Here is a 144,179-nt window from a genome sequence, read left to right as displayed (position 1 = left end):
GTGCTTAAAAGAATAGAGGAGACTTATCAGGTTGTGGGGAGAGAGTGATAGGCTGAGCTTGACTACATTCGAGTGAAGGAGTTGAGTGTACAAAGGAGGAGAAAACAGGATGCCTGATGTGGTGGAAGAAAAGTGTGAGTGTAGTGGTGATAGAGGTGCTGTTATTTGAAATACAGTGGCTTGCAAATGTATTCATACCACTTGAACTTTTCCACAGTTTGTCACGTTACAACCACAAACGTAAATGTATTTTATTGGGATTTTATGTGATAGACCAACACAAAGTGACGCATAATTGTGAAGTGGAAGGAAAATGATACATGGTTTCCAAATTTTTTTACAAATAAAAAACTGAAAAGTGTGGCGTGCAAAAGTATTCAGCCCCCTTTACTCTGATACCCCTAAATAAAATCCAGTGCAACCAATTGCCTTCAGAAGTCACCTAATTAGTAAATAGAGTCCACTTGTGTGTAATCTAATCTCAGTATAAATACAGCTGTTCTGTGAAGGCCTCAGAGGTTTGTTAGAGAACATGAGTGAACAAACAGCATCATGAAGCCCAAGGAACACACCAGACAGGTCAGGGATAAAGTTGTGGAGAAGTTTAAAGCAGGCTAAGGTTATAAAAAAAAAATCCCAAGCTTTGTACATCTCACGGAGCACTGTTCAACCCATCATCCGAAAATGGAAAAAGTATGCAACAAGTGCAAACCTACCAAGACATGGCCGTCCACCTAAACTGACAGGCCGGGCAAGGAGAGCATTGATCAGAGAAGCAGCCAAGAGGCCCATGGTAACACTGGAGGAGCTGCAGAGATCCACAGCTCAGGTGGGAGAATCTGTCCACAGGACAACTATTAGTCGTGGACACCACAAATCGGGCCTTTATGGAAGAGTGGCAAGAAGAAAGCCATTGTTGAAAAAAAAGCCATAAGAAGTCCCGTTTGCAGTTTGCCACAAGTCATGTGGGGGACACAGCAAACTTGTGGAGGAAGGTGCTCTGGTCAAATGAGACCAAAATTGAAGTTTTTGGCCTAAATGCAAAACGCTATGTGTGGCGGAAAACTAACACTACACATCATCCTGAACACACCATCCCCACTGTGAAACATGGTGGTGGCAGCATCATGCTGTGGGGATGCTTTTCTTCAGCAGGGACAGGGATGCTGGTCAGAGTTGATGGGAAGATGGATGGAGCCAAATACAGGGCAATCTTGGAAGAAAACCTGTTAGAGTCTGCAAAAGACTTGAGACTGGGGCGGAGGTTCACCTTCCAGCAGGACAACGACCCTAAACATACACCCAGAGCTACAATGGAATGGTTTAGAACAAAACATATTCATGTGTTAGAATGGCCCAGTCAAAGTCCAGACCTAAATCCAATTGAGAATCTCTGGCAAGACTTGAAAATTGCTGTTCACAGACGCTCTCCATCCAATCTGACTGAGCTTGAGCTATTTTGCAAAGAAGAATGGGCAAACATTTCAGTCTCTAGATGTGCAAATCTGGTAGAGACGTTCTAAACGGGGGGGGGGGGGGGCTGAATACTTTTGCATGCCACACTTTTCAGTTTTTTATTTGTAAAAAAATCTGAAAACCATGTATCATTTTCCTTCCACTTCACAATTATGCGCCACTTTGTGTTGGTCTATCACATAAAATCCCAATAAAATACATTTACGTTTGTGGTTGTAACGTGACAAAATGTGGAAAATTTACAGGGGTATGAAAACTTTTGCAAGCCACTGTAGGTGAATTCAATGTTCATACCATTGGATTGTAAGGTACCCAAGTAAAATGAGGTATCGTTTTTCCAGTTTGCGTTTGAGCACACTGGCAAATGAAGCCAAGGTCAGAAAGGTTAGTATGGGAAAATAAATGAAAATAGTTAGTAGTTGGGCAATCCAGCAGTTGGCAGACAGAATGGGAGCCTCTGTCTCGCCTGGAAAGACTGCTTGGGTCCCTGGATGGAAGTGAAAGAGGATGTGTAACTGCAGGTGTTACATCTCCTGTGGTTGGAAGGGAAAATGCCATGTGCAGGGGTTGGATGGAAAGGAATGAATGAGGCAAGGAGCTGTGGAGGGCGTGGTCTCTATGGAAAGGAGATAGGGACAGGATGATGTTATAAGTGGCGGGCTTTTAACATGATCCCAAACCCACCTCTTTCCAGCTTTCTTTCTCCCTACTTCAATCAGATTGAAGAAGGGTCCGGATCCAAACGACCTCCGTTCCTATTCCTCCACAGATGCTGCCTGGCCCGCTGAGTTCCTCCAGCACTTTAATTTTTGCTGAAGTCCAAGATCTGCTGTTCTTTGTCTCCACTAATTCTGATAGGATTGCGTATCAGAATTGACTTAATGCAAACAAATAGTATTAATATAAATGGACAAGAAGGTAGGCCAAAGAGGCTGGTTCTATGCTGTACAAGTCTATACCACTCGGAACTCAATACAATTCGGCAGGCAGGGGTACAAAGCCCCTTTTTCAATAAAGCAACAGCCCTGCAGAAATGATACTAACAGAACAGCCACGATTATGCTATCAATTTCTAGGGTGTTGTTTTATCCCATGATCTCTGGGGGAAGCATGCTTGAACAGAGAAACGCCACATGATTTCTATTGCATTATATTCAATAAAGGAACATCAAGCATTATGTCATGCTTGTTCTGTGTTTTTTAAATGAAAGGATATATTCGCATATGAAATTAAAAAATATATATTGATGAGCAGTTGGGCTTTGAACTCATTGGTAAAATAGTGGAAAAGATTTAAGAGATGCCGGTCATCTGTCCTTGATCTTCACGACATTCTCTATCAGTCCTGATAGAGGGCCTGGTTACAGGGGAACAGGTTCAAGGACCTGACTAATAGAACAGAAAAAAGACACACGTCCATTAAGTTACAAATCAGTTTTATTGGCACGAGAAATGCGCGAGGGCTCGTCTTACAGCAGCACACCTCCTTCTCGGTCTCCGTCTGCAGCGCTAATTGCAACTTAGCCCGTCGGTGAACCCCTCATCAAGAATTACCTTATGGCTTTATACAGGCAGAAATCAGTTATTGAAATGACTGCCTGTAAGTCCTGGCCAATAGCACTGCTGCCAAATTCAAACTACAACCAATGGCAGGGGACTGCATCCGCACAAGGCCCCCCGCCCTTTGGGAACAAAGTGCTATCAGCTGCAAACGGGTGTGTAAAGTAATACACAGAGCTACAGACTTGGCGCATAAAGGTAATACGGCGCTGCCGGTTTGGGGCTCCAACGCTACAGGCAGCAACGCTATGGGCTTTAAACCTAGCGCTATGTGTCACAGACTGTTCGGGCAAAATTCTCGCATAACATTCCACCCCTCGAACAGTCTAGTTACCGTCACATGTGGCCCGCAGGCGTTACCTCGTTACATCCGGCCCGCAAGTGTTACCTCGTTACATCTGGCCCACAGGCTTTAGTAAAGTCCACGCGGTCGTGATGCCAAACCCGCACATACAACGCACTTATATAAAATTGCCAACAAGATTGTCCCGATGGTCAGTCCCCAGTGCACCACTGTTGTCCACCAGCCTCCAAACATCCCAAAAGGCCACCATCCTCCCGGGGGGGTTGTAATCGTGGTACTGTTCTCAGACCCTTCAAATCTTCTCCACAGTTTCCTGGATGTGGTCAACGAGATTGGTGATATTCTCCGAATCATCTGGAATCCAAGTACAGCACTCCTGCCCGATCAAAGCACATGTGCCCCGACTTCCGGTGGCGTTATGGTGGAGTAGAGGCACACGCCAGCTAGCTCCATGCTAAAACCCGACTAAAAACGGGACTGACCTGCAGAGAACGCACCGGCAGCCTGTATTGAGGGTGAGTGACGTCATCAGACCGCGACTCCGGTGGTTCAATGTCGGTGCAACATACTCCCCCAAAAGGACAGCCAAAGAAACCCGGTGCAACGCCTCGGGCTCAAGTTTAAAGTCGTCTCAGGAAGAAGTTTCAAAGGTCCAGAAGACAAAGTCTAAAAAAACTGAAATGGAGGAACTTTGTATTTTTATCTCAAAAGAAACTGCAAGTATAAGAGAAGAACTGAAAAACTTTAAAGAATGAACTTTAAAGAAGAACTGAAAAATTTTGAAGAAGAAATTTTAAGTTTAAAGAAGAAATCACTGCTTCTGTTTGTGAAGAATTGTCTATCTGGAAAGAAGAAATGTCTGAAAATCTTAATCAACAAATCGAAGAGGTAAATGATAAAATTAATACGATGGAATACTACTTTAACTCTAGGTTGGATCCCATCATCGATACAGTAATTCAACATACTGCAGCCATAACTGAATTAGAGTCAATTGCCGAAACAAATGCTGAAACTACAAAAAGACTTCTCTCCGAGAATAAGTGTTTAGCAGATTTATTTGAATGAAATAATTGAAAAATGTATTGACTTGGAGGGACATCAGAGACGCCAGAATTTAAGAATTGTTGGTGTTCAAGAAGGCAAAGAGGGAAATAAAGACCTCTGTGATTTTGCTGCAGACTTATTAAAAAAAGTTTTAAATTTAGATCAAAAGCCTCTACCAGGTCGGGCACACAGAGCACTCAGACGTCGCCCGAGTGCGAGCGCCCCCCAAGACAACTGATAGTGAAGGTGCAATATGACCATGTTTTGGATGATATTATGAAAAAAATCGCTGGCAACAGAAATCTCCTATTTGAAGGAGACAAGATTAGTATATTTAGAGATTATCCTGTAGAGGTCGCCAGGAGGAGAGCGCTTTTCAGTAAGACAAGAGGAATCCTTAAGAAGATACGAAACCTGAGATATGGACTGATGTATCCTGCAATACTGAGAGTCACCTACAAGCAGAAGGAACATGTTTTCACCGATTACAAGGAAGCATGGAGTTCGCCCAGGACATTGAGAATTCGACTGATGACTGAGCAATATTCCCATGATGTCATCATCTTGCAGAGAAAACAATGGAACTTTAAATTGTTATACTTAAGGACTAATGATAGTTGATAATGATAGTCGAGCAAGTTTTCTTGCTATTGACTTGCAACCTTTATATTTTAGTACCTGTACTAATTACTACTAAATATTACTAAGTATTATTAACTAGATTTACCTAGAATTAGTTAAAAATATGAACTGTACATAAGGTTTGATGTAAGCACTTTATTAATTAAAAAATTAAAAAATATATATATTTGACTAATACTTGATTCATATTTTTTCAGGAGAATAATAATTTTTCATTACTGGATTAGAAATCCATCGGACCTAAAAATGTTTTTTCCCCTCCCCCTTTTATTAATTGTTTTTATTGACATTTTCTTTTTTACTAAAGCATGGAGCTAGTAATAAAAAAATTTAAGGCTATGGAAGTCTTTAGATGGTTAGCCACGCTAGTGTGGCTATCACTAACTACACTGATTGTAGATGTAGTTTTTTTCTTTTCTTTGCATTCTACTAATCATTTTTCTTTTCGCTTTCTTTATTCTTTACTTAATTATAACTTTAATATTGAATTTAATTATAAGTTTTATTTAAGGAGATATGTCCAGGAGGAAGACTTATTAGATCTAAAATTCATCTATCTTGTGTTCGGGTGGAATGTCGGGTTTAGTGTGTTGAACCATCTGCTCTTTTATAGACCACCCTACCCATAAGATGCAAGATGTTAATATGAAAATTGGGGGTGAAGGAATTACATTTTGTAGTTGGAACGTTAAGGGTATTAATGAACCAATAAAGGGAGGTAAAGTATTAGCACATTTAAAATCACTAAGCAGATATAATATTTCTTCAAGAAACTCACCTTAAAAATGAAGTGCAACATAGATTGAAAGCAAAATGGATTGCCAAAACGTATCACTCCTCATTCTCTCATAAGTCCAGAGGGGTTGCAATTCTAATCCGTAAAGGTATACCTTTTAAACATATATCAACTATTGTGGATATCGATGGTAGATATATTATATTAGTGGGTGAATTATATTTTTAAAAAGTGATTCTTCTTAACGTTTATGGACCAAATTTTGACAGCCCTCTGTTTTTCAAGAAAACAATTAATACTATCCCGGAACTTATACAACATAATTTAATAATTAGTGGAGATTTAAATTGTACATTAGATTCTTATCAAGATAGATCATCAAGACAAAGGAAAATAAAATCCAAGACGCATGAATTACTAAATTCATACATTAATACTACTAATATCAAGGATGTCTGGAGAATCGAAAACCCATCTGGACGAGAATATTAATTCTACTCACTGGTACATAAAACCTATTCAAGAATAGACTACTTTTTAGTAGACTCTAAACTTATCCCATTTGCTTATAATTCGAAATATCATAATATTATAATTTCGGATCATGCACCTTTAACTTTCATGATTAAACTAAATGGAATGACCGAGAAGCAGACACAATGGAGACTTAATCCCCAAATTTTAAATGATAAAGCATGTCACGAATATCTTATTACACAGATCAATATCCGCCCTGAAACATCTTATTACACAGTCCAATGACCGCCCAGAAACATCTGCCTCCCTTCTCTCGGAAACATTCAAAGCATTTGTACGAGGAGCGTTAATCTCCTCATAAGCCTTTCATAATAAAGGGAATCGTGCTAAGCAACAGGTATTGGAAATGGAAATAAGGCAATTAGATGTAGAGAATGCGGCCGCGCCCTCTATGATAAAACACAATAACATTGCTGCACTTAAATATAAGTTAAACCAAATATATTCAGATCAAATCATAAAACTTTATCAACATACTAAACAACTACACTTTGAATTTGGTGATAAACCACAAAAACTATTAGCTCGTCAACTCCGAAAACTGGAGGGGGAAAAAACAATTTAGAAAATTAGATCAGATATGGGAGAAATACTAACATTGCCCAAGGATATCAATGACAGATTTTTACTATATTATCAAACACTTTACTCAACAAAAACGACAGAGCGTTCTGCAAGAATGGAATCATTTTTACAGAAATGTAATCTTACAGGTTTAGCTCTGAAAGAAAGGGAATTATTAGGTGCTGAAATATCAGTAAAAGACATTGAAGAGTCCATTAGATCTTTAAAAAAACGGAAGGCCGCAGGCCCTGATGGCTTAAACACTGAATTTTATAACTAATTTTATGACCTGATTTCTCCACGCCTACAGACATTATATAATTACGCCTTTACTCAACAGAAAATGCCAGAAACTTTAAACGAATCAACAATAACACTTATACCAAAAACGGATAAGGACCTTGAGGACCCAGGTTCATATAGAGCAATTGTTCTCTTAAACACAGATCAGAAAATATGAACTAAAATTTTAGCCCATGGATTAAGTTTAGTGATTCATAAATTAATACACCCCGATCAAACAGGTTTTATTCCAAAACATTATCCATTTTATAATCTGAGATGATTATTTAACATTATATATTCAAATAGAATAGCTAATGTAGATTTAGCAGTCATCTCGTTAGATGCTGAAAAAGCATTTGATCAGGTGGAATGGCCCTATTTATTTTCGGTGATGGAAATTTTTCAACTGGGCGAGAAGTTCTGCACATGGGTTAAGCTTTTATATATTAACCCAACAGCTAGAATATTGACAAACCAAATGCTATCACCTAAATTTAATTTATCTAGAGCTTGTAGACAAGGAGGCCCTTTATCTCCATTATTATTCGCCCTTGCTATTGAACCACTGGCAGAAAGTCCACCCAGAAATATCTGGGTATAATACTAAAGATACAGTTAATAAAATTTATTTATATGCAATGATGTATTACTATACATTACAAATCCTGAAACCAGCATTCCAAACTTGTTAAATCTTATAACTCAATTTGGCTTATTTTCGGGATATATAATTAATTGGAACAAAAGTGAAATTATGCCAATAACGGAACTTAACTTACATACATTGCAACAATCTCCTTTTAAAATAGTCAACGAAAAATTTAACTATCTAGGAATTTATGTGACTAAGAAATATATTTCTTTATTTAAATTAAATTTTCCGCCTTTACTTAATAAACTGTATAAGAATATTCAGTATTGGAAAACACTTCCTATCTCAATGCTTGGTAGAATTAATGCCATAAAAATGATTTTTCTTCCGCAATTACTATACCTTTTTCAATCAATCCCGATATATTTCCTCCCCAAATTTTTTTTTTTAAGTTGATTCTATTGTCACAAGTTTTATTTGGGATTATGAGAACTACATAATAAGTAAAAAAACATTATATAAATCCAAGACGAATGGAGGATTAGTTTTACCAATTTTTTTATTTTACTTTTGTGCAGTTCATATTAAAAATATGAACTTCTGGTTGGAAGATATGGATCAGCAACCAGATGGAAAAGGACGATTGTTTGCCTTTTGAAATTGGCTCGATTCTGTTAGCTCCCACAAAACGGAATAAAAAAACCTTTAATGAAAATCCTATAATATATAGTGGTATATGAATTTGGAAACAATTAAAAAAGACTTTAAAATTGGATAATTTATCACACTTGCTCCCCATTGTAAATAATCCTTCATCTAAATCCTCTGTGTTGGATAAAGGTTTTGTACAATGGAAAAATTATGGAATTAAAAAGGTGGGGCATCTTTATAGAAAAGGTATTTTTCTTTCATTTCAAATGAATTAGCTCAACCTATAATGAAAGATATTTGGGACGAAAGTCTACAACATATACATCAATGCTCGTTAAATGCCAGACATTCTTTAATACAATTTAAGGTACTACATACACTGCATTACTCTAAAACAAAATTAAATAGAATTTTTCCAAATATCTCCCCTATCTGTGACAAATGTCAATATTCAGAAGCTAATTTAACTCATAATTTTGTAAATTGTAAAAAAATAAAAAAACGCTGTCAAAACATCTAGGGGACAGAATTTGACGCACACACACACACACACACACACACACACACACACACACACACACACACACACACACACACACACACACACACACACACACACACACACACACACACACACACACACACGGCATCGGAAGCTTCAGCCGTGCGCCCTGTGAACAGTAATTAGCTCGGGATTCTTCCAGTTTCCAGCCCCGTGACGTGGATGCTTCTACTACGGGGCCGTTACCATTAGAATGAGTCAATTACTGCAGATCTGTACCACAGATTTAAAAAACACTGGACATCATGCTGGACAACATAATATAGGACAGGACACTTTCAAGCAGCTTGTCCTGTCGTATATTATGTTGTCCACTGTCCAGCATGATGTCCAGTGTTTTGTAAATCAGTGGAACTCGTGGACGCAACTTAGCGACTCGTCGCGCTAACGGCAGGTATCCGGGAAACTTATTAACTCTTGAAAAATTTTAAACATGTTTAAAGATTTTCACGAGTCAAATTTACTCTTGAAGTTAAAATTTGAAACATTTAAACTCGTTGTAAGAATGTAGTGGCCCATGAGTTTACCATAGTGACTCCTGAGTCTATGATTTCATAATGGACTGATGTTGGGCTCGGCCCTCCTTAAGTGTGACATTCCCAGATTTAACCTGCTACATAACAGGCAGGTGTGGTCTCATCATTACAGTCGAGGAGGTGGTATGATGTACTATGGCCAGGAGGGCCCAATAGCAGACCAATAATTGTCGCTCAAAGAGTGTGTGAGGATAGCAAGTGTCTCAGGTGGGGTACCACTTAGGGGGGGAATGTACAGTGCTGGTTGGCCCTAGTGGACACTCTTTCCGGGTAATGTTGGTTCCTTTCTCCCCAGACTCGCTCATCCTCCCCTGACAGTGATGGTTCCACAAAGCATAGATGGCGGGTGTGGGTGTCCCATCCACCCTTTCCTTAGGGACCTCGGCCCTCAACAAAACCATAAACATGCCCTTATGGCTGAGACAGGGTGTGACAGTATATCCCCCGGTCCCCACTTTTATCATGTTCTATCTTATGCACCCGGCTACTGTAAGGACCCACCACATGTTCTAGCCCCTCCAGGAGAACTAGGGGCTTCCCCACAGATTTGCCTACAGACGATCCAAAAAGAGGCAGAAGTATACCCTTCAAGTGTGGAGCCGCCGTTTTAACCAGGAATCCTACCATGGTGGAGCATGCTAATGTGCTCGCTCCTCAGGGAATCCCAGCTGCCCATTATAAATGCCACTGATGAGGGCCCACTGTCTGAGAACACTGCTCCCCTCCTCCACCGTGGACCACTCCTCTCTAGGCTTTAGGTCCCAATCCAGCAAAGAGGGGAACTTTCTCGCGATCGCTGTGGTCGTGCGCTGCCATACATTACTCTCTGCTCCTCTATCCAACTGCGTCATATTATTTACCGCACAGTAGTTTGAGAGGCCCCCTAGTGCTGAAAGTTCCCCATCTGATAGCAGTATTCTTTCTCCCCCCGTATCCCACATCTTTAATAGCAACACCGCCACGGATTTGTCTCCATTTGTGTGGAACTGGTCCCCCAACTCCACTAGGGCTTTATGTGGGAATTCCCGGGTAGTGATGGTGGTTGCAGAATGACCCCCCTCTTCCTCCTTCGTGTTTTCGACCAGAGTCGTCATGCAGGCCGGCCGGGTCTGCTTCACTTCCCCTCCTTTATCTGAATAGGGGGCCAATGGGATGGGTGGTATATATGGGGGCAGGGGAATTACAGGACCTTTGACCAACAACTCCTGTTGGTCATCCTCGTCATACCATATGTCCCCCATCCCGCATGTCCGGGCCCTCTCCTGTCGGCCATGGTTAAGCAACGTTGATTCAATTGCTCTAAACTTTGCTCCAATTCAATTATTCTCTGCACTTTCTTCCCCATGACCTCATGTCGGTTCCTAATTATGATGGCTAGGAACCAGAAAGCCCCCGTTTACTCCCCCTTTTGGGGGCTGAAACCCACTATCCCACAGCACTGAAACAAGATGGTAACCCAATGTAACATGTTGGGGACCGGTGTTGTCTGACCAGTCGATCGGCGTCTCGTGAGCTGCCAGGAGCCAGAACCCCAAATCCCTGGGTATTGTTGGTCCACCCCGGAATGCGGGTACTCCTCTGGACCGTTTGATTTGTTTTTACGAAACAAAGTGCTATCAGCTGCAGACTGACGAGTAAAGCAATACACGCAGCACTACAGACTTGGCGTGTAAAGGTAATACACACGGCGCTGCCGGTTTGGCGTGCAAAGTTTTAACCAGAGCGCTGACAGCTTAGCCCATGGGAATTTAAACAAAGCCCTATCGGCTGCAGCACTATGGGTTCTAAATATAATGCTACCGGCAGCAGCGCTATGGGCTTTAAACATAGCGCTATGGGTTACAGACTGTTCGGGCAAAATTCTCGTATAACAGGCGAGGACTCAAAAAGGTTAATTCCCGGCATGACCGGACTGTCATATGATGCAAGACTGGGCTTGTATTCACTGGAATTTAGAAGGATGAGAGAGGATCTTATAGAAACATATAAAATTATTAAGGGATTGGACATACTAGATGCAGGAAACATGTTCCCGATGTTGGGGGAGTCGAGAACCAGGGGCCACAGTTTAAGAATAAGGGATAGGCCATTTAGAACTGAGACAAGGAAAACCTTTTTCACACAGGGAGTTGTGAATTTGTGGAATTCTCTGCCTCAGAAGGCAGTGGCGGCCAATTCATTGAATGCATTCAAAAGAGAATTAGATAGAGCTCCTAGGGCTAGCGGAATCAAGGGGTATGGGGAGAAGGCAGGAACGGGTTACGGATTGTGGATGATCAGCCATGATCACATTGAATTGCGGTTCTGGTTCGAAGGGCCGAATGGCCTACTCCTGCACCTATTGTTTATGTACCTACTGTATATATATATATATATATATATGTCACACATTCCAGTGGCTATTGAGGCCAATGTCACTCAGCTATAAGAGGACTGTAGGTTATTAATCTCGGGTAGGTGCATTGTTTGGGAGGCGGTGTGCACCATGCTGGGTTTAACTCAATATGCCATTTACGTTCTATATCATTTGCCTCAACTGCATGATTTTGTGCTTCATCCACAAGAACAAAAGACCCCTCTCTACTCCATCATTGAAGTCTCATTCCATTTCGGAAATTGTCTACATTTTGAACCTTCCAACCAAAGTACTGTACATAACCACACTTTCATACATGGATGGAATGGGGTCTGTGGTCTTCAAATAGATAGCATCTGTGATGTCGCTTCTGCATCAATGCAAGATAAGCTGCAAAATATTTAAAATAGTCCCAGCTCCAGCCTGGAAAGATCCAGATACATAAAATTTAATTGGCATGATGACCTCGACAACATTTTTGGGCCTGACTTGGAGTTGCAGTTTTGGCTTAAAAAGTGACAAGTTTCACGGAAGAACTTAGTAAAACACTAATGTCTCATAGATCCTCACTGAGATTCATGTCAGTAAATTGCTCCTGAACACCCTCTTAGATATAACCTCTTTCTACAAGTCCTATTTCTTTGTATTCCAGAATAGTGAAAGGCTTGGATAGAGTTGATGTGGAGATATGTTTCCACCAGTGGGAGAGTCTAGGACTAGAGGTCATAACCTCAGAATTAAAGGACGTTCTTTTAGGAAGGAGATGAGGAGAAAATTATTTAGTCAGAGGGTTGAGAATCTGTGGAATTCTTTGCCATAGAAGGCTGTGGTGGCCAAGTCAGTGGATATGTTTATGGCAGCATAGATAAATTCTTGATTAGTACACGTGTCAGAAGTTATGGGGAGAAGGCAGAATGGGGTTAGGAGGGAGAGATAGATCAGCCATGATTGAGTAGACATGATGGGTTGAACGGCCTGATTCTTTTCCTTATGACCTAAACCTATCCTGCTCTTTTTGTCCTCTATTTATATTCCCAGTTTTCTAAGAGTTTTGTGTACTAGTGTGAATTGTGCTAAAGCTTTAACTGAAGCAATATTTCAGTCCCATCGCCACATTTCCTGTGGACCTCTGCAATTAGAAATGACGACAGAGATTAACAAACTTGTGGGATCACAGCAACAGCCAAAATAAATCTAATACCAGCTGATCTGCACGTAGTAAATTATCCTTACAGTACAGCTGATGGGAACAACTGTCCTGCATGTTTAACAAAGAGCACTCATTTTAGGATTGAGACTTGGAAATCAGAATTCAGATTCTTGAAGATTTAAAGTGAAATTTGAATACAATCCCTTAACAACTACTTGTTACAATTTATGAGGAATAATGATTCATGTTGTCAGAACAGTATAATGTTAGATATTTTTGCTTCATTCACTCAGTGTACACTATCGCTGGTTGACTCGGTTTATGTTACAGACGGATTATGTTACATGTGAGTTAATATGAAAGAGGGCAGATCTGTATTCTCAACTTGCCATTGCACAGCCATAGGGGTGGGGCAGAGTTTTGCTATTCCAGGATGGCCAGAACATTCTGCATCTTATTTTAGAATGATCATGTTTCATACTATAAATATTATTTGTTCAGATAAAGGATATAAATATTTAATATTATTAAAACACATTTTCTTTGTCTATTTTGATAGGTTACTTTTATCTAGTAAAGATCAATATAAAAAGAGCTATTGCTATTTTGTCTTGAGCCTTATGAAATATTTCCATAATGGATTTGTGCGCTCTCATGTCACATTGAAAAGAGATTCAATGGCAAAAGGTCAGAGGCAGCGTGCGTATAACTCAGTACAGTACTGCAATTCAACAACATCAGTGAACCATCCCATCTTTCCTGACAAATCCAGAACATTGTTTACCTCAACAAAATATCCTGCTGTGGCTACATAATTGCCAAGTAGTTCACTGAAGCCATAATCTTTACCATAAATTAATGATAATGGAATAGAATTGTACAGTATATGTGCTATTACAGCATTACGGATTAACTCACAGAAATAACATATAAATATTATTGTTCGATACATTGGCTCCTAGCCTCCAAATAATAACATCAGTATTAATTCAGGTTGTTTGATATGTGACACCTTGAAAATTTACATTTTCTGTTACTATACCCTGGGAGCTGTGTTTACCTACACACCATGTTGTACAACAAAATGGACTAGGTCCTTCAACACTCAGGACTGCTGTAATAAAAATGTGGCCACATAAAACAATCAGTTCTGATGCAGTTTCACATATTGGGTTTTCTCTTGAATGGGAATTTGTTTCTGACATGTATTAAGCAACCACTTATCAATTAATTGATTTCATATTTTATTTCATATTGCTGGGATTCATCTTATTTTGTGAATTGCTTTTCAGTGCACCAGAAAAGAAGATGGAACACAGCAGTCTCAATCTAAAGTAAATGTAGCACATTATACAAGAATGAAATGAATTCTCCTCATTTCATTGGTAAATATGGGAAGTTTACTCTGGAGTTGCAAGCAGCTGACTAGGATCCAAATGTCCAAAGCCAGAAAGAACAGAATCTGCTCTGAGTAAAACAAGTTAGGTTTTACTATGGCAGGAATGTCTCGGCATAATCCGGAAGACGCACGATCATTTCATTCCAAAAAGGAAGAAAGATTCTAAGCGGAGTAGGAGGAAACCGTGGCTGACATGAGAAGTTAGGGATAGAATAAAACTAAAAGAAAAGATGTATAACACAGCAAAGAGTAGCCGTAAGCCAGAGGATTGGGAAACTTTCATAGGACAACAGAAGGAAACAAAATGGGCAATATGGGCTGAAAAGATGAAGCTGGCCAGGAATATAAAGGACAGTAAAAGCTTCTTTAGATATATCAAGGGAAAAAGAGTAGCAAAGTTAAATGTGGGTCCCTTGAAGGCAGACACGGGTGAAATTATTATGGGCAACAAGGAAATGGCAGAAGAGTTGAATAGGTACTTCGGATCTGTCTTCACTAAGGAAGACACAAACAATCTCCCAGATGTACTGGAGGACAGAGGATCTCGCAGCCTACCAGCAGGATCGGAGCGGCCTAACCTGCCGGGGACCGGGAACCGGACCGGGGCTGCTACAGCGGCGGCGCAGCGCTGGAGTCACCGCGGAGCGGGCGATACCTACCTGGTCGCCGTTTGGAGCTCCGGAGAGTGGGGCCGCTGCTCCAACATCGTGGAGCTCTGGTGCGGAGAGCTTCCAACGCGGGCGGCGCTGAACAACATCGTGCAGTCCTGGGGCGCCTTGCAGAGGGCCGCCAGCAGCAGTCTCCACCCGGCACGGCCTGTGGACTTTGGAAGCCGCCGACTCCGGTAGGAGGGGGACGACTCTGGTGTCCACGCCGCTGAGGGCGTCCCGCAGCCCCGATGTCGGACTTACAACACCCTGGCGAGCGGTCCTGGACATCGGGCCGCCCGTAGCTGCAACTGCGGAGGGCACGGGGAGGCCCTGACCACGGGGAACAATGGGGGAAGAGACTGACTTTGGTGCCTTCCCACACAGTGGGGAACTTTGATTCTGCTGTGTGGGGATGTTTTAATTAAATTCTATAGTGTGTTCTTTATACCATTTCTGGCTTAATCCCTTCACCATCTCCAGTTTAAATTCCAGTTGGAATATTTTGGAGGACCCAAGAACCAAGAACCAAGAATCTCAGGGGGTAGAGGAACTGAAAGAAATTTTCATTAGGCGAGAAATAGTATTGGGTAGGCTAATGGGACTGAAGGATGATAAATCCCCTGGGCCTGATGGTCTGCGTCCGAGGGTCCTCAGGGAGGTGGCTCTAGAAATAATGGACGCATTGGTGATTATTTTCCAATGTTTAATAGATTCAGGATCAGTTCCTATGGATTGGAGGATAGCTAATGTTATCCCACTTTTCAAGAAAGGAGCGAGAGAGAAAATGGGGAATTACAGACCAGTTAGCCTGACTTCGGTGGTGGGAAAGATGCTGGAGTCAATTATTAAATAGGTAATAATGGGGCATTTGGATAGCAGTAAAAGGATTAGTCCAAGTCAACATGGATTTATGAAAGGGAAATCATGCTTGACTAATCTTCTGGAATTTTTTGAGGCTGTGCCAATAAAATGAATGAAGGGGTGCCAGTGGATGTAGTGTATCTAGACTTTCAGAAATACTTTGATAAGGTCCCGCACGGGAGACTGGTGACTAAAATTAGAGCACATGGTATTGGGGGTAGGGTGTTGACATGGATAGAAAATTGGTTGGCAGACCGGAAGCAAAGAGTAGGAGTGAACGGGTCCTTTTCAGATTGGCAGGCAATGGTGAGTGGAGTGCCACAAGGCTCGGTGTTGGGGCCGCAACTGTTTACCATATATATTAATGATTTAGAAGAGGGAATTAGGAGCGACAATAGCAAGTTTGCGGATGACACAAAGCTGGGTGGCAGTGTGAACTGTGAAGAGGATGTTAGGAGGTTGCAGGGTGACCTGGACAGGTTGAGTGAGTGGGCAGATGCGTGGCAGATGCAGTATAATATAGATAAATGTGAGGTTATTCACTTTGGCGGCAAAAAGAAGGAGGCAGATTATTATCTCAATGGGGTTAGGGTGGGTAAGGGGGAGGTTCAGTGAGACCTGGGCGTCCTTGTACACCGGTACTGAAAGTTGGCTTACAGGTACAGCAGGCAGTGAAGAAAGCTAATGGAATGTTGGCCTTCATAAGAAGAGAATTTCAGTATTGGAGTAAAGAGGTTCTTCTGCAGTTGTATAGGGCTCTGGTGAGACCACATCTAGAGTATTGTGTACAGTTTTGGTCTACTAAGTTGAGGAAGGACATCCTTGTGATTGAGGCAGTGCAGCGTAGGTTCATGAGATTGATCCCTGGGATGGCGGGGCTGTCATATGAAGAAAGATTGAAAAGACTAGGCTTGTTTAGAAGGATGAGGGGAATCTTATAGAAACATATAAAATTATAAAAGGGCTGGACAAGCTAGATGCAGGAAAAATGTTCCCAATGTTGGGCGAGTCCAGAACCAGGGGCCACAGTCTTAGAATAAAAGGGAGGTAATTTAAGACTGAGGTGAGAAAAAACCTTTTCCACTCAGAGATGTGAATTTATTGAATTCCCTGCTACAGAGGGCAGTGGAGGCCAAGTCACTGCATGAATTTAAGAGATAGATAGAGCTCTAGGGGTTAGTGGAGTCAAGGGATATGGGGAGAAGGCAGGCACGGGTTATTGATAGGGGACGATCAGCCATGATCACAATGAATGGTGGTGCTGGCTCGAAGGGCCGAATGGCCTCCTCGTACACCTATTTTCTATGTTTCTATGTTTCTCTGTTTCTTACCCAAGTTTGAATGAGCAAGATTTCAACATTTGTCCATACGCTCCAGGTGTAGTCCCAGCTTGGCATTGAGGGTGATGGCCCAGTTGGGAAAGTGTGAGTGAGCGCATCAGCCAATCTGCCCCTCCTTACTTGGATCTATCTATCAATTGCCTGCATTTGCCCCACCCTTTCCTCTCACCTCTTTCTACCAATTAACTGCCCTCTATTTCAGTGTGAAGAAGGGTCTCAACTTGAAATGTCATTATTCTGAAGGGTCCATGCTCAAAATGTCATCAGTCCATTTCCCTCCACAGATCCTGCCTTATCCATCAAGTTCCTCCAGCCATTTGTTTTTTGGTCAATGGAAAGCAGAAAGTAATAAGATACAAATATTTTTTTATCTTTCCCATACAGTGTGTTCTACTTGAGGTATTGGGTTTCATTATTGAGGTGACAGGAGTAGACTGCATTAAAATAGGTTTATTAAGATCAAGTGAGTGAGAGAAGTACACAACTGCACAAGGAAACTGGAGAAAGGAAGTGGTTACAAAAGCGATCAGTCAATAGATATAGATAAAGCAAAATAGGCATGAACAAGAAGTAGAAATTGGTAATAACAAACGCACAAAGATAACACAAAACAGAAAGACAAACGCCAGCTAAGAGAAACACTACTAAATCTTCTGACTTGCCATATTCAAAAAGCAAATATTGCAGATGCTGGAAATATGAAATCATGAGGATATTTAGCAAGTTAGTCAACATCTGTAAGAGAAGAAAACAGCTAAAGTTTCAGGATGAAAATCTTTGATCAGAAGCAGTAACTTTCTCTCTCCACATATGTTGCCAGACCTGCTGTGTATCTCCAGCATTTCCATTCTTAATTCTGATTTATTGTGTTTTGATATACGAGGTCAACTAACAAAGATATATCTTAATGTTGGACTGTACTAGATAACCATCAGTTAGCCTGGTTTCAGGAAGGGAGAATTCTATCAAACCAGCCATCAAGTAAATGGCAGTCTGATTGGATTGTAGAAAACTCCATTAAGGCAGCTCAATTTACAAAAGGCATACGAGAAAAAGTTTCCATGATGCAAAATACCCATTGTGGCTGTTGACACAATACCTCTGTATTCACTGATCTGCAAATTAAGCAACAAATCTTAAGCAAACAAATTTAAAAATCTTTAAATAAAGCAAAGTGCTAAAAATAAGATTTGTGTCCTTTATTTTCATATCACTCTGGCCTTGCTTGTTTATTGATATAGGTACTGGTTTATTTTTATCACATGTGCCAAAGTATAGTGAAAAACAATGTTTGCATGATATCAAGTCAAATCACACCATGTATAAAGTTGTAAAATGGAGTGAGAGCGGAATTTGGCTACGCAGTCAGGAATTTATAGGCAGTGCAGTAAAGGGCCTGTCCCACGAGCAGGCGACTGCATGCGGCAAGCGCGACCTAACGTGGTTGTTTGAGCCGGACGGCCTCGCGGGGCCGGTCCCACTTCGATCGCCGGAGCCGTATGGAGTTGTGCAGAGCTGGTCCTGACATCGAGCGGGGCTCCGAAAAGCTGACACTGTTCAAAAATTCCGCGCGGCAACGGCCTGCCGGCCCGCAGCCATGTTGAGGCCGTACGCACCACCTCAACGGGCGTACGCACCGTCTCTATGCTTCCGATTTGGTCGCTTCCGGTTTGGTCGCACTTGCCGCATAAGGGCCTGTCCCACGAGCATACGGCAAGCGCGACCAAACTGGAAACGGGGGCCACGCGGAGGTTGAGTGATCCCCGTACAGGGCCTGTCCCACCATCGTTCGACCGCATGCGGCGAGCGCGACCAAACCGGAAGCGGGGGCCGCACGGAGGTCGAGTGATCCCGTACGAGTTGACGTGATGTTCGAGCGAAGATTTACCTGCAAATAGATGCCACAGCTCTAACTTGGCCAGGTGCCATTTTATATTAATATTGACCTTCCTCCAATCCTGGGTCTTAATTTCTAGGCCATTCACCTCTTTATAATAACTACATGGAAACTAGCACTGAGTTACATCTCATCATTACCCTGAAGCAAAGGTGGAAATCGCTTTCAAAACATGGGGGGGGGGAGACACAATTTCCTGGTGGCCCAATGGCAAGTGTGCATGACAACTAATATTTTTATCTCCTCCTACTCCCCTTGACAACAAGAAGCACATGTATTTATTGTTTAAACACAGTAATACCGTTTGGTTGCCTGCATAACGCACACCACAAGCTCTCACACACAAAAACGCCAGATAATCTGTATTTTTTCAGTGTATTTGCAGTTCATCTGGTTTTTTTTTAACTTTGTGCAGTTAAGTGCCATTTTAGCAGTGGTGTAGAGTAAGTCGTACTTTATTTTCCCCCCCGCAGACGATATATTACTCCCAAATCACATGCCTTACCTCTATTACCCCTCTACATAAAAACAAAGTGTCAATGCCTCTTCAAGGTCTACTAATCCGCCCATAGCTTTAGCTGCAGTTACAGCTGAAGGGATTTGGCGCTCGGAACAATGATCGCATTAGAAGATCATATAAGCATCTTGAAATCATTCTCATGAGCACAAGCATAAGTAGTGAAATATAGCCGGGCGACGCGATATCTATCAGCTCACGTTGTACAGAGTGGAAAAGTTAGCATATAACTTATATAATTATATTATATTATTGCTCCTGTTTTTAGTGCTTTTAATGTCTTTTAATTTTTACTTTTATAGTCCTTTGTTTTACGGTTTTTAATGGTTTGTAATAACTTTTTGTCCATGAGTTCTCATGTACAGCACTTTGTGGCAACTGCAGTTGTTTAAAGTGCTTTATAAATAAAGTTATTATTATTATTATTATAAACTAACAAAAATAAACATCTGGAAGTGGCGGCGCTGGGGACGGCTGCGGCTCGCCTGCAGTCCGTTTGTCTTTTACTTTTTTGTGTTGGTTTTTTTTCGTTTTGTCTAGTTATGTTTTTGGTTTTTAGGCTGTGTTTATGTGGGGAGGGTGGTGGGGGGTGAAACGGGGGCTGCTGTCACTCCCTTCGGGGGAATACGACCTTTTTGTCGTATCCCCCTTCTCTGCCTCCGTCTATGCTGAGGCCTAGCGGAGCCGGCGACTTCGGGACTCTGGAGGCAGCTGACAGGACTCGTCCTGGGCTCGCTCCCGGCCCAGCCCGGGATGGAACGGTGCTCCCGTGGGAGCGGCATGGTGAGGGGCTGGAGTGGCCCAGCCCGAGGGAGGAACGGCACTCCCGTCGGAGTGGCCCAGCCCGAGGGAGGAACGGCACTCCTGCTGGAGTGGCCCAGCCCGAGGGTGGAACGGTACTCACGTGAGGGCGATCCGGTCCGGGGGCTGGGACGGTGCTCCGGTGGCTGGGACGACGTTCTGGCGGCGGTGTCCAGAGTCCTGGGTTCAGCCGCGGGCCGGCGGCTGCGTGTGCTGGACTGGAGGTGCGGCGGCTTCGACCACCCCGGGCCGCAGTGTTTGAACCGGCCCGTTCGCGGGGTTCGTTGAGCTGCGGGACTGTTTGTACCATCGCCCGGTGGGGAATCGCCTCAGCGCAGAGGGAGAAGACGGAAGAGACTGCAGCCCTAAGATTTTTGCCTCCACCACAATGAGGAGGTGTTTGGAGGACTCACTGTGGTGGATGTTAATTTGTGTTTATTGTTGTTTATTATTGTATTATTGTATGTATGACTGCAGGCACGAATTTTTTTTTAGATCCATATAACATCCCTAAATGATGGGTAAACATTACAAAATAACATGGGTGAATGAGGGACTGTACCTGCACGCCTGGAAGCCTGTGCTTACTGTCCGAAGCCCTTAATGACAGTTTTAAGAAATTCTCCTGCAAATTTTATTCAAAGGAGCATGGCATCAGTAATACTTGAAGGTCAAAACACAATTACATTTGCCCCACCCTTTCCTCTCACCTCTTTCTACCAATAATCTGCCCCCTACTTCAGTGTGAAGAATAGTCTTGTAATGAGTCGAGTCGTACACTTGTCAAGATACAACACGTGTTTATTAAAGCACGTACAGTATTGGTCTGCAGGAGGTTACAGTAACTAGCAGCTACTTAGACTGATTTACGTAAGCAAGCTCTTGGTAATATAAATTGCATATTAGGGGGAGCTGCTACTAACAAGCACTACTATTGGGTAGTAGGAAATAACCAAACTACAGGTCTCAACTCAAAATATCATTTAGTCTGAAGGGCCCATGCTCAAAATGTCATCAATCCATTTCCCTCCACAGATCCTGCCTTATCCATCAAGGTCCTCCAGCCATTTGTTTTTTGGTCAATGGAAAGCGGAAAGCAGAAAGTAATAAGATGCAAATAATTTCAAATCTTTCCCATACAGTGTGTTCTACTTGAGGTATTGGGTTTCATTATTGAGGTGACAGGAGTAGACTGCATTAAAATAGGTTTATTAAGATCAAGTGAATGAGAGAAGTACACAACAGCACAAGGAAACTGGAGAAAGGAAGTGGTTACAAAAGCGATCAGTCAATAGATATAGATAAAGCAATATAGGCATGAACAAGAAGTAGAAATTGGTAATAACAAACACACAAAGGTAACACAAAACAGAAAGACAAACGCCAGCTAAGAGAAACACTACTAAATCTTCTGACTAGCCATATTCAAAAAGCAAATATTGCAGATGCTGGAAATATGAAATTATGAGGATATTTAGCAAGTTAGTCAACATCTGTAAGAGAAGAAAACAGCTAAGGTTTCAGGATGAAAATCTTTGATCCGAAGCAGTAACTGTTTCGCTCTCCACAGATGTTGCCAGACCTGCTGTGTATCTCCAGCATTTCTATTATTAATTTGGATTTATTGTGTTTTGATATACAAGGTCAACTAACAAAGATATATCTTAATTTTGAACTGTATTTGATAACCAGCAGTCAGCCTGGTTTCAGGGAGGGAGAATTCTATCAAACCAGCCATCAAGTGGAAGTCTGATTGGATTGTAGAAAATTCCATTAGGGCAGCTCAATTTACAAAAGGCATACGAGAAAAAGTTTCCAAGTCAAGTCAAGTCAAGTTTATTTGTCACATACACATACGAGATGTGCAGTGAAATGAAAGTGGCAATGCTCAAAGACTTTTGTGCAAAAAGACAAACAACCAAACAATCAAACAAACTATAAACACAATCATAAACACACATATTCTTTTTCATAATAAATAATGGAAGGAAAAACGTTCAGTAGATTTAGTCCCTGGTGAGATAGGCATTTACAGTCCGAATGGCCTCTGGGAAGAAACTCCTTCTCAACGTCTCTGTTCTCATCGCATGGCAACGGAGGCGTTTGCCTGACCGTAGCAGCTGGAACAGTCCGTTGCAGGGGTGGAAGGGGTCTCTCATGATATTGTTGGCTCTGGAGTTGCACCTCCTGATGTATAGTTCGTGCAGGGGGGCAAGTGAAGTTCCCATAGTGCGTTCGGCCGAACGCACTACTCTCTGCAGAGCCTTCTTGTCCTTGGCAGAGCAATTCCCAAACCAGATGGTAATATTCCCGGACAAGATGCTTTCTACCGCCGCTGCGTAGAAGCATTGGAGGATCCTCGGAGATACTCTGAATTTCCTCAATTGCTTGAGGTGGTAAAGGCGTTGCCTTGCCTTACTCACGAGTGCCGAGGCGTGTGATGCCCATGTCATATCCTCGGAGATGTGGACTCCCAGATATTTAAAACAGTTCACCCTATCCACAGGATCCCCATTTATCCTCAATGGAGTGTACGTCCTCGGATGATGTGCCCTCCTAAAGTCCATGATCACCACCTAATTTCCATGATGCAAAATACCCATTGTGACTGATGACACAATACCTCTGTATTCACTGATCTGCAAATTAAGCAACAAATCTTAAGCAAACAAATAAAAAAATCTTTAAATAAAGCAAAGTGCTAAAAATAAGATTTGTGTCCTTTATTTTCATATCACTCTGGCCTTGCTTGTTTATTGATATAGGTACTGGTTTATTTTTTATCACATGTACCAAGATACAGTGAAAAAATTGTTTGCATGATATCGTCAAATCACACTATACATGCGTGTACAATCCAGCCATACATAAGTACAGCCTGAGGAAGGGTCTTGACCCGAAACGTCACCCATTCCTTCTCTCCAGAGATGCTGCCTGTCCGGTTGAGTTGCTCCAGCAATTTGTGTCTACCTGCGATTGAAACCAGCATCTGCAGTTCTTTCCTACACGTAAGTACAACGACATGTGCAAAGAGAAAAATACTAGAAAACAGAATATAGTGTTATAGAGTTATGGGTATGTACACCACCTAATTTCTTTAAGTCAATATCTATTTTCTTCATCATGCTGATATTGAGCAATAGGTTGTTGTCCTGGCACAGTGTTACTAAGCTCTCTATCTTCTTCCTGTACTGCTGCTTGTCACTATTTGAGATCTGGCCCACTATGGTGGTGTCATCTGCAAAGTTGTATAATGGAGTGAGAGTGGAGTTTGGCTACGCAGTCATGAATTTATAGGCAGTGCAGCAAGGGGTTGAGAATCCTTGCAGGGCATGTTGAGAGCTATTGTGAAGGATGCGTTGTTGCCTATCCTCCCTGATTGTGGCCTATGGGTCAGAGATCAAGGATCCAATTGCAGGGGTTGCTAATAATTTATCAGATATAGATTTACCTGCAAATAGATGCCAAAGCTCGAACTTTGCCAGGTCCCATTTTATATTAATACTAGACCAAGTGCACACAAGATTCCACCACACACCCATTCCCCCAACTCAACCTGTTGCCGCAACACAATTTTGCGCTACTCATGCATAGCCCCCAACTGTGCAGGCGCGGCTCATTTCTCCTTATCCCCCAGCATTCCCTTGTCCTCCTCTTCACTCTCCCTCCTCAATTCCTAGAGAGGGAGGGGAGGGGGGGAAGGGTAGAAAGGGAGGCGTGGTAGAGAGGGGGGGAAGGGTAGAGAGGGAGGGAGAATGGGAGGGGGTAGAGAGGAAGGGGGAATGGGCGGGGGTAGAGGGAGGGGGTAGTAAGGGGGGAGAGAGGGGGAGGGAGGCGTGTAGAGAGGGAGGGTAGAGGGCAGGCACGTGAAGTCAGGATATGCCTACCCTGACTAAAATTATAAAATGGTAATTACTAAATATAAATAGTAAAGGCATGGGAGAATTATGCTTATCTAAGAGATCGATCTCTTAGGTAGGCATAATTTTCCATGCCTTTCATCCGCAGTACTTCTAAGACGGGAAGGTCTGTGCAGCCCACTTGCTGTCGGCGCTGCTTCAAGCCGTCAATTTCAAGCGGGGCTGAAGGCAGCTGAAATTCTGCCTTTGCAGCACTGCACATGCGCAGCAGCCTACTGTGCATGCGCAGCGCTAATTTCTGGCGGGGTTTTCAAATATGATTGTCATTATTTTAAGTGTATCTTAGGAAACAAAGAGAGACGAATGTAGTTTGTGTACTGATAATGTGGTAAGTACATTTCTTGGTGCTTTATGTTTTTAAATACCGTATTTCCGGGGTGTGGGGAGTGTTCCTTTCACAGTGTTTGGGGAATCTGACCTAGGGTAAAGTTGCGGGGAGGGCAGGAGCATTGTGAAGGAGGGGATCTGGATCATGCCAGTAACCCACTTGCGGCGTTCCTTGCATGGGGCCACCACATTGAGCGGGGGGGGGGGGGGGGGGGGGGGGGGAGGGGGGGGGGGGGGGGGGGGGGGTGGCCTGTGAGGGACAGCAGAAAGCTCGGGTGGCGGAGCGCCTTGGGCCGGACTGAACCAGCCGCCACCTCAGCGCTCTCTGCAGCCCCACTCACCTCTGACAGCTCTCCGTCTAAAAACCTCTCTCCTGCCGCTCGCCGGCCTCACTCATGTAAGCCACTTCCCGCAAATCCTTAAATTCCAACAGCGCGATTGAGGTTACTCGGCTGTGGGAATTTAAGGATTTGCGGGAAGCGGCTGACATAATTGAAGCCAGCGAGTGGCAGGTGAGAGGTGTTCAGACGGAGAGCACTGCCAGAGGTGAGCGGGCTGCGAGAAGGCGCTGAAGTTGCGGCCTGTTCTGCTGTCGGGTCCCGGCGGCCGCTCGCAGCCACCCGAGCTGCTTCCCTCCCCGGCCACAATGCGGTGGCGCCCGGAACGCCACGGCAGCGGTGAATGAGTGAGTTACTGGCATTATCCCTGATCCCCTCCTTCTCAACACTCCTGCCCGCCCCGCAACTTTACCTCTGACAAAGACTCTCCGCACGCTGTGAAAGGACCTCTCCCCCCAATTGGTCCCTTGAACAAGTGTTGTCATTCAATTAGATTACAACTGATTCAACTTTTCCCTGTACTCCCGTTTTTCCCACCATCCTTCCACCTGCCATCACCCTTTACTTAAAAAAAAAACCGTCTGACTGCCTACCTTGAGTAATTACTCACAGCACGTGCCTGGTAGAGGGAGGGGGAGGGGGGTATAGAGGGTGAGTGGTAGAGAGGGAGGGGGGTAGAGAGAGAGAGGGATGGGGTAGAGGGAGAGGGGTAGAGTGGTGGGGAGGGAGGGTAGAGAGGGTCGAAGTGAGGGTAGAAGATAGGGAGGGGGTAAGAGAGGGGGAGGAGGGTAGAGAGCGAGGGGGTGAGAGAGAGAGTGTAGACTACCCTCCCTACCCCTCCTCTCCCTCAAACCCCCCACCCTCCCTCCTCAACTCCCCAGGATCTTTCTCCTCTCCACCCCACCTCCCACCCCATCTCCCTCCTCCTCATTTTCCTCATCCTCATCCTCCTCTCCCATTCCCTGCCCCAGCACCTACCCGGCCTGGAACTCAGCCTGGTTCTCGTATTCGGCCGGGTCTTGGCTGTAGACTCCAGCCGTCAGTTCGGCCGCTGCCTGGGCTCCAGTCCAGGCCCCGACTTCATCTCCGTGCTCGTCCATGACTGAACCCAGGCTCATCCTTGGTTCCAGCGGCGGCTTTTTTCTCGACCCTATCCCAAGCCCCGGGCTTGGCCCTCACTCCAGCTCCTGCACCAGGCTCGGCTCCAGCCCGGGCCTAGTCCCCGGGCCTAGTCCGGCCCACACCACCACCCTCCCCACAAGGTACCGGGCGGCCGTTGAGCGTTGGGAACCAGCAGCCGCCGCCACCCCCCATTCACCGCGAGCACTGGAGTGCCCCTCCCTCCCGCAGTGTCCCGTCCTGCCTTGCGAGTGCATTGAGACACCATTCGGATTTTTTTTCTGAAATGGGCAAGTTTTTCGGGCTGTTTTTTAAATTTCAAGGATTAATAACTTAGGAAATATAGTTGGGAATGCGACGGGAAGACGTTTATCGGCACCATGGAAAAAGAGATGTGTGAAAGTGGGAAGGCTGTGGCCTAGCGTTTGGAAGAAGATAGGAAAGCCATATTGACACAGAGACACATTGTGGGCAGATCATGGGCACAAACGCAAACAATAGGAAGACATTTAGTATTATATAGATATAGATTGGCCTTCCTCCAATTCCGGGCCTTCATTTCTAGGCCACTCTTACCCCTTTACAATAACTGCATGGAAACTTGCATTGAGTTGCATCTCATCATTACCCTGGCCACCTTAAGATTATCATCACTGAAATGCGCACTCAGAAACATTTTTGGTTTATTTTCTAATTGTGTTTTGCCCAAATGTTTGGTATTTTCTTTTGACTAGTTTTCATTCTAAAGTAAATTTTGTGTAATTTATGTATAGTTCATGTCCAATTTGCTTTTGTGTGTTTGTCTGAGCTTGTGTAGCTTATGCTGTACAAGCAAAATTATTTTCATTGTAACTGCACCTCACCCTAGTTGTGCATATGACAATAAACTCAATTTAATGTTTCAGATCACCGCTCTCCCTTTTCTGAATCTCTTTGTCCCATCTCAAGAGAAAGACTATCTTCTGACATTTAGTATAAATCTACTGACAGGCGTAGTTGCCTTGACTACATCTCCTCTCACCCTGTCTCTTGTAAGGACATCATCCTTCACCATCACCATCCAGCACCTCATATTCCGCTTGGGCAGTCTGCACCCCAGCGGCTTGAACATTGCCTTCAATTTCCAGTAGCCCTTGCTGTCTCCTCCCCTTCCCAGCTCTCCCTCAGCCCTCTGGCTCCTCTGCTTCCTTTCTTCTTCCCACACCCCTCCCCCCCCCCCCCCCCCCCCCCCCCCCCCCCCCCCCCCCCCCCCCCCGCCCGCATCAGCCTAAAGAAGGGTTTTGGCCCGAAACGTGCCTATTTCTTTCGCTCCATAGATGCTGCCTCACCCGTTGAGTTTCTCCAGCACTTTTGTGTACCATCCTTTTCTCTCAGTTTCTCTGTCTCCTCCGCATTTATTCTCGAGATGAGGTTTTCTATTACAGATTCTGAAATGTCCTCCTTTTTCAGGAAGTGTGGCTTCCTCTGCTGTGCTTAGATGGATCACTCTCTTTCATTTCCTCCATCTCCTCGACTTCTGTCTTGTCCCTCCTCCTCCGCCCAGACAGAAGTGCAACGGTGGTCCATTGGTCCTTATCTCTCACCCCACCAGCCTTCGCATTTAGCATACCATTTTCAGCATTTCCACCAGCTGCAATAGGATCCCACCACCAGTCATATCTTTCCCTCGTCAACCCCTTCCATTTTGCGCAGGGACCACTCTCCCCATGACTTCCTGGTTTTCTCTCTGTCCCTTGGTACCTACTCCTGCATCTTTAAGAGGTGCAACATTTGTCCCTCAACTTCCTACAATCACCATCAAGGAATCTAAATAGATCAAGTGAAGATTCACAAGGATTTCCTCCAACCTTGTCTATTGCAATCAGTGTTTTTGATGTAACCTCCTTTACATCCACGATTGGTTATAAATTAGGCAACTTTTTGTTCATCTGTGCATTGTCCACAATTGCCATCCTGAGCTCATAGTTGCATGTTATTTCATCTCCACTTATTATTCGCACACTGATACCCTTGACATTCCCCACTCCCAGAGTGAGGCCCAACGTAAACTGGAAGAACAGCACCTCATGTTCTGCTTGTATAGTTTACATTGGTGGTGTAGAAAACAGTATAGAAAACAGTAGATGGTATGAACATTCAAACTTGCAGTTTCAGGTAATCTGCACTCACTTCTATTTACATCTTATCAACACAGTTTCTCCCCTCACCCTGCAGGTTCCATATGCCTTTCACCCATGCACATTTAGGTCTCCTATATTCCACTCCACCCCAACCCCCCAATGGGTTTAATGCATCCATCATCCTTTCCTTATCTGGATCCACATATCATTATCAGATTCCAGCATCTCTAGCCTTTTGTGTCTTCACTTACCACTTTCCAATGTCTGCCTCTATCTCCACCATCCTCTTCCTCCACCTGCTCCTTTTCCTACCTATCGAACAATTCTCACTGTGCCCCAGTACTACTCTTCTCCCTCCACCTCCTCCACCCAGCTATATTTGTCCCACATCTGTCTCATCACCCTGTTCCATCAATTGCCTGCCAGCCCCTGCCTCACCCCGCTATCTCACCTCTTTATTTGGCTGGACAAAAATGCTGGAGAAACTCAGCGGGTGAGGCAGCATCTATGGAGTCAAGAAATACGTGATGTTTCGGAGCAAGACCCTTCTTCAGACTGATGTGGGGGTGTGAGGGGCGGGAAGAAGAAAGGAAGAGACGGAGACAGTGGGCAATGGGAGAGATGGGTAGGGGAGGGGAAGGAGGGAGACAGCAAGGACTACCTGAAATTGGAGAAGCCAATGTTAATACTGCTGGGGTGTAAACTACCCAAGTGAAATATCAGGTGCTACTCCTCCAATTTGCAGTGGGGCTCACTCTGGCCATGGAGGAGGCCCAGGACTGAAAGGTTGGATACGGAATGGGAGGGGGAGTTGAAGTGCTGAGTCACTGAGAGGTCGGGTTTGTTAATGCGAACTGTGCGGAGGTGTTGGGCGAAGCAATCGCCAAGCCTGCACTTGGTCTCACCGATGTAGAGCAGTTGACACCTAGAGCAGCGGATGCAATAGATGAGGTTGAAGGAGGTGCAGGTGAACCTCTGCCTCACCTGGAAAGACTGCTTGGGCTCTTGAATATAGTCGAGGGGGGAGGTAAAACGACAAGTGTAGCATTACCTGCGGTTGCAAGGGAAAGTACCTGGGGAACAGAGGTTTGGGAGAGCAGGGACAAATTGACCAGGGCGTTGCGGAGGGAGTGGTCTCTGCAGAAAGCCGAAAGGGGAGGAGATGGGAAGATGTGGCCAGTGGTGGGATCCTGTTGGAGGTGGCGAAAATGTCAGAGGATTATCTGTTGTATGTGGCGGCTGGTAGGGTGGAAGGTGAGGACTAGGGGGACTCTGTCCTTGTTACGAGTGGGGGGGATGGGGAGTGAGAGCGGAGCTACGGGATATAGAAGAGACCCTGGTGGGAGCCTCATCTACAGTCGAAGAGGAGAACCCCGTTTCCTAAAGAATGAGGACATCTCCGATGTCCTGGTGTGGAACCCCTCATCCTGGGTGCAGATGCGGTGTAGACGGAGGAATTGGGAGTAGGGGATAGAGTCCCCACTCTCTCTCCCCATTCTCTCTCTCTCCCCATTCTCCCTCCCCATTCTCTCTCTCCTTTCTCTCTCTCTCCCCCTTCTCTCTCTCCCCCATTATCTCTCTCTTCCCACTCTCTCTCACTCTCTCTCCCTCCCTCCCTCCTCTCCTCTATCCCTCCCTCACAGCCTCTCTCTCCTCAGGGAGACGCGGTGATCAATACAGGGAGGGCTGGGCCACTGATACTAGCCAGTGCCTCCCCAGCTATTGATGTCACTGCACATCACTGATGTGCAAATAAGTTCTGACCTTCCTTCCATCCAGGGGATTTATCACAGTCGTTGCCTCAAAAAGGCTGGCAGTATCATCAAAGACCCACACCATCCTGGCCACACACTCATCTCCCTGCTACCTTCAGGTAGAAGGTACAGGAGCCTGAAGACTGCACCAACCAGGTTCATGAATAGCTACTTCCCCACAGCCATCAGGTTATTAAACTTGGCTCGGACAAAACTCTGATTATTAATAACCCATTATCTGTTATTTGCACTTTATCAGTTTATTAATTCATGTGTGTATATATTTATATTATGGTATACGGACACACTGATCTGTTTTGTAGTAAATGCCTACTATGTTCTGTGTGCTGAAGCAAAGCAAGAATTTCATTGTCCTATCAGGGACACATGACAATAAACTCACTTGAACTTGAACTTGAGTTCGGTGAGACAAGAACAAGCAGAAACAATGGGTCAGCCAGGACAGCCAGGTTTGTGGATTTTGCAGAGAAGGTAAAATCGGGCCATGCGGGCTGGGGAACGATGAGGTTGGAGGTTTGTGAGGGCAGGGAGCCAGAAGTGATGAAGCCAATGATGGTGTTTGAGATAATGGCCTGGTGCTCATCTGTGGGGTCATGGTCCAAGGATAAGTAGGAGGAGGTGCCTGAGAGTTGGCGCCTGACCTCAGACCGGTCGAGGTCAGAGCGCCAGACTACCACGGCACCTCCCTTGTCGGCAGGTTTGATCGCCCAGTCTGGGTTGTTGCAGAGTGAGTGGAGGGCTGTACGTTCAGGGGGAGAGGTTAGAGTGAGAAAGGGGAGTGGAAAAGTCTAAAATTAAACTGCCGCCGGAAATTTTAAAATAAAAAGGTCCAAAGCAGGTAGTTGGCCATGAGGGGGTCCAAGTGGAGGGGGTCCGTTGGAGACGGGAGAAGGATCCGCATTAGGGGGTGAGGAATCCTTCCCATGGAAAAACACTTGGATGTGGAGTCGACGGAAGAAGAGTTCCACGTCGTGGCGGACATGGAACTCATTGAGGTGGGAACAGAGGGGAACAAAGATGAGGCCTCTGCTGAGGTCAGACCATTCGGTATCAGAGAGGAAGAGGTCAGGGGGGATGGTGAACACACGGCAAGGATGGAGGTTGGGGCCGGAGGAAGGCAGGTGAGTGGACGGAGGCCCAGGCGATGTCTGGTAGGGGGTGGTGGGTGGTCAGGAAGGAGGGGGGTATGAGGACTATAGTGCGGGTGTGGAGTAGCTGGGGTCACATGGTAGGGGAAGGGGAAGACCCAGTGGAACAACCACCGAGTTTCCCTGTGTTGGGGGGGGGAGCACTAGGACCCAACACAGTCAGACCCCGTGGTGTGAGAGTCTGCAGCGTGGAGACTTCAAGCCCAGTGCTGAGCCTAGGACTCAGGTAACGTGACAGCTGTGGCCTGCTGGTGGGCGGTGGAGTGGCGAGGGTCGGTAGAGTCAATGGTGGAGGCCCACGGGGAGTGGAGTCCGGGTTAGCGGGCGAAGCGTCGGGAGTCCCGGTTATTTGGCTACGTCCTTTCTACTCGCTCAGTCTCTACATGAATCGTAGACAATGCTTCCACAAATATTGCTTGACCAGTGAATTCCACCAGCAATTTAAATTTTGCTCCAGATTTCAAAATCTGCAGTTATTATGTCTCCAACTAAAAGCAGTGTCTGATAGAACTAAGTATCAAACTCATACCACACAGAACACCCAGTTCTTTTAATACCACACTCTAAAACAATTGAAGACGTTGCATCCAATGGTGTAAAACTGTTCTGAACATAGCTGTCCAGGGCAACTCAGAACAGGTTTTTGAATAGCAGAGCTGAGGAATTTACAAGGAGCTTTCAAAGACAGGTTACAGCCTAGCACTGGGAAACTAACTCAGAAAGGTCCACTTGAATTATTACTTACCTGTTTTCCTTACAACCTCGACCCCCCCCCCCCCCCCCCCCCCCCCCCCCCCCCCCCCCCCCCCCCTCCTCCGGGCCCATTGACCTTCATTCCCCCTTCCAAGCTCTCGATCCTGGGTGACTCCCACAGGTGCCAAGTGTATCCGAGTGAGTTGAGTGGTGCTGCAACAACCTCTTGCACAGTGTAAACAACACCAGCAAACTAATCATTGGCTTCAAAAAGGGGAAGTCCAGAGACAACTTGCCAGTTTTCATTGATGGTTCCCGGTTGTCAACATCTTGGATGATTTACCCTGGGTCCAGCACATAGATGTCATCACAAAGAAGATGCATCAACAGCTCTTCTTTCTCAGAAGTTACAAGAGATTTGTCATGTCGCCAAATCTATCATCAAAGATAAACACCATCTGGGCCATGCCATTTTCTTGCTGCTACCCTCAGGCAAAGGTCCAGTAGCCTGAAGTCCCACACCACAAGGCTCAGGAACAATTACTTTCCTACAACCATAAGGTTCTTAGACTTAGACTAAGTTAAGTTTATGCGCTGTATACCCATTTGTCTTGGGTGACAGCACTTCATATATCCGCTTGGGTGCTTATAACCCAATGGCATGAATATTGAATTCTCCAATCTTAGGTAACTTCCAACAACCACCCGCTCCCTTCTTCTCCCTCCCAACTATTTCTCCCTTTCCACCTATATTTCTTCATGTCTTTTTTTTGCTGGTTGACAGGTTGCTCTGCAGCAACATCTACTGGCCAGAGATAGACCTCCATAAATGCTCATCGATGCTTTCAACCTTATGATCTCAGTCAGTACAGGAAGTCCCTGGGTTACAACTGGGTTCCGGTCCAGAGAACAACTCGTAACCTAAACTGTTTGTAGGTCAGAAATAAACAGAAATAGCTGTGAGCGAAGAACAAGTGTGAGACGAGCAGCAGTCAGCCGGCCATCCTCATTCAGTGAGTGGGCAAATGAGAACTACCTCTGCTTTGCTTAACCCAGTCCTGATTGTTGTGGCTCAAGGGATAGAAGGGGGAGTGAAAACATAAGTAACTGCCCAGTTCCCAACCAGCAGAAGATGCATGCAGCCATAGGCAAATACATTCACGTCCAGTCTCCCACAAGCTTGTTTATATAATAATAATAATAAATTTTATTTATGGGCGCCTTTCAAGAGTCTCAAGGACACCTTACAAACATTTCGCAATTAGAGGAAAAACATGTGAGCGGAATGAAATAAATAGTAGAGACATGGCTAGTACACAAATTAAAGACAGAATTCAATTCAAAACACAATATGAGGCAATTCAAGCACAGATGAAAAGGGAGGGGGACGTGGGGCTATGGATAGGCAGAGGTGAAGAGATGAGTCTTGAGGCGGGACTGGAAGATGTTGAGGGACACGGAATTCCGGATCCCCCTCCAATTGGAATTGTGCAATATGGTGCACATACTGCAGTGAGTCTTTTAACTTACACTTGAATACAATATATATGCTTTAAATTGGATTGGAGCGTTTTTGAAAGGGGGGAGGCTGTGCGATCACTGACCACTGGCCTTGGGGGTACCCGGTGAGAGAGTGGAGCAACCGAGTGGGGAGAGGGTGTGGAATAAGGCTGTCCCCCCTCTAAGGGTAGGAACTTTTTGAAATTTGATGTATTAAAATCATGTTTTAGTGCACTGTAGAAGTATGATTTCAATGTTTTTTGTATGAAGTATTTTTAAGAGGTAACTTTTTAAGGGGTAAATTTATCTACACAAAGGGTGATGAGTGTATGGAACAAGCTGTCAGAGGAGGTAGTTGAGGCAGGGACCATCCCAACATTTAAGAAAAAGTTAGACTGCTACATGGATAGGACAGGTTTGGAGGTATGGACCAAAAGCAGGTAGCATAGCTGGGACATGTTGGCGGGTGTGGGCAAGTTGCGCCGAAGGGCCTGTTTTCACACTGTATCACTCTATGACTACATTATACCTCCACCATGCAGTGATCGAGTTTTTATTGCCATATACGCAAGCATAGAAACATAGAAAATAGGTGCAGGAATAGGCCATCGGCCTTTCGAGCCAGCACTGCCATTCAATATGATCATGGCTATTCATCTAAAATGAACAAGAAAGAGGTACAAATGCAAGAGGATGAGCATACTATTCGCAATATTGTTGAAAATCCATGTTGAAGATCATGTTTTTGCAGCCTACCACTTGACAAACCACCAGAAGGAAACATATGTATCAGTCGTGGCTATACAAAATTTAAAAAAAAAAAAAAAAATGCAGATGATGATCTGAAGAATGTACCTCTTTCCTGTTTTTTCCCCATATCCCTTGATGTTGTTAGCCCCAAGAATTAAATGTAACTCTCTCTTGAAAACATCCAGTGAATTGGCCTGCACTACCTTCTATGGCAGAGAATTCCACAGATTCACAACTCTCTGCGTGAAGAAAGTTTGTTCTCATCTCAGTCCTAACTGGCCCCCCCTTTATTCTTAAACTGTGACCCATGGTTCTGAACGCCCCCAACATCGGGAACATTTTTCCTGCAGTTACAGTAAGTGAAAATCTAGGAGGCAAGCAGGATGCTTTCTCCAACCACCCCCATTTGAAGTCCACAATCTTCCACCGTTTCTACCCAGTGCTTGGTACTTACTTCCAGCAGCCACTGGTTGTCCTCCAGGATGCACTCTCTCTCCTCTCAACCCCCCTCTCTCTCCCCTCCATCTCTCTTTCCCCTCTCTCCCTCCCTGTTTCTCCTCTCACCCCCTCTCTCTCCCCTGTCTCCCCCCTCTCACTCTCTCCCCTTCCCTCTCGTCTCTCTCCCCTCTCTCTCTCTCTCTCCTCCTCTCTCTCTGTCTCTCTCTCTCACCTCACTCTCCCCGTCCCACCTCTCTCTCCCTCTCTCTCTCTCTTTCCCTCACTTTCTCTCTCCCCTCCCTTTCTCTCTCTCTCCCCCCCTTTCTTTCCCCTAACTCTCTCTCCCCTCTCTTTCCCCTCTCTCTCTCGCACCCCTCTTCTCTCCCTCCCCTCTCTCTCTCTCCCTTCGCGTCCCCCTCCCTTTCTCTCTCCCCCTCTCTCTCTCACTCACCCCTCTCTCCTCTCTCTCCTCTCTCTCTTCCCCCCCTTGCTCTCTCTCCCATCTCTCTTTCCCCCATATCTCCCTCCCACCGCACTCTCTCCCTGGCTCTCTCTCTCTCTTTCTCCTCTGTCTCTATCTCCTCTTTCTCTTTGCCCCCCCCATCTCTCTCCTTCCCCCACTTTTACCACCCCTCTCTCTTCCCCCTCTCTCCCATCCCTCTCCACCCCCTCGCTTCCCTCTTCCCTCTCACCCCTCTCTCTCTCCCCCCCTCTCTCCTCTCTCTCTCTCTCTCTCCCTCTCCCTCTCTCTCTCCCTCTATCTCTCTCTCTGCATCTCTGTCTATCTGTCTGTCTCTCTCTCTCTCTCCCCACTGTCTCCCTGTCTCCTTCCCCCCTCTCTCTCTCTCCACCTCCCTTTGAGAGTCTGTCCCTTCGGCACAGAGACTCTCGCGGCAGCGGCGCTTCCGACGCCTCCAACGGCCCGGGACACTCGCACTGTCCGAAGTGCTCCATAGCCAAAGCTGCAGCGAGAAACTCGCTAGCCGTGCAAATACTCGTCAGCCCCGCTGGGGGTCCTTGTACATCAGTCTATGAAAGTAAGCATGGAGGTACAGCAGGCAGTGAAGAATGCGAATGGCATGTTGGCCTTTATAACAAGAGGAATCGAATATAGGAGCAAAGAGGTCCTTCTGCAGTTGTACAGAGCCCTAGTGAGACCACACCTGGAGTATTGTGTGCAGTTTTGGTCCCCTATTTTGAGGAAGGACATTCTTGTTATTGAGGGAGTGCAGCGTAGGTTTACAAGGTTAATTCCCGGATGGTGGGACTATCGTATGCTGAGAGAATGGAGCAGCTGGGCTTGTACACTTTGGAGTTTAGAAGGATGAGAGGGTATCTCATTGAAACATATAAGATTATTAATGGCTTGGACACGCTAGAGGCAGGAAACATGATCCCGATGTTGGGGGAATCCAGAACCAGGGGCCACAGTTTAAGAATAAAGAGTAAGCCATTTAGAACGGAGATGAGGAAACACTTTTTCTCACAGAGAGTGGTGAGTCTGTGGAATTCTTTGCCTCAGAGGGCGGTGGAGGCAGGTTCTCTGGATGCTTTCAAGAGAGAGCTAGATAGGGCTCTTAAAAATAGCGGTCAGGGAATATGGGGAGAAGGCAGGAATGGGGTACTGATTGGGGATGATCAGCCATGATCACATTGAATGGCGGTGCTGGCTCGAAGGGCCGAATGGCCTACTCCTGCACCTATTGTCTATTGACTCTGCCCTCGGACGGGACACTCCGGAAGGGACTGCAACATAGCATGTTCCCCAAGTGAGATGCCAATGGTTTGCGGCCGAATTTGCATCGAGTCAACTTTCCAACCTCAGAAACCACGTCTCTGCCCAGCGAATCACACGCATGCGCACTCACGGCTCGCGTTCTCACCCGTCCCGCGCGTGCGCGCCTGGTTGTCCGTGCCGGTTGGGCCAGACCTGGTATTTGGAGGCCCCGGGAACTGTGGATCAAACTTTATTTTAGCAGCAACTGGCGGCCCCCAAATGAAGTTCCTCGAATTCAGTTGTTAAGGTTGAAAAGCAAAGACTTATTTGGAAGGACTCGAGGAGCGCGGGCGCTTTCGGGATGGCGATGCTGTCGGAGCGTGAGTACGGGGCGGCACGTGCGCGGAAGATTCCAGGCGGAGGGATCGCGGGGAGGGAGAGCCGGGGAGGGGGAGCAACGGCCGGGGAGGGGGAGCAACGGCCGGGGAGGGGGAGAGCAGCAACGGCCGGGGAGGGGGGGGCAACGGCCGGGGAGGGGGGGGGCAACGGCCCGGGAGAGGGGGAGCAACGGCCCGGGGAGGGGGAGCAACGGCCGGGGAGGGGGGGAGGGGGAGCAACGGCCGGGGGGGGGAGAGCAACGGCCGGGGGAGGGGGAGCAACGGCCGGGGAGGGGGAGCAACGGCCCGGGGAGGGGGGGCAACGGCCGGGAGGGGGGGCAACGGCCGGGGAGGGGGAGCAGCAACGGCCCGGGGAGGGGGAGCAACGGCCCGGGGAGGGGGAGCAACGGCCGGGGAGGGGGGGGGCACGGCCGGGGAGGGGGAGCAACGGCCGGGGAGGGGGGGCAACGGGCAACGGCCGGGGAGGGGGAGCAAACAGCAACGGCCGGGGAGGGGGAGCAACGGTCGGGGATGAGGGGGAGCAACGGCCGGGGATGAGGGGGAGCAACGGTCGGGGAGGGGGAGAGCAACGGCCGGGGAGGGGGGGCAACGGCCGGGGAGGGGGGGGCAACGGGGAGGGGGGGCGGGGAGGGGGAGCAACGGCGGGGAGGGGGAGCAACGGTCGGGAGGGGGGAGCAACGGCCCGGGGAGGGGGGGCAACGGCCGGGGAGGGGGGCAACGGTCGGGGAGGGGGAGGGCCGGGGAGGGGGAGCAACGGCCGGGGATGAGGGGGAGCAACGGCCCGGGGGAGCGGGAGCAACGGCCCGGGGAGGGGGGGGCAACGGCCGGGGAGGGGGAGCAACGGCCCGGGGAGGGGGAGCAACGGCCCGGGGAGGGGGAGCAACGGCCCGGGGAGGGGGAGCAACGGCCGGGGAGGGGGAGCAACGGCCCGGGGCGCGGGTGTCCGTCGGCTCTCTGTGCCTGTCGGCCGCATCGCGGTATTTCGGCTGCCGGTATCTGCAGTTGTATGTGTTTCCGTGTCAGTGTGTAGCCAAGGTGCCACTATGAATTGTTTAAGAAGGAACTGCAGATGCTGGAAAATCGAAGATACACAAAAATGCTGGGTAATCTCAGCGGGTGCAGCAGCATCTATGGAGCGAAGAAGATGGGGTCTCAAGAAGGGTTTCGGCCGGAAACGTTGCCTATCTCCTTCGCTCCATGGATGCTGCTGCACCCGCTGAGTTTCCCCAGCATGTGTGTGCCACTATGAATCACGGTCCAGTGAGTGGAGCAACCCTTTAATGAGTTCGACATCCTGGGATCCAAACAACGCCAAAGTCACCCCGCCATGTGTTACCGGTACAGTGTTGGCAGGACTTGAACTCGTGACACAACACAGACAGAGTTCTCCTTTGGTTACTGCTTTTGAGACCACATTTCAGTGAAGGGGAAGGTTTGCGATTGCAATTGATTCGTTCGCATTATTATTTCCATTTTATTCCTTTTCCTGTAAACAAAATAAACCATCCACTGTTTTAGACGAAAAATATCAAACACAGCTTGGCAAGGAGTTAAGTGGAGCAAATGGCCAAATATGAGTGATCATCTGCACCAGTTATCTCCCTTCAAAACTAGGAAAGGCAGGATTAAATGGATATAGTGAAAAGTATTCAGAGGCATTTAGAAACATGTACTTGGAGGATGTTGGAAGTGAGGGAGTTTTCCAGTGCCCCTGAGGATTACACCTGCAACAAGTGTTTTCAGGTGTAGCTCTTTATGGACTTTGTTATGGAACTGGATCTGCAGCTGGATGACCTCATAATGATGTAAACTATCAATGCGTTTTGAAATAAAGCATCTCAAGCATCTATAGCTGCGACCAAATCTGCTTTAATACTCTCTTCTTGTTGCACGTGCATGGCGTTCTTCTGCACATTGTCTATCCTGCTCACAGTGGGTGCCCAATCAAGATTGTTGACATAATTCCATGCTGCAGGCTTGTCTGTTATTAGATGATAAATAAATAAGTCGTTTGGGTGATTGTGCAGGCTTTAAACAAGAAACATTGAGAAATATATTTTGGCAAATAATAAAATGTCCTGATTTTGTCCAACTAACAGCTGACAATTATCCCATTCCTTAGCTTGCATCTGAGTAAAATGTATTTCAAAACGCATTGATAGTTTACGATTATTTAAATGGTAAATGTAGCTTCAGAAGCGTTTTCATTTTGCATGTTAAAACCCACCTGAGAACCATGGGGCGATTTTGCAATTTTACTGACGAATTTTTCACTTTTAAAACTTTTCATATAACAAATGAATAAAGATAAAAAAGTCAATAATGCCTTACTTTTGATGAAATGCAGCGAGCAAACGCAATAATTCCCGATATTTTGGATCTTTAAATCTCCACGGCAAATGTCCGCTAAGCACTCCCGCTGTTTTTGCACCTTCAGCTCCCTCTTGAATTTACCTTAGTTTCTATCTTTCTTTTGGACTGTAAATTTAGGTAGCTGTGCCTCACGGTCACCCCGACTGGCACAGTAAATTGCAGCTCAAAAACTGGCCGTTTTCAATGTTTTTAACGGGTGTGAAAGTGCGTGTTTTCCCATTCACTAACATGTACCGGAAGTGACGCATGTACCCCAGTTGAATTTTGCGGTCACGTGGGTGCAGATCTACGCTTCCAGTGACCTTTCGTGAAATCACCCTATACAAAACACTTTATGGGACCTAGGGAACAATTTTGAAGGCACTCTTGTAAATCACTGTGCCAGCATCTCTGATGGGGCTCCTCTGTTGGCATGACAGCATAGCCAGATATCTTGATGGCAGTCTGAATATTGGTGGAGAGCTTTGATGTTGTCACTGTTTTCCTTGATTGGCCTGTGGAACAGCTCTACTCTGGAAATAAGTGAGGACTGGAAATTATTCTGTTGGAAAGCTGTCTAAGAGTTGGTATGGGGGGGTTGCACGTAAGGTCACTGGGTCATAGGGCTTGACGCACGGAGCTGCTCAATCCATCTGGAGGACATCCGTAACTTCTGGTATATGTTATTAATGCTACAAACGCATACTTTCCTACCTGTTAAAAAATGCCAAAATGTTGAATTTTTGCGCTGAAAAAAAATGTGGAAGTTGGGGTAAGTGTGAGAGACATGTACCCAACTTTAGAATTCAAAAAGTAAAGCGAAATGAAGGTAAAGAGAAGCGAGAGCTGAAGGGTTCAACAGCAGCTAAAGTGCTTGGTAAACATTGGCTGTGCAGATATCGGAATTGAAAATATTGGGAATTATCGCGTTTGCCCACTGCATTTCATCAACAGTAAGGCATTATTTGTGTTTTTTTCTTGATTCCTTTGGTATCTAAAAAGTCTCAGAAGTGATAAATATGGCTGTAATTTTTTCTTCAGACGCGTTTTCATTTTGTATGTAAAAACCCACTTGAGAACCATGGGCGATTTAAAACATTTACTGCCAGATTTATCACTTCTGAAACTTTTTAAATTCCAAAGGAATCGAGAAAAAACACAAATAATGCCTTAGTTTATGAAATGCAGTGAGCAAACGGCCAATGTTCGCTAAGCACTCTGTTGTTGTCCCTTCTGCTCTCGCTTCTATCTACCGTCATTTCTCCTCACTTTTGGAAAGTAGGCTAAATGTCTCTCATGCTTATCCCGATTTCCATAATTATTTTTAGCACAAAAATTGACAATTTCAGCGGGTTTTAACGGACCCGCTACGCTGGAAACAATGGTAAGTGCTTACCTGCAGTACATCGCATGTACTCCATTTGGAGTAGTGTAGCAACAGTACGGGTCATGGGTCATGACCCGCCTGCCGTGAAACCTCCCTATGTACTCGTATGGTGGTATTGGCCCTGTTGAACAACATCTAACTGGCATGTGTTATACTTGCCCTTGCGCATTTAGCTTTTTAAATTTTTTTTCAGTGGGAATTTACTGCAAGAACTGCAGTAAGAAAAAGATGGCATCGCCTATGTAAACAGGGAAGTCATTGTAAAATTAGCCAAAAATGAGGAGAAAGTGCACTTTAGAGTGGGGCATTCGATTGTTACACAGATTATAGGAAATAAACTGCACCACTATATTTGATCGGCACAAATATGTTACATGTGCACAACCTTTTATCCGAAAGCCTTGGGACCAGACACTTTTCGTAATTCAGAATTTTTCGGCTTTCGGAATGGAAGATTTTTAGCGTAGATTTTAACGGCTGGCTCAGTGGTAGAGTGCTCGGCTCGTATCCGCAAGGTCGCGAGTTTGCACCTCGATCCCGGCAGTTACTCGATCGCGAGTTTGAGTCTTCAATGTAGTTTTTTCTTGCAGAATAGGAGAGAATAGGGAGGGTTAGGCTGGGATCATTCTCTGCGAGATGATCTTAGTGCGGGAGACAAGTGTAGGAGAGGTGTACTGACTGTGTGGGCAGAACTTTGGAAGTGATTGCCCACCATTCTCAAAAGCCGCTGTGTCTCCCTGTCCCTCCAACTCTAGAGGAATCCGCTCCCCGATGGGCCGCTACGGCGACAAGTGGCAGTTTGCCCACAGCCCGAGCTACGCCCCCTCATCCGCAACCCGGGTTACTCTGGAGTTGGAGCGGGGCTGGGCTAGAGTTGTTGCTGGCTGTGAGTCTCTGGGATCTCCGTGCTTGCAGTGGGCCTGGGGGTCGGTGTCCCGATGAGGGGGCGCAGCTCGGGCTGTGGGCGTACTGCCACTTGTCGCTGTAGTGGCGCATCGGGGAGCGGCTTCTGGTGGTCCTGACATCTCTCAGCTCCTGTCCACGGGGATGGCCGGAGACGTCAGGACCAACAGGAACCCGCTCCCCGATGCGCCGCTACAGCGACAAGTGGCAGTTCGCCCACAGCCCGAGCTGCACCCCCTCATCCGCAACCCGGGTTCCTCTGGAGTTGGAGCGGGGCTGGGCTAGAGTTGCTGCTGGCTGTGAGTCTATGGGATCTCCGTGCTTGCAGTCGGTGTCCCGTTGGTCCTGACGTCTCCGGTCACCCCCCCGGAATGGAGCTGAGACTGGGAACTGTACCGCCCTTGCCCCCTCCCTCTGCAACTGCAAACAACCCCACAGTTCCCAGTCTCAGCTCCTGTACAGGGGGGTGGCTGGAGACGTCACAGCCCGAGCCATCAGCTTCTGTCCCTACGGGGACAGCGGAGAGCGTGTTCCTCTGGAATTGGAACGGGGCTGGGCTGCTGCTGGCTGTGGGTCTCTGGGTTCTCCGTGCTTGCAGTGGGCCTGGGGGTCGGTGTACCGTTGGTCCTGACGTCTCCGGTGACTGGCACTGGCTCCAACGTGAAGACAGTGCAAAGCCCCCGCGCCGGTGCAATGCGCGGGGAGCTGGAGAGGGGAGGGAAGGGGTCACACACATGGCCGGGAAGCAGAGGGGTGTAGGTGGGGTGAAACTGAAGGGAGCGACAATTTGCTGCTGCCTGCCCGCTGAGTTAAAAAGTTCCCACGCAAGACTCACGATACACTGTGTATCGTGAGTCTACCGTGGGAACTTTTTAACTCAGCGGGCAGGCAGCAGCAGATTGTCAATTATTAACCCTCCCGCGCAATATACCCTCACCTTCTCTTTTATGAATGGGGATTTAGTTCCCCTTTCTTCGAGGACCGACCGGAGGTTCCGCTGTCACCTCTGCGGGCCGCCCTCGGTGAACGTTTTCAAGGACCTTTCTTCAAGGACTAAAAAAAAGTCCGCTATTCGGAGGTTTTCGTTATTTGGATCTTCGGAAAAAAGGTTGTGCACCTGTACTTGCAATCATTAACACAGACATCAATGCTGAAGCCACACCGATTAATAATATATACTGCTGATTGAATGTTCCAAATATGCTTTAGCCATATTTTCTCGTGATAAAAATATTAAGTAAGAGTAAGTAAGTTTATTGGCATACAAAGAATTTGCTTTGGTGCTCCGCCCACAAGTAACAACATGACATACAGTGACAGTTAGGAATGACTCAGAAAACACTAAACATTAATAATAATAAAACATTCATGATAGAACACCATTGATCAAGCATGTGAACCAACAAAATACCAGATCAAAGGGAGGCTACAGATTTTTGGCTGTTGAGTAGAGCAACTACTCGTAGATAAAAACTGTTTTTATGTCTGGCTGTGGCAGCTTTGACAGTCCGGAGTCGCCTTCCAGAGGGAAGTGATTCAAAGAGTTTGTGTCCAGGGTGAGAGGGGTCAGAGATGATCTTGCCCGCTCGCTTCCTGGCCCATGCAGTGTACAGTTCATCAATTGAGGGAAGTTTGCAGCCAATAACCTTCTCTGCTGATCGGAAGATTCGCTGCAGCCTCCAGGTGTCGTGCTTGGTGGCTAGCCAAACCAGACCATGATGGTGAAGGTGAGGGACAGACTCTACGATGGCCGTGTAGAATTGGACCATCATTGCCTGTGGCAGATTGTGCTTCCTCAGCTCTGGTAGGAAGTACATCCTCTGTAGTGCCTTTTTGACTCTGGAGTCGATGGTAGTCCCCCACTTAAGGTCCTTGAGATGATAGTTCCTAGGAACTTAAAAGATTCCGCAGATGTGACTGTGGTGTTGTTGATGGTGAGTGGGGTGAGGGGAGGGGGAGTTCTCCTAAAGTCTACATTGTATTGTAATTGATGAATGAAACTGTAAAGAGGAAACAAAGAGTCCACAAAGGGATATAGATAGGTGTAAAGACTGGGCAAGAAGTTGGTAGATGGTGTGAAATGTGCGGGAAAAGAGGTTACCTTGGATTGAAGAATGAAAAAATAAATTATTATTTAAAAGAAACTAGATTACAAAATATAGTTATACCGAGGGAAATAATGTCCTTGTGCATGAAACACAAAAGGTTAGCATGCAGTTAGAGCAAGCAGATGGATAATAGAATATTGGCCTTTAGTGCAGGGGTATGGAGAAAAAAAGTAGGGAAATGTTGATAAAACTAGATAACATTGCAGGTGAGACTACCAAAAATGCATACAGTTTTGGTCTCAGTATATATGGATGTGCTGGCATTGAAGGCACACAGAAATATTGATTCCTGGGACGAAGGGGTTGATGTGTGAAGAATGTTTTACAATTTGGGACAGTACTTGTTTGAGTTGAGAAGAAGGAAATGTATTAGTCAATCATATAATGCCGAGGGATGTTTCCCTTTTACTTCAGGGTATCTAGAATAGAAGGGGTTGTTTCAGAGTAGGCGGAAACTTGTTTAGGATAGAGATGAGGAATTTCTCCTTTCAGAAGATTGTGACTTGTTGGAATTCTCTATCAAGTCATTGAATATATTTGAGGCAGGGAACAATGGACATTTAAGTAATGAAATACAAGTACAGGGCTTTGCAGGTAACATATTAGTAAATAGGGTATCATTCTTTTCTGAAAATTGCTGTTTAAGTACCCATCTAGTGGGAATGGGCAATAAAGAGCCTGGTATTGCACATCCTGCAGTTGGATGGGAATGTGCCATGGGTAGAGCAGGTATTTGTGAAGATTCATTCCTTTCACCGCTATTGCACTGAGGCTGCAGTGTGCACTCACAAGTGACTTCCCTGTGAGCCCGTTTAAACTCGCAACCTCTGTTGCCTGGGACGACATTATCTCATTTCACACACCACCCTAACTTCGAAATGTGTAACTGTTATTTTATCATCATTGGTCAAAATCTTTGAACTCCATCCCCATCCGTCGGCTCACATTAACTCGGGTACACTTCAAGGGCGTTGCTTGTGACCGAATAAACAAATTTTCTTATTAATTTTGTTAATTGTTTTATTTTAGCTCGTAGAAAGCAGAAGTTGTCTTTGGATCCAAGGAACAACAACTGGAAGAATGATGAATCCAGATTTGGGTTGAAGCTGATGGAAAAAATGGGATGGTCTAAAGGAAAGGTGACTATCTTAGATGTGTATTTATTTGTGTGTAATCACATCTTCGCGAAAAAATGACGCGGTAACGGTAACATTTTTACATATTCCGTCTGGTGGAGATTTTTCCCTTGGTGTCCAAAATTGGCTTATCTGAAAATTTCATGCTTTATTTCTCAAGTTGTTACTGAAAATGTGCAAAAATCTGACAATACTTTGAATTTAAAAAAATGTCTTTCGCTGATGACGTCACAATGGGTCTGCGTGCCCTTCCTCGCGCTGCAAGTGACGTCACACCTTTCCCTCCTCTCCCGTTATTCAAAAAACGTTGCCGGAGATGAATTCGGGCCCTGAACTGAAGAAGCTGAACTCGCAGTCCTTTGGTCGCCGGCCGGCTGTCTGCTCGCCGCTCCCTCTCTGCCCTCCGTCTCCAAAAGACGCAGAAAGAACGAGCAAGTCGGGCCCTGTATAAAGCCGCCAAATTCTCGGGCCGCTTGGTCGGCTCCTCTCTCTCCGGCCACCTCCCCCTTTCCTTTATTCATCAGCACTCCCTGGGGCTCCTCCTTGTTTTCCCTGTTAAAATGCAACACATCACACTTATCAGGATTAAATCCAGGATAGATCTGGATTAAGGGGTGCATGGTGCTGCAGCTGGTAGAGCTGCTGTCTCACTGCGCCACAGACCGCATTTGCTGTCTGGAGTTGAGTGAGGGTTTGTAGGTTAATTGACCTCCTTAAATTGATGTGTACAGTATGGATAAGAAAGTGGAATACCATAGAACTAATGTGAATGGATGATCAATGGTCAGCGTGGACTTATTGGGCCCAAGGGCCTGTTTCTATACTGTATTTCTAAACAAAGAAACTAAATTCCAATTGCCATTGCTCTGCCCAAGTTTCCAGCTCATTTATATCATGATGTAGTCTTAGACAGGCCACCTTGCCAGGGCTCTCACTTAACTTTTTTTCCTCTGTTGCAGCCGGGCAACCTAGGCAGCTTTTTAGGTTGCCAAATGACAGTGGTCATTTAAGACGGCTTGCATGACACGTGCGATAATGTGCTCGGACGAAGTGCGTAGTTACCAGTCGGAATTATGGTCAATGAAGCATTCACATATTATTTCTGCTTCAAATAAAGTCACAAACTAACCATATTCACCATTCAAGACATATATACCACAATGACATGCAGCAAAATTACAATATAGTATCTCATCTCTTTATACACATTGCAATGAATGCAATTTCTATTATTTCTTTCCACTTCCGAACAAAAATATGGTTGGATTATTCAGCGTATGATCAACCTCGGTGAGACCAAGTGCAGGCTTGGCGATTGCTTTGCCCAACACCCCCACTCAGTTCGCAATAACCAACCTGATCTCCCGGTGGCTCAACACTTCAACTCCCCCCTCCCATTCCAAATCCGACCTTTCTGTCCTGGGCCTCCTCCATGGCCAGAGTGAGGCCCACCTCATATTTCGCTTGGGTAGTTTACACCCCAGCAATATGAACATTGGCTTCTCCAATTTCAGGTCGACCTTGCTTTCTCTCTCTTTCCCCTCCCATTCCCAGCTCACCCACAGCTGACTGTCTCCGCCTCTTCCTTTCTTTCTCCCGCCCCCTCCACCTCCCGACATCAGTCTGAAGACGGGTCTCGACCCGAAACGTCGCCTATTCCTTCGCTCCATGGATGCTGCCTCACCCGCTGATTTTCTCCAGCTTTGTCCATCAACAAAATCCCACCACTGGCCACATCCTCCCATCTCCTCTCCTGTCGGCTTTCCGCAGAGACCGCTCCCTCCGTAACTCCCTTGTTAATTTGTCCCTTCCCACCCAAACAACCCCCTCTCCTGGCACTTTCCCTTGCAACTACAGGAAATGCTACACTTATCGCTTTACCCTCCCCCCCCCCCCCCCCCCCCCTTGACTCCATTCAAGGACCCAAGCAGTCTTTCCAGGTGCGGCAGAGGTTCACCTGGAACTTCTCCAACCTCATCTCTTGCATCGTTGCTCTACATCGGTGAGACCAAGCATAAGCTTGGGGATTGCTTCAACCAACACCATCGCTCTGTTTGCAATAACCAACCTGATTTCCCAGTGGCTCAGCACTTCAACTCCCCCTCCCATTCCGAATCAGACCTTTCTGTCCTGGGCCTCCTCCATGGCGAGAGTGAGGCCCACCGTAAATTGGAGAAACAGCACCTCATATTTCGCTTGGGCAGTTTACACCCCAGCGGTATGAACGTTGACCTTCAATTTCAGGTTGTCCCTGCTTTCTCCACAGCTTCCCAGCTCTCCCTCAGCTTACAGTCTTCGCCTCTTCCTTTCTTCTTCCCGCCCCCACCCTCACATCAATCTGAAGAAGGGTCTCGACCCGAAACGTCACCTTTGTTCCATAGATGCTGCCTCACTCGCTGAGTTTCTCCGGCATTTTTGTCTACCCATTCACACAAGTTCTGTTATCCCACACCCACTCCCTACACATTTGGGGGCAATTTTACAGAGACAAGTTAGGCTACAAAGCCAATGTGTCTTTGGGATGTGGGAGGAAACCCACACATTTGCAGGGAGATTGTGCAAATTCAACACAAACAGTGTCCAAGGACAGGATCGAACACAGATCTCTGGCATGTGAGGCAGTAAGTCCACCAGCTGTGCCACTATATTTTATTTTCCAACGCACAAAAAGTTGTACGTTGATAACTTCTGGTTACTAAAAAAAAGAAACTCTCCATTTTCAGTCTTAAATCTCCAAGTCATGCTATGTTTCCCCGCCCCCTTACAGCTACTGTATGTTTTAATTCAGTTCAAGACACTATTGGGCAGTACATTGGCCATAAAGTTGCTGCCTAAAATTGCCAGAGCCGGAATTGATCCTGAATATGGTTGCTGTCTGTATGGAGTTTGCTCCTTTTCCCTTTGATCGCATGGGTTTTCTCCGGGTGCTCTTCTTTCCTTCCACAAAGGTGTGCAGGACCTTTTTTCAGACCTCTTTTCTAACTCTTTTATTTTTCATCGATGGGAAAAATCCTCGGCACCTGATGAGTGGAGGGGGACTCTGAGTAAGATGGCCAAAAATCACAGATTAGACTTTTAATTATATAGAAGGCAAGGCAACTTTAATTAGGCAAGGCAACTTTAAATTAGGCAACACAGCTTTAGCATTTCCAAACCAAAGGCAACACTGCTTTAGCATTTCCAAACCAAAGGCAACACTGCTTTAGCATTTCCAAACCAAAGGCAACACTGCTTTAGCATTTCCAAACCAAAGGTAACACAGCTTTAGCATTTCCAAACTATATTTTCAAACCACATTAAGGGCACTGACAGGTCAGTAAAACCACACAGTTGAGTAGACATGTGTTCAGTGTTATTCACAGCTCAGACTGAGAGATGTGACCCTCTCGCTCCCCCATCTTGCAGAGACTGACTGTGGCAATCAACACTTCCGGGTTTTATAGTCCCTCCGGAAGAGGCGTGCCTTCAGGAGAGATAATCTCAACATTTTTTAAACACTGATAACGCTTTTGTTTTTAATCGATGGGAAAAATCCTCTTGTCCTGCGCAGCGGAGGGGGACTCTGAGTAAGATGGCCAAAAAATCACAGTCGTAAGTGACAGCGTTTTTTCTAAAATCAATACACAGAACAACAGGAAGTGGTCAAGATCAGACTTTTAGTACTATATAAGATATATTTATATAGTTATATATTCATATATAAATATACACTGTTTTGTTTTCTCCATTATAACATTGTTTACAGAGTACTAGGTTTACATATTATGTTGTGCTGCTGCAAGTAAGGATTTCATTGTTCTAACTGGGACAAGAGAGAATAAAACACTCTTGACTTGCGTCGCTTATGTGTGGGATAGAACCTGTGTACGGGTGATCGGTGGTCGACCTGGACTCGCTGGGCCGAAGGGCCTGTTTCCACACCGTATCGTTAAATTAAACACCATGAAACCAGAGGAAATCTAAAGAAGGGTCTCTACCCGAAATGTCACCAAATTTCTTCAATCCTGAGATGCTGGCTGCTCCATGGAGTTCCCCTGCACAATTAAAGCATGGAATAGTCTTCACCCTACCATAGGCACCCAACCAGATGCCACTAAATTTAAGGTAGCTCTTATTTCCCAAAAACCCGTTTTTGCTTAAGTCCAAGTCAAGAGTCAAGAGAGTTTTATTGTCATGTGTGTCCCAGTGAGGACAATTAAATTCTTGCTTGCTGCAGCACTACAGAATATGTAAACATAATACAGAACAGGAGATACAAGTTCAGTGCATCTATATACCATAGACCATATATATACAAAATAAATAAACAGATAAAATGCTATAGTCTGTTATTTTTTTGGAACTTGGTGGTGGTGGGTCCACTCCTGTTTAAATTCCATTTGGAATATTTTTGGAGGACCAGGAAACTAAGAAGCGAGAGTTACTCCAGGGAGTTACTCCAGCTCCAAGGAGCGATTCTGCGTTGGTTTTAGCGGTAGCGGTGAGGCGGTGACTGGACAGCAATGGCGGCCAGATCTCCCAGAATGCAAAGGGAGGGAGACTGTGGCCGATGCCGACCAGTTGCCGTGGCAGTGCGCATGTGCACTAATTTCGAGCCCTGCAACACAATTGTTTTGAAAATGTAACACTCAAAATGGAAAGCAACAGTGTTTTTATGTCAGTATTTGGAGCATTTAACTTGCTGAATAATATAGAGAAAACACAACATTGTAAAGCTATCCAGAGTGACTGTTAAATTGAAGTATTATTCATACTTGTATAACAATTAACATCACAAATGTTGCTTGTGTTTCTAAGTTAACCATGTTAACCTAAGTTAAGACAATAAAAGTTAGATGTGGGCTGTTGATACATTTGTTTTGCAAAATTAGATTTTGATTTTCTTTTCTAGGGACTTGGAGCTAATGAACAGGGGGCAACTGAAAACATTAAAGTCAAACCCAAGAACAACACAGTGGGTCTAGGCGCAACCAAGAATCATGAAGTGAGCTTTGTGATATTACATGTATTGAGTCCAACCTTTGAATACGTAACATTCTAGTTGTCATTAATGTAGAATTGGTTCGTATTTAAGTGTATAAATATCATAAATACATTCATGGATTTAAGTTCATTTCTGTGCAATATTGCTTCTAAATTGAAATGTAATAGATAAATTACTACCCTTGTTTTATCAACTGATTCTGTTGACAGATACTGTAACATCACATTTCAGTTTTGATCACTAACCTAGAGTGCAACTAGTTTCAAGTGTTTCACTTAAGAACTTAGATTTTGATGTGATTGCTCTCACTTGTATCAATCTTGAAGTGAATGTTTATTTTTACTAGTGTCATATTAATGATAACAAGGTTTACACACAGCATTAAGAAAGCAAATTGAAACTTCATGGAATTTTGAATTGATATTAACATATAAATGTAACTAAAACATTGCCATCAAGAGGAGATGCATTTGATCAATGAGCGTTCGCTGTTGTTTTGCATCTAAATTTAGATCGTTGACACAATAATATTTTATTTGGCTATAATAACTTCCAGAGATAGAAAAACTAAAAGTGAATCTTAACATTATTTATCAATTTAGGTTTGTTATTGTCACATGTAGCCAGGTAAAGTGAAAAGCTTTGTTTTGCATGCTTCAGTTTCAGATTAGTTTATTGTCATGTGTACCGAGGTACAGTGGTAAGCTTTTGTTGTATGCTAACCTGTCAGCAGAAAGACAAAACATGATTACAATCGAGCCATTTACTGTGTATAGATAACTTATAAGGAAATAATGTTTAGTGCAAGGTAAAGCCAGCAAAGTCCGATCAAGGGTCACCAATGAGATAGATAGTAGGTCAGCACTGCTCTCTGGTTGTGGTAGGATGATTCCGTTGCCTGATAACAGCTGGGAAGAAATCCTGAATCTGGAAGTGTGCATTTGGGATGGGGGAGGAGGGGTGTGTGTGAGAGTGAATGGGCGGTGTGTGTGGGGGAAGGGGTGGGGGAGGGGGTGTGTGTGGGGGGGGGAGGGTGTGTGTGGGGCTGGGCGAGGGTGTGTGTGGGCTGGGCGGGGGGGGGTGTGTGTGGGCGGGTGGGTTGTGGGCTGGGGGTGTGTGTAGGGGAGGGGGTTGTGTGTTGGGGAGGGGGTTGTGTGTTGGGGAGGGGTGGTGTGTTGGGGGGGAGGGGTGCGTGTGTGTTGGGGAGGGGCTGCAAATTTGGCCGCTCCCAGTACAAGGCCTGACTTCATCTCCGGGCTTGTTCTATCTGCGTCTTTTGAATAACTGGGGGGGTGTGTGAGGGCGCCGAGCAGACCCATTGTGACATCATCAGCGAGAGCTGTTCGTTTAAATTCAGTCTTTCGATATTTTAAAACATTTTCAGTAATAAATCGAGAAATAAGGCATGAAATTTGCAGATAAGGTGATTTTGAACTTGACGAGCAAAATGTCAACCGTTATATGTAAATATGTTATCGATACCGTGTCGTTTTTTTTTGCGAAGATGTAAACACACACACATACAAGATCAGTGTTTTAATAGGTACTAGACCAAGGAATACACTGGGTCCCGTTCCCTCCATGTGCGGTTGTGGAGGGGGGGGGTAGAGAGATGAAGAGGGCGGTAGAGAGAGGGAGATGTAGGGGTGGAGGAGCGCTGCGTCACGGGAAGGCTGGATCCTGAACGCAATACTCCACCACTCACCCATAGGTCCTAATAGTCACCGCTCCCTAGAGAGGCAGGGGGTGGGGCATAGAGGGACGGGTGGGGCAGCAGAGAGGGAGGTGGGGGCAGAGAGGAAGGGGGGGGTAGAGTTAGAGGTGTAGAGTTTGAGGGGTGGGGGGTGCGCGACGTCACAAGGGAGGGCTGGTTCCCGAACGCAATACTTCGTCCAAGCGCTGACACGAGGACTAAGCGAGGCGGGCGGGCATCAACCAAAGGACTGCAAGTTTGGCTGCTTCAGTTCAGGGCCCGACTTCATCTCTCGCGGCGTCTTTTGTATAACGGGGGACGGAGGAGCCGGGGGTGGGGGGAGGGGGGATGTCACTTGCAGCGCGTGGAAGACGAGAAATAAAGCATGACATTTTCAGATAAGGTGATTTTGGACTCGACGGGAAACATGCCAACCGGAATATGTAAATATTTTATGGTTACCACGTAGTTTTTTTTGCGAAGATGTAACAACACATGTATATACACACATACAAGATCAAAGTTTTAGGATATTCTAGACCAAGTGGGACCCGTTGGGTCCACACCCCCTTGCGGGGGGTGAAAGAGGGAGGGGGGGGGGGGGGGAAGGGAGAGAGAGAGAGAGAGAGAGAGAAACGGGGGGGGGGGGGAAGACAGGGGAGATGTGCTGGTAATTTTACTGGTCACGGTAAAATTGTTTTTCACATGTGACAAAATAATCAAAGAGGAGTGGACGTGCGTGAAGAGGGGCGAAACCCTAGGCGCGAGCGAGTGTCGACCAAATGAGCGCCGGTTGGGCCGACGCAGTCTTCAGCTATGATCTTTGGTCTTCAGTCGACAGGGCGACTTTTGAACAACGGGGTGAGGTGGGACACACACACACACACACACACACACACACACACACACACACACACACACACACACACGTCATATGGATATGATATAAAAAGATAGATAGACAATATTTGCATAGGATAAATGGAAAGTAACTGGTCGCTTTGGTGTAGTTATCATGGGGCAGTAGATGTAGACTCGTATTAGCCTGGGTAAGCCTAAGGAGTTGGTGGAGGACTAGGAGGTGAGGAACACCCCTGTCTCCATCAATGGTGTGGATGTGCAGTTTACCAGTGAGTACAAATACTTGGGAGCGTACCTGGACAGTAAACTGGACTGGTCCAGGAACGCTGAGGCCCTGTACGAGAAGGGAAGGCTCTGCTCCTTCAACATCTGCAGTGAGATATATAATCATATAACAATTACAGCACATAAACAGGCCATCTCGCCCCTGCAGGGAATGACTGCAGGGAAACAAAATTTTGTTCAGACCGAAAGGTCTGAATGACAAATAAATTCAATTTAATTCAATAGGTCAAACAGGCTCACAATCTGGTAGTGGAACAAACAGTGGAGTAGCACTGATTACTTTGTTTTATAACAGGTCAGCACAGGTCCTGTAGACCAAATCATCTCTTTTTGTGCTGTAATGATTCTTTGATTTTGAATGGTGCAAATTTTGTTTTCAGGTTCAGGTATTGATAAAATTAATGAAATCGTATTATCATCTCTTCCCGTTTAGTATTTTGATTAAACTGCTTTTTATATTTCTGCTGTTGTCTATATGCATTTAATTTTTTTTAACTGGTGACCTTTTACATTTGGCTAGGACAACTGGATTGCACACCAAGATGAGTTTAATCAGCTCTTATCTAAACTGAATGACTGCCATGGACAGAATGGTAAGTACAGAATGATAGTGCAATGTTTACTTTTTGTTTAATCCCATCAAAATCATTGGGTAGTATCATTGGAACGGCATGGAATACCGTGACTAGGCACAGTGAAATTCTTTGCTTGTATACCCAATGTATACAAATAGTAGCCACCTACGGCACTGACAACGTTACAAAGCATGCCGGCTCCTCCTTTTGTTCTCTTCTCCCACGCCCCCCCCCCCCCCCCCCCCCCCCCCCCCCCTCCCACGCCGGGCCGGGTCCCCATTGGTATTGTTGTACCATCCTGCCCAATTGTCTATTGTTCTTCGGGAAGCCTTCGGGCCTTGCAGCCCGTCGGGAAGCCATCTGGCAGTGCAGTGCTGAAGTGAAGTACTATTCTTTATACATAACGAGTAATACAGGCTAATGTTTGCATGTTTGGTTATACTCAGAAACATTTGATTGGAACTATTGATGAAATTGCATAGGTTGTATTCTGCCCTTGTTACTGCTGAAAGTGAAAAGATTTTTGTATCCTACATTGGACTTTGAAAATCCAACATGTACTCAATAAATGTGTGCATATTCTCAAATTCTCTTCCATAGATAGACACAAAATGCTGGAGTAACTCAGCGGATTAGGCAGTATCTCTGGAGGAAAAGGATAGGATAAGGATACCTTTTTTTCCAGCGAGTCTACGCTGTGTTATCCCAGGACTTTGTGTCTATCTTTGGTATAAACCAGCATCTGCAGTTCTTTGTGTCTCCAATTCTCTCGCATATCTGTCTGTGACCCTTGCCAGTCCACACTGTCAGTGCTAATCCTAATTAGTCTGGCTCCTTTGATCTTCCGGCCCTATCCAAAGCTACGTCGTACACTCTTGTACTTCACTTTCTATCCGCCTGCAAAACTGAATACTTTCATTGACTTCCTACTCTATGGCTGTTTTGTTTGATGCTGAGTGAGATACTGATTTCACACCAAATGAACGTTATATTTTAAACAAAGTGGTTTGTCCAATTTAATTAATCTGCCATAAAGAGTAATTTATGATGGTTCATGATTAGGGACACCACAACCTTTGAGGTTCTGGATGCAAGAAATGGTTAGTTAATGCTGGTCCTGCCAATCAGGCCATATTCCTGTGAGTGAATAGAAAAAGAATTAACAACATAGTTGATCAATTAATAATAACAAAAGGTTCACAATTTCCCTGCAAGTGTGCAGTTGCAGGGTCGTATGAAGCTTTTCAAAAAGGGGGGTGGCATGAATCGCTCCTTTATTAAAAGGGGAGCAATCCTCTTTCTCCATTCTTATCCAATCTATTTGTTGGGCAGAGCAGTCCAACCAATAAATTATATTTTTGATATTCACTGCCCAATAGTAGTACAGAAAGCTGGGGAGTGTTAGTCCCCCAAATTCTTTGGGTTTACACAGGTGTTTTCTTTGGATTCTATGTGATCTATAGTCCCATATGAAATTTGTAATGTCAGAGTCTAGTTTTTTAAATAACTTTTTTGGTAAATATATTGGTATTGATTGAAATAAATATAGAATTTGTGGTAGAAAGATCATTTTTATGGCGTAAATTCTGCCGATTTCAAATTCGAGACTATTTGAAAAAATACATACAAGGATATCAAACTCTAACCTTAGATTTATTAGATGAATGGATAGAAAGGCAGACTCAAGCAATATAATATCATATTTATATAATATTTTAAATATAGAAATACCTTCGACAGAGGCAATTAGAATGCATTGGGAACGAGAATTACTGATAAAAATTCCGAAAGACAGATGGGAAAAACACTTGCTATATGTACACAAATGTTAGATTAATGTAAGACATAATTTAATTCAATTTAAGATTTTACATAGATTATATTACTCGCAAACTATACTGAATAAAATTTTTCCAAATGTCTCCCCCATCTGACAAATGTGCATCTCAAAACGCCACTATAACACACTCTTTTGTCTCCTGTACAAAACTTCATAAATTCTGGAATGGAATTTTTACAAAACTATTTAACACAAAACTAAACCCCAATACAGAACTGATTATCTTCGGATCAATGGAAGACAGATGTAAACTGACTACGTTTCAAAAATCTCTTCTTAACTATGGGTTAATAACGGCAAAAAAACATACATAAATTTTGGAAAAATGCATCCACACCAACGCTCAAAATGTGGATTACAAATATGTCTGAAATGTTACATCTTGAAGAAATGAGACTCCTCCTTTCAGGCAAAGCAGACCAATTCTTAATGATTTGGTCTTTTATCGACTTTTTACAAGCATATGGTGCAACATAACCTTAGAAATTAAACATTTCAGAACCGGGTGAAGGATGGATAAAGATATTAAATAGGTATATCTCTTTCAATCTCTTTATTTTTATTTTCTTTCTTTCTCTCTATCTTTTTTTTTTCTCTTCTCTTTTTTCCCACTCTATCCCCTTCTACCTTTTCTTCGGGCTTTCTTTACTATCTCACAAACTAACACTATCATCACAGCTTATGATACTCTTCTTCTCTGTCTTGGCTTGTCTCATTTTCTGTTCTATTCTGTTAAATTTGAAACAAGTTGTACATGAACTGTAATATCTCATTATGTATTAGGTACTTATGTACTACATTATTGTACTTCTAATAAAAAATATTTAAAAAAGATTAATAATTGCAGAGCTGCCAAGTTTCACCGAGCATTTCTGTATTTTGATGGCTAAAAATCAGTATTTTGTTGGGGAAACGGTATTTCTCACTTAAATGCAATGGAACGTACTACACAGAAACTGGATTTTTGTAAATCAGTGTTTTGCATGCAACCTCATGTATTCTCAAATATCATTATGGAATACTGAAAATCAGTACTACTGAATTGTGAAACCATTTTTGAAATGTGAATTTATAATTCTTCATTTTGATTCCATAACATAAAATATATAATAATATACATAAATTTTGCAATTCATCATATAGTTTACCAAACAATCAAACATGCTGGCATGATGCTGCATGATTCAGGTGCTCCTGGATGTATATTGCCATTTACCCCTACTACTAATGCAAAGGCATTAGTTGGCCTTAGCCTATATGACATTCCTGGTTCCACGAATATAGCACCTCAGACCAGTTTACCTAGCATAGCAGTCCTAAGTTTGTTAATGCTGTCAAAGCATGTGTCGTTCCGCAGTACACTGATGTAGGTGGCCCTACCTCTACCTCTTCTTGCAGTGCCATGTTTGGTCTCCAGAAGAGTGAGGGGATTAGCAGACAGTTCAGGGTTCCTCTCACAGACTTTGACAACACTCTTGGCAGACCAGTATATATTGCCATTTAGCCATAAATCACATTTTCCAATTCAATTTTCCAAAAATGTAACTGTGCAAACCTAGTCACCACTTTTGTCCAAGTCGTGGGCAAAGTCATAGTGAATGTACATTAAGGCGAGTGCAGACAGCCTGTCATTGCACATGGATGTCCTGGTGTAGTGATGCAGGCGACAGACAATCGTGCCACACCTGCATATATTGCCATTTAGCCAGAATTCATGTTTTCCAGTTCCATTTTCCAAGAATGTAACTGCGCAAACCTAGTCACGACTTTGTCCAAGTTATGGGCAAAGTCATAATGAATGTGGACTAAGGTGACTGCAGACAGGTGATTGCATGGAAGTCCTGGTCTTTGCCTCTTCGTGGATAAGAAAACGTGTTTGTCCACGTTGGCTGGATCAAAGTAAGATGCCGAGCGAGATCGCACCCACTGCAAGCGTGCCGCCCAAGGCGAGCGTCTTTCTGCCGCTCAGGCTAATGACGAAAGGTCCCAGCAACGTCTGCAGTCCAATGGAGGGGGACAGGCGGGGTCGGCAGAGCGCTGTGGTGAGACTGGCTGCCGACAAGGCCAAGCACTTGAAGAGCCAGACGGCGAGGGGGTGCAAAGTGGAGCCCAATAGCTTGGGCAGCTCTGCCTCCGAGGAAGACAGTGGCAGCGGGGCCAGCAGCAACACGAAGACTTACCTGGCCTCCAGCAGAGCGAGCAGCTGGTGCTCCCGCCTGACCGTGCATCGCTTCAGCTCCAAGAGGCAGCTCAGGCCCGATTCACTGGTCATGTACCTGCAGAAGTGCGAGTTCATGCAGGGAGCGGCGGCCACCAGCAGCGCCCGCGGTTTCAAGGGCAGTGGCGGCCTGGTCCTGCGGCTGCTGCCCGGCTCTAGCGGTCGGGGGGACAAGCAGCAGGGGCTGGCAACGGGAGCAGCAACGTCAGAAGGGGGAGAATTAGCAGTGAGTACGGCACCCCAGGGTGCACAAGTAACCACACCAGCAGCACTCCAGGGTTCACAAGTAACCACATCAGCAGCACCCCAGGGAGAAACAGCAGCCTCGCCAGCAACACCCCAGGGTGCATAAGTAACTACATCAGCAGCACCCAAGGGTGCACAACTAACCACTCCAGCAGCTCCCCAGGAAGCACCGGTCACCACACCAGCAGTATCCCAGGGTGCACAAGTAACCACGCCAGCAGCTCCACGAGAATCAGCAACAGGTCATCCCAAGGACAGGTCATCCCAAGGACATCTCAAGCGGCAGGTTGATGAAGGTGCATTACATCGCTCGCACTCCGACATCAGTTGCCGCTTCTCCTGAGCCTGCTTGGGCTTTGACAGTTTCTTCGAGCCCGAGGTGATCGAGAACCTGGCCAGGGAGAAGTTTGCCAGCGCTGCCTTCGAAAGCCTTGCCCTCAAGTTTCGCAGAGTGAAAGGCCTGGCCCACTTGGGTGACATTTTCGGCCACAGCCTAAAAAGACGTTGTCGCGTCGTGGTCGGGTTGTGACGCGGCGTGATGCGTAGTGATGCACGGTGACTCCCTGTCGCCCCTGGATTTTGGACTATTCAACTGAAATATCTCCTGACCAAATTCCTGATGTAAATGACCGACTGTAGAAGTAAAAGGAAGGAAGGTCAGCGCTCCTCGGACAACACCGGCATCATCGCCCCGCTGCCTTGGCTGTTCCTGTCCACCACTAAGTGCCACCGCAAAAGGGGGAGGCAGTTGGGATCTCTTTGCCACCGCCTCCCCTCTGGAGTGGCACATAGTGGGGGCGGGCGGGGTTGCCGTCGCAGCTACTGCTGCTGTGCGAGGCCCGACATTCGCTCCGACCCTCGGTTACCTCGCACTACAGCCGTCGCCGACCAAAGCGAGGGCCAGCGGCGGGGAGGGGCGACAGGGACCGGTGGGGGGGGGGGGGGGGGGGGGGGGGGGGGGAAAACGACGAGGGATGGGTGGGGGGGTGGGTGAGGGACCGGGGGGGGGGGGGGACGTGGCCCCAGCCAAAGCGGCGCCTGGTGTCGGGCCACGGTCACTGCCAGCAGTGTTCAGAGTCAGTCCTTCCCGCCCGGCGACCCACTCCATGGCCGCCAGGTTGACCGGCGGCGAGGCTTCGATGCCGCGGAGGAGGCGATGCACCGTGCTGGGAGATACCGCAGCCCCGGGCACGGAGAAGCGGGCACTCCTTTTTTTCTCAAATCATCCCGCGGGTCGGATTTGAACACCCCTGATAAAAAAAACAGACAGCTTACCCCTCCTGCAACGCAATATTTCATGTTCCCACTCACCCAAACTAGGCCCGGGGCGTCGATGCGATGCATTAAAAATGGCGGCGTGTAATATCTCCCACTGCGCACGCGCGCGGAGAGACTTGAGAGACAGTCATTTTAAGTCGCTACCGCGTCACCAGCTTCCCCCAGCTGCGCAGGTCGCAAATATTTTTTTCAAATCATCCCGCAGGCTGAATTTTTTTTTTCTCGGGATTTGTTTTTATTCTGCAAAAAAGGGGGGTGCGACTGCACCCAACGCACCCCCCCTTCGGACAGCCATGTTAATTACAGAATTTGTGCTAATGATCGCCTATAATATTCTGATAAAATTATAATTCAATTTAATTTATAAATGATGGTGTTACTTTATGTTATTGTATGACATGTTTACTTCCATGGAATATGATCAAGTATCTTGTCTTTTCTGATTCATCTGTTGTGCAATTGTGTTCAATTTCATTTTGAATTGTATCTGTAATGGTGCATCAATTAGTTAATGAATACAATTTTGTGGAAAAGCAGTTGATTTATAATCTTGCAGAGAAATCCTCTTTTATGATGAAATTGTTGGAATTTGTTGTGTTCCATGTTATATGATTCTTGTGTTTTGTGTCGTATTCAGCACTGATCCTTCTACCTTCCATTCGTATTCTTTTATTGGAGGACAATATACTCTGGACGCTGTTTTTCAACCAGGATATCTTTTCTGCTTCAGCATACATTCTCTCAGTAACATTTCGGAAGGCCGTTTCATAGTGATGTGAAATAATTTAATGTTCACAAAATGTTCACTGGCACAGCAGTAGAGATGCTGTCTTACAGTGCCAGAGACCCGGGTTCAATCTTGACTATGGGTGCTGTCTGTACGGAGTTTGTACATTCTCTCAGTGACTGTGGGTATTCTCCAGTTTCCTTCCACATTTCAAAGACATGCATGTTTGTAGGTTAATTGGCTTTTGTAAATTGGCCCTAGTTTGTAGTTAGCATGTGGGGTGATTGCTGGTTGGCACAGATCCGCTAGGCCGAAGGGCCTGTTTCCACGCGGTATCTCTGAAACTAAATTTGTTGAAAAGAATGCACAAAGCTTTGATTGCTTTTTCTTCAGATAAATGTATGTGGTTGTGACAGTCATGTTGGATTGGAATATTGTATTTGTCACTAGAGGGTACTGTTGTCTATATTTAATGCTTTCAATGATTAAAACTTCCAGAAAGTTTGAGTAAGGAGAATGCAGGATTGTGAGAGAAACGTTGCTGCATGCAGTCCGTGTATTGCAACTTTACCTCTGAGTGCAATTGGATGTCATTTGTACACTCTTAGTTACTGTACTTTGTCCTGTTGTGCAAACTTGAATCAGATATAATTTTAGCATGTTTTAATTTGTGTCTAATCTATTTAGATTTCTTTGCCTTCATTGAGGTACTTACCAAAAATATTATTCTCCAAATGTTTCCTTGCTGCTTGCTCTCCCAAAGGTTAATATATCGCAGTGCTTCCTTGGTAATTTTAATACAACTTGCTTCTGGAGAAAAAATTGTATATGATGAAAGTTGAACAAAATGTACACATTCTAAAGTCCCAAACTGAATGACTACCACCCGGTTGCCCTAACCCTAATACCAATGAAGTGCTTCGAAAGGCTGGTCCTCTCCCACATCAAATCCAGCATCCCTGCTTCATTGGACTCTATTTTGCATACAGAGCAAATAGATCAACAGAGGATGCCATCTCTCTGGCTCTTCACACTGTCCTGACTCACCTGGATAGACAGGACACGTACGTGAGGATGCTCTTCATAGACTATAGCTCTGCATTCAATACGGCCATCCCCACCAAGCTTACCACCAAACTCCACCAGCTAGGCCTCAGCTCGCCGATATGCGATTGGATCCTGAATTTTCTGTCGGAGCGACCGCAGGTAGTGAGACTGGGCCCGCACCTGTCCTCCACTATCACCCTGAGCTGTGTACTAAGCCCCATGCTCTACTCCCTCTTCACACACGACTGTGTTCCTGCATTCGACACCAAGACCATCGTGAAGTTTGCAGACGATACAACAGTGATTGGGCTGATCACCAATGGTGATGAAACAAAATACAGAGTGGAGGTGCAGAACCTGGCGGACTGGTGTGCACGTATCAACTTGTCACTGAACACCTCCAAGACCAAGGAGCTGATTATTGACTTCAGGAGGTCACATAATGGAGAATACGCCCCAATCTCCATCTACGGGGACAGTGTGGAGAGAGTGTCCATCTTTATGTTTCTGGGCACTCACATTTCAGAGGACCTCACATGGTCCACCAGCACCGCTGCGCTGGACAAGAAGGCACAGCAACGACTGTTCTTCTTGAGGACATTAAAAAAGGCTGGTCTGCCCCAACAACTGCTGACAACCTTCTACCGCTGCACCACAGAGAGCATATTAACGTATGGCATCTCTGTGTGGTATCTCAGCTGCATAGAGGCGGAGAGGAGAGCTCTTCAGCGCGTCACCCACTGAGCGCAGAGGATCATTGGGACAGAGCTACCAGCCTTGGAGGGCATCTACCACACACGGTGCCTCAGGAAGGCCGTCAGCATCCATAAAGACTCCTCACACCCTTGTAATGGACTGTTCGAACTGCTTCCCTCCGGCAAATGTTACAAGGCCTTCTACACCCGTACCTCCAGACTCAGGAACAGCTTCATTCCCAGAGCTATAGCGGCTCTGAACCGGCCCTGCTGAGTGCCCCCCACCCCCCCTGGACTGTCTCCCTCGGATGGTCACGTCGCACAGACACATCTGCACTTTAGTCTGTTAGAACTGTTTTGACTATTTTACTGTTCTTTTTACAAACCATGTTCTCGTGGTATCTATAAATCTAAATTTTATTAGTTATTTATGTTATGACATCGGCTGGAAGCTGCAAAACCAAATCTCGTTGCGCTTATGTGCAATGACAATAAAAGATATTATTATTATTTTTATTCAAATAAAGTGATACAAAAAACTATTATTCCACATTAAGGAGAACTTTAATTCCTCTAAAAGGTCCAATTTTTAGTTTAGTATTTCATATATATTAATGATTTGGAAGAGGGAATTAGGAGCAATACTAGCAAGTTTGCGGATGACACAAAGCTGGGTGGCAGTGTGAACTGTGAAGGGGATGTTAGGAGGTTGCAGTGTGACCTGGACAGGTTGAGTGAGTGGGCAGATGCGTGGCAGATGCAGTATAATATAGATAAATGTGAGGTTATCCACTTTGGCGGCAAAAACAAGGGGGCAGATTATTATCTCAATGGGGTTAGGGTGGGTAAGGGGGAGGTTCAGTGAGACCTGGGCATCCTTGTACTCCAGTCACTGAAAGTTGGCTTACAGGTACAGCAGGCAGTGAAGAAAGCTAATGGAATGTTGGCCTTCATAACAAGAGTATTTCAGTATAGGAGTAAAGAGGTTCTTCTGCAGTTGTATATGGCTTTGGTGAGACTACATCTGGAGTATTGTGTACAGTTTTGGTCTCCTTGTGATTGAGGCAGTGCAGCATAGGTTCACGAGATTGATCCCTGGATGGCGAGACTGTCATATGAGGACAGATTGAAAAGACTGGGCTTGTAGTCACTGGAATTTAGAAGGATGAGGTGGGGATCTTATAGAAACATATAAAATTATAAAAGGACTGGACAAGCTAAATGCAGGAAAAATGTTCCCAATGTTGGGCGAGTCCAAAACCAGGGGCCACAGTCTTAGAATAAAGGGGAGGTCATTTAGGACTGCAGTGAGAAAAGACGTTTTCACCCAGAGAGTGTTAATTTATGGACAGGTTCTACTGTCTCCCTCATCATCCAGACGTGAAGGGAGCTGTTGGCTACCCAGCTGTCCTGAGCCAAAAGATGAACCTGAGGGTTAATCCAGTTTGAGAATATTAATTTTTAATTTCTATAAGTGAGTTTAGCTTACAGAAAGATGATCAAGGCACTGTTGAATTATTGACTGTTTTTAAGAAAAAAATAAAATCATTAAAGACTAAGAATAATGATGACTCTTTAAAATTTCAGCTAATTGAGGAAAGCCAACAAAGATTCAAAATATTAGCTCATGTCGGATGGATCTGGTTGAATTTCTGGAAATTTCACTCGAGTGATATCAAATTGTTACTAATATGGATCTCCTGAAAGCTTTTATTTAAATACCATTCAGAGACTTGATTGAAACAGTTGAAATTCATAGAATTGAAGACAATTTGTTGGCTAGTCGGACAGGTTGTACATCAAATGGAAACGGATAATGGAAGAATGGTCTTGACCCGAAACATCCTTCCTTCCTTCTCTCCAGAGATGCTGCCTGTCCTGAATTACTCCAGCATTTTGTGCCTATCTTTGAGTGGACGAATGGTTAGGTCTTTTGTCAGATAGTCATAGAGTGATACTGTGTGGAAACAGGCCCTTCGGCGCACCTTGCACACACCGGGCAATATGTCCCAGCTATACTAGTCCCACCTGCCTGCGCTTGGCCCATATCCCTCCAAACCTGTCCTATTCATGTACCTGTCTAACTGTTTCTTAAACATTGGGATAGTCTCAGCCTCAACTACCTCCTCTGGCAGCGGCACAACAGAATATGTAAACATAGTACTCTGTAAACAATGTTATAAACGAGAAAACAAAACTGTATATTTATATATGAATATATAACTATATACACACACACACACACACACACACACACACACACACACACACACACACACACACACACACACACACACACACACACACACACACACACACACACACACACACACACACACACACACACAATCTCCCTCCTGGGTTTAATAAAGTTCTATCGTATAGTATCGTGTGTGTAGGCAAGAACTGCAGATGCTGGTTTAACCTGAAGATAGACACAAAAAGCTGGAGTAACTCAACAAGTCAGACAGAATCTCTGGACAAAAGGAAAATATTACGTTTTGGGTTGGGTCTGAAAAAGGTTCCTGCACACCTTTGTAATGTGGAAGGGAACAAGAGCACCTGGAGAAAACCCATGCAATCAAAGGGGAAAGGAGCAAACTCTATACAGATGGCACCCATACTCAGGATCAATTCCGGGTCTCTGGCAATTTTAGGCAGCAACTTTATGGCCAATGCACTGTCCCATAGTCATGAACTGAATTAAAACATACAGTAGCTGTAAGGAGGGCATAGCACAACTTAGAGATTTAAGACTGAAAATGGATAGTTTCTTTTTTTTTAGTAACCAAAGTTATCAACGTATAATTTTGTGTGTGTTGGAAAATAAAATATAGTGGCACAGCTGGTGGACTTGCTGCCTCGCACGCCAGGGATCTGTGTTCGATCCTGTCCTCGGGCACTGTGTTGAATTTGCACATTCTGCCTGCAAGCATGTAGGTTTCCTCCCACATCCCAAAGATGCATTGGCTCTGTAGGTTAACTTGTCTGTAAAATTTCCCCTTTGTAGGGAGTGGGTGAGGAAAGTGGGATAACAGAACTTGTGTGAATGGGGAGACAAAAATGCTGGAGAAACTCAGTGGGTGAGGCAGCATCTATGGAGCAAAGAAAATAGGCGACGTTTTGGGTCGAGACCCTTCTTCAAATTGATTTGAGGGTGTAGGGGGTGGGAAGAAGAAAGGAAGAGGCGGAGACAGTGGGCTAATGGAGAGCTGGGAAGCAGAAGAGGAAAGCAGGGACTACCTGGAATTGGAGGTCAATTTTCATACCGCTGGGGTGTAAACTGCCCAAGCAAAATATGAGGTGCTGCTCCTCCAATATACGGTGGGACTCACTCTGGCCATGTAGGAGGCCCAGGACAGAAAAGTCTGATTCTGAATGGGAGGGGGAGTTGAAGTGCTGAGCCATCGGGAGATCAGGTTGATTATTGCGAATTGAGCGGAGGTATTGGTCTCACCGATGTAGAGCAGTTGACACCTAGAGCAGCAGATGCAATAGATGAGGTTAGAGGAGGTGCACTTGAACCTCTGCCGCACCTGGAAAGACTGCTTGGGTCCTTGAATGGAGTGAAGGGGGGAGGTAAAGCGACAATACTTTGACAGCTAGGCACCTGTCAAAGTAAAGCCACTGTTCGGTCTGAGTGTCTGTTTTTATTTCAATTTTTAGGCTTATTTTTAGATATGGTAATTAAAAAATGTTTTTGAAGCTATATGTATTTATTTTGTTTTTATAAACCGCACTGATGGTAACTGATCGATAAACATTTTTTTCGTTTAATCTGTGTATGTAAGTACTCAGTTAAAATGACATTAAAGTAAATACTGAATACTGAAGTGTAGCACTTCCTGCGGTTGCAAGGGAAAGCGCCAGGAGAGGGGGTGGTTTGGGTGGGAAGGGACGAATTGACCAGGGAGTTACGGAAGGAGCGGTCTCTGCGGAAAGCAGACGGGAGGAGATGGGAAGATGTGGCCAGTGGTGGGATCCCGTTGGTAGACAAAGCTGGAGAAAATCAGCGGGTGAGGCAGCATCTATGGAACGAAGGAATAGGCAACGTTTAGGGTTGAGACCCTTCTTCAGACTGATGGGGGGGGGGGGGGGGGGGGGGGGGGGGGGGGGGGGGATCGGGAAAAATGAAAGGAAGAGGAGGAGACAGTAGGCTGTGGGAGAGCTGGGAATGAGAGGGGAAGGAGGGAGAAAGCAAAGACGACCTGAAATTGGAGAAGCCAATGTTCATACCGCTGGGGTGTAAACTACCCAAGCAAAATATGAGGTGCTGGTCCTCCAATTTGCCGTGGGCGTCACTCTGGCCATGGAGGAGGCCCAGGACAGAAAGGTTGGATTCGGAATGGGAGGGGGAGTTGGTGCTGAGCCACCAGGAGATCAGGTTAGTTATTGCAAACTAAGTGTAGGTGTTGTGCGAAGCGATCGCCAAGCCTGCACTTGATCTCACTGAGGTTGATCATACCTGAATAATCCAACCTGAATTTTGTTTGGAAGTGGAAAGAAATAATAGAAATTGCATTCATTGCAACGTGTAAAAGGAGATGAGATATTGTATTGTAATTTTGCTGCATGTCATTGTGGTATATATCATGTCTTGATTGGTGAATATGTTTAGTTTGTGACTTTATTTGAAGCAGAAATAATATGTGAATGCTTCATTGACCATAATTCTGACTGATAACTACGCACTTCGTCCGAACACATTATCGCACGTGTCATGCAAGCCGTCTTAAATAACCACCTAAACTGTCATTTATTTTGGTATTGTATTGTATTCAATTTATTGTCATTATCTCATAAGAGACAACAAAATGGATTTTCCTTACAGTCAAGCACCATAAAAATAAATAATAAATAAATAAAACATATTTTAAAAAAAAGTTAAGCGAGAGCCCTGATTACACCATGTTTTTTCTAACTACAGCCAGTGGAAAATATTTGCAAACTGTTGAAAGGTGGATTTCACATTTTCTCTACCGATTATCTGGCATATGAGCGGTTTATTAAAATTGTACTCTGGAAAATCAATACTTCATTATACATTAGTTATTATTTTGGGAGGATTTCATAATACATTTCTAAATCACTGGGGATTTTCTAAAGTTACGAAATAGATTGGTACTGGTGCAATAAATATTTTGCATAGCGGACAAATAGGCTGATTTTTCAATAATTAATGTAGGCATGTTGTACTTCCTTGTTTATGTGATCAAATGTAATCTTGATGTAAGCCACCAATTTCATCATAAAATAGTAATTGCGCTCATCGCTACTGTGCTGGCAAGAGCAGGCGGGGAGGGGGTGGAGGGACGGAGGGGGGGGGAGAGAGAGAGAGGGAGGGGGGGGGAGGGAGGGGGGGGGGGGGGGGGAGGGAGGGAGGAGGGGGAGGGGGGGGAGGGGGGGAGAGGAGGGAGGGAGGGGAGGGGAGAGGAGAGGAGGGAGGGGAGGGGAGAGGAGGGGGGGGAGAGAGAGAGAGCTTTCAGAAAGCATTTGATAAGCATCTCCTATGTGGCACCTTATGAAATGCTTTCTGAAAGTCCAGGTACACTACATCCACTGGCTCTCCCTGTCCATTTTCCTAGTTACATCCTCAAAAAATCCCAGAAGATTAGTCAGGTATGATTTCCCCTTCGTAAATCCATGCTGACTCGGACCGATCCTGTTACTGCTATCCAAATGTTCGACTATTTCATCTTTTATAATTGACTCCAGCATCTTCCCCTCCATCGATGTCAGGCTAACTGGTCTATAATTCCCTGTTTTCTCTCTCCCGCCTTTCTTAAAAAGTGGGATAACATTAGCTACCCTCCAATCCACAGGAACTGATCCTGAGTCTATAGAACATTGGGAAATTATCACCAATGTATCCACGATTTCTAGAGCCCCTTCCTTAAGTACCCTGGGATGCAGACAATCAGGCCCTGGGGATTTATCAGCCTTTAGTCCCATCAGTGTACCCAACACCATTTCCTGCCTAATGTGGATTTCCTTCAGTTCCTCCCTCACCCCTGATCCTCTGGCCACTACTATATCAGGAAGAATGTTTGTGTCCTCCTTAGTGAAGACGGATCTAAAGTACCTGTTCAACTCATCTGCCATTTCCTTGTTCCCCATAATAAATTCACCTTTTTCGGTCTGAAAGCGATCATAGTAATGTGAATGCACCATTTAGTTTGACTTCAATTTTCATGATGGAAATTGAAGTCGAACTAAATATTGTATTCACATCACTAATCCATGTTGAAAGTGATGTGAAGTTGTTAGGTCAGGAGGACCATTAAAGGTGCACTGCACACACTAACACAGTCTAAAGGGCCTGTCCCACTTACGCGACTTTTTCGGCGACTGCTGGTCCCTGCCATTCACAGTGAGGACCTTGTCATGGTTTGACTTCTCAAAATGCAACACTTCACACTTGCATGAATTAAATTCCATTTCCCATTCCATGGCCCACTTGTCCATCTAATCAAGATCCTGCAGTAATTCTTGATAACCATCTTCACTGTCTCATCTCGAGTCCAAAAAAAAGGCCATGATCATCTTCTGCTTCCTGTCATGAAGCCAATTCTGTATTTGGTTAGCTATTTCTCCCTGGATCCCATGTAATCTATCCTTCCAGAGCAGCTTACCAGGTGGACCCTTTTCAAAGGCCTCGCTGAAGTCCGTTTAGATTACATCAACTGCCCCATTGTCATCAACCTTTTTGATTAAAAAAACTCAATTAATTTGTGAGACTATCTTCTGCGCACAAAACTGCGTAGTGATGCTAATCATCCTCTGTCTTGGTATAAATGCATTGGTATATTTCATCCCTCAGAATCCTCCCCAGTAATTTCCCACCACAAATAGTGGGATAAAATTTCACAAATTAGAAATCTAAGAGCTTTTTCTTTATCATAGCTGCTAAGTAGTACGGATTTTTCGTATTTCGTATGGAAATGCGATTAGAATACGGAAATACGATTTTGCGTTGTTAAATAGGGATTAAAAAGAAACGATCATAGATAATCGTAACAATGATTCACCGCTATCGTCTTGGAATTTTACATTTAAAAAGCTCGGGTTTTAATGAGTACTGCAGAAAGATTGGAGTCATCACTTGATTCCTCTGAGACGAAAATGATATGTTAACGACCATTGTTAGCACTTTTTAACTGCCAGTAGTTAACAAGTAGTTATACAATGCGTCACCAATACATCGATATTCATTCTTCAGTAAATATAATTGTGTTTTGACCTTCAAGTATTACTGACGCCACATTCCTTTAAATAAAATTTACGGGAGAATTTCTTAAAACTCACTGATTAAGAGCTCCGGACCGTGAGTACGGGTTTCTTCTTGGTGTGCAGGTACAGTTTGTTCTGTTTGCCTTTATTTGCTTCAGTTTTATTTAGTGTTATTTATCACGTTGTGTTTATAGCTTTTGAAAGATTTAAACGGGTATCGGATTTTTAAAATACATATAAATTCATGGCGTCGACCGGCTATCTTTCACTACTTGACTCGTGCTCATGAGGTATGATTTCAGGATGCTCAGATATGGTTTCAGATATGATTTCAAGATCTTCTAATGTGGTCATTGTTCCGAGCACCAAATCCCTTCAGCTGTACCTGCAACTGAAGCTACGGGTGATTTAGTAGACCTTGAAGAGGCATTGACAATTTGTGTTTATGTAGAGGGCTAATAGGGGTAAGGTATGGCGATTTGAGAGTAAGCATCGTCTGCGGGGTAAAAACAAAGTATGACTAACTCGACACCGCTGCTAAATGGCGTCCACATCTACAGCTCACTGACTGAATGATACAAACGTCCTGACTGAAAATCACAAGGAAACTACAAAGCTCGTATTATCTAGTTTTTTTACACACTGTAACTTTCTACATATCTACTTTTGGGTATGTATGTGCCAATTATGGCTCATGGAATTTTCTCCACACTAGTTATATTCGTAACAACATATTTAAATACTTTAATTTTTGATCTTTCCCAACCACTTAAAAAATGTCTGAAGAAAGGACCCGACCCTAAAAGTCGCCTAGCCATTCCCTCCATAGATAGACACAAAATGCTGGAGTAACTCAGCGGGTCAGGCAGCATCTCTGGAGAGAAGGAATAGGTGACGTTTTGGTTTAAGACCTTTCTTTGGACCCTCCATAAATCCAACCTGACCTGCTGAGTTCTCCAGCACTATATGTTTTACTCTTAAAATAAATCCGTGGTCCGCTGAAGAAACAACACGATAGACCACTCTGGAAGTGCAGGTTTTGCTGTACACTTCATACAATAGAGCACATCATAATACACCCCGAGTGAATTAATGTGGTTAGATTATTTTTTAAATCTGTCTAGAATTAATCGATACCCACCCTACGTACCTTATATCAGCTTTATTGTATGATACGTTCATAAATGCGGTGGCGCAGATGTCGTTTACAAAATTATCCATAGTGTTTATGGGTGTGTGTTTTCAATAGCTCCTGTTTCCAACTCTGACCCGATGAAACATCAGTTCAGATTTACATGTAAATAAAAGTCCCGCTGTCCCGCTCCAGGTTTAAACAGAGCGCTCTCAATTTAACGCTTTGGAATTTAAACGAAGAGCTGTCAGCTACAGCGCTATGGGAATAATAATAATAATAATACATTTTATTTATGGGCGCCTTTCAAGAGTCTCAAGGAAACCTTACAAAAATTTTGCAAGTAGAGGAAAAATGTAAGCGGAATGAAATAAATAGTAAAGACATGACCAGTACACAAATTAAAGACAGAATTCAATTCAAAACACAATATGAGGCAATTCAAGCACAGATGAAAAGGGAGGGGGACGTGGGGCTAAGGATAGGCAGAGGTGAAGAGATGGGTCTTGAAGCGGGACTGGAAGATGGTGAGGGACACGGAATTGCGGATCATTTGGGGGAGGGAGTTCCAGAGCCTGGGAGCTGCCCTGGAGAAGGCTCTGTCCCCAAAACTGCGGAATGTAGCGCTACCGGCTGGAGTGCTATGGGCTTTAAACATAGCGCTATGGTGGGTGGGCTCAAGGGCAGAGAGGGAGAGTGGGAGGGGTAGAGGGAGAGAGGGAGAGGACGGAGAGAGGAGGGACAGAGGGAAAGGGAGGGAGAGAAGGCGAGAGGGAGGGAGGGAATAAGGGAGGGAGGGAGAAAAAAAAGGAAGGATGAGGGAGGGTGGGAGGGAAAGAGAGATGGAGGGAGCGAGTGTTTTAAAAGCAATTTCTGCCCATAAATGAATATTTTGAAAATGGGCGCAGCAAAAAGTAACATGTTCTCTGGCATGTTCTATTTTATCTTAAAATAATTGATCGGAAGGGTGTGATTTTCAGTCAGGACATCTGTATCATTCAGTCAGTGAGCTGTAGATGTGGAAGCCTTGACAGTAATCAAGGCACATTAAGATGGCGCGAAAAATTACCCATGACCTACTGTGGCTTTGATCTTTGCTCGGGGCTTCATGGGCGCTCGCGCACGTTACGTACCATGTGGCGTGGTGGATGCGAAGTTGCTGCAAGTTGAGGCATCAGATGCGACAAGATTAGAAAGAATGGGGATTAAAAATGCAAAATGGCTTCTGCATGATCTGGTACTAAAAGCAGGAAGCAACCGATCAAACAGCAGAATACAAAGAGATGGCAATGAATGCATTGTCAAGTAAGGTGCTTAGAAGACATGTCAATTGGTAGCAAAGTTATGCATTCTTATACTCTTACATGGGTATGACCACACATTAAAAACAAATATTTTTTTCAGCAAAATGGCACCACATAAAAATACTGATTTCCTCAGCAAATTACTGATTTTCAGGTATTAGAATACTGAAATGCTCTGACAAAACTTGGCCGCACAGCTTTATATTACAACAATTGTTGTTTCAATTAAATCCAGCGATCGTTTAATTCCAAACTAAATGTTATGAGCTTCTGTTTTTACAGACTCGACAGCAACTGGGGATAAGGCATTATTCAGCCTTGAAGAGAAATCAAAGTCTTCCAAGAAACGAGTCCACTATCATAAATACACCAAAGGTGAGAGCATAGCACTTTGTATCCTGTTATTCCTATTAATTATCCTATTAATACTTAATTTTCAACATTCTCTATTAAACTTTGATATCTTAATTATTACTGATAATTTTCTAACCAATGGATATTTTACATGTGTCTTGGAGCATCACCTATGATTTCAAAGAAGTACCAAGTTCAAATTTATTGTCATGTGCTCAAGTACAGTGATGTACAGGTACAGGTGCACAATCTTTTATCCGGAGTTCCGGAAACCGAAAAGCTGCGAAAACCGGACATTTTTTCCAGGATGTCATCTGCACACCAAAGCTCGCGTTTGGCGCCAAACTTGACCCGAAACGACCCACGGTCAACCCAGGTCTGTACTACTGTAGCGGCTGCCTCCTCCCCGGAGACCGGGGAGACACTTAAGCATCTGTACATCATTGCTTAAATGTTAGTCAGTTAGGTTGGAGGGCTTTTATGTGAGAGGGGAGGGGTGGTGAAGGGGGAAACTTTAATTCTTAGTCCCTGACCTGGTCGGAGAGGCGGGGAGCGGGCAATGCCTTACTGGGTCGCCGTGCAGTAAGCTCCGGAGCGCTGTGGCCGCCGACTCCCAACATCGCGGAGCTGGGGCTGCGGGCGTCCGGCCGCGGGCGGCACCGGTTGTATCTCCAACCCCGGCAACTCTACCCCTGGCTGTGCGGCACTCCAAATCCAGCGCCGCCCGATGCCGGACGCCCGCAGCCCCAGCTCCGCGATGTTGTGAGTCGGCGGCCACAGCGCTCCGGAGCTTATCGCACGTCGACCCGGTAAGGCATTGCCCGCTCCCCGCTGGTATCCCAGCGCTGCGACGCCGCCGACTCCCAACATCGCGGAGCTGGGGCTGCGGGCGTCCGGCCGCGGGCGGCACTGGATTTGGAGCGCCGCGCAGCCAGGGGTGGAGTTGCTGGGGTCGGAGCTCCAACTGGCGCCGCCCGCAGCCCCAGCTCCGCGATGTTGGGAGTCAGCGGCCACAGCGCTCCGGAGCTTACTGCACGTTGACCCGGTAAGGCATTGCCCGCTCCCCACCTCTCCGACCAGGTAGGGGACTAAGAATTAAAGTTTCCCCCTTTACCCTCCCCCCACCACATAAAATCCCTCCAAACTAACTGACTAACATTTAAGCAATGATTTACAATGATTCCCCGGTCTCCGGGGAGGAGGCAGCCGCTCCAGACTTTTCAAGCTGCCCGCGCTACCTACCTAATCTACGCTAAAAATCTTCTATTCGGAAATCCGAAAAATTCCGAAATCCGAGAAGTGTCTGGTCCCAAGGCTTTCGGATAAAAGGTTGTGCACCTGTACTATAAAATACCTTGCTTGCAGGCGCATGGACTCGGCCGAACAAACATAAACAAATTGTACGTAAATTGCCCTTTTAAGATATGTTGTAATTTGGCTGTAGTTTTCCTAGAAATATAGAGCACTACAAGCATTTCTGCTAAAGATATGTTTTCTCAAACAATTGATTTTCTTTGTTTAGTTTTTAGTTTGTTTAATTTGCAGAAAGAAGAAGATGGACATGTTAAAAATAACCACACAGTGTATTTCATAAATATATAGTTTGACAAGAGAACGGTGATATATTCTCAAAATAAATTGCTACTCCATTTTTGAGAGAGATAGATCATTTTACACCATCTGCGGTCTGGGTTGCTATTTTGTGCTCAGCTGTAATCTCAACAAGGAAAATCAAATAATTAATTCAATCAAACTAATAAGTCAAAGCTCCATAGCACTGCTGTGCCGATGGGGATCCATATTTCCAATTTCCCCTCAAGGGAATCTCCTCAACAATTAAGTAGTCAGCTATAGAAATATTAACTTTAAGCTAGAGGTTGCCTATGGTTTGTTAGGAAATTATAGGTAGATTGATGTGTCATTAGTTTCCCTCAATTTTGCACCAGTTGGATTTAGATGAACATTGCTGCAGCCTGTTCGATCACATTGTTCTGCTAGTTACTCTTGATCGTGTTATTAGAGTGTGAAGGCATTTATTTAATAGGTCCAATGTTAACTCCAATTAAAGCTTATGGTGCCCATAGTGCATTTTTGCAATTGGTCTGAACGAAGACCACAATTCATTTTTAGTTTCATGTTTTACGTATTGTAGTCATGGGCAAAATCAATTTAGTTTACCAGCCTCCATTGTTCTTTAGTTTGAAAGGGCTGAGTCTCATTAGACTCTTCAAATTGGCTATGCTTTTTTATCCCTCTGTTCTGTCCAAAGATGATTTTGGAAGTGGATCCTGATTGGAAGGAAGCAATTGGTTAGTTTTATTGTCATGCTTAGTTTAGTGCGGAAACAGGCCATTCAGCCCACTGAGTCCGTGCCAACCAGCGATCCCTGCACACTAACACTATCCTACACACACTAGAGACATTTACAATTATACCAAGCTAATTAGCCTACAAACCTGTACGTCTTTGGAGTGTGGAAGGAAACTGGAGATCCTGGAGAAAACCCACACAGGTCAAGGGGAGAATGTACAAACTCTGTACAGACAAGCAACCGTAGTCAGGATTGAACCCGAGTCTGGTGCTGTAAAGCAGCAACTCTACCACTGCGCCACCTACCGTCCTCCAGTCTTAGCTATCTTTGTTTATCTCCTTATCGTAGAGGAAATCACTAGACTGGCACATATCCTTTTTGAATTAGTTTTTTTTAATTGATTCATAATGGTTTAAAAATATTATTAGATTCAATCCTTGACAGTCCTACATGATAAGAATTATGGATAAATTACTAACTAAGCGACTCCGAGTTCTGTTTGATATATATTACATATGAAGAGTTCAGGATAGTTCTTATGATATTGGACCAAAAACCTGAAGGCGTGTAAGAAGGAACTGCAGATGCTGGTTTAAACTGAAGATAGACACAAAAAGCTGGAGTACCTCAGCGGGACAGGCAGCATTTTTGGAGAGAAGGAATGGGTGACGTTCAGGTAGAGACCCTTGTTCAGTCATGAGTTCATGTTTCATTCTGTCAAGCTATGACTTAAGTATTAAGAAATCTAATTGTGAATTGGCAGCAAGGGAAAAAAGATTAGGACTTGCATTTTTGTTTTTAACTAAAATAGCTGGTTCACTAATCTGTTGGGAAGAAAATTTGTATTTTCTATGATCGTTATTTGACACATAATGCCTTTAAATTATAATAACTTAAAGAGAAGGTTAGCATCTCCTTGAGGAAAACAAGAATTGACATTAAATGTGGCATAATCCATGTTGCTCATGTCCTAAGCAAATAATGTAAATATATTTTTCAGAGGGCAACATTCAGCTAGTGATGTTGTTGCCTCTTTACAAAATGTTACAACTTTTAAGCCTCGCCACAACATAGGTAGTACGTAATTGCAGTGTACTCGTGGCAAGGGCGGATCTATGGTGAAACAGTGCTATTTCAAAAACACTGAGCGCTGTTCCATTGTTACTCTTAATTTTATGTATTGTTCGATCAGTCACCATTTTTCTTAGCTGTCGTGCCAATAATTTGTGCGGTCTGTCTCCGAATTCAAAGTGTTTTTGATTGGTGTATAAAAACGCCTTGCTTATTTTTGCTATTGATTATATTGATATCTTAAATTTGCTATTTTCCTATGTAAATCGGGGAGGGAGAAAGTGCGTTATCCTTGTCCGATTGTTAGATTTGTTTTTCTAATTCTTCTATTTTTATTGGATTTTTTCTTGCAATTTCGATTACACATCCCCTCAAATAGGCTTTAAAGGCCTCCCACAATGTGGCAGGGGTGGTTTCTGGGATATAATTTGTTTCAAAATAAATATTAATTTGGGTTTTTTAATATTCACAAAACTCTTTTTCAGTTAGTAGCTGCGAGTTCAGTCACCAGGCTCTATATGATGAGGTCATGTTCTCCAAGTACAGCGAAAAGTGAGAGGACTGTGATCTGAGATCCCAATATTGTGATATTTAACATTTGTTGTAAAGGGTATTAATTTAATATCTACCAGGAAGTAATCGATTCTACTGTATGAGTTATGTACTGAGGAGTAAAAAGAGTAGTCTACCAGCAGGGTTGTCGATGCGCCATACACCTGAAAGACCCATACTTTTGAGGATCGTATGTAGGAAAAGCTGAACAGAGACCTGTTGTATTATTTACTCCCACCCCCATCATTGAGATATATATATGTGTGTGTGCGTCTCCATCTATTTATTCATCTATTTATTTATTTATTTATTTATTTATATGTTTTTACAAACATGCCCGCCCATATTGTTTGTATGATACTCAAATGTTCTGTTTTGATATGTACATTTGGAAAAAAAGAGCTTGGATCTGGCAACATAATCTGGACCCATTTTTTGATTGCTCAATAAAATTTATTAAGTTATAAATCCATGATGGGGGGGAAATAAATAAATACGCTGAGCTGCTTACTCCCATGTGACAGTGTTTCCTATAAAGATAATACTTCCAGTGGACGATTAAATCTTAAGAAGTGGGAATTCTGAACCCATTTTGAACCTTTGTAGAAAATGCTCAAAGGATTTCATTTATTCCTTTGTGTTCAAGTCCCTAAGTTTTGTACATTGTTTGAGGATAAAGCAGCTTCCCAGCTTTTGTCTGGAAACAAAAGGAAATGTTAGCTTTTGTTAAATTTCCCACAACACCATCGGGCTTCTTTTGTTTGATAGGTTGTGAAAACATTTTAGGTGACCATCATATGTAATAGTATTGGAAGGTCAACAATACAATTGTAACTTTATTTTGCGTTGTTACTTATTTTATCACTTTTCGATGTCTCGATGAGCTCCTTAAATTGTAAATTTTTGGTTTTGTTGTACACCGTTGCTATGATACAAATATCCCTTGATCATTAACAAACAAAAAAACTACAGGAATAACTTGGAGGGTTAGGCAGCATCTGTGGAGGCAAAAGGATAGATGATGCTTCGCATCGAGAACTTGGATCAGGACACTTCCAAATATTTAATTTGTAGAAATGATTATTTTTGGAGCTAGAAATGTTGTTGCCAGGTGCAACCCACATATTATATTAATCTATGATTGTGGTCAAATAAGGTGATTTTGGCCTTTCTGATTTGGTGGAGATCTGGTAAATTCAATTGAGTTTGACCAATTTCTGTATAATTTCTAATTACCACTTTTGTTTGCAATTGAATGATAGGAAAGGACCTCTCTTCTCGAAGTGCAACTGATCTTGCCTGTGTGTTTGGAAAACGCATCAAACAAATTAAAGTATCCAATGATGATGAAAAAGATATAGAGGTAAGGAATTTATGTATGTTTATTGATTCTACCATTTTACTAAAATAAAAATGGTAGAATTGTTTATTTCCATTTTCCATCACTTTTTTGAAAAATATGTTGCAGTCATTTAGCCAAGAGTTCATTCCTGACTTAAAATGCATATTGTGGAGTAAAATCAGTTATGGTGTGCATATGGGTGAAAGAGGGGAAGTGAAGATTATATAACATTTATGAGTAAAAAGAATAGTTAAAGAAGCTTGGAAGATAAATTATTTATCATTGAACATAGTTAAGATGCAGACTTGTCCGGAAATATCATGATTTGGTTTGGGAATTGCTCTGCCCAGGACAAGAAGGCTCTGCAGAGAGTAGTGCGTTCGTCCGAACACACTATGGGAACTTCACTCGCCCCTCTGCAGGATTTATACATCAGTAGGTGTAACTCCAGAGCCAATTAGATCATGGGAGAGCCCTTCCACTCCTGCAACGGACTGTTCCAGTTCCTTTTTCCTTCCTCCCACATTATGTAATATGTAAAATAATATGTGGTTTTGTTCCATTCTGTTGTAGTTTGTTGTTTGTTTGTTTTTTGCACAAAGTCCATAAGCATTGCCACTTTTCATTTCACTGCACACCTGGAGTATTGTGTACAGTTTTGGTCTCCAAATTTGAGGAAGGACATTCTTGCTATTGAGGGAGTGCAGCGTAGGTTCACAAGCTTAATTCTCAGGGTGGCGGGACTGTCATATGTTGATAGAATGGAGCGACTGAGCTTGTATACTCTGGAATTTAGGATGAGAGGGGATCTTATTGAAACATATAGGATTATTAAGGGGTTGGACACCCTAGAGGCAGGAAACATGTTCCTGATGTTGGGGGAGTCCAGAACCAGGGGCCACAGTTTAAGAATAAGGGGTAAGCCATTTAGAAAGGAGATGAGGAAAAACCTTTTCACACAGGATTGTGAATCTGTGGAATTCTCTGCCTCAGAAACCAGTGGAGGCCAATTATCTGGATGTTTTCTAGAGAGAAATAGATAAAGCTCTTGTAGATAGCGGAGTCAGGGGATATGGGCAGAAGGCAGGAACGGGGTACTGATTGTGGATGATCAGCCATGATCACAGTGAATGGCGGTGCTGGCTCGAGGGGCCGAATCCCTACTCCTGCACCTATTGTCTCGCAAGCAAGGAGGAGATATTTCCAGCTAACAAAGCACTTTATATACAATTATGTTATTAAATGAAGCACGTCTACAGAGGATATAATTTTCAAAGGATTTCCAAAACACAGGTACAATAAGAGAAAAAACTTACCAATGAGTTGCAGATGAATAAGTCGTCTGCCGATGAAAGAAGCTGAAGAATGCATTCTGCGACTTTTCTCCACAAATCCTAACTCATCCTCACTGCCTTCTAACATTTCTATTATTTTTCTACACCTGCATGTAATCCGTTGTTTCCCAATGTTCCTCTTGACAATGTCATGATGGAAAAAGTGTACTTGTCAAAGGCTTATCTGAAATAATGATATTGAATCTTGAACCTCGGTCAGCTTCTGCTGCTGTGTTAGAAAACTACGGTCAGTAATAAGCCTTTTGGGCTTGGATAGTCAATATTCACCACAGGTGCTCATCTAAGCAACCTTATTTTCATTTGTGTTAAAGACAAATGGGACCTTTGACATTTAAATATGGTTTGTAAACTAACACAGATTTTTGGAAACCTACAATTTTTTGAAAGTTGATAGTGTTTGAAAATACTGGTGAAATTACAGTTGCACCTTCTGAGATGCATATCGCCTGGATCTATGTGTATATTTCCAATTTTTCTTTTTACTTTGCGGCTCGCAGGTTTGTGTAAAATGAGAAACTACCAAGTATAGCTTCCATTGCTTTCTATCAAACTGAAAATCCTGAAGCCCATAGGTTTTTCCCCCATTTACTTCAGGCACCATTTCCTTCCTGTTATAGCTGTGTTTCCTGATGTAGCATTATCGCTGGAGATAGTAATATATAGTTTGGCAAAGACCAGTCATAAGCTTTACAGCTAAACAATATGTCCCTGAAAAAGGATCAAGTCTGGGAATGGCTTCACTTCTCAGATTTAGGCGCACTGAGTTCATTTAATTCAAACTGTTCGCCTGTGATGTCCAGTGCATCTTATTGCTCTGAGCTATATGCCATTTTGGAATAATACAACTGACGTTGAACTCTCAGCTGAGACAGGTTGTTTTTAGAAATAAAAACAAGCAACTGGACTGTAATTCCTTTGTGGTCCGCTTGATTTTGCTGGCATGGCATATTTGTTGTTGAAATGAAACACTGTCAGGAGTGCAATCTAATAATCTCAAGCACTTAAATCCAGTTGTATAGTGTATGAGTGATAAAGTAGTATGTTAGTTCTAATCAGCTGAATGAATTGTTTTTATTAAATATATACAAGGTTTGCATTGAAATCTGTTGATGCTTTTCCTGACACTAACCAAGTAAAATCACATTATCGCAGAGGAGCTCTTTCAGGAGTAAAGAACATTGAAACGGAAGGTTTTATGTTTATTCATCTATTATGTATTTCTATATTATTTTGTTCTCCACAGTATTTATTTGTGTTCATAGTCATAGGAGCAGAATTAGGCCATTCAGCCCATTGAGTCGACTCTGCCATTCAATCATGGCTGATTATCTTTCACTCTCAACCCCATTTTCCTGCCTTCTCCCCATAACCTCTGACACCCTTACTAATCAAGAACCTTTATAAATCTGTAATAATGAAAAGGAGATTTAACACGCAATCAAATTTTGTTTACATAAGATATAAAAAAAGCATGAGTTTAATTTGGAGATACAGCGCGGAAACGGGCCCTATGGTCCACCGATACCGCACCGACCAGTGATCCCACAAACTAACACTATCCTACACACACTAGGGATAATTTACATTTATACCAAGCCAATGAATCTACAAGCAGGGAGAGCATACAACCTCCGTACAGACAAGCACCTGTAGTCAGGATCGAACCCGGATCTCTGGTGCTGTAAGGCAGTAGCTCTATCACTATGCCACCGTGCCATCCTTAATGTGTGTTAACATTTTTGGTTTGGGTATTTCTCCCTTTAACGTAGTTTGATAGGTAGTAATGTAGATATTATAGGTGCTCAAGCTTTGACCCATGAGCATCTCATCTTTCATGAGCCTGCAAAAAGGCATGCTGTTCATTTGTGAAGACAATACAACTTAGTGCAAATGTGTCCATGTTCAATAGCAAACAGTTTTTCAAGGAATATCAAAAGATAAATGTGGTATTGGTTTATTATTGCCATGTGTATCGACATACAGTAGAAACATTGTGTGTTATCCAGTTAATCATACTTTACAATCAATTTATATACAAATTCAATAGGTAGCGCAATAATAACTACCAGAGCGTGCAATATCGTTTTAAAACATTGTAGTGTAAAGTGACAGAGAAATGTCCAGCATCCACAATGAAAGTGGGTTGGAAGATTAGGACTACCCTCTTACCTTATGAGAGAACTGTTTAGTGGTCTCATTACAGAGGGGAAGAAGCAGTTCTGGAGTGTGGTCGTACATGCTTTCAAGCTTTTGTAGTCCAACAAGAGAGGGGAGGAGGGAATGACCGTGTTGAAAGAGGTCCTTGATTATATAAGGTAGACACAAAATGCTGAAGTAACTCAGCGTGCCAGGCAGCATCTCTGGAGAGAAAGAATGGGTGACATTTCGGGTCGAGATCCTTCAGACTGATTATATAGATGGTATATCCTTGATTATATAGGCTGTTCTCCTGATGCAGCGTGAAGTGTTGTTGAAGTTGCTTCTGGGGAGACTTGTATGTGTGATGGGACTCGGCTACATCCACAACTCTGCAATTTCTTGTGGTCTTGGGCAGAGCTATTTACAAACCAAGTTGTGATGTAATTCAAAAATATGCTTTCTATAGTGCATCTGTAAAAGTAAGAGCTGTTGAAGACATGTCAAAGTTCCTTTTATGTCTGAGGATATAGAGGCGTTGGTGTGCTTCAATGTGCTTTGTCCAGAACAGATTTTTATAAGTAAGCAAATAAGTAGGTTTATTGGCCAAATATTCACATACAAGGAATTTGCCTTGGTGCTCCACCCACAAGTAACAACATGACATACAGTGTCAGTGAGGGAGTGGCGGCGCCTAACGGCAGTGGCTCGACTACAGTCGTCTGTCTTTTTTTATTTTTGTCTTGTTAAATGTATGTCTTGAGTTTTTTTTAGTTTTTTTTTAGCTGTGTATATGTAGGGGGTGGTGGGGGGGGCTGTGGGGAAAACCGTTTAAATCTCTTCCCTGTGCGGGGACCCGACTATTCCCTGTCGGGTCTCGGATGTCGTTGGGCCTAACATAGTGGAGCCGGCGGCGACCTCCGGCCGGGACTAACCTGGGGGCTCCAGTTGCAGAGCCAGCGGAACTGACATCGCGGAGCTGGCCAACCTCGGAGCGGGAAGAGCTGTGGTGGTGTGCGGCTGCGACCCGACTTTGGAGTTCGGAGGCACCGGCCGCAGACCCGGTGGACGGGAACATCGGGAGCTCCAAGTCCCTGGAGGGAGACCGCTTTTCCGAGCTCCGTAACGGCGACCTCTCCCGCTGGAATCGCGGGTTTAAGGACATGGAGCCGGGGCCTAACATCGCCCGGCGTGGCTTAAACGGCCTCAGGACTTACCATCGCCCGCCAGGGGCTTTAACATCGGAGCCCCAGTTCGCCTCGACACTGCAGCTGGACTGCTGGACCACGGGAGAAGGAACAAAGGGAAGAGACAAAGACTTTGCCTTCCATCACAGTGAGGAGATGTTGGAGACTCACTGTGATGGAGGTTTATGTAAACTGTGTTAAGTGTGGGTCTTGGATTGTTTTGTAATGTAAAAAACTAGAAATTATATTTCGTTCAAACCTAGGTTTGAATGACAATAAATGCATTCTATTCTATTCTAGTTACAAATGACTCAGAAAACACTAAACATTAATAATAATAAAACATTAATGATAAAACACCATTGATCAAGCATGTGAACCAACAAAATACTAGATCAAAGGGAGGCTACAAATTTTTGACTGTTGAGTAGAGCAATTACTCGTGAATAAAAACTGTTTTTATGTCTGGCTGTGGCAGCTTTGACAATCCGGAGTCGCCTTCCAGAGGGAAGTGATTCAAAGAGTTTGTGGCCAGGGTGAGAGGGGTCAGAGATAATCTTGCCTGCTCGCTTCCTGGCCCTTGCATCAGGTTCATCAATGGAGGGAAGGTTGCAGCCAATAACCTTCTCTGCTGATCGGACGATTCGCTGCAGCCTCCAGGTGTCGTGCTTGGTGGCTGAGCCAAACCAGATCATGATGGAGAAGGTGAGAACAGACTCTACGATGGCCGTGTAGAATTGGACCATCATTGCCTGTGGCAGATTGTGCTTCCTCAGCTGCCGTAGGAAGTACATCCTCTGTTGTGCCTTTTTGACTGTGGAGTCGATGGTTGCTCCCCACTTAAGGTCCTTGGAGATGATAGTTCCCAGGAACTTAAAAGACTCCACAGATGTGACTGTGGTGTTGTTGATGGTGAGTGGGGTGAGGGGAAGGGGAGCTCTCCTAAAGTCTATAATCAATTCCACTGTCTTAAGAGCATTGAGCTATAGGTTGTTGCTACGGCACCAGGACGCCAGCTGTGACACTTCCTGTCTGTAGGCAGATTCCGCCCCATCCTGGATCAGCCCAATCAGGGTTGTATCGTCCACAAACTTGAGAAGCTTGACAGAGGTGTCTGTGGAGGTGCAGTCGTTGGTGTAGAGAGAGTAGAGGAGAGGAGAGAGTACGCAGCCTTGCGGTGCTCCTATGCTGAGCATTTGCGGTTTCGAGATGTGCTTTCCCAGCCTCACATAATCTCAACCAACTATGGGTTTGGTTGAGATTATGGTATTGAAGGCAGTGCTGTGGTCAATGAATACGAATCTGACATAGATGTCCTTGTTATCCGGATTTACCAATGATAAGTCTCAGAATACAATTGTTGTTGCCTTGTTGCTGCCCATATCTGTTCTCACAGTTCTGCTTTAACAGTTTATCATGCAAGTAATTTTCATGCAACTTACATAAACGGACTACTGACCGACATCTACTACAAACCCACTGACTCCCATGGCTATCTGGACTACACTTCTTCCCACCCTGTTGTCTGTAAAGATTCTATCCCTTACTCCGAATTCCTCCGTCTACGCCGCATCTGCACCCAGGATGAGGTGTTCCAAACCTGGGCATCGGCGATGTCCTAATTCTTCAAGGTTCCCCTCTTCGACTATATGAGGCTCTCACCAGGGTCTCCTCTATATCCCGTAGCTCCGCTCTCACTCCCTATCCCCCACTCGTAACAAGGACAGAGTCCCCCTTGTCCTCACCTTCCACTCCACCAGCCGTCACATGCAACAGATAATCCTCCAACATTTTCGCCACCTCCAACGGGATCCCACCAATGGCCACATCTTCCCATCTCCTCCCCTTTCGGCTTTCTGCAGAGACCGCTCCCACCGTAACTCACTGGTCAATTTGTTCCTTCCCACTCAAACCACCCCCTCACCTGGTACTTTCCCTTGCAACCGCAGAAAATGCTCCACTTGTCGCTTTACCTCCCTCCTTGACTCCATCCAAGCAGTCTTTCCAGATGAGGCAGAGTTTCACATGCACCTCCTCCAACCTCACCTATTGTATCCACAGATGCTGGTTTAAACCGAAGATAGGCACATAAAGCTGGAGTAACTCTTCAGTCTGAAGAAGGGTCTCAACCCGAAACGTCACCCATTCCTTCTCTCCAGAGATGCTGCCTGTCCCACTGAGTTACTCTAGCTTTTTGTGTCTATTATTATTATTGGCGATTGCTGATCGGCGTTAACTCAGTGGGCCTGTTTCCACACTGTATCTCTAAACTAAACTAATGGACTTCAAAAGGGAAACATGAAGCGGCATTAAAAGATAAATAGTACTAATTTTAAGGTGGGGATACAGCAAAAGGGAAATCTCAAATAAACATCCATAAATCCTTGAAGATATTGGTAGTTCAGAAAGCATGTGGAATGTCTTGTAAATAAGAGTAGCAAATCCAAAAACGGGAACCAGGTTGAACCGTTGCAAATCACTAGTTAAGCAAATGGAGAACCGTGCACAATTTCTGGGTATCAGACTTCATCAAAAAGCCTTGGAATAGTTTTGCTTAAATACTACCATGGAAGTTTTTCAGTTATGAGGCAAGATTGTTAAAGTTGAGATCACAGGCGTGGTGGTCCCAGTTGCTTTGAGTCCTGGGCAAGGTGGTGCAAAAGATGATTGGCATCCGATGGGGCCTTGCACACCAGCCTGTGGGTGAAGTACTCTCTGCGAAGCTTGGCGGGTGCGATACCTGCGAGCACCAGCAGAAGATCCGTCAGAGGTCTAGTCCATAGTAAAATGTGGTACTGACCACTATTGCTAATTGACTAAATTTGCATCTGTCAGTTAGCCTTCAGCCTAACAGGCTTAGCTTCACAATGATGCCTGTTTAAGTGGTTTTTTTCCTCTCTTCTCTAATCAGGAGCATGTAGGGTATTTTGGACCCTTCTACTTTTGCCTGAGTGTAGCTGAAATTAAAAAAAGTATCTTATATTGCGCATTTAAGCAAAAAAATAATAATTTGGGTTTATGTGACTTTTCATTTTGATTGTGCAGTCAATGTGAAATGATGTGAAGAATTGCAGTAAGGTATTTAAGCATTGGGCTGCAGGAAATATCCACTTTGGCCATTGTTATTGAAGCAAATTGCAAATATTTGATGAATGAATTTACCCATTTTTAAAATAGACATCCCCTTTAAATTGTATGTGATATCCTTGCAGGGATTTTCAAATTCAATAACACATCTAACTGAAACAAAAGGAAAGAAGGAAGCATTAAGTTGTGATTATGAAGTCTCATGTTTTTATTTATAATTTCTATACAAGACCTCCAAATGTGTGGAATTCAGCTGTGCATTCTTATGTCATGCTAGCTTCCTATTTATTGTGTGAGAAATTATTACCCTGGACAATGATTTATAGTTTCTTTGGGAAAAGGAAAATCAATGGAATACAATAAGCAAAATATCAGAACATTCTGCTTAATAAAAATACATCTGAATTTGACTTCTCTAATGCACAAATACAACAGCCATGGTTATAGAATTTTAAATCATTTTTTCCATTAATTTAACATATTATAACTGGCTGATTATTAACTATATTAATTGCCCTGATTTTTATGAAATGAAGATGTATATTCCTCTGCTAATCACACTCCCTGCTCTGCCCTCAACTCTAGGGAGCAATAGCCATTTTTCATCTAGTTTTGTACTGGAGCTGCATTAAAGAAATATAAAAAAACATTGCTGTTCAATGTTTCTAGTCCCTCACCACTGTAAAAAAAAACTTACACCACTCCATTAAACTTTCCCCCTCTCACATTATAGCAGTGCTCTCCAGTGTTCAACATTTCCACCCTGGAAAAAATATTCTGACGATCTACCCTATTTATGCCTCTCATAATTTTACATACCTCAATCGTCTCCCCTCAACTTTATCGATGAAGCCAATCATACTATACACTGCCTTTACCATTCTATCTACTTGTGCTGCCATCTTTAGTGCGCCATGAACTTGGAATCCAAGATTCCTCTGTACATCAATGCTGTTAAAGGTCTTACCATTAACTGTATACTCTCTCCTTGCATTCAACCTTCCAAAGTACACCTCACACTTGCTCAGGTTAAACTCAATCTCCCCCTCCCTCTCCACCTCCAGGTCAAAACTCTTCTTCAGACAATCACAAGTACTCTCACTGACGAGAATTCAGTTCAGTCTGAAGAAGGGTCTCGACCTGAAACGTCATGTATTCCTTCCCTCCAGAGTCGCTGCCGGTCCCACTCCAGGTTTAATCAGAACGCTGTCAGTTTAACGCGTGGGAATTTAAATGAAGAGCTGTCGGCTGCAGCACATAGAAAATAGGTGCAGGAGTAGGCCATTCGACCCTTTGAGTCTGTACCTCCATTCAATATGATCATGGCTGATCATCCAACTCGGTATCCTGTACCTGCTTTCTCTCCATACCCCTGATCCTTTTAGCCACAAGGGCCACATCTAACTCCCTCTTAAATATAGCCAATGAACTGGCCTCAACTACATTCTGTGGCAGAGAATTCCAGAGATTCACCACTCTCTGTGTAAACATTTTTTTCCTCATCTCAGTCCTAAAAGATTTCCCCTTTATCCTTAAACTGTGACCCCTTGTTCTGGACTTCCCCAACATCGGGAACAATCTTCCTGCATCTAGCCTGTCCAACCCCTTAAGAATTTTGTAAGTTTCTATAAGATCCCCTCTCAATCTTCTAAATTCTAGCGAGTACAAACCGAGTCTATCCAGTCTTTCTTCATATGAAAGTCCTGACATCCCAGGAATCAGTCTGGTGAACCTTCCCTGTACTCCCTCTATGGCAAGAATGTCCTTCCTCAGATTAGGAGACCAAAACTACGCAATACTCCAGGTGTGGTCTCACCAAGACCCTGTACAACTGCAGTAGAACCTCCCTGCTCCTATACTCAAATCCTTTTGCTATGAATGCTAACATATCATTTGCTTTCTTCACTGCCTGCTGCACTTGCATGCCTACTTTCAATGACTGTTGTACTATGACACCCAGTCTCGTTGCATCTCCCCTTTTCCTAATCGGCCACCATTCAGGTAATAGTCTACTTTCCTGTTTTCGCCACCACTATGGATTCTAAATGTAGCGCTACTGGCTGGAGCGCTATTGACTTTACACATAGCGCTATGGGTCACAGACTGTTTGGGAAAATTCTCGTATAGCATTGTGTCTTTGGAATTCTCTTTCTCAGTAGAAGATAAGCTTTTGATTATTTTTCAGGCAGATTGTAGAATTCTGGATAAGCCTAGTGGTGAAAGGTTACCAGTGGGATTGCAGTTACATTGGGATTGGCCTTGATTTTACAGGATGGTGGGTGGGCTCAAGGGGAGAGTGGGAGAGGATGGGGAGGGAAAAGGAGGGAGGGAGGGAATAAGAGAGGGAGGGAGAAAAAAAGGGAGGACGAGAGAGGGAGATCGGAGAGGGAGAGGGGGAGGGGAGGGAGAGAGAGGGAGGCATCCTAAATGGCTTCTACATCATTTGGTGCTAAAAGCAGGAAGCAGCCATTCAAATAGCAGAATACAAAGAGATGGCAATGAATGCACTGTCAAGTAAGGTGCGTCGAAAACATGTCAATTGGTAGAAAAGTTATGCATTCTTGTACTTTTACATGGGTATGACCGCACATTTTTTTTAAACCATTTTTTTTCCAGCAAAATGGCACCGCGTATATACTGATTTCCTCAGCAAAAGACTAATTTTCAGGTACTAGAATACTGAAATGCTCTGACAAAACCTGGCAGCTCTGCTTCTGACAGCACTCCTCTGTCTGCATCTCCTCCAATTTTGATGTCGTCAGAAAAAACACTCGCCAACCCATCCTGTTTATGTCCAAGTCAAGTATATATTATTACAAATAGCAGAGATCTAAGCACAGATCCTTGCGGAATGTCACTAGTCATAGACCTCCAACCAGTATATATACTTTCCATCACAACCCTCTGTCTTCCATCTTAATTTTCTGGATCAGCCTACCATGAGGGACCTTATCAAAAGACTTTGTATGATCCATTATACAACAACCACTGCCCTACTTCACCCTTTGTTGAGCATCACATAGTAATTATTTCTAAAGTAGCTGGAGCTCAGAAGATGCAAGTCTTCTCGCATTGTTCACATCTTTGTTGATATCTTTCATAATAAGATGCTCGTGTTTTCACAAATGAAAAGTTTCATTAGCTTGCTGCTTTGAACATATCCCCCAAGTTTCAAGCATTGAACAGTGGATTCCCGTAAATTACAATTTGATTGATTTGGAGCAACCCATGTATAAGGCAACCATAGTGCTAAAATATTTTTGTTTTCATAATGAGAAATAGCAGATTTAATCACATTGGTAATCAAATTTATTATAACAGTACCCACATTTTTATTGCAAAGTTAAACAGATTTACTAGAAGTAGAACTAGCATTAGAACTGTCTTAGAAACAGATGTGATGCAATAGAAATCGGCATGTGTGTTTCATAGATTGTAATCAGCATAGATAGTTGTAGACAACTCTAGGGGCACTGCACTGGCAGCAGCCTCTGCCTACAGTCTGTCTGTCATTTCTATCTTTCAGTTAGTCCAAAGTCTGTTTTAGGGGGAACTTTAACTTTTCTATGTGGGGGAGGGGGGCAGGGTAAGGGGGAAACAGTCTCCCAGTCTCTTCCTGGCGGGGACGCGACTATTGCTCCGAGTCGCGTCCTCGCCCCCCCACCTTGCGGCCTACCAGCTAGATCGGAGCGGCCTTTCCTGCCGGGGACCGGGAACCGGACCGGGGCTGCTACAGCGGCGGTGCAGCGCTGGAGTCACCGCAGAACGGGCGATGCCTACCTGGGTCACCATTTGGAGCTCTGGAGCGCTGGGCCACTGCTCCAACATCGTGGAGCTCTGGTGCGGAGAGCTTCCAACGCGGGCGGCGCTGAACAACATCGTGGAGTCCTGGGGCGCCTTGCAGAGGGTCTCCAGCAGCAGTCTCCACCCGGCGCGGCCTGTGGACTTTGGAAGCTGCCGACTCCGGTAGGAGGGGGGGCGACTCTGTGTCCACGCCGCTGAGGACGTCCCGCGGCCTCGATGTCGGACTTGTATCACCCCGGCGAGCGGTCCTGGACATCGGGCCGTCCGTAGCTGCGACTGTGGAGGGCACGGGGAGGCCCTGACCACGGGGAACAGTGGAGGAACAGACTGACTTTGGTGCCTTCCCACACAGTGAGAAACGTTGATTCTGCTGTGGGGATGTTTTATGTTAAATTCTATAGTGTGTTGTGTTCTTTATTTTTATTGTATGGCTGTATGGGAATTTCATTTCACTGTGCCATCTGGCACATGTGACAATTAAATGTATCTTGAATCTTGAATCTTGAAGAATGATACAGTGTGGAAACAGGCCCTTCGGCCCAACTGGCCAACATATCCCACCTACACTGGTCCCACCTGCCTGCGCTTGGTCCAAATCCCTACAAACCTTTCCTATCCATGGACCTGTTTGACTGTTTCTTAAACATTGGGGTAGTCCCAGCATCAACTACTTCCTCTGGCAGAACCTAGGTCCTCTGGTCCTCGATTTCCCCAACTGTGCAAGAGACTCTGTGCATCTACCCGATCTATTCCTCTCATGATTTTGATACACCTCTATAAGATCACCCCTCATCCTCCTGCATTCCAAGGAATAGAGACCCAACCTACTCAACCTCTCCCTATCGCTCACACCCTCTAGTCCTGGCAACATCCTCGTAAATCTTCTCTGAACCCTTCCAAGCTTGACAATATCTTTCAAATAACATGGTGCCATGAACTGAATACAATATTCTAAATGCAGTCTCACCAACGTCTTATACAACTGCAACATGACTTCCCAACATCTATATTCAATAGGTACACAAAAATGCTGGAGAAACTCAACGGGTGGAGCAGCATCTATGGAACGAAGGAAATAGGCTTCCTATTTCCTTCGCTCCATAGATGCTGCTGCACCCGCTGAGTTTCTCCAGCATTTTTGTGTACCTTCGATTTTCCAGCATCTGCAGTTCCTTCTTAAACACATCTATATTCAATACTCTGTCTGATGAAGGCCAATGTGCCAAAAGCCTTTTTGACCACCTTATCTACCTGCAACTCGACCTTCAAGTAACCATGCACCTGCACTCCTCGATCCCTCTGGTCTACAACACTCCCCAAAGGCCTACCATTCACTGTGTAGGTCCTGTCCTTGAAAGACTTCCCAAAATGCAACACCTCACACTTTTCTGTATTAAATTCCATTGTTATTCCATTATAGATGCATTATCATTGTTAGATTTTATGCTTCGTAATGGAATTGAAAACACGCGAGAATGTGTTCCTTCATAATGGAACTGCCATATAGAGCGAGAAGAATAAATTACATTCATTGAGTATTTTGGAAGCCCCTTGAGAGTATCAAAAAAAAAGTAACTATCAGATGATAACTCCAAAAGGATTGTTTGGCTATGTCAGTAGCTACTTTTATTTGATAAGTTCATAGGTTTGAGTCATAGGCATATCAGCCCTACTATTTGCCAAACATTAGTTGAGGAAAATATAAGAATGGATTGTGACTGCATTTAGTAGGGGGAAGATTTAATCGGAACTTGAGTGGCAAATTTTTCCACATAGATTGTGGTGTGTATACGGAACAAATTGTCAGAGAAACTAGTTGAGGCAGATACAAGGAAATGCAGACGCTGGTTTACAAAAAAAAAAGACACAAAGTGCTGGGGTAAGTGAGTGGGACAATAGACAATAGGTGCACGAGTAGGCCATTTGGCCCTTCGATTCAGCACCACCATTCAATGTGATCATGGCTGATCATCCCCAATCAGCACCCCTACCATATCCCCTGACTCCGCTATCTTTAAGAGCCCTGTCTAGCTCTCTTGAAAGTATCCAGAGAACCGGCCTCCACTGCCCTCTGAAGCAGTGAATTCCACAGACTCGCAACTCTGTGAGTAAAAGTGTTTCCTCGTCTCTGTTCTAAATGGCTTACACCTTATTCTTAAACTGTGGCCCCTGGTTCTAGACTCCCCCAACAATGGGAACATGTTTCCTGCCTCTATTGTGTCCAAACCCTTAATAATCTTATATGTTTCAATAAGATCCCCTCTCATCTTTCTAAACTCCAGAGTATACAAGCCCAGCCACTCCATTCTCTCAGCATATGACAGTCCCCACTTCCAGGGAATTAACCTTGTAAACCTATGCTGCACTTCCTCAATAGCAAGAATGTCCTTCCTCAAATTAGGGGTCCAAAACTGCACTCCAGGTGTGGTCTCACTAGCATTGACTGAGAACATGGATAGGTGACATTTCAGGTTGGATCCTCCTATGGTGGGCGAGTGGGAAAAAGCTGGAAGAGAGATGGTGCGGTGTTAAGTCTGGCAAGTGATAGATGGATACAGAATACAATAACAACATTTAAAAGTAATTTGGATTGGTTGGTACATGGATAGGAACAGTTTAGAGGTATATGGACCAAGTATCGGCAAATGAGACCAGCTTAGAAAGGGCAACTTGGTTGGCATGGACATGTTGGGCCAAAGGGTCTCTTTTTGTGCTGTATGATTCTCTGGCTCAGCAAAGGTGAATTTGGTGGATTGGTTTTGCTGCTAGTTTTGCATATTGACTTGTGAGCAGTAGAGGGAGCTATTTACTGAATCCTGGAGTTTTACAAACAGATTAAAGATGATTGTGGTGTTTGTTAATTTAAAAGTACTAAATGTATTTGTTCTTTTATAGCATTTATTTATTAATCTGTCAAGAATGTAGGATGGCCTTTTTAATTGCATCCGTTCTATATTAGTTAAACCAATAGTGCTTGAAAGTGTTGATAGTAACAACAACTTAAGGCTACATACCATGCCTCTGCTTGTAAAAAAAATAAAGCATTCTTAAATATAACTGATTTTTGATTTGGAATACTTCATTTATTAAATAATTTATTCAATAATTACAGCATTTTAAAAAAAAATCACTCATCTGATAGCTTTACAAATGCTGGATATCTGACATTAAAAGAGAATATGCTGAGCATGTACCATAGCCTTGCCATTTTGTGACAAGTAGGGTATATAGGGTGGCACATTGGCGCAGCAGTGGAGTTACAGTGTCAGACGTTTGGGTTCGATCCTTACCATGGGTACTGTCTGTACGGAGTTGTATGTTCTCCCTGTGACCGCATGGGTTTTTTTCTGGATGCTTTGATTTTTTCCCACATTTCTAACATTGCAGGTTGATTGGCTTCTGTAAACTGTCCATCGTGTCTTGGATGGAGCTAGTGTAGGGGTGAGTTGGTCGGTGCAGATTTGGTAGGCCGAAGGGCCTGTATCTCTAAACTAAAACAAACAAAAAAGCTTGATCATATTTTAAGTGCCCCATAACGGTCACATTAATTCATCCAGTCTCACCCTATCAGGCTATTCCTTTTGCCCTGTGAAGTAGTGAACAATTTATCAGAGAGTTTATGAAATGCATTACAGAGGGATAATTTAAAATGTTATAGCATAGTAAGTTGTAATGGTGTGGTTGGATGTCATTTGTAATATGTTTTTGTAATGTATCTGGCTAACATTTGCAATAAACCCAGGTAGATGAGACTGGCAACGATGGGGCATCTTGGTCTGCCTGTTTCCACGCTGTATAACTCGGACTCTAAACAGAACCAAAAAAGGTTGACATGGTGGCACAGCGATAGAGTTGCTGCCTTGCAGCACCAGAGACTCCGGTTCAATCCTGACTACGGGTGTTTGTCTGTACATCATTTCTACGTTCTCCCCGTGACCTATGCAGGTTTTCTCTGCGATCTCGGCTTTCCTACCACACGCCCCAGGTTTGTAGGCTATTTGGCTTGGTACTATTGTAAATTGTCCCTAGTTTGTAGGGGTCGCTGTTCGGCAAGGATTTTAAACAAAAATCTAAAATGATCAAGGAAGCAGGCTGGTCATATAATTTGCGTAAATGATTACCTACTGGAGTCCCCTTATACTGTAATTCTTCCTACACAAGCAGTTTTGGTTAAGAAATTATAAATGTATTTATTTTAATTATTCTTTCAGTCAACATTTAATAATTTACATTTTAGTTGACGTTAAATTTGCATTACATTTTTGTGACTTTATGGTGAAGGGCTGAATTATTTTGCTATATATTTCTGGAGTCTCGAGATGAGCTTACAGATCAAAGATTAAGCTGGATGGAGTGTGGGGATCATATAAAAACCTGAGGAGCAGTAAACGGTAACAAATTTTCTGGTGAGACAGCAACGTGGCAAATGCTCAAAGCTCCCACAGAAATCTGCTGACATTCTTCACTTAAACAACAAAAACATAGTTCCCCATGTTTTCCCATCAGGTAAACAATGTTTCTGGGTGTATCTTTTCTGAATCTTTCACTTTCATTGGGCTTTGCTTATGCACAAAAAATATTTCCTTTCACCACTGCCTCATTGAGGCAGTGGTATTAACCACCCTCACATTTTGCCGTAATGGTCAGCAGCATTTTTCCCAACAATGCGACATTGGCAAACATTGACATGCTTCACCGCCTTTCTGTTCATTGCGAGAGGAGCCATATCTGGATTTTTTCTTGGTTTTTACTCTTTATAGTAACAATTATTCACAGTGGATGACTGATCTACATCTGAAAGCTTAGGAAAAACCCACTTTTAATCGGACAGTTGTGGCAGTTTCTTGGCGGAGACTTGCCCCAGGTACCTGTTCCTTGGGGCTTTGTTAAGCTCCACTGCAGAGCTGAAGGGAGAGGCTTTGATTTATCAGCAGCCCTTTGTTCCTTCAGTTTATCCGACCAGAAAGCAGAGTTTGCTGTAACGTGTCGCCATTAGAGACTGTACATTAGCTGAAATAAACCATCCTGCTCCCTGTGAAAAATGTCCTGTGATTGGTTAATTAATCAGTCAAAGGGGAATGACATGGCGCTTGGCTTGAGGGACCAGGCTGAAGTGGTAAACCAGCCTATTGATAAATGGATTGTTCCCGAATTCATATATCACAAATACTTTGTAATTTTTTACTTGAGTTTGCGTGAAGGCAGATTGCAGATGATGCTGCAGTTATTAAATCACTGCTACATTGAACTTTTTCAGGTACAGGAGGAAAACTGATGCCACAATACATCTACTGAACTTGTGCTCTGACTTTATATAACTTGTAGTTAACTGGCAAAGACATTTATCGATAACTTGTTGGTACCTTAACTGTGATAGCTTTAGATTATTAATAGTTACAATTTTCGAGGGCTCTATTCTATCTAGGATTTTCAAATATTTTCTGTGCAAGTGTTAGATCTGTGCCAGTCAAAAAATGTGACATCTGTAAATTTTAAAGCATTGGTTGAATGAAAAAAGTAATTTTCTCATTGCACATCAAATTTATCTGTTCATTTTGTTGTTTTCAGCTGTATCTGGTAGAAAATAATTGAGGCATTTCATAATTTTTCACCCTCAAATTGATGTTTTTTAAATTATTGTGATATAAATTGACTTGTGGTTTTTATCCTGCAAACGGTGCCATATTTTTCAAATTAGACGTTTAGTTGATTGATTATTTGTTTTTAATGGAATAACCTGCATTTTAAGTAGCTATACTACAGAATAATGCCTGTCAGATACACAAAATATTCTTCCAAAAATGGATTTTCAATAGTAGATTTTCTGCAATTTACAAATGTTGTTTGGGAGAAGATGGATTGATTTTTTAGTCTTGCAGTAAAAATGTTATATTATAGATTATGAATCCAAAATAGCTATAGTTGATCATATGTCCAAATATGGAAATTTGAAATGGGTTGATGAATATGTTGAACGATTGGACTGAATTTGTGATCTTAAACTACTAACTTAAAATATGTTTCTACCAAGACAATAAAGATGCCCTTCTTCCCCACAATCTAAAAAATACATTTCTATCCTGGAAACTGTTTAGACTTTTGATTTAGAACATTGGCACAATGTTTTTCAGCTGATTTTTCTGGCTGTGACCTAGCCAAACAGTTTCTTTGTATGACTGTGGAGAAAATAATCATTGAGTGAGTAAATCAGCAATGCTTCAGTACCTGGAGTGAAATAAACAAAAACTGAAGAGCAGGTGTTCAAAATGATTTAAAGAAAATTAGTTGCCAGTGGATTGCAGTTTTACAATGATATATAATCAATTATTATATAATCAAGTTTACCATTAAACTTGAATCAGCCAGTGGAGGTGTTTTATATAATTTTTGGATTTTCTCCCTGGTTCTGTAACCTCTTCTGGTTGTGCATCCTGGAGATAAATTCAAAGTGCCAAAGATACTTGGCAAAATTTAAGGAGAAAAGCGTTCATGGGCCTTTTAGCAGAAAAATAATTATTTGGTAATATTGATGAAAGTCTTCAAGTCAAGTCAAATTTATTCGTCACATACACATACGAGATGTGCAGTGAAATGAAAGTGGCAATGCTCGCGGACTTTGTGCAAAAAGCCAAACAAACAAACAACCAAACAAATTATAAACACAACCATAAACACACACATATTCTTTTACATATTAAATATTGGAAGGAAAAACGTTCAGTAAAGTTAGTCCCTGGTGAAATAGGAGTTTACAGTCCGAATGGCCTCTGGGAAGAAACTCCTTCTCAACCTCTCCGTTCTCACAGCATGGCAACGGAGGCGTTTGCCTGACCGTAGCAGCTGGAACAGTCCGTTGCATGGGTGGAAGGGGTCGCCCATGATTTTATTGGCTCTGGAGTTGCACCTCCTGATGTATAGTTCCTGCAGGGGGGTGAGTGAAGTTCCCATAGTGCGTTCGGCCGAACGCACTACTCTCTGCAGAGCCTTCTTGTCCTGGGCAGAGCAATTCCCAAACCAGATGGTAATATTTCCGGACAAGATGCTTTCCACAGCCGCTGAGTAGGAGCACTGGAGGATCCTCAGAGACACTCCGAATTTCCTCAGTTGCCTGAGGTGGTAAAGGCGCTGCCTTGCCTTACTCAAGAGTGCTGCGGCGTGTGATGTCCATGTCATATCCTCGGAGATGTGGACTCCCAGATATTTAAAACAGCTCACCCTATCCACAGTATCCCCATTTATCCTCAATGGTGTGTACGTCCTCGGATGATGTGCCCTCCTAAAGTCCACGATCAGCTCCTTAGTTTTTTTGATGTTCAAGAGGAGTCTGTTGTCCTGGCACCAGAGTGCTAGATCAGCCACCTCCTCCCGGTAGGCCTTCTCATCGTTGTCTGAGATCAGGCCCACCACCACAGTGTCATCAGCAAACTTAATTATTGAGTTAGAGTTGAACCTAGCCAAACAGTCATGTGTGTACAGGGAGTACAATAGGGGGCTGAGGACGCAACCCTGGGGCGATCTTGTGATCCGGGTGAGGGGCTTCGATGTATTCCCTCCCATCTTGACTACCTAGGGCCTGGCGGTGAGAAAGTCCAGGGCCCAGGCACACAGGGAGGTGTTGAGCCCTAATTCCAGTTCGCTTCAAATGTTAAGCCTACATCTCTTTCCATCGATGCTGAGTATTTCATGTTTCTGAAATCTGTAGTGTTTTGCTTTTCTACAATCAAGGCTGGAGAATGGGGTTGAAAGGGAAAGATAGATCAGCCATGATTGAATGGTGGGGTAGACTCGATGGGTCGAACGGCCCAATTCTGCTCCCTTGTATATTTATTTAATTCTGCCCTCTGCCGCCTCCTTGATTTCCTTTGGCCTATCATGTTGACCATTATGAAATAGATTAGTTATACCAACAGCAAATCTAATTTAATAAAATCTATACACAACTCAAACTCTGACCTTGTGCTCTTCCAGTTTGCATGGGTTTTCGCTACGATTTTTCGCCAGCTTACTCATTGTTCTCCTGTGCTGTGAGTGCAACAAGTTTCGTTCCGATCGATGGTATATTGTAATAGTTAATAAGGTTTAAAAATCGTAAAAAACGTGCATGCGCAGATTACTGTCAGTCGTTGCCACGCAGATTTGTCTCCTCTTCTGTCAGTCAGGAAGGGGCGTCGCCATCCCGGCACCATCGCCGCACTGATTTGCCGCATCCACTGTCAATCGGCTGGAGGTCGCCATGGTGAAGGAATGGCGCCGCTGCCCGAGGCGCTGTGGCCGCTCAGTACCTGGTGGAGAGTGTGGTGCCGCGGGACAAGCCCGGGGACTGAGCCTGGGCGTGGGCTGGAATGAAGGAAGAGCCTGGGTCCGGCGTCAGGGATGAGCCCAGAGATGAAGTCGGGGTCTGGGCTAGATCCCAGGCAGCGGCCGAGCTGAGGAGTCGTGCCCAAGGCCGGGGCCTGGTCAACGTGTACCAGTGCCTCTTGGGCCGCCGCCATCCTGCAGCACAGCCTATGCTTCCTGCTCTGTGGGCAGCTCTGGCTTGGCGAGCCTGGCTCCGTTGAGGCCCAGGTCCACGAGTGCTTCGACTGCCTACCTCCAGGGTCGGGCCGAATACGAAAACCAGGCCGAGTTCCAGGCCCTGGCGCTGCTCTACGACATGGGTAGGTGCTGAGGCAGGGAATGGGAGTGAGGGGAGGAGGATGAGGGAAATGGGGAGGAGGGAGATGGGGTGGTAGTGGGAGATGGGAGGGGGCAGTGCCGAGCCCCACTGTCTACCAGCTGGCGATGGACATCGTGGGCAGCGCTCCAGCGGCTCCTGCCCTCCAGCGCGGGCACCAGGAGCGACCCTAATGCACCGCGCCAATGCACAGAGAGAGGGAGCACCGCAGCCCGGCCCAGAGAGAGGGATGAGGGAGTGGGGCAGAGGGGTGGTGGAGTGCAGGGGAGTAGGGAGGCAGGTAGGTGATGGGCAACATGGAGGGGGGGGGGGGGGGGGGAGGGGGGGGAGGGGGGAGGGGGAGGGGGGGGGGGGGGGGGGGGGGGGGGGGGGGGGTGGTGTATTTGATGGGAGGGGGGTAGGCCTGAGCGGTGGAATATTGCGTTGGGAGAACGGGCTGCGTTGGGGGAACGGGTGTAGTGGAATGTTGCATTGGGGGAGCCAGGCCTCCCGTGTGACAATGGGTCCCACTTAGTCTAGTAGTTTGTTATGATTAGATGGAGCAAAACGAGATTGGAGAGGAGCAAGAAGCCTTTCTGCTTGTGACTTGCTCTAATTCAGTTTGATACCACATCTATCCCTGCTCGCTCAGCAAATAGGCAGTACCTAATCCATTATAATGTTAATTCATCCCTTTACACCTTGTTGAGAGCAAAGATCTTAGAGCAGAGCAAGATAGGCCACTCCTGCGAAATACAATGGGCTGACGTGTAGTAGCTACGGAGGGGATCCTGGGCATTTTTCACCGCCCATTTTAGTAACCGGAGCCTACCTGACCCGACCCGACTCGCAGTGTAATCAATGTTGCGGGGCAACAGTTTGTGTGTGTGATATAGGGTTAGATTCATAATTCTGTCAGTTCATACTTCTTGTCAAGAATAAAATTTGACTGGTAATTGTCTTTTTTAATGTTTTTTAAATCATTTCTTTTTAAATGGCTCACAAGCAGTGTTTGAGTTGATTTTGTAGTAACCGGAACCGACCCGACTCGCAGGGTGATTGACATTGCGGGGGAAGTTTTTGTGTGTGATATAGGGTTAGATTCATAATTCTGTTAATTCTTGTTAAAGAATAAAATGTTTATAAACACACATACACTCCCTCTCCCCGGGCCCCACACTCCCTCTCCCTGGGCCCCACACTCCCCCTCCCCGCTGCGGAAATAAAGATCCGATCTTTGGCCGGAAGCAAGATGGTGGAACAAGATGGCGTAGCAAGATGGCGGGGGCTGGTTGCTAAAATGGGTCCTATAATCACCCATGAATCTGCCCATGAGCGTACTACGCGTTTGCATGAGAGTAATCCATCTTGCTCTGTTCTAAGATCTTTGGTTGACAGAGTGATACGTGGTCTGGATCGGTTTGATATGACCCTTGTCTCCATTCTCTCACACTTCATTTGTTGCAAATGTTGGTGAATGAACAAGATCCAGGAAGATCTTTCTGTGGACTCTGAGAGAGAGCAGCTCCCAACAGTTTGGGATGCTGGGGAAGGTTGAGGAGCAGCTGGCAAATCAAATCCAGCATTCAGCAAAGGAGCTGAATCTAGGTGCCAGAGGACAAATATGAGTTTAGCAGCGGTCAGGCCATTGCCATGTCCTCTTTCCCCTGAATCTCGCACACGCTTTCTGTCTGCCCCACAACTTTTCTCCTGACCTCTCTTGCTTTCCCATTTGCTCTAGCCCCTTCCTCCTGCTTATTCTCCCATGAATTTAGACAATAGACATTGGGTGCAGGAATAAGCCATTTGGCCCTACGAGCCAGCGTGATCATGGCTGATCAGTACCAACCAAAACAATCAGTACCCCGTTCCTGCCTTCTCCCCATATCCCTTGATTCCGCTATCTTTAAGAGCTCTATCTAACTCTCTCTTGAAAGCATCCAGAGAACCGGCCTCCACCACCCTCTGAGGCAGGGAATTCCACAGACTCATAACTCTCTGTGTGAAAAAGTATTTCCTCATCTCCATTCTAATGGCTTACCCCTTATTCTTAAATTGTGGCCCCTGGCTCTGGACTCCCCCAACATCGGGAACATGTTTCCTGCCTCTAGCGTGTCCAAACTGTTAATAACCTGATATGTTTCAATAAGATCCTCTCTGATCCTTCTAAATTCCGGAGCCGCTCCATTATATCAAAATATGACATTCCCGCCATCCTGAGAATTAACCTTGTGAACCTACGCTGCACTCCCTCAATAGCAAGAATGTCCTTCCTCAAAATTGGAGATCAAAACTGCACACAATACTCCAGGTGTGCTCACTAGGGCCCTGTACAACTGCAGAAGGACCTCTTTGCTCCTATATTCAACTCCTCTTGTTATGAAGGCCAACATGCCATTCACTTTCTCACTGCCTGCTGTACCTGCATGCTTACTTTCAGTCACTGATGAACAAGGACCCCCAGATTCCATTGTACTTCCCCTTTTCCCAACTTGACACCATTTAGATATTAATCTGTCTTCATGTTTTTGCCACCAAAGTGAATAACCTCACATTTATCCACATGCATGCATCTGCCCACTCATCCAACCTGTCAAAGTCACCCTGCATCCTCATGGCATCTACCTCACAGTTCACACTGCCATCCACCTTTGTGTCATCTGCAAATTTTCTAATGTTACTTTTAATCCCTTCATATAATGAAAAAATCAAGCAGGTGTCTTCATTTAAATACTTGGGGGTAACGATAGACTATCAGTTATCATGGAATAACCTACATTGATAAGATTGCAATAAGACAAAACAAAGAATTTGTTTTCTCTGCTGACTAAGATCATTCGGAGCAAGTAAACAAATCCTTTTATTATTTTTTACTGCCGCGATAATGAGAGTTTTGCAGTATTGTAACACTACATGGTACAAGAGTCTGTCTGCTACTAAATCAAAACTGCTCCAACAAATAAAAATTTGCTCAAAGATTGTAGGTCAACCACTACAAAAATTGTATCTATCATCCTACCTTAAAAACATACTAAGGATGGCCATTAACATTTCCTCTGACACCAACCATGTTCTGAATAGTGAGTACAATTTGTTGCCATCAAACCGGAGATATAGGGTTCCAAAATTTAATAAGGTTAGAATGAGGGGCTCTTTTGTGCACCAGTCAATCCTTGAACTAACACGGCGCTTAGTCCCAATCAAACGTACGCAGACGGGCCATAAATGTGGTCTTCTGTTATTGTAATGTCTCGTCGAATGTGTGTACTTTGGGTTCCTGTCTTGATATCTTGATGCGTGTCTTCTTTCGCCCCTCTTGTCTTTTTTGTGATGCTGTAAATGGAGCTTCTGTGATGCAAAACAAATTTCAGACTTGCTCTGACAGTAAAGTATTATCGTATCATTCTTAATCATTAATATATATAGTAAATAGCTGCGGTCACAGCACCGAGCCTTGTGGTACCCCACTAGTCATTGCCTGCCATTCTGAAAGGGACCCGTTAATTCTCAAAATTTATACTGGGTTTACACTGCAGCAAGCCAAAATTAAACATTTAAAATGTTATATTGTTTTGGATTAACGTGGAATTACAGCGTTTAATTTTTTTTATTTGTGCATTAAAGGAGATTAATAATGGCCTTCATTACAAACCGGTTTACAAATTCTGGAACAGACATTTCCAACATGTTAACTGAGCATTAAAATAATTTTTGGCAATTCTGTGTACTATAATGCAAAACAATAATTGTACCAGTAACATTGAATATATTATAGCTAGGTCGTACTGACATGACTCTAATGATTTTTAGCTTTGCTTTCACAGAAGTGAAATAGTGAAACTCAGCGATGCGAAATTGTGCTGTTCCAAATCTCACCTAACTCCAGGATGGTATGTTGCCTCCCTGGTGTAAAGGTCAGGGATGTCACTGAACGGCTGCAGAACATTGTGGAGGGGGAGGGTGAACAGCTAGTTGTCGTGGTGCATATTGGCACCAACGATATAGGTTAAAAAAAAGGGATGAGGTCCTACAGGATGAATTTAGGGAGCTAGGAGATAAGCTTAAAAGTAGGACCTCAAAGGTAATAATCTCTGGATTACTACCAGTACCACGGGCCAGTCAGAGCAGAAATAGGAGGATATTGCAGATGAATACGTGGCTTGAAAAATGGTGCAAGGGGGAGGGATTCAAATTTTTAGGGCATTGGAACCAGTTCTGGGGGAGGTGGGACCAGTACAAACAGGACGGTCTGCACCTGGGCTGGAATGGAACCAATGTCCTTGGGGGAGTGTTTGCTAGTGCTGTCGGGGAGGATTTAAACTAATGTGGCAGGGGGATGGGTACAAGAGCAGAGAGGCAGGGGGGTGTAAAATGAGGGTAGAAGAAAGAGGTAGCAAGGTGAAAAGTAAAAGTGGCAGGCAGACAAAACCAGGGCAAAAATCAAAAAGGGCCACTTTTCAACATAATTGTATAAGGGGTAAGAGAGTTGTAAAAACAAGCCTGAAGGCTTTGTATCTCAATGCAAGGAGTATTCGTAATAAGGTGGATGAGTTGAACGTGCAGATAGCAATTAATGATTGTGATATAGTTGGGATCACGGAGACATGGCTCCAGGGTGACCAAGGCTGGGAGCTGAACATCCAGGGATATTCAATATTCAGGAGGGATAGAGAGAAAGGAAAAGGAGGTGCGGTAGCGTTGCTGGTTAGAGAGGAGATTAACGCAATGGAAAGGAAGGACATTAGTTTGGAGGATGTGGAATCGGTATGGGTAGAGCTGCGAAACACTAAGGGGCAGAAAACGCTGGTGGGTGTTGTGTACAGGCCACCTAACAGTAGTAGTGAAGTTGGAGATGGTATCAAACAGGAAATTAGAAATGCGTGCGACAAAGGCAAAGCAGTTATAATGGGTGACTTCAATCTACATATAGATTGGGTGAATCAAATTGGCAGGGGTGCTGAGGAAGAGGATTTCTTGGAATGTATGCGGGATAGTTATCTAAATCAACATGTAGAGGAACCAACGAGAGAGCTGACTATTTTAGACTAGGTATTGAGTAATGAGGAAGGGTTAGTTAGTAGTCTTGTTGTGCGTGGCCCCTTGGGCAAGAGTGACCATAATATGGTTGAGTTCTTCATTACGATGGAGAGTGACATTGTTAATTCAGAAACAATGGTTTTGAACTTAAAGAAAAGTAACTTTGAGGGTATGAGACGTGAATTGGCCAAGATTGTCTGGCAATTAATTCTAAAAGGGTTGACGGTGGATATACAATGGAAAACATTTAAAGACTGCATGGATGAACTACAAAAATTGTTCATCCCAGTTTGGCAAAAGAATAAATCAGGGAAGGTAGTGCATCCGTGGATAACAAGGGAAATTAGGGATAGTATCAAAGCAAAGGATGATGCGTACAAACTAGCCAGAAAAAGCAGCATACCAGAGGACTGCGAGAAATTCAGAGACCAGCAGAGGAGGACGAAGGGCTTAATTAGGAAAGGAAAAATGGATTATGAAAGAAAACTGGCAGGGAACATAAAAACTGACTGCAAAGGTTTTTATAGATATGTGAAAAGAAAGAGATTAGTTAAAACAAATGTAGGTCCCTTGCAGTCAGAAACAGGTGAGTTGATCATGGGGAACCAGGATATGGCGGACCAATTGAATAACTACTTTGGTTCCGTCTTCACAAAGGAAGACATAAATAATCTGCCGGAAATAGCAGGTCAAAGGAGTTGGAGGAATTGAGTGAAATCCAGGTTAGTCGGGAAATGGTGTTGGGTAAATTGAATGGATTAAAGGCCGATAAATCCCCAGGGCCAGATAGGCTGCATCCCAGAGTACTTAAGGAAGTAGCTCCAGAAATAGTGGATGCATTAGTAATAATCTTTCAAAACTCTTTAGATTCTGGAGTAGTTCCAGAGGATTGGCGGGTAGCAAATGTAACCCCACTTTTTAAGAAGGGAGGGAGAGAGAAAACGGGGAATTACAAACCAGTTAGTCTAACATCGGTAGTGGGGAAACTGCTAGAGTCGGTTATTAAAGATGGCATAGCAGGACATTTGGAAAGTGGTGAAATCATTGGACAAAGTCAGCATGGATTTACGAAAGGTAAATCATGTCTGACGAATCTTATAGAATTTTTCGAGGATGTACTAGTAGAGTGGATAGGGGAGAACCAGTGGATGTGTTATATCTGGACTTTCTGAAGGGTTTCGACAAGGTCCCACATAAGAGATTAGTATACAAACTTAAAGCACACGGTATTGGGGGTTAATGGTATTGGTATTGGTATTGGTATGTTAGCATTCATAACAAAAGGAATTGAGTATAGGAGCAGGGAGGTTCTACTGCAGTTGTACAGGGTCTTGGTGAGACCACACCTGGAGTATTGCGTACAGTTTTGGCCTACTAATCTGAGGAAAGACATTCTTGCCATAGAGGGAGTACAGAGAAGGTTCGCCAGACTGATTCCTGGGATGTCAGGACTTTCATGAAGAAAGACTGGATAGACTCGGCTTGTACTCACTAGAATTTAGAAGATTGACGGGGGATCTTATAGAAACATACAAAATTCTTAAGGGGTTGGACAGGCTAGATGCAGGAAGATTGTTCGCGATGTTGGGGAAGTGCAGAACACGGGGTCACAGTTTAAGGATAAGGGGGAGATCCTTTAGGACTGAGATGAGGAAAACATTTTTCACACAGAGAGTGGTGAATCTCTGGAATTCCCTGCCACAGAAGGTAGTTGAGGCCAGTTAATTGGCTATATTTAAGAGGGAGTTAGATGTGGCCCTTGTGGCTAAAGGGACCAGGGGGTATGGAGAAAAGGCTGGTACAGGATACTGAGTTGGATGATCAGCCATGATCATATTGAATGACGGTGCAGGCTTGAAGGGCCGAATGGCCTACTCCTGCACCTATTTTCTATGTTTCTATACTTGTGTAACTTGTGTGCATCTTTATTATCTTCAATTCTTTTTGCATTAACTTGCATTAAGGGATAATTTACAGAAGCCAATTAAGCTACCTGTGCATTTTTGGGATGCGGGAAGAAATGCAGAGCTGCCAATAGTACGGATTTTCCGTATTTTGTACGGAAATGCGATAATAATACGGATGTTAATTACGGATTTTTAAAAAGTTCGTATTTAGCAACGCAAAATCGACCATAGTTAATCGTAACAACGAGGTGCAGCGGTTGGTGGGAGCGGCCGGGATCGGCCCTACTTCCTGTTTCAATGCCATGCCACTCGCTAATGGAGGGGTGGTGACCCAGTGGGGTCGACTTGGGATCTTGCTGCTTGGAAAATGCGGGGATGTGGGGGGTCATGCTGTACCTCAGGGAATTAAATCTATTGGTGTTTTGGGTTTCAAGATCTGGATGATTGTTTTTGTGGTCGTTGGTCTGTCGCGGTGCTTTGTGTTGGGGTCTCTGTCTCTCGTTCTTTCTCACTCCCTCTCTCTCTCCCCTCTCTCTCTCTCTCCATCCCTCGCTCTCCCTCTCTCGCTGTCTCTCTGTCTTTCGCTCTCTCCCTCCCTCACTCTCTCTCTCGCGCACTCTCTCCTGCTCCCCATCTCATCTCTCTCTCACTCCCTCTCTCACCTCGGCATTCCCGAAATCATTTGGCGTTTTGCGGGGACGGCTGCACCTGCGGTTCCTGGTCCGTTCCCTCCGCGGGTGCCTCCTGAGTTCCTCCAGCACTCTGCGTTTTTTGTTTGGCTAGGGATTTGATGGTGGACACGGGGGGCTGGGGTGGCTCAGCAGGACGGGCGGCGGCTCTGGGGAGAGAGAGTGGGTGGCGTTTCGGGTCGAGACCCTTTTTCAGACAATCACAAGTACTCTCATCGACGAGAGTTCAGTTCAGTCTGAAGAAGGGTCTCAACCCCAAACATCACCCATTCCTTCTCTTCAGAGTCGCTGCCTGTCCCGCTGAGCTGCTCCAGCATTACGTCTATCTTAAATGACAGAGTTAAATAAAAAACATAGAGTGCTGGAGGAACTTAGCAGGCTAGGCGGCATCTGTGGAGGGAATGGATTAGGAGTTGTTTCGGGCCAGGATTCTTCTTCAATATGAAAGAACTGCAGATCAGGCATGATATTTTTTTGATTTAAATTGGAATTCCGATTTTTTTTTTTTTTTTCCCATTTGTCAATTTTTTGTTGCCCGATTATTTGGCAGCCAATCAACCGCTGTCTCTGGGGGTTGCGTCCAATCACCGACCAGCTTCCCTTAAAATTCCTGCCAATCAACAAATCGGTCTCCTCCCGTCCCAGCAGATTTTTAGGTACTAGAATACTGAAATGCTCTGACAAAACTTGGCAGCTCTGAAAATGGCCTATTAAGGAGACCTATGTAGTTGATGAGGCCCTTCCCAATCTCACATTGACCTTCGTTCATCGGCCTCCTCTACTGCTAGGCTGAAGCCAGAGGAACAGAACTTCATATTCTGCCATTGGGTAGACTATCACTCACTGGCACGAACATTGAATTCTCCAGTTTTTGGTCTCCTCTCTCAGTCCATTTCTCTCTTCTGATGACCCCGATCCTTGTGCTTGGACATGAGCACGCACACACACTCACTTTCCCCTTCATTACCCACCCCATCTGACTTTCATCCAAACACACCTTCAACTGGACCCCCTCCTCCACTGTTCTGATCAACCTATTTCATCTCCCTTATTTGGTTCCGTGCTTAATCTTCCTTTCCTATTCGATTCGATCATCTGTAGTCCTTTGTTGCCATCCCACACCTGACAATCAACCCCTCCTCATCAGGATACATCAACTCTTGCCCCAACCATGCCTTCCCCTTTTATTGGCTTCCTCCCCTCTACACTTTCAGTCCAAGGAAGGGGTCAGACCTGAAACGGACCATCCACTTCCTTCTACAAGTGTTGCCTGACCCTCTGAATTCCCCCTGCAGCCTGATCGTTTTTTCTCTTGATTTTACACCGATTTGCAATGTCTTAATCTTTGCTGTATCAATCTTCTCCATAGGGAATTGTTTGAGTGAGGGTTGAAGAATGTTTTTAAATTTAGGGAAAATATGGCTAATCAGCCCTTGACAGAATGCAGTTAACAAAATTGTCTTGATTTCTTTTGCTCGAATGAATCAAAAGATACAGAACTTTGGGCAGTTGTTGACTGTTTTCGTTAAAATCCATTCATTTGATCATTTTTACTTTTGCATTTTTCTTTGTAAAGTCCATTGCTGTGAGAAGCATTGTTGCATATGAGAGGAGTGGTGAGAGTACAAATTGTTATATTATAGATGTATTAACATTTCCAATTGGAATGTGAATTACACTAATAGGCCTGTCCCACTTAGGCATCTTTTTAGGCGACTGCAGGAGTCTATGCGGTCGCCACATGGTCGCCACATGTTCGTGGGTGGTTGCCTGAGAGTCGCCTTCATGGTCGTGAGGAGTTCCTGCATTCTGGGAAATAGTCGCGGCCGCAGTATGGTCGCCGCAAAATTTTCAACATGTTGAAAAATTAGCGGTGACTAGAATGAAGCCGCCATGGAGAGTAGCGAGAATTCTCGTGCCGTAGGTGGGTCGGCAGGAGGTCCTAGTGGGTTGCCAGGAGGTCGAAGGTTCTTGTCGGTTGTAGCCGGTGCTGACCGGTGAATTTCATTGGCTCATTGGGAAAAAAAACATAAGCAGTAGTTTTCAGAACCATGGATAACCGACTGGTAATGTTAATGTCCACCGGGCTTCATAGCCATGTATTTCTGGCTTCTTAAAAGTTGTCTCCACTCCTTCTCCCTCCCTCTCCCTCCCTCTTCCCCCCTCTCCCCCGCCCTTTTAAAGGACTTACCGTACACTGCGCTTTTTAGCTTCTTAATTACAGAGGCAACCTTCCTGTTTATCGCGGTGTGTGTCTGTATCACATTGGCTTTGCACCGTGTGAATTTAACTCAGACAGCGCTCCCTCCACTTGCCCTGTCCCCCGCCTGCATAATGGGCTGGTGAAGGAAGCGATGTGTTTGTGTGTGTGTTCCACTCTGACAGTCTCCGTTCCAGTTGCCGCTTTTTCAGGCCACTGCCGGCAACTTAACAGTCGCCTGAAAAATCGCCTAAGTGGGACAGGCCCATAACTGCATGAATGTTTGTGGTCCTTGCAGCTATACAGAGATTTATATAGTTAGTTTGCAAAACTGCATTATTTGTCCCTTGACACCAATATCCAAGCATTTTTGTATAGATTAAGAAATGACCCAGTGGGAGAGAAGCCAAACCTCCCAGTTATGCTAGTCCATGACCTTCAACAACTGTCCCTGCTTACCCAACAATGTTTAATAAAGTTAATTTAATTCACTGTAACTAATTACAAGGTTATAGTGAATAACCAACTAATTAGATGTTCAAAGTATTAATTTGTAATTAGTAAATCAGTGTAACCAGTGATGAAGGAGCTACCTTCACATTGAAGTAAATTGTGTGGACAGCTTGGATCTCTGTCATTGCTGTTGGTCACTGAGCACCTGGAAACAAGAGCTATTTTTGATGACCAATACTTCACGTGTTAATTGTGCTGTGAACCTTCTGACACACATTGATTACTGTGGACCTCCACCGCTCCACTTCTGTAAGCTGTAATCACTGTTTGATTGGCGTACCTTGGTTACAGAATTCAGAAGGAATGCTCAGCAATTGCTGTTGCCAAGGGGTAATGCTGACGTGACTTATTTTTCTGGCAGTTGTCTCAGAACTTCCTAATCATGCAGAAGGCACATTTAAAAAAAGGCAAAAGTTCACTTAATATCTTTAGATTTTGAATCCAAAACAAATTGCACTGTTAGTTACTGGCACTAACGAATTTTCTTAATCTTTTTGTTGGACTTACTTTGCATGACCATTTTATCTAGGTTTTATGGATTTCTGTTATCCTGTAGGTTCAGAATTTTCAGGTTGCCGCCAAAGCCATCACCTGTTAATTTGGAACAGCGGGAAAACACTGAGGGTTGAGAGAGATTGAGGCCCATTCTAAATTTCAAAAACATATACTGGTCTAATTCTTCAGTACTTGCTCTTGTCTTGTTCATGTGGGTGTAAACAATCCAAGAGTTAGATGTGTTAAACTGAAAGCCATGTTAGCCAGCATGAACTTTTAACCAAAAGCGAATTATCTCTATTTTGTGGGGGATCTTTCTCTGTATAACACCAGTGTGTCCAAGGGCTGTGGAAAGATGCCAAATAAATGAAATATGGGTAAATTCTGATAATCTGCTATTATTCTGAAATCCCGATAGTTTGGCACCTGGCCCACCTTCTTTTTTGTACACTTCCTTTAAACTCACTGAGACCTTGGTTTTTATAGCGTCTTTAAACCCAACAGAGCAGTTGCCTTTTCAATACACGGTGGCCAATCCCATACTCCTTTAAAATACACAGGAACCTCTTTCCACCCTTCTTTTAAACTCAGTAGGGTCCAGTTCCCATGCTTTTATTAGCAAACACTACAATCTCTTTTCCACACACATCTTTAATTCATTGGGCCCTATTTTCCATGCTGCTTTTAGAATCATAAGAGCCCCATTCGCACACAATCACTGGGTCCCCATTCTTCCTTTCACATAAGAACCCTCTTTCCTACACTACCTTTAAGCTCACAGGTGCCTTGGATCGCATGCTTTCTTTGAACTCACTGAACTCTGGTTTCCAGACTCCTTTTGAATGCACCATGCCCTGTGCCCAGCACTCATTTTTCAACACTCCCAACTCATTCCCATACTGCTTTTAGTTTCATGCAGCCATGTTTCCTGTGCTCGTTTTTAACCGGCTTGTATTTCCATTCCCCCATTCCCTTAAAATTCAACTGGGGCCCTGTTTCCCATTCTCCCTTTTAATGAGCCAGAGCCCTGGTTCCCATACTCCCTTTCAACGAGCCAGGGCCTAGGTTTCCACGCTCCTTTTCAATAAGCCAGGGCCTTGATTCCCATGCTCCTATTTCAATGAGCTGGGAGTTTGGTTGCCAAGATGTTTTTGTAAATCATTGAGTTTTGTTTCTGTGCTTCCTTTAAATTCACTTGGTTTACTGGAAAATGTATTATGGAATCGTGTAATAACATCTTAAAACACAATGTGTTGGTGTTTTATAGGAGTAAATATAAATTGAGTGCAAAATTTGCCAGTCCAAGCTTGCTGCATTATTGTAGTTTTATTGTATTTTGTTTAATTAATTAGGGAGTTTAATCTAGCCATGTCTGCGGAGTTGCACTTTAATGTAAGGGGAATTGGCTATAACGCACTAGTCACGTGTAACTATCCACGCCCTGATTTTGATTTGTCAGGTTTCTAGCATTGAAATAAATGTAATTTAATCAAATCATCTTTCCTCGTTTCCTATCGCACTCCTGCTTATATTGATTATTTAATTTGCACTCAATGACTTCTGTACCAACTTCCAACCTTCCACCTACTTCACTGCTACTTTGGATCCTGTCCCGCTGCCAATCTGGTTTAAACCCTTCCAAGTACCGGGTGGCGCCAGCAACGACTGCCTGGCCAAAAGTCTTTCTGTCCCTTTCTTCGTTGTCTTTTTTAGTATGTGTTAAATGGATGTTTTTAGTGTTCCTCAGTTTGTTTTATGTATGTTAACTTTTATATAGTTGTGTGTCTTGTTGCGTCTTTAGTATGGCTGTATGGTAATTCGCATATCACTGTACCTTAATAGGTACACGAGACAATAAAAGACCTTTGAAACCTTTGAAGTAGCACTAGCACTAGCGAACCTGTCCAGAAGGATATTGGTCATCTTCCAGATCAGGTGTAACTCATCGGTCTTAAACAGGTCACCTCTGCCATGGAAGAAATGATCCCAAAATCTGAAATCTTACTCCTGCACCAGCTCCTTACCACACATCCACCTGACCTTTCTTCCTATTCCTACCTCACTAGCACTTGGCACTGAGTGTAATTCGAGATCACCACCTTTAAGATCTTTTTTAATCTTGTTCGACTCCCTACATTCACTCTGTCGAATCTCAGCCTTTTCCCTAGTTATGTTATTTTGTGCCAAAGTGCATAACAAGTTCTGGCTACTCTCCATCTCCCTTGAGAATGTCTGACTTTACCCTGTCTCATTCGCGTGTCTGTCCAAGTGTCTTTTAAATTCTTAAGATATTCAAAATTCTATATTCTTTACATTTTTTAAATTTTGCAAAATCTTGTTTATGAGATTTTGATTCTACCTTAATCTCAAAGTACTCCAAGAATTAGATTATGCATTGTATTGAAACATTAGTTTATAAATTATGTTTTTGTCTTGCTAGCTTTCTATATGGGATAATACTTAAATGTTGGTTGCATAGCCTGCATGGCAACATTGTTGTCCCTGGATGGCAGGAGGGTGGCACAGTGGCGCAGCGGTAGACTTGTTGCCTTAACGTGCCAGAGACCCGGGTTCGATCCCGACTATGCGTGCTATCTGTAGGGAGTTTATTTGTTCTCCCTGTGACCATGTGGGTTTTCTCTGGGTGCTCAGGTTTCCTCCCATATTCCAAAGATATGCAGGTTTATGGGATAATTGGCTTCTGTAAATTGTTCCTAGTGTGTAAGAAGAACTAGCGTATGGGTGATCGTGATCATTGTGGATTCGGTGGCCCGAAGACCCGTTTCCTCGTTGTATCTTTAAACTAAATCCCCAAGAAATAATGACCGACAACAGCAAACTCAAAAAATGAGAAATTGAGGGCAGGGTGATAATTAGATCTTTGTATATTGCTTTCATTATGGGCATTGGCAGGCTTTATTGCCATACACTATCAAAGCATTGAATTTACACAGGTAAAATGATTTGCATAGCTAAGCAAGGTTCCAAAGCCGTTCTTCCAACACATTTCAATGAATATTTAGAAACATGTTACATTAACCATTTAAAAAGATCAATCCCAGAACAAATTGTGCCCTGATTATGACCCACAACTCTTTGAAGTGAAGTAAAAACAATATTTAACATTTTGGAGCTGTATTGAATTCTTGCTTAAATCTGAGAAGTGTTCAACCTTGATCCTTGCCTACAAACCTTTTTAACGTGAGCAAATGTTGAGATTTAGAAACCAAAGCAAATCTGCTATTTGGAACATGAAGATTGCAATTGATTTGCTATTGGCTGCACTAATCTTCCGATACAGACTAGGCAGCTTCCATAGAGAAGCAAGTTATCAACATGCAGGAGTATTATCAAAGCCAGAACGGCATGGCTCCAAAAAATTTAAACATCTTATTGAACTCATAGGTGCGGCCAATCTCCCGTCCCATTTAAATGATTTATCCAATGTTTAACTGGGTTCATATTAAAAAATAATGTATTAAATTGCATCATTTAATTTACCTTTTGACATAATAAATGTGGAAATATCTAATTTGGAGAAGAGATATTTTGTTTTAGTTGTAGGGAGGGGCGGTTCAATCAGGTCATCTTACTCTAAAGAACAGCAGAGATCAACTGGCTCTGTACTTCAGGCTTGAATTAATTTAAAAGGGTGTGTATGTCAATACAATGTGACTGCAGTTCTAAATGAAATTCTGTCATTTCTGGATAAATTGAACTGTTTGGAATAAATCCTAAATAAGCAGTGGGATAATCAAGATTATCCACCTGTCCACATGGGATAATAAGATCAATAAAATATTGAGGATATTTAATTCAAAGCTATGCCAATTTTACTCTGGCATGTAAATATCAGACAGTAATACAAACTCAGATATTTTTTGAATATCTTCACACTCTACCCCATCATTGAGACTGTGTTACTATATTTGTGTTGTCATAGTTTATAGAGATACAGCACGGAAACAGGCACTTCGGCCCACCGGGTTTGCGCCGACCAGCAATCCCTGCTTATTAACACTATCCTACACCCACTAAGGACATGTTTTATATTTAACAAGCCAATTAACGTACAAACCTGTACGTATTTGGAGTCTGGGAGGAAACCGAAGATATCGGAGAAAACCTATGCAGGTCACAGGGAGAACATACAAACTCCGTACAGACAGCACCTGTAGTCGGGATCGAACCCCGGTCTCCAGCCCTGCATTCGCTGTAAGGCTGCAACTCTACCATTGCGCCACCATAACCACCTACAATTTAAACCCCTTATAATACTTAATCAGCCCTGTTCAAATCCATCTCATGCTATTAAGTAGGCATTCTTGCAAAAGCTTTTAATATAAATAATTTTCCTTGTCAACTTTTGTAAGGGATACAAACCCCACCATATTCTCATCCATTGAAAGATGAAATATCTCCCACATACAGCAATTTCGTATACTTGTTCTAAAACAATCTGAACCTGATGTATCAAACCCAACCCCTATCATGTGCAGATTTTTGTATTCTATCATGCCAACTTGTGGATACCTTTATGTCCCTTCAAAGTTGATCTACATTCGTTCTTGGATGCCCCATAACCTCTGATTATAATGTTTTTGTTATGTCTTTAAATCCTTTAATGGTGTCCATACCCTCTAAATCGCCAGCAGAAAGGACATACTTTTCTTGAGATGTTTCTTCTATTAAGCAATAATGAATTGCAAATGAAAATGAAGAGATGAATACTCAGTGTTCATCTAGGTTTGTTTAGATCCTAACTAAATCTAGAAGAAGTATTTTATCTGTGCACAATGCAGATGGTACAATTAAGGTGCATCATTGGTGGACTGAGTTTGCCAATGTACAATTGTGCAAGGATGTCTAATCATAAGACACAAGAAGCAGGAACAGAAGTTGAGCAGGTGGCTCCTCAAACCTAAACTAGTCATTGAGACCATGGCCAATCTGATCTTGGCTTTGTCCAATTTCTCCATAATTCATGACTCCTCTGTCAGTCTCAGTAAAAGCCCTGTCCCACGGTACGAGTTCATTCCAAGAGTTCTCCCGAGTTTGCCCTGATTCGAACTTGGAGATTTACGGTAATGGTCAGTACTCGGGGTTCGTGGACATTTTTCATCATGTTGAAAAATCTTCACGAGTCTTCCCGTGCTTACCAGCCATTAGTGAGTCTTCCCGAGTACCTGCCGTTAGCGCTAAGAGACATACCCGCTACATTCATTCTCCGTGCTTACGAGTTTGATTTTTTTTAAACTCGGGAGAGCTCTTGGAATGAACTCGTACCGTGGGACAGGGCTTTTAATATAGTAATTTACTTTGCCTCTACAGCTCTCTTGGTGATAAAGATCTATAAATGATTAGCCTTCTGTGAGGATTCTTTTTCATTTCCATCTAAATTTTCCCTAAATTTGTTTCCCTAGTTCAGATTATCCTAAAAAGTGGAACATGTCCTCAGAATCCCGTATGTTTGAGTTAGTTCATTCTCATTTTTCCTAACTCCAATGAGTATTAGCCTAACCGACTCAACCTTTCCTCCTGTGGCAATACCTTCATCCCAGACATTAACCAATTGTATCTTTTCTCAACTGCTTCCATTGAAAGTATATTCTTCCTTACTAAAAAATACCCCAAATTCTGCAGAATACTCCAGGTAAAGTCTTATCAGTACCCTAACTGTACCAGATATACTTGTGTTTATGAACTGTCCCGTAAAATATCATCAGCCTACCTATTTGATGTACCAATGAGCTTTTAAATTGTATACTTTATCCTATATGATGTTTGCTTCTGTTGGAGATGCACTCGTTGAGGCATTTGCAATGTTTATGAATGCCCTCCACATGTATTTACAATACAATACAATACAATACCTTTTATTTGTCATTTGAACCTCACATGAGGTTCAAATGAAATTTGGTTTCTGCAGCCATACAAGAAAAGAACCAAGACACACACCAACACAATTTACACAAACATCCATCACAGTGAATCTCCTCCTCACTGTGATGGAAGGCAAAGTCTTGTCTCTCCCCTGCTCTCCATTCCTCCCCCGAAGTCGAGGTCAAAGCCCCCGGCGGGCGCTAGCAAGTCCGCGGCCACTCAAAGCCACGCCGGGCGATGTAAGGCTCTGACCCGGGTCTTGGTGTTGGAGCCCCCGGCGGACGCTAGCAAGTCCGCGGCAAATTAAAGCCGCGACGGGGGTTGTAAGGCCCCGCTCCAGGTCACTCTCAACCCCGCAATTCGGGCGGGAGAAGTCGCCGTTGCCAGTGCCCCGCGAAGCAGTCTCCCACCTGGAACCCGCGAGCTCCCGGTGTCACCATCCACCGGAGTGTAACTCGGCGCAGAATACAGAGCCTCTGACCTGTTGTTGGTACAGCATTTGTGCGGTTGACACTGTTGTGCATTTGGTTACTGTGTGCAGTTTTAGCCACCCAGCTATAGGAAGGATGTCATTATGTTGGAAAGATTGGATGTTACCTGGGCTTTCAGGCTTGAGTTATTTGGAGATGTTGGATAGACTGGGACTTTTTTCTTTGGTGTGTCGGATGCTGAGTGATGACCTTATTGGGGGATCATGAGGGAAATGGATAAACGGTCACAGTCTTTTTGCAGGGTACAGCATACTAAACCTAGAGACCATAGGCTTAGGTAAGATTTAAGGGTGACCTCGGGGGCAACTTTTTGACTTAAATGGTAGTCCGATAGGAAAGGTTCATAGGGCTATGAGCCAAATGCAGGCTTACATTTTTGGCAGCAGTTCTAATTGGAAGTCTTGACTGTATCAGTTCACTGCATCAGTTGAGTCCAGGCTAAAGCCTGTTCTTGTCGAGGTTGGAGAATCACATCTCGGATCTCTGCACAGACAGACCAAAAATGATAGTCGAGTCCAATTTTTAAGGAAGATGTTGTAAATCCAGAAATCTTGGACATGTCCGTAGGTTAATAATCTTCAAGATTACTAGGAATATCCAAAAACAACAATTAGGCAAATGTTCCATTTGCTCATTTACAATTATGCTTTTGGTTCATAGATGATATTTTTTAAATCTTCTACTCTCGTTTCCCAGCTGTTCACTGATCGCTTTAAATGTCCCACATTCATCAGCCAGGAATTTGTTCAACAGGAGGGAAGCATTGAGCTACCTGTCTCCATGCCCCAGTGGCTGTGTGTCCAGTAGAGCATGAGTCCCAACATTCCCATAAATTTAGGTATATGCTACTGGAGTTACTGTATCAGAGATCAAAACGACCACTGTTGTGTAACTAATGCCAAAAAGCTTTTTTGGCTTTCATTCCATTTCTGTTTCTATGCTGACTTTTTGGACTGTTGTATACAAATCACTGGTAATGGATTTTTTGAATTTCTTGCTTTTTGTTATGCCTGAACTTAACTTTTTAATTCAAATTTGTAAGTCGCAAAGTTTTTCTAATTTAAGGTCGTAAAAATTATACAAATTTATAGTATTTCTATACTCGTGGTTTGTTGTATTATGAGCACATGAAAACAAATTGGTAATTTATTTATAAACCTCAAGTACTAACTTAATAACCATATTCATGATGGAACTCTGTTGTTTAGTAGAGATGCATTCACAATGAAGCCCTTACATTTAGTTGCAAAGTTGTTGAAATCTGTATTCAACACAAGCTCCAAATGATCTAATTTTAAAGTTAAAATGATTCTAAATGCCATTGTTGGATTTCTAAAACCAGATTGCTGGAAAAGTAACGATATATATATATATATATATATATATATATATATATATATATATATATATATATATATATATATATATTTTGATTTACATGCATAGATGATTAGATTTATATAGGTTGAACAATTTGCTTTTAGGCACAACAGGATGGAGGATATGCTTTTACAGGTGAAATTCTTGAGAATATGGTCAATGATTTATGCACTACGACCATTTCTGATATTTAGGTCCAAAGGCAGGTGTTTGAATTAATATTCACTAATACAAAAATATAAATAATTCTATGAATCAAAACATTGTGGAAACAATCATTTAGCGATATACATGAACTGTTCGGATTGGATTTCAACAACTGCAGCCATTCTTTGACCCTCTATGTCAGACCAGTACAATGCACCCGTCATCGACTGGCTTGTTTTACCAGGGAGGGCCCCTGCTGCCAAAAGAAGTCATCCTCTCCTCACCAATGGAGACCAGCTTTTTAGTTGATGTTCAGACCAAAGTTGTAACAAGCTCAGGAAATGAATGATGTTGCTGATGATTGGGAGTAGGGCATTGAATAAAAGATGAGTGACGTCAGGAATATATAAATCCAAGAAAATTGGAGAAAATCCCCTCTCTGATGGAAAATAGGAGAGGAACATATTTTGTATCTTTGTATCATTTAAAATAATGTCAAAGTCATGTTGAGATTTTGCCTCCACTCTTTTAATGCCTCTTATCAAATGAATTTCAGTCCATTTTCATTAGATTTATTTTTTCACACATGGTTAAAGTTCTTATATGAGCAAAATGAAACTATTTGATTCAATTCATTGTCATTGTCTTCAAGTAAGAGACAACAAAATGCTATTTCCCATACAGTCATACGAATAAAAACCCCCCAAAAAACACAGAACACAATAGTCCACAACTCAAACATCCCCACAGCGGCACCAAAGTTCCCCAATGTTAGGGAAGGAACCAAAGTCCAGTCAACCTCCTCACTGATGTTTGCCCCCCCGCAGTCGCCGCTACGGGCAGCCCGATGTACAGGCCCTCTCGCCGGGAACGACGTCGAACGGAAGAACATCCTCAGCGGCCTGGACCTCTGAATCGGTCACTCCCACTGGAGTCAGTGGCTCCCGAAGTCCACAGGCTGAGCTTGGCGGAGATTCAAAGCTGGCGGCCCCCGGCAAAAGGATCCCAGGACTCTGCGATGTCGGTCAGCGCTGCCCGTGTTGGGAGCTCCGCAAACCACAAAATGAAACTATTCATAAAGATGTTGCTAAGGATGTCCTCCAGTCCCGACATTGGACTTCCATCACCCCGGCGAGCGGGCCTGAACATCGGGCCGCCCATATAGTGGCGACAGCGGGGGGTTCAGGAACCCCGCGACCACGGGAGGACAACAGAGGGAGGATGACTGAATTTTGGAGCCTTCCCTCACAGTGGGAAACTTTGATCCCACTGTGTGGGGATGTCTGTGTTAAAAAATATCGTGTTCTGTGCTCTTTATTATTCGTATGGCTGTATGGCGACCACACATTTCATTGTACCAATTGGTACATGTGACAAATAAATGTAACTTGTATCTTGTGATTCCAATTGATATGGTGCCGAGTAAAGCTGTCAATTATTGTTGCCCACTAACAGGAGAAAGAACTTAGACTATATCTTCCCTGGATGACATGTGGCCTGACTTTGCACGAGTGAAAACAAAAACAGATCAAACCTGACCATCTGATATTTAGATCATCAGTTAACAGCCTTGTCTCTCTACTTCCTACTGCTGGCAGGGGAGAGAAATTGGCCTGGGGTAAGCTCCTTTGATCTATAGCTAGGACTGAATTTGAATTGCAAGTTCAACCACTGCCTTTGTAAGCAGAAAGACCCCTCCTCTCCCTTCCCTCATTTTTTGTTCTCCATTATACTTAGACCTTACTTCCATGAGCCCCAGCAATATTTCATGTCATCATAAAAATGTATTTTGAAAATCTACATCTACTGATGCTTGATATTATACTCAAAAATCTTAAGCATAATTTCCCTGAATTAAATTATACATTCACTCATTGACTCCTAATCATTCTAATATTTTCTAAGTTAACATGTCAATGGTAATGGATGCCAGAATTATTCTGACAATTCTCACAAAAAAACTGGTTTGCCGTTCTCCTGTTTTTTTCCTCTAATTGTGTTGGTATTTATAGAACTTAACCAGAATTTATGAATTATTGTAACACTACCAATAAATGCATCCACTTTGTTTTGTAGCGATCCAAGGTTCCAGCATGTGAGGCGTCAGGTACAGGGGGTTTGTCAGCTCTTAATCCCATTAATTTTTTGCCATCATTTTTAGTTTCTCTTACTACACATTCGGTTCTTATAATTTCAAGTATTATTGCCTTTCTGCTGGTAAAATCAACCCAAAATGTCTAACATCTCAGGCATTTTCCTAATATAGCTTCTGCTAAACAAACAATAACATGAAGTACTTAGTCTTTTAAAAATATTAGTTAGTAGTATTTTCTCTGTGAATTATTTTTTAACCAAATACATTTACAGATTTTCCTGATATGAAGAACATGCAATTTGTGAATAACACATGTCTCAGCTCCCCCTCTCCCCTGTTTGATACCTCTTTATCTTTGCTCTTTTGAAACATATGTTGATTTCGGCAGAGTAAATGGTGAAAACCAAATGAATGAAAAGTAGTCTGGTTCATAATTTAAACCTTCGACTAATCCCATCCAAAATCTTGTTTACTCAGGATATCTCTCTTGTTAAGATAGATCAAATCTAATCTAATCTAAATCTAATCAAAGTCTTTGAAACTATCGAGTCCTATTCTTTGAGTAGCCATGCAGTAGGTCAACAACACCAAAAGTCACCCATCAGATTTACCTATTTATTTATTGTTTTCAACCTGATGTCGGCAATTAGCATTTTAAACACATGCATCATGCGCTGCCCTGTGCCCTTCTGAGATACTCATCTTTGAAAAACATTGGTAATAGGCAATATGTGCTGGTACATCTAAAGAAGGCAAGTTTATGGTTCATGGTTTGAAGACAAATGCGAGCATGGTTTTTCATTATCTTATCTGCTTTTTTCAATCTTGTTATTTAGTATAATTCTTTGTTTATGTTTGCATTTTTGGCTTTATTTTCAAACTTTTTTTGCAGTACAGGTGCACAACCTTTTATCAGAAAGCCTTGGGACCAGACACTTTTCGTAATTCGGAATTTTTCGGCTTTCGGATTGGAAGATTTTTAGCGTAGATTTTAACGGCTGGCTCAGTGGTAGAGTGCTCGGCTCATATCCGCAAGGTCGCGAGTTTGCGCCTCGATCCCGGCAGTTACTCGATTGCAAGTTTGAGTCTTCAATGTAGTTTTTTCTTGCAGAATAGGAGAGAATAGGGAGGGTTAGGCTGGGATCATTCTCTGCGAGATGATCTTAGTGCGGGAGACAAGTGTAGGAGAGGTGTACTGACTGTGTGGGCAGAACTTTGGAAGTGATTGCCCACCATTCTCAAAAGCCGCTGTGTCTCCCTGTCCCTCCAACTCCAGAGGAATCCGCTCCCCGATGGGCCGCTACGGCGACAAGTGGCAGTTCGCCCACAGCCCGAGCTGCGCCACCCCAAGAACAAGACGTACCTTGCACACCATCAGCTTCTGCCCCTATGGGGAGCGTGTTCCTCTGGAGTTGGAGCGGGGCTGGGCTGGAGTTGCTGATCTGGGATCTCCGTGCTTGCAGTGGGCCTGGGGGTCGATGTCCCGATGAGGGGGCGCAGCTCAGGCTGTGGGCGAACTGCCACTTGTCGCCGTAGCGGCCCATCGGGGAGCGGCTATCTGGTGGTCCTGACGTCTCTCAGCTCCTGTCCAGGGGGGTGGCCGGAGACGTCAGGACCAACAGGAACCCACTCCCCGATGCGCCGCTACAGCGACAAGTGGCAGTTCGCCCACAGCCCAAGCTGCGCCCCTCATCCGCAACCCGGGTTCCTCTGGAGTTGGAACGGGGCTGGGCTAGAGTTGCTGCTGGCTGTGAGTCTCTGGGATCTCCGTGCTTGCAGTCGGTGTCCCGTTGGTCCTGACATCTCCGGCCACCCCCCCAGACAGGAGCTGAGACTGGGAACTGTACCGCCCTTGCCCCCTCCCTCTGCAACTGCAAACAACCCCACTCTCCTGCTCACCTGCAAGGGTGGTACAGTTCCCAGTCTCAGCTCCTGTACAGGGGGGTGGCCGGAGACGTCACAGCCCGAGCTGCGCTCCCTTATCTGCAACCCCAAGAACAAGACGTACCTTGCACACCATCAGCTTCTGTCCCTACGGGGAGCGTGTTCCTCTGGAGTTGGAACGGGGCTGGGCTGCTGCTGGCTGTGGGTCTCTGGGATCTCCGTGCTTGCAGTGGGCCTGGGGATCGGTGTGCCATTGGTCCTGACGTCTCCGGTGACTGGCACTGACCTGCTGGCATCGCCGACGTGAAGACAGCGCAAAGCCCCCGCGCCGGTGCAATGGGCGGGGAGCTGGAGAGGGGAGGGAAGGGGTCACACACATGGCCGGGAAGCAGAGGGGTGTAGGTGGGGTGAAACTGAAGGGAGTGACAATTTGCTGCTGCCTGCCCACTGAGTTAAAAAGTTCCCACGCAAGACTCACGATACACTGTGTATCGTGAGTCTACCGTGGGAACTTTTTAAATCAGCGGGCAGGCAGCAGCAGATTGTCAATTATTAACCCTCCCGCGCAATATACCCTCACCTTCTCTTCTATGAATGGGGATTTAGTTCCCCTTTCTTCGAGGACCGACCGGAGGTTCTGCTGTCACCTCTGCGGGCTGCCCTCGGTGAACGTCTTCAAGGACCTTTCTTCAAGGACGGAATAAAAAGTCCGCTATTCTGAGCTTTTCGTTATTTGGAATTTCGGATAAAAGGTTGTGCACCTGTATTTATTTATTCCTAAAGAATCAAACAGGTGCAAGGATAACATCAAAAACTTATATATAATATTGCAATATTTAATGTCAGCCACTTGGCAATTTTACCAACTTCCTGAGACTGAACAGGAAAGAATTAGCATTGAGATTTTAGCAAGCAAGAATTTCATTGTCCTATCTGGGACAAAGGACATAGGACAATAAAACTCTTGACTTCCCTGTTGCTCTTCCACCCACACCTCCCCCACCCTGCCCAATACTTTTAACTTGTATTTGTGCTTAAAAGCATGATTCTTCCAGTGCAGATGAAAGCCTATTAAGTTTTCAATAATAATTTATTGCTTATACACAATTAAATCAGTAATGCTGTATAAGAATAAATAATAGGGCAGGACCTATACAGTGAATGGTAGGCCTCTGGTGAGTGTTGTAGAGCAGAGGGATCTAGGAGTGCAGGTGCACGGTTCCTTGAAGGTCGAGTTGCAGGTAGATAAGGTGGTCAAAAAGGCTTTTGGCACTTTGGCCTTCATCAGGCAGAGTATTGAGTATAGAAATTGGGAGGTCATGTTGCAGTTGTATAAGACGTAGGTGAAACTGCTTTTAGAGTATTGTATTCAGTTCTGGGCACTATGTTATAGGAAAGATATTGTCAAGTTTGAAAGGGTTCACAGATGATTTACGAGGATGTTGCCGGGACTAGAGGGTCTGAGCTATAGGGTGAGGTTGAGTAGGCCGAGTCTCTATTACTTGGAGCGCAGGAAGATGAGGGGTAATCTTATTGAGGTGTATAAAATCATGAGAGGAATAGATTGGGTAGATGCACAGAATCTCTTGCCCAGATTGGGGGAATAGAGGATCAGAGAACATAGGTTCAAGGTGAAGGGGAAAAGATTTAATAGGATTCTATGGGGTAACCTTTTCACACAAAGGGTGGTGGGTGTATGGAACAAGCTGCCAAAGGAGGTAGTTGAGGCTGGGACTATCCCAACTTTTAAGAAACAGACAGGTACATGGATAGGACACGTTTCAAGGTATATGGACCAAACGCAAGCAGGTGGGGCTAGTGTAGCTGGGACATGTTGGCCAGTGTGGGCAAGTTGGGCCGAACGGCCTGTTTACACACTGTATCATTCTATGACTACAGGTGCACAACCTTTTACCCTAAAGGCTTGGGACCAGACACTTCTCGGATTTCGGAATTTTTTCGGATTTCCGAATGGAAGATTTTTAGCGTAGATTAGGTAGGTAGCGCTGGCGGCTTGAAAAGTCTGGAGCGGCTGCCTCCTCCCTGGAGACCGGGGAATCATTGTAAATCATTGCTTAAATGTTAGTCAGTTAGTTTGGAGGGATTTTATGTGGTGGGGGGGGGGGGGGGGGGGGGGGGGGGGGGGGGTGGGTGGGGGGGGGGGGGGGGGGGGGGGAGGGGGGGGGGGAGGGGGGGGGGGGGGGGGGGGGGGGGGGGGGGGGGGGGGGGGGGGGGGGGGGGGGAGGGGGAGGGGGGAGGGGGAAACTTTAATTCTTAGTCCCCTACCTGGTCGGGGAGGTGGGAAGCGGGCAATGCCTTACCGGGTCACCGTGCAGTAAGCTCCGGAGCGCTGCGCCGACTCCCAACATTCGCGGAGCTGGGGGCTGCGGGCGTCCGGCCGCGGGCGGCTCCGGTTGGAGCTCCGACCCCGGCAACTCCACCCCTGGCTGCGCGGGCGCTCCAAATCCAGCGCCGCGCCCGCGACCGGACGCCCCGCAGCCCCCAGCTTCGCGATGTTGGGAGTCGGTGGCGTCGCAGCGCTGGGATACCAGCGGGGAGCGGGCAATGCCTTACTGGGTCGCCGTACGGTAAGCTCTGGAACGCTGTGACTGCCGACACACAACATCGCGGAGCTGGGCTGCGGGCGTCCGGCCGCGGGCCGCGCTGGATTTGGTGCGCCGCGCAGCCAGGGGTAGAGTTTCCGGGGTCGGAGCTACAACCGGCGCCGCCCGCGGTCGGACGCCCGCAGCATTAGCTCCTCGATGTTGGGAGTCGGCGGCCACAGCGCTCCGGAGCTTACTGCACGGCAACCTGGTAAGGCATTGCCCGCTCCCCGCCTTTCCGACCAGGTAGGGGAGTAAGAATTAAAGTTTCCGCCTTCACCCCCCCCCCCCCCCCCCCCCTCCCTCTTCACATAAAAGTTCTCCAAACTAACTGACTAACATTTAAGCAATGATTTACAGATGTTTAAGTGTCTCCCCGGTCTCTGGGGAGGAGGCAGCCGCTACAGTAGTACAGACCTGGGTTGACCGTGGGTCGTTTCGGGTCAAGTTTGGCGCCACACGCGAGCTTTGGTGTGCAGACGACATCCTGGAAAAAATGTCCGGTTTTCGGAGGTTTTCGGTTTCCGGAACTCCGGATAAAAGGTTGTGCACCTGTATAATAAATGAGCATTGGAACCAATTATTTTTTGCATGTTCCACTTATGCAACTGTCAATAACCTAGATGTTCCTATAAATGCATTCAATGGTGTAGGAGTCAATAGACAATAGGTGCAGGAGTAGGCCATTCGGCCCTTCGAGCCAGCACCGCCATTCAATGTGATCATGGCTGATCATCCCCAATCAGTACTCCGTTCCTGCCTTCTCCCTATATCCCCTGACTCCGCTATTAAGAGTCCTATCTAGCTCTCTCTTGAAAGCATCTAGAGAACCTGCCTCCATTGCCCTCTGAGGCAGAGGATTCCACAGACTCACCACTCTATGAGAAAATGTGTTTCCTCGTCTCCATTCTAAATGGCTTACTCCTTATTCTTAAACTGTGGCCCCTGGTTCTGGACTCCCCCAACATCGGGAACATGCTTCCTGCCTCTTGCATGTCCAAACCCTTAACAATTTTATACGTTTCAATGAGATAGCCTCTCATCCTTCTAAACTCCAGAGTGTACAAGTCCAGCTGCTCCATTCTCTCAGCATATGACAGTCCCACCATCCCGGGAATTAACCTTGTAAACCTACGCTGCACTCCCTCAATAGCAAGAATGTCCTTCCTCAAAATAGTGGACCAAAACTGCACACAATACTCCAGGTGTGGTCTCACTTGGGCTCTGTACAACTGCAGAAGGACCTTATGCTGCTGCACCCGCTGCTTTTATATTCGATTCCTCTGATTTAGTCAAACTACATTCATAGATATTTTGTTAATAAATGCAGCATGTATGTATTTTATGATGTATGGTTATGTTTTTCAGGACAATGCCAACTTACCTACTCTTGAGAACCCAAAAGCCTTAGAGCCGAACGTTGAAATTAATACTGTGACCAGTCCCCTTACAATGCAGGAATATTTCGCCAGTAGGATGGCGCAGCGCACAAATCGTAAAGCCGTGCAAGAGATTCAGCAAGCCACTGCTGCCCAGGAACCTGTAGGAAATGAAATGCAGTCCTCTGAAGTGGGAATTAAATCCAAAAAAAAAAAGCGGAACAGAATCATTGAGAAGAGTTGTGACTTTATTGAACCACCCATATTCAGAAAACGAGTAAAAAATGAAGAAGACAAAAATAATGTATTGGCAGAAGACAATCAAATTAAGGAAAATTATCAGTGTAAAAAGTCAAGAAGGAAAGCAAAATGAAACATCCAATATCCGCCACATGTATTGCAGCTGAATTGTAGGAGGTTCAGGTTGTTCAGCACACATCAGTATATACATTAGGGAAACAAAATGAGCAGAAATTGCAAATGGACGATGATTAATGAATTGATGAGTGAATGATAGGTTTCACGAACCCTGCGATTAGAAATAACCAAAATTTGAAATTTGCAGGAACGCATTTTCCAGTAAAAGGCACCTGTGTTTATTTATAATTGCAAAGAAAATTAATAAATGCTGAGAAACCATTTAAGTTTTGTCATGTTAATAAACATGCTTCTATGCTCTCATTTGTGCAACAACAATGAAGAATTAAGTATTTATGATGTGTAATATATTTTGTTTTTTTTAATGTTTTGTATTGACCAGCAAATGCATCACTGAACATCACTGCTAAACATACACTAAATAAACATTGACATGCTTTAGTAATGCAGAACTAGTTAATATTTCCCTAGTTTATTGTGTGTAGAATCAAATTATTTTATGCAATGGAAGGATATTTGGTTCAAATACCACTCCCTTTTCACTTCCCAAATTGCTGCATAAATAATCTTAATTCTCAGCTGGGCACTGCAAGTACTAAATATTTAATGTTACAGTTTGGCCCTAGTTTATTGTGTGTAGAGAATCAAATTATTTGTTATGCCAATGGGGAAAGAGGAGTATTTGGAATTTTTAAATCGCACTCCCTTTTCAATTCCCAAAACGCTGCATAAACTGGAGATCTTAATTCAGCATCTGGAGCAAAGGAAATAGGCAAGTTTTGGGTCAAAACCCTAAAACCCTTTTTCAGACTGATTGATCAGTTGAAAGGAAAGAGGCCCAGAGGGCTGAGGGAGAGCTGACAATAGTTAAGGACTACCTGAAATTACTAAGTCAAGAAATACCACTGGGTGTATGCCCAAAAAATTGTTAGCTCCTCCAATTGCCCTCACTGGTCATGGAGGAGGCCCAGGACGAGGTCGGATTTCTGGGAGGAATTTTTAAAATCGAGCCACCGGAATAAGGTTGGTTAACGAACCGAGCAGAGGTTTCAAAATTGCCAACGCTTGGTCCACCGATTTAGCATGACATCTAGAGCAGCGGGTGCAATAGATGAGGTTAGAGGAGGTGCAGGTGAACCTCGGCCACACCTGGAAAGACTGCTTGGGTCCTTGAATGGAGTCAAGGGGGGAGGTAAAGCGACAAGTGTAGCATTTTTGCGGTTACAAGGGAAAGTGCCCGGAGTGGGGGTGGGTCGGGTGGGAAGGGACAAATTGACCAGGGAGTTACAGAGGGAGCAGTCTCTGTGGAAAGCAGACGGGAGGAGATGGGAAGATGTGGCAAGTGGTGGGATCACATTGGAGGTGGCAAAAATGTTTGAGGATTATTTTTTGTATGTGATGACTGGTAGGGTGGAAGGTGAGGACAAGGGGGACTCTGTCCTTGTTACGAGTGGGGGGATGGGGAGTGAGAGCAGAGTCATGGGGTATAGAAGAGACCCTGGTGAGAGCCTCATCTATGGTAGAAGAGGAGAACCCCCATTCCCTGAAGAAATAAGTTCGGACACGAACAGGCAGTACAATGGGTCTGCCAGGACAGTCAGGTTGTGGATTTTGGGAGAAGGTAAAATCGGGCCGTGCGGGGCTGGGGACCGATAAGGTTGGAGGCTTGGGAGGGCAGGGGTCCGGAGTTTATGAAGTCAGTGATGGTGCTAGAGATAGTGGCCTGGTGCTCGTCTGTGGGGTCATGGTCCAAGGATAAGTAGGAGGAGGTGTCTGAGAGTTGGCGCGTGGCCTCAGCCTTGTAGAGATCAGCACGCCAGACTACCACGGCACCTCCCTTGTCGGCGGGTTTGATCACCCAGTCTGGGTTGCTGCAGAGTGAGTGGAGGGCTGTACGTTCAGGGGGAGAGAGAGGTTAGATTGAGACGGGAGTGGAGAAGTTGAGGCCGTTGATGTCCCACGGGCAGTTTAAAATAAAAAGGTCTAAAGCCGGAAGATGGCCATGAGGGGGAGTCCAAGAAGAGGGGGTCCCTTGGAGACGAGAGAAAGGGTCATCAATGGGGGGCAAGGACTCCTTCCCATGGAAGAACACTTTGAGGCGGAGGCGACGGAAGAAGAGCTCCACATTGTGGCGGGCGCAGAATTCCTTGAGGTGGGGACGGAAGGGGGACAAAGGTGAGACCTCTGCTGAGGACAGACTGTTCGGTATCAGAGAGGGGGAGGTCAGGGGGATGGTGAACACACAGCAAGGATGGGGGTTGAGGCCGGAGGAAGGCAGGTGAATGGACTGACTGAGGCCGAGGCGATGTCTGGTAGAGGGGGCGGTGGGTGGTCAGGGAGGGAGGGGGTAAGAGGACTAAAGTGGTGAAGAGCTGGGGTCACATGGTTTGAGGGGGAAGGGAAAGACCCTGTGGAACAACCACTGGGGTTTCCTGGGTTAGGCGGGCCCGGTGAAGTGGCAATGTTCGGCGGGCTTGGTGAGGCGGCGAGGTGAGGCGGGTTCAGTGAGGCAGCGAGGTTGGATGGTCCCGGTGAGATGGCAAGGTGAGTAGGCTCCCGTGATGGGGCGAGGTTCAGCAATCCCAGTGAGGCAACGAAGTGAGTAGGTCCCGGTGAGGCTGCGATGTTCGGCAGTCACGTTATGGTGTTGGGGAGGTAGCGAGGGTCGGTGTAATCGGTGAGGGGGCGATAGTCAGTTACCAGTGAGGCAGCGAGGATCGGCGTCATCGGTCGGCACGTGAAGGTCGGTGGCAGCGTCGACGAAGGAGGTCGGTAGGCCGGTAGGCCGGGCCTGAGGTTGGTCCAGGAGGCGGTGAGTGCTGGTGCTGCTCCTCGTGGCAAAGATGGCGTCGAGGGACTTGGGCAGGTGGCGCGGGCCAGCGTTGGGGCCCCGGGTCCTGCAGGCGGTCGAGTTCCAGAGTGTCGGTGGCAGGAGTGGCCTGGAGGCGGGTGAGTTTAAGGTCTTTTAATAACTGCGGGTTTATTTATTAAAAAAAGATACAAAGTGCTGGCGTAACTCAGCAGGTCAGGCAGCATAATTGAAGAACATAGAAGCATGACATTTCAGGTCCGAACTCTTCATATTCCTTCAGAAGTTTATATTTGATATTGCATGTTAAAATCCGTACGTTACATTCTTTAATAGGATATCATTGCACAAGTATCAATAAGCGAGTTCGGTATTCCGACAGCGCATGCCCAAGACGTTGGTCACGAGAAAAATATACAGACCTGCCTTTCATCCGTAGTCAGGGTCGAACTGGGTCTCTGGTGCTGCAAGCACTGTTGAATTGCTACTGGAGTTAGTGACTCTATTTCTCCCTTCTCCACTGGTCTATGCAGTAATCTCAGCAGTGACAATCTAATGAATCAAGGTCCGGTCCCCCTCAGCCTGGGTGTGTGGGTTCCATTCTCACTCGGACTGCCCTCCCGGGTTATACAGGGTTATTATACAGGGGGGACAAACCATGCACCCCTCTCCTGCATAACCCCAGGAGGCAGATTTGTGAGCGGAGTCTCATTCCCATTCCCGTCCCCTCCCGAGTGTCCCATCCCTTGTTTGGGGGCGGCTGGAGATGTCCGGGGTGACCCTGGACTGATGGGACACCAGCCCAGAGCAGTGGCAGCCCCAGGCTTACAGCAAGCGCTAATTCCAGCTCAGTTGCCGGCAAAAGTCGAGCACCAGTCATCAACGGGGAGACACACAAAATGCTACAGTAACTCAATGGGTCAGGCAACATCTCTGGAGAAGGGTCTCGACCCGAAACGTCACTTTTTCCTTTTCTCGAGATGTTGCCTGTCCCGCTGAGTTACTGCAGTATTTTGTGTGTATTCCTGTTGATGGCTGGTGCTCGGCTTTTTCCGATACCGAGGGGGTTAACTGATAGCTACTGGATAAGGCGAGAGGTGCAGCTGATGGTCCCCAGTCTGGCAGGGAACGGGTTCCTAGGGAGTTGGAGCAGAGTTGAACTGGAAATTAGCACTTCTGCTCTGTTAGCTGTGAGGAGGATGCTAGGAGACTGCAAGGTGACTTGGATAGGCTGAGTGAGTGGGCAAATGTTTGGCAGATGCAGTGGCCTCAACTACCCTCTGATTAGGAAACGGGGAGATGCAGCGAGACCTGGGTGTCATGGTACACCAGTCATTGAAAGTAGGCATGCAGGTGCAGCAGGCAGTAAAGAAAGCGAATGGTATGTTAGCATTCATAGCAAAAGGATTTGAGTATCGGAGCAGGGAGGTTCTACTGCAGTTGTACAGGGTCTTGGTGAGACCACACCTGGAGTATTGCGTACAGTTTTGGTCTCCAAATCTGAGGAAGGACATTATTGCCATAGAGGCAGTGCAGAGAAGGTTCACCAGACTGATTCCTGGGATGTCAGGACTGTCTTATGAAGAAAGACTGGATAGACTTGATTTATACTCTCTAGAATTTAGGAGATTCAGGGGATCTTATAGAAACTTACAAAATTCTTAAGGGGTTGGACAGGCTAGATGCAGGAAGATTGTTCCCGATGTTGGGGAAGTCCAGGACAAGGGGTCACCGCTTAAGGATAAGGGGGAAATCCTTTAAAGCCGAGATGAGAAAAACATTTTTCACACAGAGAGTGGTGAATCTCTGGAACTCTCTGCCACAGAGGGTCGTTGAGGCCAGTTCATTGGCTATATTTAAGAGGGAGTTAGATGTGGCCCTTGTGGCTAAGGGGATCAGGGGGTATGGAGAGAAGGCAGGTACGGGATACTGAGTTGGATGATCAGCCATGATCATATTGAATGGCGGTGCAGGCTCGAAGGCCCGCATGGCCTACTCCTGCACCTAATTTCTATGTTTCTATGCTCGCTGGCTGTAAGCCTGGGCCCACCACTGCACCAGGCCGGTGTCCCGTCAGTCCAGGGTCATGCTGGACGGGATCGGTTCAGCAGCAAATCAACAGCGCTTGCAGCACCAGAGACCCGGGTTCGATCCTGACAACCGATGAAACGCAGGTCTTTACACACGCAGCAGCTCAGCTGCCGAGAATGTCTCTCCCTGTCTCCCACTTGCATCTGCCCCCTCTCCCTTGCTGTTACACCGCACCCTTCCGCTACCTGGCACCCCTGTTCCTTAGATTAAATATATTTTTACACATAAATTATGAATAAAGATCAGAAAATGTTTCAAGCAAGAGTAATATTTTCTTATTCCAGTAGCAAACACATCTGAACTGAAATAATAAATTCTTTAACTTTTGATACTACCAGAAAATAACTGAACTAGAACTGGGGACTGTGAGTAGCCGCTACACTATTCCCCTTAAGAATTTACATTCAGAACTGAATATAAATTAAAAAAAATTCAAAAAAACTGAAACCGTATTCACTTTTTTAGCAATTCCTTATTGCAGAAACGTTCCTTATTAAAATAAACACATAAATTATGAACTGAATGATTCAAGCAAGAGTAAAATTTTTTTTGAGTAATGTGTGAAAACACCAACAAAAATCTGCAATTATTCTTTAACTTTTTGAATATCTCATAATTGCAGATTAATGAACTGAACTAGAACTGGGACTGTGAGTAATGTGTGAACAGCAGAACAAAAAAGGAAGTTATTGAGTTGACAGAATTCTAGATGAATTAATTGGCACAATAGTTAACAATTTATCTACAGTTTATTCAGCCAACGTTTCATTCGCTTTTTCTTTATCACATGACCTTTGACAAATCCCATGATTCCTTTTTTCGGAATACCGAACTCGCTTATGGAAGTGGTTTGTGCCAATTTCAATGACCAAGTACAGTGAAACTGACAAACAGTGTTCGTAAAATACAATGTGTGCTTACTGCTGGAAGTTAAGTGGAAATACTCTGGACTATTTTCCAAGATAGCTATGGCCTTCTGGGCCCTGATAGAAATCATGTTATAACCAATTTGGCCTAATAATAGGGCAATCATGTTACAGCAGAACAACCTGCACTTGCCGTTGACTTTCAGGTTAGTTGAAAGATAATGGTTAGTTGAAAGATAATGAATATGTTCTGATGCACTGTATTCACAAACTTATTTATTACTTCTAACGTCAATTTAAAATTCAAGTATCTATTCCTGACAGTTTTGATCACAAAATTGGAAGATGATACTCTATTGATTGTAGTGGTCTCAATCAAGTAGACTACTACATGGGAGAAAACAAATGCAGATTTGGTGATTGCAGGTGCTCTGCAAAGCAATTAGTCTGCAGTAGTGACCCTAAGTTTCCAGTTGCTGGCCACTTTCATTCTTCATCCTCTCTAACTCATGTCAGTGGCCTGCTACACTGCTACAATTAGGCCAGGTCTGCCAACATTGGGTGGGAGTTGAGAGTGAGAAATTGCGAGGAAGCGTAGCAACCAGGGGGTCGGTGGGGGGGGGGGGAGTTCGGGTTTTTCGGGTTACGGGCCGTAGGTTGCCGAACCCTGTCCTAGATGTTTGGCCTCATTGTGGACCCCCCCCATGTTTTACTACCAATTCACCTGGTTAGTTTTATCTCCGGCTGCCTCATGTTGTTGGCGGCTGCACATCCAACCAAGAAAGAAGAGAAGAGAAGAGATGCGACGTCACTCACAGCCGCCAACTTACGCTCTTCCCCAGACCGCACAGATCGCTGTGATATGGCGTAAAAAGACAAACTGTGCAGGGACTGAAGACAGTGTGAGAATTCTGTCATCAGCGTGAGAATTGGCTGAAATGCGTGACTCTCACGCTCAAAGCGTGAGAGTTGCCAGCCTTGTCTAAGGCCAGGATGTGACAACAGACGCACAGGCAAACACATACACAAAGGAACACACACACACACACACACACACACACACACGGACGCACAGACACACACACACAGGGAGACACACACACACACAGACACACACACAGCGAGACAGACACACACACACACACACACACACACACACACACACACAGACACACACACACACACACACACAGCGAGACACACACACACACACACACACACACACACACGAACCCACAGACACACACACACACACACACACACACACAGCGACAGACACACACACACACACACACACACACACACACACAGCACACACACACACACACACACACACACACACAGACATACACACACACACACACAGGGAGACACACACACACACACACACACACACACACACACACACACACACACATACACACAAGCACACACACACACACACACATTCAGACACACCCCCTCACTCACATCCTTCCCCTTCCCCCTCCTCCCTCCCCCCATCCTCCCTCTTTATCCCATCCCCCCCTCTTTATCCCCCCCCCCACCCTCTTTCCTCACCTCCCTCTTTCCTTCCTTTCTCCTTTCCTTCCTTCATCCCCTTTCTACATTCCCTCCCCTTGTCTCTCTTTGCCTCCATCCCTCCTTTTTTTCTTTCCCTCCCTCGCTCTCTCTTCCCCCCCTCCCTCTCTCTCCCCAGCCGCCCAATGGGGAGTCAGGCGGTGTAGCGTGGATTGGCGGCGCTGGCGCTGCTGTGTGAGGGAGGGAGGGAAGGAGGGAAGGAGGGAGCGAGGCTGCAGCGGCGGCCGGCAGCGCAGTGCTCACAGCCGGCAAACAGATGCACTGACACCCAGCGGCTGCACATCCAACCAAGAGAGAAGAGACGCGACGTCACTCACAGCCGTCAACAGACACGCTTCCCCGCACCGCACAGATCGCTGTCGTGGCGCAAAGAAACAAACTATGCAGCAAAGATCGTATAGGATCCTTGCTGTGCAGTGACTGAAGACCGCGGGAGAATTCTGTCTTCAGCGTGAGGGTGTGAGAATTTGCTGAAATGAGTGAGTCTCACGCTCAAAGCGTGAGAGTTGGCAGCCCTGATTAGGCCCTATGTAAGCTTTGGGAACCTGACCTCATTTTCCATCTGGGCATGCTGCACAGCCTTCTGGACTTACCAAATTTCAATTTAACAACTTTATGAAACTTACTTTCTTTAGGTAGTTGTGCTATAACACAATAGTGTACTTTGAAGAAACGTTCTGCCTCCTGCCTGGACCCACGAATGGCCATCTTGGCCAGGCCCAGGAGCAAACCCCCCCCCCCACTGAGATCCCCCTCTCCAATACCAGTGCCACATCCTCTCGGAACTTTAGTATCATCTCAATCTTTCCTCTTTCGAGCTCGGAAAATACAACAGCACCCCTCTTGAGAAGATCATGCATGCCCTTTGCAATTGCTCCCCTGGTCCACAGGGGCCCAGTTTGGACTGAGATCCCAAATCTGTCCCAATCCAAGTCAAATGAGGCTCATCCTCAAATGGCCCTGTACCCGCCGATGATAACACCGTTGCGTAACTCCGGTCCTTCGGCCGCTCCCCAGCCATCTTGACAGTGGCATAAACCAGCTCCAGGCACCCTAACAGCTCAGTTCCAAGTGAAATCTCAGAGACAGTCACAGTCTGAGATAAGCAGCAGAAAGCAGAAACCTCCAGCTGAAGCAGGGAAAGTCCCCAAGATCGCCCACAGCCGAGTGCAGCTTTTGGGAAGCTCATTTACAGTCTTGACGGAAGATAAAGTACCTTCTTCACATTAAGCCAGGCAGACAGCAGCACTGTGCAAAATGATTTTAGGGCAGAGAATCGGTGCTAGAACGACAAAGACACCAAAATCTTCCCTACCCTCGATCTCCAGGCACTCTTGGCAATCCGCCAATGACAGCCACTCTCGCAGTGATGCAGAGAAAACTCAGGAATTTCATACTAATGGAGGAATCCTTAAGCAAAGGAAAGTTTCAGCAGTCCAACGATATGTCAAACTCTGAAGCCCCTCTGCCTCTGTTCCTCCTCCATCGACAGTATCCTTGAAAGGCTGCTTCAAACCTTCTCAGCCACGGAGCTGAGAAAAGCACAGCAGCCTCTGCCTCTCTCCCTCTCTCTCTCCCTGTCTCTCTCTGTATGTCTGTCTCCCTCTCTCTCCCCCTCTCCCCCCTCTCACCCCTTCTCTCTCTCTCTCTCTCTGCCTGAGAGTTGGCAGCCCTGCTAGTGTCTTAGATCCAAAAGAGGATAGAAATAAAATACTTAAATGGTCCATGTAAGAAGATTTTAATAAGCTCCTCTACATTTAAGGTGAATTGACATATTAGAGGCAAAATGCATCTTCAATATACAGGTCTCTCCCCACAACTGAAAACAATTGCACTTAAGTGATATATCATCCATTCTGCAGGTATATAGTTATAATCAATTTTTTTCTTCTTATCCTATATGATATTTTCTGTAATTTCGGATGTTGACAGCGGGTCCAGAATACTCATCGACAAGATCTCCTACACTGAACTCCCGTGTACTTGTCAACCACCTGCCATCTTTGTTCTGAACACTGAACTTGACCAGTTTTCCAACAAGCAGACCAAGAACAGGCTCAATTGGAATGCAGTTCCAATGCTCTTTGACATCCTTAACCCGCCGAAGCATCTGTTTTCCCAACGCAGGTTACTCAAGAGGAAGAATGAGAACCTCCCGTTACCCACACAAAATGGTGCAAATGACGATTTAATTATTATAGTATATAAGTTGGAAATTTTGTCCTTTGGGATAAGCAAGGAGTGGGGCTATCATTGTCTGAAATATGTTGGCTTTTACATCACTTTCATTGGTTAGCTGATATGCAAAACACTGCAACCCTGTATATCACGTGCACAAAATGATGTAAATATTACCATGAATGATGGAAATAAAAAGTGTTTTCCTTGTTTATGAAATTTAATTTAGAGTTATTTGAAGATGTGGGGGTTGGTGCAATATACCGCTGGCCCACAAATGTGTTGTTATGAGACATTCACATTAAAAAAATCCATGTCTCAAAAAAAAGTAAGAAGATCCCCATGTTATTTGACCAACTTATCGATTGAATTTAAATATGTAGGTATGTATGTATGTATGCACTACATTGTGTTACACTAATATAGAATGAAAGAATGGAAAAATATTTTGACATTGTGTTCATGAATATTTTAATATATATGTGTGTGTGTGTGTGTATATATATATATTAATATGTGAGTGTGTGTATGTATATATATATATATATGTATATGTATATATATATATCGAGATTGAAAGAAAAAGGTAGCTAAACAAATTAGGAAATCACACAAAAGAAACTAGAGAAATATATATGTGTGTGTGTGTGTGTGTGTGCGCATACATCTATATCATATTTTTTACATAAATTGGCCATCGAAACTAAGAAACTGAGCAAATCTTCAATTTGGCAGCAACTGTCTCATCGGTCATCTATGTCACTCAGATCCATAAGGTAATGTACCCTTTAGATGCGGTGTCCACTCAGATGGATGCAGTATTCTACCACATGATCAGGTGAATGAAGTGGCAATGGTGTTTGCAATTTTATTGTTCCATGTGGCATTCATAAACATAGAAAGGAATATGAAATACGTGTACTTACTCTGCCAACCAGGTCACTGGTGGACACCACGCGACAACCATTACACAAAATGTATTTGTGTATTCTGATGCCATTTTCGGAAACTTGCTATCAATTTGCTATCTTTTCTTATGTTTGTTGTTGATACTATGTTAGTCATGAACCCAATAAAGTGCTTTTCAACTTTATTTAAGGAATTTGAAGTTTGACCCCATCTGTCATATTTTTGAGTGCAGTTTTGTAAAAAAATATATGTGTGAATTATTATATTTATATATATATGCATATATTCATATGCATATATTTATATGTATATATTTATAAATATAATTGCCTTTATGGTTTATGTACATCATCTGACAAATAAGATAAAGAGAAATAGTGTGGCTTTAAACCAAAGTTGCTTCTGATCCTTGAGAAGGAACTTTGAGATCTGTTTATCTCTAACTTGACTCTCTCACACAACATATTCATATATATATATAATATATATATATATATATATATATATTATATCATATATATAATCTCACATATGCTTCTGAAATTCTTGAGGAGTAGGCCATTCGGCCCTTCGAGCTTTGCCATTCATATGATCATGGCTGATATCCAACTCAGTATCCCGTACCTGCCTTCTCTCCATACCCCCTGATCACATATATATATATATATATATATATATATATATAATATATATATATAATTACATTTAATTTTGTGCAGTGTGTTAAAGCAATGCAAGGGAAACTGCACAATACAATACCAGGGAAACTGCACAAAGGAGCAGGCTGGGGAGGAAGGATGGGAGAGAAATGGGCAGAAACAGATAGATTAAGCAGGGGGAAAACATTAAAAAATAAAATTAACTAAAATATGTGACATGATAGATGAGCTGTATCACGCACTGTTCCCCTACAACGCTGAATACACTGCGAGAGGCATAACGGAAGTCACGTTTTGCATTCGAAGATGGCGGCCGCGATGCTCCCCTATGTACTACACCTCAGTTCATTGGATTACACAGGAGTGGAGTATCTTGCTCTGCTCTATCATCTTTGGTTAAAATAGCAGCTGTGTTGCTAAAAGAGACTATGGTGGCCAGGAGGTTACATGGAAACACCCTTAACTTTTTTTTACCCCCAAGACTATTTTCCCCTGCTTGTCAATTTCCAAAGTAACTTTAAAGTGGTCTCTCAAGTTCCCAATAGAAATTATGTTATAACCAATAGGCCTACAATATGCAAATAGTGTTCCCTAATTCATCAATTCACCAATTCAAGTGATGTAAACATGCATTACAGCAGAACCACTTGTATGTTAAAATCGGACATTTCTGCAAGTTATCCATCTATTATTTAAGCTGATTTTTTCTCCCATTTTCTACTAGTACATTCTAGCCTGCTCAGTGCTAAGCATGTTCCACATTTTTGCAACTAGCAGCATGTACAGAGAAACATGTAAAATATGAGTTTAGGCCACATTAACACGTTTGGTCACAGCCACTCAGAGATGCTCTTTGTTCTATCCAACCCTCCCCCACGTCCTCTGCTACCACAAGTTAGCTTGTTTCCTATCTTTCCCAGTTCTGATCATTTTGATCTGAAATATCCACTGTTTTTTTCCCCCAATGTGACTTGCTGAGTATTTACCGTATTTTATGTTTTTATTTCAGATCTCCAACATCTGCAGTTTTATTGGAGTCCCATTCATGGACATTTAAAATAAAGAATGCTAAACAATACCCAGCAGGTCAGGCAGGCCACCTCTATAGGAGGAAAAACAGATTAACATCCCAGGTTAAAGTTCCTTTGGCAGAACTGGATATTAAAGCATACAGCAGTTAATGTTGCAACAAACGAAAGTAATTGTTTGTAAAGCATGGATGAGGCCATACCCAAGCTCTGTTGCACTATTGTGCATGTTGATAGTCCAGGTTATTAAACAAAGCCAACTGCTATGTACAATGTAACATTGGTGGAGCTGCCAGATAACTTGGGCACAATGCCAACGGTCATGTCCTGCATCAGCCTGGCAACAGACTGTATGGATTACGTTAAACCCATCGTTTCCAGCACACAACGTCCAAATACAGTGTGTTAAACTGCAGAAAGGGGGTATGTCTCTTATAGTGGAAATCAGGGTGACTGGAGTCCCATTACCTTATTTCCAAATTAAATAATGGCTTAATGTGTCAGTTTTAAATCCAGCATTCCAACAGGTCTGGAGATACTAAATGCTGGAGGCATATGATCTATGTAATTTGTGATATGCTTTTGGAGTTACGTTTCTATGTTAGATCTCTCCAAATCTTCTTCCAATGCAAAATTTTGAATCCAACACATAGGTCCAATTTATAACTCTCATCTCGAGTACAATCATTTTAGGATTATTATCTGCCTTTAGAAACTAATCAAGGAACAAGCAACAGCCTTGAAAAGCTGTGCCACATGGTATAAGATATTCCTTTTTGTCCATTAGGAATTTAAAAATCTTGGAGCCACAAGTGACTGTTCTTTGCCCGAGATTCTAGCATCTACACACTGCTGGAGGAACGCAGCAGTTCAGGCAGCATCTGTAGAGGGAAATGGACAGATGACATTTAGGCTTGGGGCTCTTCTTCGATCTGTAGACGAGTCTGAACGTGAAAGTAATTATTCATTTCTCCAATCAGATACTGCGTTCCTCCTGTTGTTTTGCTTTTGCTCAAAAATACTCTATGGATGCTGAACAAATGTGAGAATATTGGACATTAAAGCCTACAGTGTTCAATGTTGGCAATAGAGTTTTCAACAAAAGTATGTATAGGAAGGAACTTCAGATTTATAGGAAAGATGTATTGGAAGGAACATGCTGGTATAAACTGAAGATAAACCAGCCCGAAAACTCAACCCGAAACGTCACCCATTCTTTCTCTCCAGAGATTCTGCCTGTTGCAGTAAGTTTCAACAAAAGTAACTGTTTATGAGGCATGGACGTGGCCCTATCTAAGCTGTGCTGCAGATGACTACTGTGCATATTGATGGGTCAGGTTATGATACAAAGGCGACTGCTGTTTAAAATGCAACGGGCAGTGCATTTGGTAGAGCTGCCAGATAGCTTGAGCACAATGCCAAGGGTCATAGAGGAATCCTACACCAACTTGGCATCAAACGGTGTACATTGCATTCCAAAACATAACTTCCATCAGCTTACGTATAGGCTGACACCTCAGCTTTTTTTTCCAACACAGGCAGCACCAAAATTCTGATAAATGTGCAAGCTTGGATTATTGCCACACGAGGTAAGATTGTTTACAAAGATTGTTGAAGCATTGCAATGGAGACTGGCAGTAGCTCTGGATTGTAAAACCTTGGCTTTTAGAAGGACGCCATTTACCCTCAACCGATCTGCCAGCTGGAACATTACTCCCTGTACAAAGGTAGACTTGCCTGCCTTCTAGACTCAGAGTTGCTTAAGGTCACTCCCAAGATTGTACGTGGTCCACTACTGACTGAGCTGAGCCTTTAGCCAAAATATTCCAGTGTGGCGTCAGCTGATAGTCAGACCACTTACGGCAGAACCTTCATGAAGGGGAGTGTCCTAGTACTTAGGCAGATCTCACCTGGAGATCATCAGTCGACAGGTAGCTGAGCTCGAGACAACATCCTCGCTCAGCTGCAGCAGCAATGACAATATGTTAGAGGACCAAATGTATATGTATTTCAAACCTATTATGTCTGAATAAAGCAACTGTTTATTCACCACGTTTGGTGCTGCTGCACCAGTACAATTGTAACCCTGGGATCTGCTGACAATGTTAAAATTGACCAGGGTTGTCCTTACCAGAAAAAAGCAAGTAACTACTGCCCATATATTAGTAGAGTAACAGAGAGCATTGCAAACACTGCTATTTAATTACTTTTACTCATTGATAACTGAACAACCAAGCTGAAGATTTCCCAATAGCCTTGGTCCAAACTTGGAACCGAGCTAAATTCTAGGGATAAAATTAGGTACCTTTATATCAAGACAACATTTGACCAAAGCAGCCATGGTAAAACCAAGGTCAATGGGTATCAAAAGAAGAACTATTTAAGAGTTGGAATTACACCCATGAAAATGAAGGTGGTTGTTGAAAGTCAATCAGCCCAGGCTCAAGGCATGAGTCCCTTAAGATGATTTATGAAACCCGCTAACCTTCAGCTGCTTCATCAATAACCTTTGCTTCTTCATAAGCTCAGAAGAGGGGACATTCGTTCTTGATTTTAGTTCAGATTCAGATTCAGATTCAATTTTAATTGTCATTGTCAGTGTACAGTACAGAGACAACGAAATGCATTAGTTCAGTTACATTTAAAGCTCCTCGGAAAATGAAGCAGCCCATAACTGCAAGCAGCAAAATCCTGACACCATTGAGGCATGGAGTGAAAAGTAACCAGCAATATGCATACCCCACAAGTGCCAGGCAATGATCATCTCACCCACCATTTAATATATTGGAGTTGCCATTAACTCGAAATTCAACTGGATCAGCTATATAAACCCAATGGTTGTAAGAGCAGAGGCGATGTAACTCACCATCTGAGATTTCAAAATCTTTCTGCATAACACAAGTTATGGGAATAGAATACTCTCTACTTGACTACAACAAGATTAGACTACTCAGCTTCTTGGTGTTTCATTTACCTGACTTACCTCATTTAAATGTCTCAATACTTCAATTAGACCTCATCACAATCTAAAAAAGACCAAGTGCTGCAATACTCAGTAGATCAGGCAGCATCTCTGGACAACATGGATAAGTGACGTCTTGGGTCGGGATCTTTTTTCAGGAGAATCTGAAGAAGGGACCCGGCTCAAAATGTCACCTATCCATGCCCAACAGAGATGCTGCCTGACCCTTTGAGTTATTCCAGCACTTTGTGTCTTATTTTGTAAATTACCATCTGCAGTTCCTTTTGTTTATACATTACAATCTTCTTTATGCAAGTGAGTTTAAGACCAGTATTTGTGCTTTGTCCAGTATTTGTCCTTTGCAAGTGTAAATGGGATCAAATAAAATCTCAATTCAATGATAAACCCTACTATTACTCCCTGGTTCTCTGCACCTTGCCATCTCTTTTATCTTGCTTTAACTACACTGCTGGTTGCTAACCTTAATACTGAACAACTTTACTTTTCCCTCCTAATGGTCATTGAATATTTTGGCAAGATGGTTTGTCTCAAATGTCAAGTGCAGGTGAAAAATATGTAATATGCCTTTTCCAAAAAAAATATTTCCAGTTTATTTGTTTATTAATGCTTTTAATGGGGGAAGTTCTTTGCCGTAAACTTCCTCATTAGGATGACCTACTCAGGAGCTCTGCATTTTTACTTGCCCCACTCTGTCCATTTTGACCTCAATTTATTCTCCTAACTTGTTTTTCTCCATCAAGAGAGCAAGGGGATGAAAAGTTACCAAGGATAGGCAGGAATACAGAGTTTAGGTTACAGTCAGATCAGTTATGATCTTATTGAATTGCAGGGCAGGCTTGAGCAGCTGAGTAACCTACTTCTATTTGTATGCGTCTACGTAGGATCGGGCATGACATATTATTGTTACCCTATCGATGATGTATTATTATCACGGCATCCAGCTCATTACTGGAGAAAACAGTAAGAAAATCTGGAGAGCTAAACAATACAACAACCTGCAAAGTTTGAAACTGGAGTCCTGGCAACACCTCGTAAATCTTCTCTGCACGGTCTCCAGTTTAATGACATCCTTCCTATAGAAGGGTGACCAAAACTGAACATAAAACGCCAAATGCCAGAGTACCAAAAGCCTTCTTGACCTCCCTGTCATTTTTTGGGAACTATATTCCTGCACTCCTAAATCGTTCTGCTCTACAACAATCCCCAGAACCCTGTCATTTACTATGAAGGTTCTGCCCTGATTTGACTTCCCAAAATGCAACACCTCACACTTCCAGAATAAGCCACTTCATGGCTAATGGAGTTTAAGTAGCCATTATCCTAATGGCTAATTAGTTTAATGGCGAATTAAATTCCATTAGCCATTCCTCAGCCCACATGCCTAACTGATCAAGATCCATCTGTAATTTTTCATAACTAATGTCATCTGCAAACATATTCTCATCCAAATCATTGATATAAATCACAAAAAGCAATAGGCACAGCACGGACAACTGAAGAACTCTACTTAACCCAAAAAACTTCCTTCTGCCATCACTCCATACTTCCTTCCATGAAGTAAATTCTCTATCCAGTCAGCTAGTTCTCTGGGGCCCACATGATCTCACCTTCCAGAGCAGCCTACTATGCAGAATCAAAGGCCCTGTTAAAGTCATATAGAAAACATCTACGGCTTTGACCTTATCAAACTTTTTGGTTACTACCAAAAAGGTCAATCATCTCCGTAAGACACGATCTCGTACGCACAAAACAATGCTGACCAACTCTAATCAGTCTATCTAAATGTATATATATCATATCCCTAATATATCATCTCCCTATTCTTGCTCTAGTTGGTGTCTTTCCCTTAATGTACATAAAATCTCTGGATTCTTATTAAATTTTATCTGCCAGAGCTATCCCCTCCCCCTTTTTTGCTATCCTGATTTCTTTCTTAAGGATCCTCCTCAGTCCCCTAAACTCCAGGGATACATTCCATCCAAGCTGTTTATTCTTGGGCTCCTTTTTCAGGATCAGAGCTTCAATTTCTCATCATTCAGGTTTCCTTACTCCTTCCCATTCACTCTTAACAGGAACATGCAATGACTTGAACTCTCACCGTCACTCTTTTACAAGCATCCCACTTTCCAAACGTCCCTTTACTCCTACTCCAATTAATTTTAGCAAGTTCCTGTCTAATACCATCAAAGTTGGCTTTGCCCCATTTCAGCAATTTAACATGTGGGCGTGCCCTGTCCTTATCCATAACTATTTTAAAGCTAACAAAACTATGGACTCTCTTAGTGGCAGCATGCTGTAAAGGATGCAAATTCATTTTCTCCCTTAACGTTTAACTTTCACTTACCACTCTTTCAATGTTACTTGTGATTACTTGACTTCAAGGCACGGTCTAACTTTTCATAAAGTGTTTCAACCAAATTGAAGGAAGTTCAAGGAAAGCTGTCTATGTTACAAGATGAACTTCGTGAACAAAAGGAACAAATTGATAACTTGCGAACCCTGGGCCAGGAGAGAGATTTGAAGATTGAAAAACTGGAACGGAGAATGAATGAAAATACTCAAGCACTTCAGCAATATAAGACTAAAAATAAGGACCTGTAAAACAGAAGCCGTCGATTGAATTTACGAATTGTTGGTTTGCCGGAAGGTCAAGAAGGAGATAATGTTATAAAATATGCTTCTAAAATGATAAAGGAGACTTTCAACATTGAGCACAATGAAAATTTTCTGTTTTTGGATAACGCTCACAGAATTGGGAAGAAATCTGGTAATAAACCAAGACACTTGATTATTCGGTTTCACTTTTTACAAATGAAGGAGAATATTCTCCAGGCAGCAAAAAAGTTGGGCGTGGTTGAATATGAAGGATGCAAGTTTTGGTTTGTTCCTGATTATAGTTACGAGCTTTTGGAAATAAGAGGGTCCTTTCATAATGTAATGTCTGATCTGTTCAAGGAAAAGCTGCACCCAGCCTTACTTTATCCAGCTAGACTGCGTATATGACTTTTCAATGGTAACACTTGATTTTTTAACAATCCTCAAGACGTTTTCAGCTTTTTGGAGAGTTACGAGGGTGAAAGGGAGTAATTGATAGCTGATTGTTATAATTGGAGATTTACTATTCCTATTTTGACAACATATCGTTTGGTAATGATTAAGAATTTAACTGGACGAGTTGTTTTTCTTTTATATAATTTTTATGTATAATTTTTATACAAATTTTAAAGAATTTCTTTGTTAATTTGTGTTCCCCTGTCGTTAGACAAATTAAGGGAACGCAGTTCTTGTTTTTCATATTTTGACCTTGGCTAATAATATGTAGCACTCGCCCTTTAGTTCCATTGCCACCCTGTATTTTTTTTCTCTCTTTCAAACGATAACAATGAACGTGTTATGGCTATGGAGTGGCAAAATATGATCTTCTCTGTCGGGTGCGGTTGCTAGGAGAGATGGGGGCAGCGAAGGGATTAGGTAGCTTACTGACTGTCTATTGGTCAGTTTTGGGCGGGGTGGGGGGGGGAGGGCCTCTTGTTTCTTATTTAGTGTTCTTCGTTTGTACAAAATCTGAACTACAAAAATGTCTGAAATGTCGTCACTTCTTCTAGATTTTTCTTCTTCAAGTATCATGAACTATTAGGCTTTAAGAAATTAACCCTTTACATCCCACATGATTTTTACAAACAATATGGATAAAGTTATTAACTTCTTTTCATGGAATGTGAATGGCTTGAACCATCCCATTATGAGGAGAATTTTTTTTTTAAGCTTTTCGCAGAGTAAATGCTCAGATTATCTTTGTTCAGGAAACTCATATAAGGCAAGATGACAATCAACAATTTTTCAAGTTTTGGAGAGGACAGCAGTTTAATTCAAATTCACAGACTAAGGTGAAAGGAGTCTCTATTTTTATTGACTCCTCAATTCCGTTTGTTCATTATGAAACAATTTCTGATCAATATGGCAGATTTTTGGTGATTGATCAGAAATTGTTTTCTAAATATTAGTTGCATAAACATTCACCACAGCAATGTTTTGCTTATAAAGAACATTTAAAGAAGCCTTTTAAAGGAATAGATTGCCACAATCTTTTTATGAAGCATCTATTTCTTTAATCCTTAAAAAAGACAAAGACCCTACTGAAGTGACATCATATAGACCTATATCACTGTTAAATGTAGATTTCAAAATTATCTCCAAAATATTTTACCGCAAATTATCTCTAAAGACCAGACAGGTTTTATTAAAAATCGTTACTCATACTTTAACGTTAGGAGATTAATGAATATTGTATATACAGCATCAAATAAAATCCCAGAATGTGTCATTTCTCTTGACGCCGAGAAGGCTTTTGATAGAGTAGTTTGGGAATACTTATTCAATACACTTGAAAATTTTAAGATTAGTCCAAAATTTATTTCTTGGATCAAGCTGATATATCATATACCTCAGGCTTCTGTACTTACTAATAATCAGAGATCCCCTTTTTTCAGGCTCTTTCGAGGTACTAGACAGGGCTGTCCCTTAAGTCCTTTAATATTTGATATCGCTTTGGAACCTTTGGCCACCGCTATTAAGGAATGCCCTCATATTTTTGGTATTGTCCGCAGGAATAAGACACATAAGCTATCTCTTTATGCAGATGATCTGCTATTATTCATTTCCAATCCTGAGAAATCTATTCCGGCAATAGTAGCAATACTTAATCAATTTAGTAGTTTTTCCGGTTATAAACTAAATTTTTGTAAGAGTGAGCTTTTTCCATTAAATAATCGTGTTTTGAATTATGGACAGTTTCCACTTAGATTGACTACCGAAAGTTTTACTTATCTAGGTATTAAGATCACCAAGAAACACAAGGATTTATTTTAACCTAATTTTATGCCTTTAATTGACCATATTAAACAACAGTTTAATAAATGGTCACCAATGTCCTTATCTTTAATCGTCCGAATCAGTGCTATTAAAATGTTGATTGGTGCAAAGAGTAGGAGTAAACGGGTCCTAATCACAATGGCAGGCAGTGACTAGTGGGGTACCGCAAGGCTCAGTGCTGGGACCCCAGCTATTTACAATATATATTAATGATCTGGATGAGGGAATTGAAGGCAATATCTCCAAGTTTGCGGATGACACTAAGCTGGGGGGCAATGTTAGCTGTGAGGAGGATGCTAGGAGACTGCAAGGTGACTTGGATAGGCTGGGTGAGTGGGCAAATGTTTGGCAGATGCAGTATAATGTGGATAAATGTGAGGTTATACATTTTGGTGGCAAAAACAGAAAAGCAGACTATTATCTAAATGGTGGCCGATTGGGAAAGGGGGAGATGCAGCGAGACCTGGGTGTCATGGTACACCAGTCATTGAAGGTAGGCATGCAGGTGCAGCAGGCAGTAAAGAAAGCGAATGGTATGTTAGCTTTCATTGCAAAAGGCTTTG

At 44.1% G+C, this 144,179-nt stretch overlaps 1 protein-coding gene across 1 annotated transcript; it reads left to right on the top strand.

Moving 5' to 3' along the window:
• The first annotated feature begins 36,458 nt into the window (after positions 1-36,458).
• Positions 36,459-123,958, top strand: pinx1 (PIN2 (TERF1) interacting telomerase inhibitor 1). The gene is made up of 7 exons (XM_055635521.1): positions 36,459-36,688; positions 44,486-44,595; positions 49,484-49,576; positions 52,936-53,008; positions 70,990-71,082; positions 76,258-76,358; positions 123,252-123,958. The coding sequence occupies exons 1-7, from the start codon at positions 36,670-36,672 to the stop codon at positions 123,633-123,635; spliced, it is 873 nt and encodes a 290-aa protein (XP_055491496.1). The 5' UTR covers positions 36,459-36,669; the 3' UTR covers positions 123,636-123,958.
• The last annotated feature ends 20,221 nt before the right edge of the window (positions 123,959-144,179 follow it).

This window comes from Leucoraja erinacea, chromosome 5 (genome assembly GCF_028641065.1).
Source record: "Leucoraja erinacea ecotype New England chromosome 5, Leri_hhj_1, whole genome shotgun sequence".
NCBI classification, from domain to species: domain Eukaryota; kingdom Metazoa; phylum Chordata; class Chondrichthyes; order Rajiformes; family Rajidae; genus Leucoraja; species Leucoraja erinaceus.
This window is presented reverse-complemented; position numbering and strand designations above follow the sequence as displayed.

Bases quoted from the DNA above. Each gene is read 5' to 3' on its own strand.
- pinx1 (XM_055635521.1), top strand. The intron at 44,596-49,483 runs GTGACTATCTTA...TTTCTTTTCTAG, and splicing joins TGGGATGGTCTAAAGGAAAG to GGACTTGGAGCTAATGAACA. The intron at 71,083-76,257 runs GTGAGAGCATAG...ATTGAATGATAG, and splicing joins CTATCATAAATACACCAAAG to GAAAGGACCTCTCTTCTCGA.